The following is a 107963-nucleotide window of genomic DNA, read 5'->3' on the forward strand; positions in this document are numbered from 1 at the left end:
TAAGGTTTGAGGTCCTTCTTTTTTACATATTGATACCTAGTTATTCCAACATCATTTATTTTTTTTTTTTTTTTAATTTTTTTTTTTCAACGTTTTTTATTTATTTTTGGGACAGAGAGAGACAGAGCATGAACGGGGGAGGGGCAGAGAGAGAGGGAGACACAGAATCGGAAACAGGCTCCAGGCTCCGAGCCATTAGCCCAGAGCCCAACGCGGGGCTCGAACTCACGGACCGCGAGATCGTGACCTGGCTGAAGTCGGACGCTCAACCGACTGCGCCACCCAGGCGCCCCCCAACATCATTTATTAAAAAGGCTTCTTTTTTCAGCCTTTTTAAGCCTTTTTAAAAGGCTTGCTGTCGTATCTTTGTCAAAAACCACATCTGTAACTGTGAAAACAAACAAAATTATTTGTACATTATTTAAAAAAAAAATTTTTTTTAATTTATTTTTGAGACAGAGAGAGACAGAACACGAGCAGGGGAGGGTCAGAGAGAGAGGAGACACAGAATCCAAAGCAGGTTCCAGGATCTGAACTGTCAGCGCAGAGCCCGACGCGGGGCTCGAACTCACGGAGTGCGAGATCGTGACCTGAGCTAAAGTCGGACGCTTAACCGACTGAGCCACCCAGGCGCCCCTGTACATTATTGAATGTACACACTTAAAAATTTTTTTTTAATGTTTATTTACTTTTGAGAGAGAGACAGAATGCAAGGGGGGAGGGGCAGAGAGAGAGAGAAACAGAATTCGAAGCAGGGTCCAGGCTCTGAGCCGTCAGCACAGAGCCCGACTCGGGGCTCGAACTCATAGACCGTGAGATCATGACCTGAGCCGAAGTTGGACGCTTAACCAGCTGAACCACCCAGGTGCCCCTGAATATACACACTTTTTTTTTAAAAATTTTTTTTTAACGTTTATTTATTTTTGAGACAGAGAGAGACAGAGCATGAACGGGGGAGGGTCAGAGAGAGAGGGAGACACAGAATCGGAAGCAGCCTCCAGGCTCTGAGCCATCAGCCCAGAGCCCGACACGGGGCTCGAACTCATGGACCGCGAGATTGTGACCTGAGCCGAAGTTGGACGCTTAACCGACCGAGCCACCCAGGTGCCTCAGTAATTCTCCTTTTAAACCGTGATGTTAACCAGCTTCGAGAATGCCAACAGCCCATATGTATGTAGGTGGAGAGAGCAGAAGCTTTTAACTGTCTTTTGTGATGCACTTGTTTCTTGGTTTGTCGCATAAAAAATGGCTGTCCACGTCCAGGAGCGTTTGCTGTGGTGACATGTGTGTAAATCCAGCGCCGGAAAGCCCACACTGGCGATCGCCATCGCCTACGAGGCCCGTTGACCACGTGGCAGGAGGGGCACGTGGCCGTGTGGTCGGTGTCCCGGCCAGTGTCAGGGGGACAGCCAAGACCACACGTCTTGTAGCTTTCTCCTGAGACTAACGACAGCGAGATGTAACCGTGTGAGGCGCGCCTCTGGGGCAGCTCACTTCTAGAGAGAGGTGGAGGCTCTCGGGCCATCCCGCTCTACCTGGGGATCAGAGGTGCAGAAAAGCCGAGCCGCTTGGCCAGGGCGGCTCCGCCGGGGACCGGGAGATGTGGCGCGTAAAGCCGGGCAGCCCGGTTCCATGCCGGCCCTCCTCACCCCTCTGCGGTTTTGCCCTCTCGTAAGAACAGGGCTTGGCGTGCTGCCTGTAGTGGCCGTTCCTGTCCCTCGGTCATTTCGGTTTATAAATTGTTAAAAACCTGTGTGCGCCATCGGGGAGTGTCCCCTTTGGGAACTCTACACTGTCCCTTGGGTGCCCGCCGCCTGGATCTTGCTAAGCACCTCCCGGAAGCCACTGTGGGGGGCGCAGCGGCCACAGCACCCCGGTCTCTCTGCCGCCAGGCGGACAGCCCTGTTCAGATCTGTGCTTTAGGTAGAGCACTGTGGCAGGGAAAAGCATTCCAGGCAGAGGGAACTGCATGGGCGAAGGAAGGAGCTGGCAGAGGGCGGGGCATGTTTGGAGAGTCTGGAAACGGCTCTTGTTTGAGGCTGGAAGCACGGGGCACCTGGGCGGTTAGACTATGATAATAAATAAACCTCCAAATCGCAGCAGCTTTAACAAAGCGAGGTTTATTTCTCACTTGGGCCAAGTCCAGCGTGAATGGGGCAGTGTCTGCAGGGGGTGACTGGGTGATCCAGGCCCTGCCCTGTGGTCTCCACACATTGCTGGGGTTAGTGATGAGGCCTGGAAAGGAGGATGGCAGATTTTTAAAAATATATATATATTTATTTTGAGAGAGAGAGAGAGAGAGAGAGAGAGAGAGCGGGGGAGGGGCAGAGAGAGAGAGGGAGACACAGAATCCGAAGCAGGCTCCGGGCTCCGAGCTGTCAGCACAGAGCCCCTCGTGGGGCTCGAACTCATGAACACGAGATCATGACCTGAGCCGAAGTCAGACGCTTAATGGACTGAGCCACCCAGGTGCCCCAACTGTGGTCTTTTCTGAACCCTCAGCCTCGCTGTATGACTTCTGCTATGTGACCTCACCACTGTGACCTCATCACTCCAGCTAAGGAAACTTCTGCCCTTCGAGAAGTTAAGGGCATCTGACAGCACAGCCCTCGTAAAGACAGGGCTGCAGATTTGAAGCCGGATCTCCGTGTATCCAGACCCCCTGCTCTCGACCCCTGCCCCGAGTCTCTTGCTGATCGCTGCCGAGAATATCTTCATCTCATTGGACGACTGGGACTGGGTTCTTATTTTCTGCTCTGTCTCATTTCATCTTTCCCGGGAGTCATGAATTTTTAAATTTTGTGCAAGATCAACCAGTGCACCCAGAGGAGACAGTAAAAGAACAGAACAGGCAGAACCAGAACAGCCATCAAATGAGCACGAGCTGGAGAGAGAATGCTCAGGTCGCCAAGGGAATTGTTGCCTTTTAGGAAAGACAGAGACAGAGAGAGAGCGAGCGAGCGAGCAGACTTAGGCCATCAGACTCGGGCCATTTCAGTTCCTAGTGGTGACTGTGTAGTGAGCAGAATACTCTAGAGCACTTCTTAAAGGGGAGGGTTTCAGGACCCCGTCCCCGGCAGCCCTCCCGTGTCCCCAGGGCAGTTCTCCTTCCTAGGGGCCCCAGTCACAGTGCAGAGAAGCTGGAAACAGGCAAATAGTGGAAGCTGGGGCCCCCTGGCCTGCCGGCTGGCTCTCTGCCTGAACCCAGTCTTTGTACCCACGATCATCACAGCCCCATCTCTCGCTGTGCCCACTGTGTGGGTGCCACGCTGTGCCCCCTTCTTACTGCCCTCGGGTCATTCTCAAAATGGCCCAGGGAACAGCTAGCATCCTGCTGTCACAGAGAGGAAAGTGAGGCCCAAGGACACTGACCTTGACTGAGCTAAGATCTGAGTGCAGGTGGGTGAGGCCCCAAAGTCAGACCTAGTAGCCTCTGATCCCCAGCCTGGGCCATCCTCGGGGCTGCGGAGCCCTTGAGCGGGACGGCCCCCACCAGCCACCCTGCTACCCCCATCCTGTGGACAAGCGGGCCCTGTGGGCTTGGCCATTGCCCCCATCAGCCCTTCCTGCCATGATCCTCTTTATGCCGTGTCTCCAGCTTCAAATTACTCTACACCAGGTCACTGAGATCCCAGTGATCCCACAGTGGGAGGCACCTGGCCTGGGTGGGGTGTGTCAGGTGGGCTCAGAAGCATCCTGATTCAGAAGCAGTGTTCCTGTCGGCAGAATGAGGGCTTTGGGGAGCTCGGTGCCACAGACCCCGTGGCCTCTGTGGCCACATCTCAGGGTCTGGGCCAGGAGACATGGCCAGTAGGGGGTCCAGCTGGTCCCAAAGCGGGAGTGTGGGCGGAGCCGAGGCGGAGCCCCCATCGCCCTCCCCCTGGAACAAGCGGAAGGACCTTGAAAGAGAATGGGCTGGGGTGCTGCTATCACACAGGGGAGGGACTGGAGGAGGAGGTGCGGAGGTAGCTGTCATTTCCACGTCTGTTTGAAGAACGAGTTCTGAGGCCCTGAAGCCAAAGAAACAACACATCTCAAACTTAAGCAAGCAAATCTGTTCTGGCCCAGCGCCCTTCGATTCACAGGCAGCAAGACCAGAGAGGGTGATGAACTAAGGAAAGTCACACAGCACTATTTGTGCCACAGCTGGGCATCAAACCCAAGTTCTGGAAGAGGCTCAGAAAGGAGCAGGGATGCGACCTGGTCTCACCCAAGACATCAGCCTTCCTGCCCCGTCCTCTCCCACCTGAAGGGTTCAGCCCAGGCCTTCCCTGGGGGCAACACTGATCCAATCCCTCCTCCCCCACCACCCCCTGGTTTTAGTGCCAGCCCGAGGCCAGGCAACATTCCCTTTGGGGCCACCCCAGCCTCTAGCACAGGGACTTCGAGAGCCGACTCTTGATTTCAGCTCCGGTCATGATGTCACAGTTCCTGGGGTGGAGCCCACGTCAGGCTTGGGATTCTCTCTCCTTCTCTCTCTGCCCCTTGCCTGCTTGAATGCATGCACGCATGCTCTCTCTCTGTCTCTCTCTCTCAAAAAAAAAAAAAAAAAAATTAAAAAGCTAAAACATTTAAAAATTGTGGTAAAATATACATAACATAAAATTTACCATCACAACCATTTTAAAGTGCACAGTTTAGGGGCGCCTGGGTGGCTCAGTCGGTTGAGTGCCCGAGTTCAGCTCAGGTCGTGATCTCACGGTTCGTGGGGTCGAGCCCCGCGTCAGGCTCTGTGCCGACAGCTCGGGGCCTGGAGCCCGCTTCGGATTCTGTGTCTTCCTCTCTCTCTCTGCCCCTCCCCTGCTCACACTCTGTCAATCTCTCTCTCAAAAAGTAAATACATCATAATATTGCACAACTCTCCCCACCACCCATCTTCAGAACCTTTTCATCTTCACCCTGTCGGTGCAAAGCCCAAAGGCTCGAACTCACAGACTGTGAGATCATGACCGGAGCCGAAATCAAAAGTCGGAGGCTTAACCGACTGAGCCACCCAGGCGCCCCTTAGCACAATTTTTTCAAAAGGAGAACAAAGTCCCCTCTCCCTGCCACCCCCAGCCCCCTGCTCCGCTGCACCCCGGAGCCCTGCTTCCCACTTCTCAGTCATCGTGGCCAATTTGGATGATTTTAAGCCTTTCTTCTGTAGATTTTCACCCTGAGGCATCTAGCACAGGCCAAGGAGCTGAGTGAGAGAGAGGGCAGGGGAGGCACGCGTCTCAGAAGAGAAAAACCATCATCAAACCTGAAAACCCATTTTCAGATTTTGACAACAGCTTGGAGAACCTTCTAGTTCAACCCATGAGGCAAGAGCAAAGCAGCCGCCAGCATGCCCCTCAGAGCCAGGCTGTCTGGATTCAAACAGTAACTCTTCCCCCATTAGCTGTGTGACCCCGGACAAGTCACACAGGTTCTCTGGGCCTCAGTTTCTTCATTTATAAAGTGCAGGTGCTGATGCTATCACTCCCACCCAGGAGCACATCTCACCGTGGCGGGGTTCGAATGTGTTCATACATGCGAGGCACTTAGAACACTGCCTGGTACCAAATAAAGCCCGAAAGAGAGTTTGCTATTATTGTCATCCAGATTCAGGTGAATTCAAACTTGAATGCCTTCTGGGATGGAGAACTCACTCCCCACCAGGACTACCTGTTCCCCCATTAGAAGGTTGGGTGTGTCAGGAAGTTTTTCCCTCCTTGAACTTCTCCTCCTGATAAAAGCCCTGGTCCTGCCCTCTGAGACCTGTCATAAAGACACACGTCAATCCGGGGCGCCTGGGTGGCTCAGTCAGTTAAGCGCCCAACTCTTGATTTCTGCTCAGGTCATGATCTCATGGTTCATGAGATCGAGACCCGCGTCGGGCTCTGTGCTGACAGTGCGGACCCCGCTTGGGCTTCTCTCTCTCCCTCTCTCTGTCCCTCCCCCCTCTCGAGTGCTCTCTCTGTCTCTCAAAATAAATAAACTTAAAAAAAAAGACACATGTCAATCAAAGACAAATGACACCTGCTTGGTGCTGTGCTGCCTCGTTCGCCTGAGTTGATCTTCCTTTGGGGACCCAAAGCCCATGCAGCCCAGAGCGCAGTGTGCAGATGTCTGTCCCCATTCAGGGCCTTCCCCTCATTGGTCCCAGCTAAGGAGTTCCGTGTTCCAGGGCCCCAAAATGTCCTCTAACTGGTTCCTGAGCCTCAACCTTCCAGGCTTCAGAGGGGAGGCAGCTGCTGGTGTCCAGGGCCAACCCCAGTGTGTCTGTAGCTCTGCCTCCTCGAAGGAGGGAAACAGGGCTGAATCTTGCTGCTCAGGACCAGGCAGGCCTAGAAAGGAGAAAGAGGTGGCCCATCTGGCCGGGGCGGTCTGTCCCTTTGGGAGATCACAGAGCTCAGCCAAATGGTGTGAGAGCCCACTGCTATAGTCCCAGCACCTGACAGAGAATTTCCAGCACATTCTAGCCGGCTTGGTGTGGATTCTGGGATCTAAGCTGGCTCTACGCCTTCCTGCCTATAAAGTGGGGATAATAATAACAGTTCCTGTCTTCTGGGGCCGGACTGAAGAGTGAAGAGACAACCCAGCTCTCCACCTGCACAGAAAATGCTCGATAAATGGGAACAGCATTGGGAAGATGGGCTGAGGCGGGCCCTGGATTTTTCCCACTTTAAATCTGGAAGGATCCTTTAGTCCGTTGCTTCCTCTTACAGATAGAAAGATGAAGGCGTGGGGTGCCTGAGTGCCTCAGTTTCTTAAAGCGGTGAACACTTGATTTCGGCTGTGGTTGTGATCTCGTGGTTGGTGGGATCGAGCCCTGCGTGGGGCTCTGCGCTGAAAGGGGGGAGCCTCCTTGGGACGCGCTCTCTCTCTCTTTCTCTCTCTGCCCCTCCCCTGCGCATACTCTCTCTCTGTCTCTCAAAATAAATAAAGAAACTTAAAAAAGAAAAGAAAAGAAATACGGAGGACGCCCGCTGAGAGGTCCGAAAGTCACACAGCAATTCGGTTACCACTGGGGAGCGGCACCTGGTAAACTGCCCGGAGGTTCCTGCTCCTTCTAGGCTCCGGCCCTTGCCCTCCCCGAGCGCTCCTTGCCAGGTCGGCCCCGTCTGTTCTGGAGGGCAGGGGAGGCAGGGTGGTGTGTGGCCGGGGCGATGGGGGCCCTGCACCCTCCTCAGGGCGCTCCAGGAGCCCCCCAGCCCTATGAAGGCGGCACCTGCTGCACATCTTGCAGTTCCCTCTGGCAGCCGCTGGGTGTCGCCACACAGCAAAGAAACAAAAACAAAAACAAAAAAACAGGTCGCGGGCGCCCAGACCTAAGGGGAGTTGGGTCTGGGAGCAGACACCTCCCTGAATTCCTCCGCATCCTCTGTGGGCTCCAGCCCGGGCTGTCTCCGGCAGCTCTAGAGTTTCCCTCGCAGCGCTCCCGACTATTTCAAACCTCTCGCCACCTCCTCTGCCCCCGCCAGCTTCTAAAAGGAAAACCTGGCACAGCCTCTCCTGCCCGAGTGCTTCCTCCCCACACAGTGCTCCGGCCACCAGGGACCCATCGCGGCTCCGAGCATGCCAGTGCTACCCACCCTCGCCCTCGCAGGGCCATCCAGGTGGCGAGCCCTCCCTCCTCTCCACCTACCGCCTGCTAGACACTGCGCCTAGAGTATCTCAAGTGCTTTACAATGTACCACAACCCCATAGGCAGGTACCATTTTCCAGAAGGGGAAACTGAGGCACAAGTAGCACGCATGGAATCTTAGTTATGTGGTAGAGCCAAGGGCTTATGCCATCAGGCTTCAGGGTCCGAGCTCTTCCTTGTAACCACTTTTCTATGCACACTTTGGGGAGGGCCACTGCATCCCTCCATCCTGACGACGCATGGCGGTCTTACTCTCCTTTGTGGTTCGTGGGTGGAGCTCACCCGAGCCTCCACCATCAGACTGGGAGAGCAGGGCTGTGCGCTTTCGCTTCTGGCCTCGCAGCTTCTGATCCCTGAACAGAGTTGTTCCTCTGGTGGGTCTCCCCTTGGCCCTGGGGCACCTCTGGGTCCAGGGCCTCTCTGTGGGGGTCAGGTGTGGTCACAAGCTGGCAGGTCCAGTCACTTGAGGCTGAGGGCAGCCAGGGCACCTCCTGGGTGGGGCGGCCCCCTTTCCCTCGGCATTGTCTTCATTCACACCTCGTTTTCCCCTAGCTGTCGGGGTGTTCTAGAGCCAACGCACCCCAGCTCGTGAGAGAGCAGAAGGCAAAACCTCCAGGAAATTTGTGAGCTGATTGCTGAACTCGGCCACTGTTAAAAAATCCAATGATAGAAACTTACAATCGAATCAATTACATTAAAAACAAAGCAATACATATTCGACGTCATCCCCTCCTTATTACGTTCCTTCATTTGTCTGCCATTTGTGGTCTGGAGGCTACTTCGGTCTACTGGCTCTGGATGTGCAAGGCCTGTATAGTGGGGGCTGTGTAGGGGGTTGAGTATGACTTCCCATTTCCCTGCTTGGTGACATTGCTCTGGCAGTTTGAAAGCAGAAATGGGCAAATGCTACACATCAGGGCTCCCCACCCCCCAGCACACCCCCAGAAATCAAGTTGTTAAACATTTGCAAGCCTGAAAGCACCTGTGGGGCAGATGGGTCGGCCCAGAGGGAGCAGGGACTTCAGAGTTGGCTGACGCCCGTCTTAATCCTTCGCCAACTCTGAGGCCTGGGCAATGTCCCTGGGCCTCACCTTTCCCATCTGCAAAATAGGCTGAGGGGGGCCTGGGTGGCTCAGTTGGTTAAGCGTCCAACTTCAGCTCAGGTCATGATCTCACAGTTTGTGATTTCGAGCCCCGCGTTGGGCTCTGTGCTGATGGCTCAGAGCCTGGAGCCCGCTTTGGACTCTGTGTCTCCCTCCCTCTCCTCCGCTCATTCTCTCTCTTTCTCTGTGTCTCTCAAAAAATAAACCTTTAAAAATAGGCTGAGAATAGCAGCTTTGAAAAATTGAGCATCAACTGTCTTCCGGGAGCTGAATACATTAAGAGGATGGGCACCTCACTAAAGGTGACACGTCCGGTTTGAGCTCCACTCTCAGGGGCTGTGGCCTATTGGCCCTGTGATCGTGGTGCCCAGTTCACAGGGTGGTTTGGGGGGGGATTATCTGAGGTGACGTGTGTAAAAGAGCTTGGCACCGATCTGGCTCAAGTAATTCCCCGAGAGGCTTACGGGTGGGATCTGGACCCGCCCACGTTCGAGTCTCAATTCTTGGGTTCCCGAGATCTCTGGCCAGTCCAGGCACTGCTGTCTCGGCCTCATATTCCCCACGTGAAAAGAGGGATAATAATAGCTACCTTGAAGAGCCACTCAGAGCACTGGAGATAAAGGATGTAAAGCATCTGCCGAGGAGTGCATACCCAATAAGCGTGAGTGGTTGTTTGAGATTATCTTTAATTTCTTGTCACTCAGACAGCAACTCTGCCCAGCTCTGCCCAGGGAAGCCGGGGGTGGGGGGTGGGGACCAAAGGAGGCAGGACCTTGCCTGGGCAGCACCCCCCACCCCCCATCCTGGCCAGGTCAGCCTCTCAGTGGGCCCGGGGCTCTAGAAGGGCTTCCGAGGCGTGGGGACGCTGTTGCTAGGCACCGGTTGCTAGGCAACACACTGTTTCTCCTGGCCTGGCCACCTCCCAGAGGGCCTGGGCTTCTCTGGAGCAGCTTCTGCCTCCCGAAGCCTCTCTCGCCAGACCTCAGAGCCACAGCAGAGGGCAGGTGAGGGTGGGGCCAGCTGTGGTTGGGCCCCAGGAGGGCTGAGCCAACTAACTTCCTCCAGCAAGGCCCAGGAGCTGGGGGAGAGATGAGCCCGGGGCTGGGAGTGAGCTCTGGAGCCTGGGTGGCCAGGAATCCCCAGGTGGGAGGGTGTCTGTCCATTCAGTCCGCAGAGGAGGCCATGAGGGGATTGAGATCAGGAGCTGGCAGTCGGCCACTTATTATGAGCGAATTCTTCATCTTCTGGAAGCTCGGTTTCCCGGCTATACCCTGGGGAGATGACAACAAGGTGTGAGGAAGGCGAAGCGAGTGCATACGAGTGAAGGGTTGACAACGAGGACTCTTTTCTTTGGGGTGCGGGTGTCGGTGGAGAGGGACAGGCCGAAGGGGAAGGCACTGGCTGGGTGGGGTTCGAGCTTCACCTCCATGGTCTCCGCAGTCCGGGCCTGAGCCAGGCTCGGGGCCTTTGGGCTGCTGACCTGATGGGGCTCCTTGTGTGTCCTTCCTAGGTGCCCCCCCCTCGGGGCCCTGCCCCACAGCATCATGATGGGGAAACTCCCCTTGGGGGTTGTGTCCCCTTACGTAAAGATGAGTTCAGGAGGCTGCACGGATCCCCTGAAATTCTACGCCACCACCTACTGCACAGCCTATGGTGAGGACCCCTTTGGGCAGAGGCCCCCCCACCCCCCCTTCCCGGACCCGAGGCAGGATGGGAGGAGGCCCTCCCACTGGGAGAGGAGCAGCCTGTCCGGCCTGTCACCACTCGGAGCGACTCCAGCACGCCGAGGTCCCCCAAGGAACCTCCCAAGGACTGTGAGCCTCCCAAGGACTGTGTCCACACCTGTACTGTTGGGCTGGCTTTGCCCTGCTGTCCCCGTCTCCCTCCCCCCCCCATTCCATCCTGTGATTCTGCCACACTGACCTTGTCCCCACCTCGTCGTTTCTATTTCCTGCTGCCACGGTCTCAAAGGGCCAAGCTTTCATGGCTCCTGTCACACTTGTTCCAGCCCCTGGCTCTATGCCTTCTCCATCCCAAGGGGCCTGGGCCCCTGTGTGTGTGTGTGTGTGTGTGTGTGTGTGTGTGTAGGGGGGGGTTGCTGGGAGGCCCTGCTCACTGCTTTTCCACTCCGCTGACCCTTGGTCCTGTCTTCTCGCTCCCCCTCTGACAGGTCAGGAGGAGTTCAGGCCCCGCATGGGCAGTCACGAAGGCATAGGCTACAAATCAAATTACCGTCCTGTGGTCTCATACCAGGCCAATCTCGATGCCCTGGACAACCCGGCCATGGGGCACGGTCCGTACAATCCCTTCTCACCCCCTGCTCCGCTGAGCCTTAGCTCTCAGGGCCATCGAAGCTCATCAGACCCACTGTAAGCTCCGTGCGCAGACGCCCTGACCCTTGCCCGGCCTAGGTCTGGGAGCCTGGGGCACTCGGGGCGCGGCGCCCGGCCTGGGGCCCAAAGGCAGGTGGACTCCTGCGGGAGGTTCGAGGGGAGTGGGAAGCTTCTAGAGATAAGCACAGCAGCCTCCACGTGGCCCTGGTGGTAATCGCTCCCGCTCCCGCCCCACCCTCAGGGAACAAGTCCGCCCCAATTTCCAGTCAGTGACCAGTCAGAGTTACCGCCCCCTGGAGGTGCCTGATGGCACATACCCGCTGCCCTGGAACGTACACCAGACCAGCTCTGGCTATTCTCGGGAGAAGCCCAGCGAGGCGACCCCCACTAAAGAGGTCAGTGCTGGGCTAGGGGCAACCCCCGGTGGGGGGGAGAGGGGGAGCCCAAGGCTGGGGTAGAGGAAGAGCCGAAGGGAAGAAAGGGTGAGGATCCCTCCGGCAGGGCGAACTGCACCACCAAGGGTTGGTCAAGGCTGAGATGACTGGGCACAGGGGAGCCACATGGGGGCTGGGAGTCGAATCACCTTTACCACCTTCATTCATTCAACCAGATTGTTCTGAACGTCTCTTCTATATATGAAGGTGCAAGTGCTGGGGGGGAAAAAGGCAGGGGGTGCAGCAGAAGTGAAGGGGTTGCAACAGCAAAGCAGGAGGGTCGGAAAAGAGCTTGCTATGGGGACGTGAGTCAAAGAGTCAAGGGAGGTTAGTGTGCCTCTAAATGCAGCGCTGTGAGAGAGAGAGAGTTCCAGGCAGCGCAGACAGCACGTGCAAAGGCCCTGCGGTGCGAGTGTGTGATGTGACAAAGAACAGCAGGGAGGCAGATGGCTGCAGCCAAGTGAGGAGCCGAGGTCCTCGCGGGTGGCTGTCAGGCCATGGGATTCTACTCCCAGTGCAGTGGGAAGATTGCAGGGCTCTGAACAAAGGAGGGACGTGACCCAACTTCATTATAAAGGGGCCCCTCGGGCTACAGATGCTCCATAGGGGTCAAGGGCAGAATCAGAGTCGAGAAGTGACTGCCATCGCCTCACCTGGAGAGTGACTGGCCGCTTCTCCTTCCCAGGTCAGGAAGGTCCATTTCAACACCCAGGACTATGGGCCGCAGGCCATCATAGGGCTGGAACCCAGGGACATGCCCCTGCTCCACCAGCAGCAGGGCAAGGGCTCGCTGGAGTGGGAGAACTCCCGGCATGTGAGTGGGCAGCCCCCAGTAAGGGCTGTGCCCTGGGCAGAGGGGCCAGACCCACCCGCTTCCCCTCCCGGAGACATGTACCTGCTCTGACTCACCCTGAAAGCCAGCTAAATAAAGGTGGACTCAGCATACCTAGAAACAGTGGGGAGAGCCAAGGTCATTTGTTATTTCCCAGACTGCATCAGAGCGGTCCTCCCAGGCTTCCTTACTCGTGTCTTGGGATTTAACCCCAGGGGCCCCTTCCCTCCCCTCTCCCATGCAGACCTGTTCAGCCTTGGGCGGTTAATTGTGAAGTAAGCACCCATTTTTCTTCCCTCAGCCTCTCTCCTTGCTTTGGGCCCCCTCCTAGTCTGGGTCCCAGGGCTCTGGGCCCCCTGTTCATTCCTGGGAGTCCAGTGTGGGATGTCACAGTTGGCACTGCCACAGGGGAACCGTGTTCTCATGGTGGAATTTATGGGGCTCGGATGCCCCATCCTGATTTGGGTCAGGAGCGCTGTGCTGGCCCTCCCTGCTCAGAACAGGCCACACAGGTCTACTCAGAGCACAGATAACTGAAGAGCCACCACTGCCACCAGCCGCCTCGTGGGCCCTGTTCTCTTTTACATCCCCCCCCGGCTCACCTTCTGTGTTCCAGGGCCCGTGCTTCATGACTTCTGAGTACAATTCCAAGTATCTCAAGGAGACTTCAAACCAGCCAGGTAGGCACACTTCTGAGCTCACGCCTCTCTCCCACTATATTACCCTACACCTGAGCCCTAGGAGAGACGCCAGGGGACCCGGATGAGCTGGCACAGGACAAAGAAGGCACCAGCGGGAGAAAAAAGGACACACAGGCAGCTAGGGGGAGACGTGCCTTAGTGCCAATCCCCCAAGGACACCTCACTCGCTTAGGAGGGCTGTTGAACCTGACCATAGCCGCCTCCTGGCCCATCAGCCCTGCCCTTCCTTCTCCTCTTCTCCTCTCCCCTCTCGCTGTCTATCTTGGACTCTGAAGTCTTCCAGATGCCCACGATCCTGTAGCTTGGGCCTCCAGACCCTTGGAGCCAGCTCTGTGCCCGCTGGCTGGGACACTGAGCCTCTGGAGGCCATGTGGGCAGGGCCAGGTGGCTGGAGTGGGGCTGGGGACAGCACAGGGGGGATGTCTTTTGCAGATCTCTTGCAGAAGATATCAATTGGCTCCAAGGAGGAGACTGGCTTCACCGAAGAGTCTACCAAGAACCCCATTGGCTTCCAGCCACCCTCCCAGACCGTCCCTGGGGACCCGGTAAGTCAGGCTGCTGCCCACTAGGACCTCAGGGTGACTTCTAGCTTCTTTAAAAGTGTGAGTTGGGGCGCCTGGGTGGCTCAGTCGGTTAAGCGTCCGACTTCAGCTCAGGTCACGATCTCACGGTCCATGAGTTCGAGCCCCGTGTCGGGCTCTGGGCTGATGGCCCAGAGCCTGGAGCCTGCTTCCGATTCTGTGTCTCCCTCTCTCTCTGCTCCTCCCCTGTTCATGCTCTGTCTCTCTCTGTCTCAAAAATAAATAAACGTTAAAAAAAATTTTAAAAAAATTAAAAAAAATAAAAGTGTGAGCTGCGGAACCCTTTGTTCAAACACAAGATGAACGAGTGTGGGTAAAAACCACCGCTTTGGTCCAGCCCCCCCACAGCCCCATTTTATGGATGAGGAGACTGAGGTCCAAAGAGGAGAAGGGGCAGAGAGCCAATGTTTGGACAAGAGTTCAGACCAGAGCCCTGGCCTGCTGATTCCCGTTCAGCATTGTTCTCCCCAAACTCTTCCCTTTCCTCAGTTGCCCCAATGATACCCACTTGTGAGCCCTCCCCTGCACGCAGGACAAGGGGCCGCTGCTTATGTTCCTCTGGGGGCCTCTTTCCAGGTCCTCCACCCTGGCCGGAACGTCACCAGGTCCGACTTTCTCCCCATGACCCACATTCGTGTAAGCTGAGCTGGTGGGGGTGAGGGCTGTCTGACCCACAGCCTGGGGTCCTTCTGTGGGGCCATTAGGACACTACCTGGAAGGGTGTGGGGGGAGCAGGCACGCCGTGGTGCCAGTGGCTGCATTCCTGCCACAGGGGGATGAGTTCCTGCCTGTGCTGGCCAGAGGCTCCGAGCGGGAAACAGGCTACAGCCGAGTGAATGAGAGGTTGCTGAACCCCAGAGTGAGTGGCCTTCTGCGGGGGGTGGGGTGCTCCCTCAGAGCAGGAGCACTCTACGGGAGGAGACAGGGAGGTCTCTTGGGCGCAGTGGCATTTGGGCACTAAAGAATGGGAAGAATCGGGATGTTTTGGACGTGCTGGTGGAGGAGTAAAGGCCTAGGAAGCTGGAAAGTGAGGCGTGTCTTTGTTTTTGTTTTTGTTTATTTTGAAAGAGAGAGAGAGAGAGGAACAGAGGGGGGAGAGAGGGAGAGCATGAGCAGGGGAGAAGCAGAGACAGAGAGAGAGAGAATCCCAAGCAGGCTCCGCACTACCAGTGCAGAGCCCGACGCAAGGCTCGAACTCATGGCTCGTGAGCCGAAACCAAGAGTCGGACGTTCAACCGACTGAGCCACCCAGGCATCCCGAGGGGTGTCTTTCAAACCAGGAATTTGGTTTGTCTGGAGGGGGAAGGGCGAGGCCCCAGGGCCACATCTGCCTACGCTCCCTCTATCCTTGCTGCCTCGCCCTGGCCACCCGGCCACCTTTCTTGTGTCTCTGTCCTCTGCAGGTGCCCCCACCCGGCCTACGGCCTAGCAGCGTGAGCCACGGGCAATTCCAGCCCCCCCAGCGGGTGCAACAGACCAACGTTGCCCTGCTTGGCAGGGAGACTGTGGGAAACAAGGTGAGGCCGGGGTGCCCAGCCCCACTCCCGAATCTCCACCCCGTCCCGGCCTGACACGTCCCCTCTATACCTCTTGTGCAGGAGCCCACAGGGTTCAGCCTTAACAACCCCAGCTACATCCGGAGCCCCTATGACCCAGACATGGATAATCAGTACCTGACCACCTACAACCAAGGGTAAGCCCCCCTTCCCCGTGCAAATCGACGGCCGTGACGCTGACGTGCGGTTTGTAGACAGACACTGAGACAAGTCACGAGCTCACAAGTCTGTGAGGTAGACCAACACTGAATCAATGTGGGTTCCCCCAGAAGCAGCCCCGGAGCCAAGGATTTGAGTGCCAGCCTCTTACTGGGGAGCGTGGGGGAGTGGGAAAGTGGTATGGGGAGAGGAAGGCAGCCCCGAGCGAGTGTGGTATCAGCCAGATATCCCGCGGGAAGACTCCAGAAAACGGTGCAAACACACAACCCGGGATCATCCCAGCCAAGCGGGGAGAGAGCTAGGGGGCTGATACCTCCACACCCATCGGTCGTTAGTTAAGGGCTGTCCCCAGGGACCATACTAAGAATCCCCGGTACCTCCTTGCTCAGGCAAAGGGAGCTGTAGCAGCCTCTGGGACGCCTTCCTCTGCACTTCTCTCTGATGCAATGCAGGCCATCGATGCCCAGGCTGGTGGGCGGGGGGAGAACAAGGGGGCTCAAGGGGGCCCGGGTGGGACAATATCCCATCTGCTAAGATCCTACATCCAGTCCATGGCAGGCGGGCTCTGTGCTCCCCAGAAAGTAAGCTCTGTGCTAAGCATCAGGGAGGGCTTCCAGGAGGAAGTGGCCCTAGAGCCGTTGGGAAGGGCTCCTGGGGCCAGGACTGGATGGGGAGGGCATTACAGGGGTGGGATCAAGGAGGTGTAATTCTCTGGACAAAAGCCTCCTAGCACAACATCTGCCCTCTGTGTGTCCGCCTGTGTCCACACTGCCCCCCAATTCCTTGGTCTCCCAAGATGCCTCCCATCCTCGGGCTAACTCCCCTCTTTGGGATGTGGACTTTGAAGCTCAGAGGGGGGAAGTGACGCCGGAGCCACACGGCAGAGCCGAGATCTGTTCCAGGTCCCACGGAGGGCGAGGGGGAGGGGCTGAGACTCACTCTGGGTTTTGGGGGACAACAGTGTCCCTGCAAATGCCCTCGTCCTGTAGCTGCTCTGGCAGAACCTCTGCCCCAGCCAGCTCTGTGGGGTCCTTCTCCCACACCCCCCCTCGGCTTTCCTGAGCTCCTGCCCGTTGTCAGGCACGCTGCCCTTCCCCAGGGGTGGTAACCACTGATTTTCCCACTTACCTGTCTGCACCCCTACTTTGTAAGCCCCAGGGCGGGGCCCACATCATACTCCGGGCACTTTCAGAGCCTGGCCCAGTTCTCAGTGAATAGTAGCAAAACGGAAACCAAGTGGATCCCCTGGAGAGAAACGAAGGAGGGGGTCTCCACTCCCCACCCCTGAGGTGTTCACAGGCCGGGGAGGGAGGTGCACTTAAAGGGTCCTTTACGTTCCCAAGTGCTGGCTCGGCATGGGGGGCTGCACAAAGGAGGGCCATCCAGCTCACGGCAGAGCCAGCGTCCCCCATGCGGGCAGGGGCTCAGGGAGTGCCCGGCAGAGGGCACAGCGTGGGCAAAGGTAAAGAAGCTGGAGGGATCGGAGGCAGTCTGCCCTGCTGGATTCAAGATTCCCATCCCGGAAGGGCAGAGAGGCCGCAGAGGTGGGCAGAGGCCGACTTATAGCCAAGAACCCCCTCCCTGTGCTGCAGGTACTTTGAGAACATCCCTAAGGGTCTGGACCGAGAAGGCTGGACCCGAGGTGGCATCCAGCCCCAGAAGCCTGGAGGCTACGCCCTCAACCAGCCGGTCACCCGCATGGAGGCCACCCCCACCCCCACGGAGAGCCTACGGCGCCTGCACCCCCACGTGGGAAGGTAGCTGGCCCTCTCTCCCCCGCTTTGCCCTTTGCCGAATCCAGGCCTTTCCCCAGCTTCTGCCCTCCCTCACTCCCTCCCTCCATCCGTCTGTCTGTCTGAGAGGCCCCTTTCCTCTCTCAGGTTTGTTCACTGCTTTTCCTGCTACCCCCCTCTCCCCAGCGACCCCTCCCTCTGTGGGGGCTGCCCTCCACCCTCCCTGTTCCCATCCCCATCCCCGAGGCCAGCACCTGCTCCCTGCCTGGCTGCGTGGGGGGTGGGGACAAAGCTGAATGGACTGTGGTTCAGCCTCACTCTGACTCCTTTCGGCTCAGGTCAGTTTCCCCCAAATTACATTTGTAAGACAGTGGCCCAGAGTTGGCGGGCAAAAGAGCGTTTGTGGCTTGGCCAACCGGGCTGAAGGCTGCCCCAGGGGAGCGGCAGGCAGAGCAGAAGGTCCCACCCGGCCCCGCTCCCCCTCCCCTGCAGAACCCTGATCGCGGAGGACCCCTTCTACCGAGCTGTGCCTCCCAGCAGCCACTTTGCCACATCCAGCTGAGCCTGAGTCTGGGTAAGGGGCTCCCCTGCGGGGCCGGCCCCACTTCCCCTGCCCTGGGACAAGCAAGCCCTGATGGAGACCCTGTCCCAGAGTGGGGGGGGGGGTGGGAGACTGGGGACCTCTCAAGGTGGAGGAGTGCCCAGAGCCACCCTGCAGCCCCTCAGGGGGCATCTCCGCTCCCCACAGGTTTGCCAACCCAGCTGGACAGGAGCGGATTCCCATCCCTTCCCCTGCTGGGACTCTCCTGGCTACTTTCCTAATGAAATAAAGAGCCTTGAAGCGGGTCAGCACGTCTAGTCCCTGCCAGGGGAGCTGGGGAAGGATTGGGGAGGGCGCGGCCAGAGTGTTGCAGTTGGGTGGCCGGGGCGGCGGCGGGGAGGGGGGCGTGCTGGGCGGCAGGGCCAACTCTGGAGTCAGGGAGGTCGTGTTGGACTCACTGTGATGCTATGGACCCAGACACAGTTTCCTCTTCGGTCAAGGGGTCTCCTACAGCCTGTGCTGAGGGCTCAGTCAGTGTTGGGGGCGGGGGGGAGGAAGCCCCAGGAGGGAGCAGGTGGGACAGAGTAGGGGGAGGCAGAGGGGGGACAGAGACGGGTCTAGGAAGAATATGTTTATAAAATGGGGCAGGGGAATCTGAGCAGCACTTCCAGCGTCCTTCTGAGTCCCACACTGGTTGGTTTAAAAGAGAAGGGAGGACCGAGGGGAAGGCAGTCATAGAGATCTCTCCCCAGAGACGGATGGAGAGAGGGCTGCAACTGGATGGACACCTGGACAGTGACACAGGAAGGAGTGGAGGCTGGTTGAAAAACCTGGTGCCTCGGGGCAGCCCTTTTGTGAGAATTAAAACGAGTGTCCCCCACCCCCCGCTCCGCCCACCGCTCCTCAAGAGGGAACTTCTCTTGGGAAGTAAACGCCTTCCTTCCTCCAGAAGCGGTAGCCTAACACCGGGGCCGGCCAGGCAGAACCTGGGCTGCCTCTCAGTGCCTGTCCCCTCCGCCAGGTGCATTTGCACAGTGCACAACTACACAACTGTATGCTGTGGCCCCACCAGCGCCATCTCCTCCTTATATTAAGGGAACTCTGGCCCCAGAAAGAGTGCACGAGTGGCTTGAGGTCCCCGGGGTAGAGAGGCAGCAGCAGCCCCAGGCTTGGCTGTCCCCTGCACCTTTCAGGCTGGCCTGCGTGCAGAGGGGCAGACTCAGTGGTCTAGCAGCTGCCCCCTCCCCCACCCCTCAGTGGGTATCTGTGAGCCGCACTGCTGGCCCCCCCAGGCCTGGGTGTACCAGCAGTCTTGAGTGGCAGGCCCCGGGGGGCTGTCCTCACTCGGCCTGGCTGGGGCTCCATGTGGGATGTGGGTGGCTCCAGCTGGCTCCAGCACTGGAGGAGGGGACTGGGGACACAGAGTCTCTCAGCTACAAACCCAGCCAGACTCAGGACCCAGTGACAGCCGCCCAGACTGTGGGTGCGTCCTGCGGGTCCATGGCCTCCGGTACCGGGGGCAAGTTACCAAATCAGGGGTTGGCCAACTGGGCTGGGTGTCCGTTGTGGCCTGGCCACGGTGAGGTCGGGGGTGGGAAAGAGATCAACCAGCCCCTCCAGCCCACGGTCTCACACACACACACACACACACACACACACACACCCTGCTTCACATCTCCATTTCTTTCTTCCCCTCCAGTGTCCTTTTACAGCTCAGGTTTCCTGCTCACCCCTCCTCTGTCTGACTCAGTAAAGGGATATGGTGTCGGGGACATTGGAGACTGATGACGCGCTCTCTCCATGGCCTCCCCCTCCCATTGTCCGGCACCCAGTTTCCAGGCCATGTGAGCTGGGGCCACCCCACGCTGTTTCCTGAGCTGGGAGCTAAGGACTCCACCCCAGAGAGGGGGCTGAGCAGCGCCCCTCTGCTCCCCTTAGCTCCTGCCTTTGCCCCCTGTGGCTTCTCTCCAGGAGCCCCATCCTGACCTCTCCATTTGGATCCTGGACCCCAGCCCAAGAGGCTGCGTGAGGGCGGGGTGACCCAGGGCATGCGGTGGCAGAAAGCGGGTGCAAGAGGACCCAACGCCTAGCCTAGATGTTTCCGGAAGTCCTGCCCGGTACAGGGCACGGATGTCCCCATCTTCTAGATGAGGAGACAGACACAGAGGCGGCGCCATCGGCCACGGGTCGCGCAGCAGCAAGGTCTGTGGGTGGGGGCCTGCTGGTAAGTGCGGGAGGGGGGAGCCCGGACTGGCAGCAGCCTGGTGGGGGTGTGAGTTGCCTCGGAATCACACACGCCTTCCTGGCCTCTGCCCACCCCGCTAGGTTTCTCAGAGCAGGCCCCGTGGGGGAGGGTGTGTGAGCCGGACCGTGAATTAAACGGGCAGCACGGCCAGTTGTGGGCGCTGTAAGGGGCAAGGCCGTGGGCAAGGACACAGTGCAGGGGCCAGCTCAAGGCTAGGGAGCCCTTCTTTGACCTCCTCCTCAATGATGGGGCTCAACAAAGCCACAGAGGACGTCTGTCTTGTTCACAGTGGGGACTCCAAAGCCCAGGACAGTGCCTGGCACATTTGCAGGTGTTCAGGAAGTATTAGAGAATGAATGAATGAATGAATGAACGACCGAGTGAATGAACACTGCCTGTCAGCAGAGCACCAGATTTGAGCTTCTGGGTGTCACTTGCCCTAGTCCCAGGATGTCAGTCATCCAGGCTTCCTGTGTATGTACAGGCCAGCAGCTGAGACCCTGCTGTGCCTACCCCCCACCCCTTGCACAGATGCCACAGCTGTGACCTCGCAGGACCTCTGAGTTTTAAGGCTCCGGGCCGCCTCTTCTCTTTGTATGTGCCCCCTTGCCCTCCCCTCAACCGTGCCCACCCTCTGACCAACCCCAACCAAACTCCCCTGTCCTGTCCTGAGGGCCTCACATTCTAATCTTGACCCCCCCTGCGCCCCCCCCCCCCCGCCACTGGCCCCAAGACCAGGATTGGGTCGGTGCAAACCTCTCTGTGTCCCCAGGGGAGGAGGGGTAGTTACTTTCCCCGCCGTGGCCACTCAGGTTACTGAAACCCCACTGAAGTGCTGGCCTTTGCCACAGCACACCTGCTCCGTGCTGTCAGGTGAGTGCGGGCGCGGATAACGTGGCTTCGTTTGGGGAGGCCCCGTCCCCTTGCCCCTCCGAGACGTGAGTCTTTGGCCCGGCCGCAGCCGGCCTCAGCCCAGAGCCCTTTCTTCTCCCCGGGCCCAGGCAGGCAGCGGAGCAAAGCTGTCCTGACATGAGCTCTGGAGACGGTCTGGGTTCGTACCCAGCTCTCCACAGCCTGCCACCCGCCGGGGAGGCCACTTGACCATTCTCAGCTGCAGTTAATAGCATTACCCACGTCGTAGGCTAAACAAATGACAGGTATCGAGTGCTTGGCTGGCGAACAGTAGCTGGCTTGATGCTGGAGCAGAGGAACCAGAGGCCCACATAGGAGTGGGGACTTGGGACACTCACGGGGTCTGGCCGTCGTCTCGTCCCGCGTGGCCCGGGACAGGCGCCCTCAGGACCCTTGTCCAGGAGCAGCCCCTTGTTGGGTGCGTAATCTACCTGCACAGCCAGGAGGCCTAGGCCGCTCCTGTCGTGTCCCCAAGGCCAACTCCTGCCAGGCTCTCTGGCAAGCGGCCTGCCTCTTCCCTCACCTGGAAACCAGGGCTTGGGTGTTGAGGTGAGTCACTCTTAGTGGGTGCTGATTGTAGCTGCTACCAGAAGCTTCCTTCCCCTCCCCGCGGATATTCTAGAAGCCGTTCTGAGGTGTACAATGATGATGATTAACTTTATTAAGCCCCCACAGCCTGCTGGGTGCTGGGAATATTCCGTGGGCCTTCATTTTCTCAGCAAGAACACGGAGGGGCCTCCCTCGGGGGGGGTAGTTTGGGGGTGCAGGTGGGTGCTGTGCTGACAGCCGCGGTGTGGGGGTGTGGAGGCCCGAGGGCTGATGGGACGGCAGGATTGGGAGGAACGCTGGATGTCACGCCATCGGGCCCCACTCCTGACGCACGGGGACGTGTGTGAGGCCGCTGCCCGTCATGGCACTGTGGCAGCTGATGTTGACAGGTACCATCTGGCCGGGTCACGTGGTGACAGGAAGAGCCACCAGCTCACAAGCTTGACAGCTGGCCAGCTGGGAAAAGGCACCTGTCTGTGGGAACTGGAGGCCCCCGGGGGGGTGGGGGAGGGGGTTAGGAGGAAGCCTGCGTGGGAAGGACCGTGGGTTTGCTAAACCCAGACAGATGGAGGGCCCGAAACTCAGAATCCGATCCCCACTTTCCTCTCGGACCATCTGGAGGGCCACCCATTCTCGAGGAAATTTTCCCAACTGTCAAATACACAAGGGCAGAGGAGGAGCGGGACCCAGGATCCCACCCCCCCTTCCCCCACCTGGGGGCCTCCGTTCAAGGTCAGAGGAGAGCCTGCCGGTCTTTCGGGCCTTTGGACACTCCTTGCTTCTCACGAGGCTGCTCTGCCAAGAACGTTCTTGGAATCGTAAAGCTTCACTCCTGGAAAGACCTTTGTCATAACAGTTAACCTGGGCCAGACAGACGAGACAGCCTCCCAAACCACGCAGCTTGGTGAGCACACACTCGGGTCTCTGCGCTCTGAACACAAGGCCTTCCCCATGGTATCGCTGACCTGGGGCCCTTAAGTGGGCTGAAGTCGGGGCCTGGAAGCTTCCTAGGAGAACCGGGCATCTCCTTGGCAGCCAGCAAGGCGTGGGGCTTGGTTTTCTTTGGCTGAAGGGGGAACGTGTGAGTAGGAGTGTTAGTGTGCGTATGTCCTCAGAGGTCCCCAGGTTAAAGGGACAGGTCAGAAGGACATCGGCCTAGCCCACCTATCCTCAGAGAGACACTGGGTGATGCTGAAGGAGCTGTGTCCAGGCAAGACTTTATGGGACTCTGGGCCCCAGCATGCCTACTGTGGCCCCAGTGACAAGGGGTGGTCCCTGTGGCAAGACCCTTGCCGCAGAAACACGTTGTCCTGGAGGGCTCTGGCACCAGGGGCAGGAGGCTTTAAAGAACACGGGCAAACGGACTCCCGAGCGTATCCAAGGCATCTGGCAGTGTGGGCACTCCTGGGTACCGCAGTGAAAACCCTGGAGTGTGGGACAGCGGACCCTCCACTGTGACCATGTGGTCCCCTTAGTGCTCCACACTGCAAGTAACAGAAACCGACTTCAGCTAATGGAAGCAGAAGACGAGCTTACTACAAGGATTTCCGAGCTCCCGGAATCTTTAGGTAGACTGGAGAACAAAGCGTGGACGCTACCCAGCCAAGAACGGGGGTCAAAATCGTCCCGGAGCCCGGGCGCCCGGTGACAGCCTGCCTCCCCCATTGCCGATGCCCCCGCCCAGCCTCAGAAGGGATTCTGCTCCGCAGCTCAGATTTCCGATTCCAGATCAAGGGTGGGCGCGTTTCTGCTGGGTGGCTCCGAGGTCCCATGCCTGCACCCAGCTTGCCGAGGAAGCTGGGACAGTGAGTTCGTTTCCGGCATTTTCACCTTCCACAGGAGGAAACGGGTTCTGTTTCCTGAGTCGGTTGGGATCGTCCGACGAAGAAGAATGCTGAGGGGTCCGGGGATTTCAAATATCCTTCACATCCGGGTTACCGACGAGAAGGAAGTGAGCGTTTGTGCAATGCCTTAGGCACTGCGCAGGGATGCTGCTTGCCTTCAAGGACACTCTGGGAGACATGGGGAACAGACAGATCCCCTCCCTCAACTTCCCTACTGGTCTACCAACCTGCGAGGTCGCTGATGCAAAGGCGCCCCCTGGGCCGGGGTGCCACTGTACGTGGCGCCATCTGCACGGCGGGTGTGGACCTCACAGACACCTAGTCAGGAGCTCGGAAACGCACCGTGGTGTGTCTGTAACTGAACTTAGCGAAGACGTCCATCGGTGGCCTCCAGGCCAGCTTCCTCAACCCCTCTGAATTTAAACTCTGTCCATTCGGGACTCAAATCCAATCTGCCCCTCCTCCCTTTCCTGTCCTCTTTAGCAGCGTGTGGAGCTTGCTCTTGGGGGGCAGGCAGCCACCTACGTGGACTCTCCCGGATATGTGGACCCTCCACTGTGATCTTTGTGGGTTTTGGTCAATCCACACGTGTCCCCCCCGCACCTGCCCCGAAGCAGCTGGGACCTTCTGAGATCTGGTTGCCAGGGTTCTGTGAACCAGCCTCCAGCGGGGCCGCACATGCAGCCCCTCGAGTTCTATCAGCTGCTGTCAGCACGCCAAGTCTATCTCAGAGGTGCAGAAACTTCTAGATGCTCTCTCTCATGAGACAGCAGTTCCAGGGTAGAGGGTTCAGGGGAGGGGCTAGCTCACCTCAATTTCGACTCTCCTGAGCCTTCTCCATCCAGACAGGGGCACTTGTGGGAAGCCTGATACATTCTTAGGCCACACTTGGTAAGGAAATTGTGGATTTCCTCTGCCCTGGTGTCCCCTAAGTGTTCCTGGAATGGTTTTCATGCCACCCTCTGCCTTAGCCCAGAGCAAGTGAAACCTGAGCACTTTTGCGCGATGTACCCATCCATCTGTAGGGGTGCAACTCTGCCCCTTCTCTCCCTCATACTGGTTGAGCCCTTCTCTCTTTTTGGGTGGGATCTTGGCCCCTGTGATGACACATGCTGGCCCACTCCAGGGCTTCTGGCATCAACTCCCCGCTCTCCAAGTTCAAAGCCAAGCTTTTGGACCTACACAAAAGATTTCTGTCTCAAAACCCAGCTCCCGCAAGGCTATAGTCTGAACTCGGGTTTCAAAGCGTCTTTTGCAACTCAAAGGCAAGGATTTGATTCTTTGTTCTGAGTTTCCCTCCGAGAGCGCGCGAGAGCAGGGAATATAGGAAGCCAATTTAGTATCTGACAGATGGGAATGGGTGTGTGCAAATTGTCTACAGGGGAGCATTGGTTAATATCTCAGAATGACGAACCCCAGGTCTCATATTACTCACCGATGCTTCATGATAATTCTTCAAGAGGGGGTGACTGCGCCCATTCCAAGGCCGGGAGTAGGGTGAGGTGAGGGAGACGTCCTCCCAGGCACAGAATTTAGAAAAGTGTCAAACCCCCCCCCCCCAAAAAAAACCTCTGCAATCCAGATAAATAATAGTGTAGTGCAGTCGCTGAAAAAATAAAAGTGAATGCAAAAAAAAATCACAGTGAACAAAATACCAACACTTTAAGACAGGACAAGACCTATGGATTTTTCCTCTTGCCAAAGGCTCCAATGGGGTTCATCACAGCAATGATACTGATCCTATCTTCATTTGAAACTGTAAGGTTTTGCTCATTGTAGATTCTCTGCATTAATTTCGGACCAAGAACCATCGCATTGAACTATTATTTATGTTGATTACTGAGGTCATTTTTGTCATCCCCTTCAATTTTGTGCCTTGCTCACCTCGCCCTAGCCCTGGGCTTCCTCCTCCAGATGTGAACATCGAGGTTCAGAGGTGGTGAGTGGCTCAGGCGGAAGAAAGGGCCTCACACGTGCTGGCCGTGCAGGCACAATGCCGCAGGCACCGGGCTGAGTGTGTGGCGTATCAGTGGATAAGGTCCCTGTCCTCACAGAGTTTGTATCTGGTAACAGGGGAAACACTTTCCAATCAAGTAACCCGCAGCTGATTATTTAATTACAATCGGGACAAGTACTTTGAAGGAGACACGTAGGAGCTCAAGAATCTACAGGATGGAGGCTTGACGGGCTCTGGAGGGTCCTGGAAGTACTCTCCGAGCAAGGAAAGTTGGAGCTGAAACCTTAAAGATGAGGAACGTGAGCCAAATAGAGAAGGAAGAAGAGAAGCCAGCATGTGTAGAGATCCTGGGGTGGAAAGAAGCTGGTGTGTGTGGGACACTGAGAGGGAGTATGCAAGTCAGTTCGGGCTGATTCTGTAACAAAGAGCCCCTAAGTCCAAATGGCTACACATATTAAAAATGCGTTTCTCAGGGCGCCCGGCTGGCTCAGTTGGCTAAGCGTCTGACTCCGGATTGCGGCTCAGGTCATGATCTCACGGTTCGTGGGTTCGAGCCCCGTGTTGGAGTCGGTGCTGACAGCGCTGAGCCTGCTTGGGATTCTCTGTCTCCCTCTCTCTTGCCCCTCCCCTACTCGTGTGCATGCCCCGTCTCTTTCTCTCTCTAAGTAAATAAACTTAAAGAAACCGTATTTCTCATTTGCCTCACAGTTTAACATGGGTCACTCATCTCCAAGTGGCGGGTTGGGGATCCGGGTCTTTCCACCTTTAATACTGCAGAAACCCAAAGAATAGAGGGTTGTGTCTGGATGTGGCATGTATCACTTCTGCCCATTTCCACGGGCCCGGTGCTCCATCCAGGGCCCCACCCCATCGGCCTGGGAGAAGTAGCGGGCTAGCCGCTCAGCGAGAAGAGGAGGAAAACAGAAGTCGTGACCCTCAGCAGCCTCTGCCACAGGGAAGGGGGCCAGGCCGGGCAAGTATTTGGCGGTCATGGTCGAGACTGGCATCTATAGTCTTAGAGCAGAAGACCCAGCTTGCCCTTGATCACGGATCCAGAAATGCATTTTTTTAAATATTTATTTTTTTGAGGGGGTGGAGAGGCAGAGAGAGAGAGAGAGGGAGAAGGAGAATCCCCAGCAGGCTCCACACTTGTTAGCACAGGGCCCGATGCGGGGCTCGAACTCACAAACTGTGAGATCATGACTTGAGCCGAAGTTGGAAGCTTAACTGACTGAGTCATCCAGGCGCCCCATAGGAATGTATTAATGCAAGGGCAGCTGCTAGCCATGACCACTGTGGCCTCTTCCTGGAGAAGAAGCTGTCATGCCCAGAACCTCTTAGGATGGTCAGGTTCCCATCCATGGCATGGAGGTGTGGCCTTCACTCTCTTGGCCTCTTTTGCTCCAGCTCTGGTGTCCCTAGAAGGGAAAGGAGAGAACTCTCACCTTTCAACAGACCAGGCAGCTCACTCTCAGAGCTCAAGTTCCAGGGGAATGTGATCCTCAGATCATGTCTAGCCTCTAGTTTCTAGAAGGTCTGGGGAGCAGGCTGAGTTAGCCTCATGTGTTTGGCTACCCAGTGAAGGGCTCTGGTCTAATAATGGGTCAGAGACTACCTAGAATTTGCTAATAGGCAAATCCTGAGCCCAGATCACCACCCCTGCACTTGAGGACTTCTTTGCTCTGCCCTCTTGAACTTGGTTGAGGTTCCTAGGTTTGTCCTGTGGCTTCCAGGGTGCCCCTAGCTGCTCAAACACACGGAACCCTGGGGCCATGGATCAAAGTCTCCAAGTAGGGCAGTCCCGGCAGCCGTTTTGCTGTTTGGAGGATGGGAGCAGTCATTTGGGCAACGCTGGGTGGTTTCTCTAATTTCCCCCAACCGAGGGAGACCATGAGACACAGCAGGAGACGTCCAGACTTTGCAATAGGATGGACTGGCTTTGCCCCTTCCCGGCTGCATAACCTTGATCAAGTTACTTCGCTGAATGCATTTCCTCAGCAGTCAAAGAAGGGGTGCTTGCCTGGCAAAATTGCAGTGAAAGATCAATGAGACAGCCTACAGGTGCCAGTAAGCGATAACCATCATTCTCTTGTGGAAGAGAACCCAGGTGAGAGGTGCATCAGTTGCACAAACTCCTTCCCTCCTCCCCTCCCCACACCTTCCTTGCAGCTGCAGCCAAAGGGATCCTGTTAAAATATGTGTCAGATTGACGAGGGCACTTCTCTGCTCAAAGAAACCCCCCAGTGACCTCCCATTCAGAGTCAAAGCCTTCACAAAGGCCACGGACCCAGTGAGGTCCGCCCCCTCCTCACTAGCTGTCTCTGGACTCATCTGTAACCACGTTCCCCCTTGCTCCCCCTCCCCGGGCTCCCTGCTGCTCCAGAATGCCCCAGCGCACTCCTGCCCCAGGATCTTGGCACAGCCACGCCCTCTGCCCAGGATGCATTTCCCCTTGACATCTGTCTGCGTGGTCTACTTCCTCTCCTTCCCATCTTTTCTCCAAGACCATCCGGTCAATGAGGTCTCCCTGGCCACTCTACTTAAAATGGGGCCCTCGATCCTCCTTCCGTCTCTTTCTGGCTTTATCTCCTCCACGGCCTGACCGTGGCCTGAATGCAGCTTGTTGACTATCTCCACTTACAGGGATATAAGTTCTACGACGTCAGGGTTGTGTTGGTTTTTTTTTTTTAATTTTTAAAAAAATGTTTATTTTTCAGAGAGAGAGAGAGCGAGCAGGGGAGGGAGACAGAGGGTCTGTCAGCTCACAGCCCGATGCGGGGCTCGAACCCACCAACTGTGAGATCATGACTTGAGTCGAAGTTGGACATGTTAACTGACTGAGCCACCCAGGTGCCCCCAAAGTCAGAGGTTTTTGTCTATAATGTTCACATTCACAGACATCCCCAGTGCCTAGACATACACATAGGGGCTTCATGTTTGTTGAATGAATACCTGAGTGGAGGCAAGGACTCAAGTTGGGGAGGGCTGCAGACCAGAGGAGTGAGCCTGGCATGAAGGACGTCGTCAATTTCCTTTTTCTCCAAATGACGGAGTTGGACCAGAGCCCAGGAGACCATGAGCCCGTGGGAATTGTGCACATCAATGGTGAGTTCCTGCCTCCACACATTTTTCTAGGGTAAGGATCACTAACTTCCTGCAGACATTTAACAGAGCTAAGCACCGTCCCTGCTCCACTGTTTCATGGTTTGGATTCAATAGGCTCAAATCCTTGCTTTCTAAGAACCCACGATACCTACACTCCGTGATCTTATTCTAGTCTCAGCAGCCACAGGGGTTCTGGCCCCAAAGAGGGGGCCTTGGCAAGGTCAGCCTGGTGGGGAAGGGGTGCCCGTGGGTGGGAGCACGGGAGGGAGACTTCTGGGTTACATATACTGCTTTTCTTCTCTTTATATGAAAGAAAATAGATGTATACCAAGTGTGACAAAATGTGAACAATTGTCAATGCTGGATACTGGGCACAGGCGTGTTTATCACAGAGAGCTTTGTACTTTTTCTGCGTTTCAAAAATTTATTTTAAAAAACCCCACAGATTTGGAGGTGGGCAGGGCAGTTATAGCTTGTGATTAGGCATAGAGAGGCCGTGTGTGCGCGCGCGCGCGCGCGCGCGCGCGCATGCAGAGGGGACAGCCAGGGTCTGAGCCCTCTCTCCCGCCCTCCCTGCTCCCCCTTCCCAGGTCTCAGTTTCCTGCCTTCCTGGGGAGCAGGGACAGGCTGAGAGGCCCCGTGCTGGGGGTGAAGCTAATTCATTAGTGACGCTCTCGACAAGGACTGGGCGCCTGCAGTGCCAGCGTGATTCATCAACATGATTGCCCCGCTGCCAGCCTGCGTGGGCCTGGAACGCCAGCACATTTTACCTTTACCCACTGAGAAGGGCCCGGTGGGAGGTGAAGGTACATGATCTACTCAGAGCAAGAAAAAGACTCGGAGCAAAAAGAGGGCTGGTCCCCTGTGCCCTTGACCCCAGGAAGCTCTGCCAGGCTGGGGCTGGGGTGCGGGAGCTCCTGTGACTCCTGCCCATGCCGGCACAGCCCACGAGGGCTGCCTGGTGCTGGAGTGCCAGCTCTGAGCCTTGTGCGGAGGGGTGGGGGCTGGCTGGGCTTCCTCCTCCACATCGAATGTTCCCGGGTTGGGGGAGGGGGACTGCTTGGGAGGTGGGGGAGGGGGGAGGTGCTCAGCCTCTTCCCCTGCATCTTGGCTGGGTTCTTTTTCCTCAGCTTTCTAGCCTCTGAGGTATCACCTCTTCCACAGAGTTCTCCCAAAGGAGAAGAGAGAGAGTTGGTGATAAAGGTCGGACTCATGGTGGTCTCTGGGTGGGGAGGATTGACTGAGAGAGGCACAGGGAAACTCGGAGTGATGGGAATATTACATGGGTGTTTACATTTGTCAAAACTCATCAAACTGGACACTCACCATCAATGCATTTCACTCTCCGTAAATTTTGTCTCCACTAAAAAAAAAAATGTTAAAAAGTTTGGGGCAACTGGGTGGCTCAGTCGGTTAAGCGTCTGATGCTTGATTTCTCACGGTTCATGAGTTCAAGCCCTGTGTCGGGCTCTGTGCTGAAAGCACGGAGCCTGCTTGGGACTCTCTGTCTCCCTCTCTCGCTCTCTCTCAAAAATAAATAAATAAACATTTTTAAAAAGTTAAAAGTTTTCATTGAATACTTACTATGTGCCAGGCACCTGTGCACTTGTCTGCCACCGGGGAAGCTTACACTGCAGTTTACAAGTGGTTCTTATCCTTGCCTTGCCTTGGCCACTGCTCTCTGGCCCTGGGCTGGCCTCCCCCACTGCTTGCAGTGGGGATGGGAACCCCGGTGGGTGGAAGGAGAGGTTGCTGCCTGGACATAGTCACTTACATAGTCCCACCAGCCAGGTTCAAGGGAAGAGTTAGAGGCTCCCTTGTGAGAAAACTCATTGCCAGAGGAGGGAATCATCATTGTTTCTGTGTTTTTTGTTTTTTTTTTTTCATGTTTATTTATTTGTGAGAGAGATGGAGCGTGAGCAGGGGAGGGGCAGAGAGAAAGGGAGGCACAGAATTTGATGCAGGCTCCAGGCTCAAAGCTGTGAGCACGGAGCCCAAGGCAGGGTTCGAACTCACAGACCGTGAAATCATGACCTGAGCGGAAGTCGGACACTCAACCGACTGAGCCACTCAGGCGCCCCGTCATTCTTTTCTATTTATTGGTGTGATACATGATTAAGAGCACAAATCCCAGCCACTCAGGAGCGGGGTGACCTTGGGCAAGTCCCCCAGCTCAAGTCAAATTCTCAGAGCCTCAGTTTCTCTCCTTTGCAACTGGGGTATTGAGGGTACCTACCACCTCAGACGTGTTGCAAGGATTCAGTACAATGCCCTCAGTACAGCGCAGGGCACATGGCAGGCTCGCAGTAAATGGGAGCCGGTGTTTCTGCCAAGATCTGAACCGGAGGGAAGAAGGCAGGGGCACACCGCTGTTGGTGGGAGCATGCGCAAGAGAGTTACAGAAGGAGTGGTCATCCTTGGTGGCGCTCGGAGGGGCTCACGTGTCCCAGTCCTCTGCCCACCGCAGCCACGCACAGACCTTGAACACAGCTGGAGGGATGCGGCAGGAGACTGGAGTGAGTACACGAGTACGCGAACAAGGAACCTGTTGGGCAACGAGGGCGGGGAATGGGGGCGGAGCCAAGTCCCCACAAATCCTCAGCTGTGACCCACCCCGAAAAGGGCCAGAAAGTGACACTGTTGCGAGTTACTATCCTAAAGTGACCCCAGCGTGCAGAATGGGAGCAAGCCGGCATGACCGGTCCCCTCAGTCCCTCCCCGAGAGCCACTTGGCCAGAGTCCTGGTCGCGGGCCGGGTTTCCTAGGTCCTCGGTTCCTTCTTACTTGCCGCTCTGGGTTCCACACCACCGCACGCCCAAAGGCTCGCCGGGCCGAAGGTGTAGACAGCGTCGGACGTCGGGTCTGTGTTAGCACAGCGCCAGGCTTTCGCTGCGCGGACCTCGGGTTCCCTGGGCGTGCGGCGGATTCCGGGCGGGTCTCCAGGGCCGGCGCGGGGGGCGGGCCCGGGCGCCCGGACCCCACTTAGGCGGCACCTTGGCCCCGCCCGGCCCCGCCCCCTCGCCGCCTCATTGGCAGCCGCACACGCGTCGGGGGTTGCCAGGGCGACGGGTCGCGGAGCCGCGAGGAAGCGCGAACGCGAGCCAGTCGGCCTCCGGCGGAGGGAGCGGGGGAGGCCCGAGGGCGGGCGGCGGGGCGCGGCGCGCGGCGGCGGGGGCCCAGAGCGGGCGCCTCCTCCCGGCCCGGCCCGGCCCCCCCTCCCGGCGCAGAGGCAGGCCGGGGCGGGGGGCCCCCCCGGAGCCCGCGCGGCCTCGGCCCCGTCGGGGAGGCCCGGGAGCGGCCGGGGAGGGGGCGATGCCGGGAGGAGGCGGCGGCGGCGGCGGCGGCGGAGGCGGCCCCGGCCGGGGCCCGTGACCATGGGCATCGCCGAGTCCACGCCGGACGAGCTGCCGTCGGACGCGGAGGAGCAGCTGCGCAGCGGCGAGCAGCAGCTGGAGCTGAGCGGGAGGCGGCTGCGGCGGCTGCCCGGCGCCGTGTGCGCGCTGAGCCGCCTGCAGAAGCTGTACGTGAGCGGCACGGGGCTGCGCGAGCTGCCCGAGGAGATCGAGGAGCTGCGCGAGCTGCGCATCCTGGCGCTCGACTTCAACAAACTCGAGCGCTTGCCCGACGGCCTGTGTCGCCTGCCGCGCCTCACGCGCCTCTACCTGGGCGGCAACCGGCTGCTGGCGCTGCCCGCCGACTTCGCGCAGCTGCAGAGCCTGCGCTGCCTCTGGATCGAGGGCAACTTCCTGCGGCGCTTCCCGCGGCCGCTGCTGCGCCTGGTGGCGCTGCAGTCGCTGCAGATGGGCGACAACCGGCTGCGCGCGCTGCCCGCCGAGCTGCCGCGCATGACGGGCCTGCGCGGCCTCTGGCTCTACGGCAACCGCTTCGAGGAGTTCCCGCCCGCGCTGCTGCGCATGGGCCGCCTGCACATCCTCGACCTGGACCGCAACCGCCTGGGCGGCTTCCCCGACCTGCACCCGCTGCGCGCCCTGCGCGTCTTCTCCTACGACCACAACCCGGTCACTGGGCCCCCGCGCGTCGCCGACACCGTCTTCCTCGTGGGCGAGGGCGCGGTCGAGCGCATGGCCGAGCGTGACGAGCCCACGCCCCGGCCGCCGCCCCGGCGCCCAGCTCGGGCTTTTGAGGATGAGGAGGAAGAAGACCTACTCATAGGGGGCGGGAGCTCCCGGGCTCTGGGGCCCCCCGGGGGCAGCCTCCCCGCCCTGGAAGCCGCCCCAGGACTGGGCACCTGAGCCTGCGCTCTGGGTGATGGACTTCGGCCGTTCTGGGAGGAGGGGCTCCGGGAAGGACTGTGGGAACGGTGGTCCCCTACCTTGGGGCAGCGGAGGGACCGCTTTGGGCAATCTGTAGGGGACGGGCACGCCTGGGGGCCATCTTCAAGTATTCCTGTTTGGTAAGGAGACTGCCGCCTGGCTGATCTCTGGGCAGTCCTCGGACCGAGAAGTCCGGACTCAGTCAAGTTCCCTATGGCTCTGTCGGGTCTCTGACATCAGAGTCACTGACCGCACAGTAGAGATGCTGGCTTCCTCCTGGAACCAGGGTCACCGCTCGCTGCTGGCTGAGTCTGGATGCCCAGGCTGCCGTTCCAACCCCCCTCCTCCTGGAGTTTGGATCTCCTAGACCCTACCCTTTCTGGTGCAGGAGCCGCTACCTCTGGGGTGGACCACACGCCTGTGTGAGACATAACTGCCCTGGGAGAAGGGCCTGGGCCACGGGCGGGGGCTTGGGATTGGGGCCGGGGCCCAGGACAGAAGTCCTGGAAACTGGGATGGGGGCCCTAACACCGGAGCTGCCCTTACCCCTCCGCTGGGGGTCTTCTGCCCATCCCTCCCTCCCCAAGCCCTCTTAAATTTGCATGGGGGAAGGGGGGCGCTTAGAGGGCAGGGTCTCCACCCCCACCTTTGATTCTGTTCTGTTCTCTAGGCATGGGCCCGGAATCTTGCTGGGAGAAGAGAGCTCTCTCTCCTTTCCCCACAGCCTGAGCCTTCCAGCTGTCGAGTTTGAAAAGAAGCCACTGTGCCTCTAGGGCCTCCTGCGCGGAAGAGAGAGGTCCTCTGCCCTGGGAGGCTGCTCCAGAACCTCTCCGACTGCCTGTACTCTCCATTCCCTTAAATGGGCACAGACAGGGTAGCTGGCACGGTGTGGGGCAAGGGACAAGCACTGTGTGGCTCCGCTCCGTCACCAGGGACAGCCTCGGGGTGAGGAGTGGGGTATCGCTCTGCAATTCCCAGGGCCGGATCTTTCCCATCCAAGCAATAATGGGAGGAGGGGGCCAGGGTCAGGGACACTCAGGGACACTGTCAGGGGCAGTGGCCCCATGTGGTAGTGCTTTCTTTAGGAAGAAAAAAAAACCTGGCTGTAAACATAAATTATATTTCTTGGAGAAAGAATGTGCGTTTCCCACATGCCTGTTTATTTATAAGCCCTGGGAGGGAGCACCGGGTCCCATCGCTGTGGGGAACCTGGGCTCCCTCCGGCACTGCCCTCTTGTCCATGTGCCCCAGCTCTGCGTCAGATTGGCTCTGGCCAACAGTTGTGTCCTGTCTGGGGAACAAGTGCTTGTCCTCGGTTACAAATAGCTCTGGCTGCTCAAGGCTGGTCTCTTGTCTCGCTCTAACTTACTCTGCCTGCCAGGCACCGTTCTCTGCCCTCTCCAGCTTAATTCTTAGGTTCCTGACTCTCAATATAATTTGAATCTCCCTCAAGCTGGGCTGACCTTTCATCTCCCGCTGGTACTAACCCCCGCCCCCGCCCCGCTGTGGTTCTATTCTCTCTCCCTCGCTCCATTTTCCTTTTTCTCAGTCTCCCCCTCTGTATCTTTTTTTTTTTTTTTTTTTTTACTCAGTCACGGTATTTCTTTCTCCCCTCATTGTTCACGGGGAAAAAGAAGATTTAGAGAAAAAAAGATCCTAAAACCTCAAGCCTAGAGGCTCATCTCCCGTGAGAAGCCAGGTCACCATCACCATGGCAACGGGGCTGATGTCATACAAGGCCCAAAGGTCAGGTCTGGCCCAGCAGCTCTGTTGGTCACTGGACTGGGCCCGGGTTAGGAGGAGGCTTGGGGTGAAAGAGAAGGGCCTTGAAAGGCCGGGGGTGGGGGGTGGGCCGTGTCTACAGTGCCCCACGTGGTCCGAGGCGGTCAGCGGCGGGTGGGCATGGCAGGGAAGCTGTGCAGGAGCTGTCTGTGTATCAGGGAGACGGGGATAAGAGCAAGAAGGCAGGCAGTGGGGACAGTAACGACAAAGGAGCAGAGGCAGTGGCAGGGCTAGGAACAGGCACAGCCAGGGAAGGGACTTGTTCATCCGCGAGTTTCAGGCCTCCTACCCCAGGGCTCAATCCACGCCACGGGAGATCCCCTCTGTCCTCGGCTGATGGTCAAGGTCTCGGTGTGGAATGGGTGGGATGTGCTCTTGCTCTCTCCCAGAGCCTCCCCACGGCCAGACCTGGTCAGCAGAGCAGCAAAGGGTGGGGTATGTGTGCATGTGGACCCTTTTCTTAACTTTGCTACAGTCATGCCCTGCTTCCCACCCATCCTCAGGGGCTCAGGAAAGCAGAACACGGTGTTTGGGAACAGGGAACCCTGCCCAGGAGCCCCTCCCTGCTTCCAATGCCACCACATTGGCTTGTTCAGCCACCTCTCCCAAAGTTTCCTTAAGACACCCGGCACTCTTGTTCTGAGGATGGACATTTATTAGCACACCTGGGTGCACCACACAGAACATGTATTCAGACAGGGATCTCTGCCCGGGGTGGGGGGGCTTACAATCTAAACAAAACACAACACACACACATACACACACACACACGCGGGACACAGACACGGGGACCGGGGCATCTTCAAGGGACACGGATGGTCAGGGGGAGCCACAGGCTGGGGCATACAGCATGTTCAAGCGTTGTCCTTCCGTTGTCTTTGGTGGGGGAGGGAGAGGAGAGCAGGACGTGGCCCAGGATGGCCTTCCAGAAAGCAGTAGCATCCAGGAGGGACTTGCATGAGGAAGAGAACACCAGAGGACAGTGGTCCCGGGCCCAGGGAGGGAGGGGCAAATTTCTTGGTGAAGGCATGGATGAAGAGAGAGCCAACAGAGTGAAGGCAGGAGAAGGCAAAAAGTCCAGGAGGAGCCCCTGATCCCAGGGCGAGGGGCTGTCCCGTCTGCCAGGCTGAGCTGTCCCTGCTTCCCGGCCCAGCTTTCCAGAGCCATTGTTCCAGAGAGATCCTGAACAGAAGTTCTGGCAAGGGGTGCTCTTGAGGCTACTTACCTGACCCTAGGGCTCCCTCTAATCTCTGGGACAGAGATCAGAAGCCAAAAGGAAAAAAAAAAATCCACCTTTTAATGGGACACTTAAGCCAGGTTGTAAGAGATCGACGGGGCGGAAGGGGAGAAGGTGGGCAGCTTCAGGTGGGGGTACTCAGTGCCACGAAAGGAAGCAGCTAGCTGCCCACCCCAGGTGCTGGGGAGCAGGGGCGCGACGGCCAGCAGGTGGACACATGGTAACAGGTGCACTTGCCCCTTTTGTGTCTGCGACACATGTAGCACCTTCCTTCTAAAGTACCCTGAGAGCTGCCAGGCCTCAGCTTCCCCCAGGCTGTGTGTGGGGAGGGGAGGGAAGGGGTGGGGATGGTTATTGCTTTTTTTGTGAACTAAAGACCCTGGCCTTGGGGAAGGAAATAACTTGCCTGGGACCACAGTGACTAGAGAAAGAAGACACTGGGGCCCAGTGTCCTCAGACCGGGACTGGCCATGGCCTCTTTTGAGTGGGAGAGACTTTTCTAATCCTAAAGGATTAAACCAGAAAAGGATGGCGAGAAGACAAAGATCCAGCCAACACAGACCTGGATCCCTTTCCTTGTCCCAGCGAGGACCGGGAAGGAGACACTGGTCTGAAACCACAATGGCCCAGCTGGCATCAGGGGACAGTAGGGCAGGTGGAGGGCCCCGCTTCGGATTGTCTGACCTGCCTTGGAGGGGGGTGATGGTCCCCTGGGGACTGAGGGAGGCCGTGTGCTCTAGAGGACCTCAGGGAGACTCTACTCCCGACAAGCCTTGCTTCAGGCCTGATTGGGAAATATGGCTGCTCTCCTGCTTGCTGGGCAGCTGGTGGGTTCAGATTCTAGATCCGAGGACGAGCTGGAAGCTCAGGGAGGATCTCATCACCAGTGAAGCCAAATCCCGAAGGTGACAAGGGGAGACTCAGTCCCAGGCTCCCCATCCCCCTCACCCCGCTGCCTCTTCCCCTGGGAGGTGAGGTAGGGCTGGGACCCACGGAGGAAAGAGCCGAGGCCCTACTTTGTCACGATCCTTTATTAATCAGAACGGGCCCTGCCACAAAAAGCAGGGCCCATTCCCACAAAAATATGATTTTGTAAAGAGGAAATCTTGCTGGCTTAGAGGGTGCGTGTGGTGGAAAATTTTTTGTATGGTTCTTTTTTCCTTTTTTTTCTTCAGTTTTTCTTCATTTTCTCTTCACTGCAATTTTTTTTTTTTTTTTTGTGATAGTGGGTTTTGTCTTTTTTTTTTTTTTTTTTTTTTAAATAAAACACTTGCACTCAAGGACTCAAACACAATACAAACAGCGGCCACCAACCCCACCCCTGGGGTCCCAGCCGGGCTGGGGGCTCTGGCCCCCCCCCTTGGCTTTTATTGTGGCTGTTTTCCTTGTCCCTTCCCTGGCGTCTGGCGCCAGTGGGCAGGTGCGGGGTCCTGTGGCAGGTGGAATTTGTACAGCAGTTACGTAGGGAGATGGTCACAAGAAAGGATACCTGAACAAGATAACAACCAAATCTAGGGTGCCCACAAAGACGGCAGATGACGCTCATGAAGGGACCTGGGACACAGTGGAGAAGAGATAGATGGGCCCAGGCCAGCCTCAGCTATCCCTGGAGACTCTGCAGGGGGAGGGGCAGGGGGGCCTCGCTCTCAGGCTACAGTAATAATACTTTGCTCCCGGGTAGCACCTTCACAGTCCTCCTGCCTCAACCCCCAGGTCAGGTGACGGCGGCCTCACAACCTCCCCTATGAGGTAGGTGAAGTATTATGACCATCATTTTACAGATGGGGAAACTGAGGCCCCGGGAGTGTGGGTGATCTGCCCAAGGTCCTGGGATGGTGGCAGGGCTCCAGTGCCCTCCACCCATCCTCAAGTTCCCCCATTCCCTGTTCTCCTATAGGCCTAGCCCACCCCCTCCTCATCCCATACCACCCGCCTCCTCCTGTGCCAGCCCACCGGCCCCTGGGCCCACCACTTGCCACCCCTCCCCCGCCTCTGGGCTGCGTGTCTTGGGGGTAGGGGAAACCCAGGTGGGTCCGATTGGGAACAGACTCCGCCCAAAGATGCTCTCTGCATATGATTGGTTAATAGCTCCATGGGTGGGGCTGGGGAAAAAAGGGATGCAGTTGCCCCGCCCACTCATTGCAGGTTGGTTCAATCCCTGAAGGCTCCAACAGGCCAGGGGACATGGGGCGGGGGCTGGCACCGAGAGGTGGAGGGGCACGGGATCTGAGGGAGGGGTGGAGGATGACAGACCCCTCGCCTCTCAAGGCTTTCCACAGCACCCTCGGATCACGTCCACACAGCCCTCGGAGTTGCTGCCCTCCCAGCGGGGGGGCTGGTCCCCAGCCCGCCCAAAAAGAACCCTGCAGTTGGGGCCGGCCCTCATTCTAAGCAAAGCTACAACAGAAAAATTGGGATTTACAAGAAATGTGGGTGACTATTTGCTTCACATAAGTACTCCTCAATCTACAAAATGATTCACTTACTCTGTGTGATATTCCTCCAGATCCTAGTGGGAGGGGAATGGGGCCAGGGTGTGAGATTCAGTGTAATACATGTGGGCAGCTCAAGGGGAAGCCTACCGAAGGAAAATGGTTCCCCAATTCCCATGCTTTTGCCGTGCTCCGCAGGTGGGGACCCTAACCTTATCCAGAGTCTCCCCTGGGGTCAGGCCCAGCTCAGGGGAGGGGGGGGGCAGGGGAGATGGGGTGTAGAACTGTGGTCCCAGATAGCAGCCACAGATGTGGTGTCCGGGCGCCACCTGGTGGCGTGTGTCAGAAATGTCAGGCCCAGGCTCGCGGACCCCTGGACTTGAGACAGTCGCCAGCTGCCTTGTATCAGTATCAGGACCCTGGTGGGGATGAGCAGGCTTAAGCAGGGATCATCTCGGAATCTGCTGTCTCCAAGGGGAAGCCAGTTTTAGTCTCTGCAGCCGCTGAGGCAGAGAAACCACAGCTTGTGTGGGGCAACCTCAGAACCTGCAGCATCCTGGACTTTTCCTGGTTTCCTGCCTGACCTGAGGGGCAGAAGCGGCTGCTGGGGAAAGAAGGTGGGGCCAGAGACTCCTGACTGCGAATGGAAGGGAGGGTCTGTGAACACGGGGGAGGGGGAGGATGCAGAGGTTCCAACAGCGTGGGGGGCGGGGTGGGCACCGGGGTAGAGATACGGAAGGAGAAGGAAACTGGGAAGCATGGAGAATATTGCCAGCTTGGCTGGGATATGAGATCCCGGAAGGCTGAGGGTGTCTGCATGATGGTGCTGGAGAAGAGAGCTAGTGGGGGGGGCTTGGGCCCTGAGAAGGAAGGGAGGTGAGTCCTGGTGGAATGTGATGCATACAGTAGGTGCCTAAAAGGTGTGAAATGATGTGCAAGAGATGAAATTGCTAGGCAGGGAGCTACTGGAGAACACTGAGCAGAGAGGGGCTCGGGGTGGAGGCGGCAGGAGGCAGCCACGTTCTCAGCCCAGCTCCACTGTCTGCCCCTCTCCCCCCCACCCACCTTTCCCCAGTCCCCCCTTCACCTGCCTCTCCTAGCCCACCCCCTGGCTCTGTGCATAGACCTCTCTCAGCCTCCTGCCCTGCCTCACTTTATGAAACCCTGCCCTCTCTGCACTGCCGGCCCCGGGGGTGGGGACAGGGTAAGAGCGCCCCCACCCCCGTACACACACACACACACACACACACACGCACGCGCGCACACAGTGGACACGACGCAAGGACACAGGCTGCGGCTCCAGGACCCCGGAGCGGGCTATATACTATCCTTGGCATTCAGGGCCCAGTCGGCACCTGAAACTGCCCGGGGAATGGGCCTTTCCTGGCCAGGCCGGGGCCAAACGCCCCGGCCTCCCCTCTCCTGGGCCTGCATCGGGAGCTGGGGAGGAGGCAGCTTCTCTCCACTCCAGGCACTGCCTTAAAGAAAACGGGGGACCGTGCCCACCTGGCGGGCCTCTGGAGGGATCTGCCCGTCTGCCTGTCTGGCCTTCACACTCTCCCTCACTTCTTTAGTATCAGCAAGTCAGGAAGGAAAGGGGCAAAGCAGGAAAATGGCTCCCAGAGCCCCTCCCCCAGAGCTGGACAAGTGGAGGATGAGGCTGGAACTTCCTAGAAACGGGGCCCAACTGACTCCTGGGACCCCTCCATGGCCAAGCCCTCAGGGTCCTCCCCTCACCTACGGCGGGGGGCCAGGCCGGGCATTGTGCATAAAGTGGTGAGGGCATGATGGGGACCCGGGCCCTCGGCCCCCTGGGCCTCCCTTGGCCCCACTTAGGCCTTCAGCTGGTGCCACTGGGCCACCGGCTGCCGGGGACGGGCAATCATGTCCTTCCAGTGCTTCACCTCCCCGGGCCCGCTCTTCCAGGACAGGTAGATCTGGGGAGAAAGGGAAGAGCACGGTCTCAGTGATACTCTCGGAGGAGGCATCGGCCCCTGCCCCCGCCGGGGGTGACACTCCATCTCCTCAATGACACCCCGAGATCAAGATCTTGGGGACCAAGGGACCTCCGCCCACAGAGACAACCTCCCCTCAGAGGCTCCCTCCGGCCTCCTCCCTGCCAGCAATGACCTACTTTCCTAGTGGCACTTCCCTCCGGGAGCCTGGGCATGCCTGGCCCTTCCCAGTTAAGACTCCTGACCTGCTTTGCAGTGGGGGATGGGGGTCGAAGGTGGGGTGGAGACGGTCTGTTCCCACGCCCTTCCCTGCCCTACCTGTTGGCTGCTGTCAATCTCTCCTGCCTTACGAGTCCTCCTACCTCCTCACCACTTACTGCACACTGAGCCCCGGGTTCGGGGCTTTCTACACACAGATCATCCTATCCTTACCTGTGCGGCAGGTATAGGATCCCCATTTTACAGATGGAGAAACAAAGGCGTGGAGAGTGAAGAAACTCACCCACAGTCACGGAATTTGTAAGTGGTGCGGAGGAATGTAAATCTAGGTCCTTCTGGCTCTGCACTATCAGCCCAATCCTGCAGCCTTCTGCGTTAGGGGCGGCCTCGTGGCGCCGCGCACGTGGTCCTCCAGCTGACCCCAGCCTTGTGACCGGTGGCCGGTTAGAAGCATAGGGCTCCCTGAGCTACCCAGGCCAAAGTGAGAACCAATCCTCCTTCACCTTCGTTCGGGCAACAGAAGATGGTTTCAAAAGCAGCTATAATTTGTATCTAAAGGACACCCAACTCGAAAAGGCTAAGCTTCAGAAAAGCTTAGAAGTAGATGTGGCTATGTGGTCCTTGGCCCCAGCTGGTCAAGGAGGGGGCTTAGCAGGCCTCAGGCCTGCTCGGAACACATGGTCCTGCTGGGGTATGGGTGACGCCACCCTGAGAAACTGTCCCACCTGTGACCACAGGCTGGTCAGTCATGCTCCCTGGGCCATACCAGGTGGGGGGCAGGACTCAGGTATCCTCTTTGAGGCCCCCTGCTTCCCTTAGCCCCAGGAGCTAAGTTCTTCAACCCCATCTGTCTGAGGCTTGCCTCCACCTTGGCCCCCTTCCCTGCGGGGGCCCAGGCCATCCTTTCCCATTTACCCCCATTTACCCCTGGGTCGCGCCAGGGGTAAGACCAGGTGATCCATAGTCTCTCCTCATGGGCGTCTGGCATCTGTCCTTCACCTGGCCTGCCCTGATCACTGGCTTCCTGCACTGCTCCTGGTCAAAGCTCCGCGCCCAGATGCACAAACATGCCCTTAGTAGGAATGTTTCAAAAATAACTTTTATTATAATGGCAGCTAACACATACCTTCTAAGCACTGTACTAGGGGTGTCGCCTGTGAGGTTAGGACTGTCTTACTCTCATCGTGAGAGGAGGAGATGGGGCGCAGAAAGGTCATGGCTGTCGAGAGGGGGGCTGGGCCCAGGAGGTCTGATTCCCAAGCCCAACCTCTCAACACTAAAACCATAAATGAACACAGGGACAGACATTTCAAAGTAGAGAAACAGAAGGGTTTGTGTCACAGAATCACATCCTGGAAAAACCGAAGGACTGGCATGGATTTTTTGGTTAGTAGATGATGAGAAGAGGTCACTTTCTACAAGGAGGATACCCACATATCTCAGGCAATTCTCACACCATTGGGTGAAGTGCTATAGGGTTGGTACTATTAGCTCCGTTTTACAAATGAGGACACTTCGGGCGCCTGGGTGGCTCAGTCCTGTTGAGCGTCTGACTCTTGGTTTTAGCTCAGGTCATGATCTCATGTTTTTTTGAGTTCGAGCCCCACATCGGGCACTGCTCTGGCAGCCCGGAGTCCTCTCCCTCTCTCTCTCTCCCTCTCTGTCTGCTCCTCCCCCACTTGCACTGTCTCTGTCTCTCTCCAAATAAATCAATACACTTTTTTTAAAAAATGAGGACACCGCAGGTAAAGAGAGACAAGTGACTTGCCCAAGGTCACACAGCTTTTAGTAGCAGATGAGGTGGCAACTGAAGCCAGGTATTTGGAGTCTCGCTGCAGCTCTTGACATTGGCCCGCATAGCTTGCCCTCTGAAGATGGGACCTGGGTGACGTTGCTCGGAGGTCCTTACCTTGCCCGAGGGTCCTGTCCAGCAAATCCTCTTTTGGGGATCCAGGGCGCTTCTTTCTCCCACTTCCTTCTTTCCCTGCCCTCCCAGTGGTCTGTCCTGAGCTGCTGAACCCACAGGAGGACACTTAAGGGAGATTTTGTCCTAGCCTCTCATTTTCAGATGAAATGGAGGCCCAGAGAGGGGAAAAGACTGGCCCTTCTCTCTCCTGCTGCTCAGCCCTGAGCTCACCTACTACCCCTGCTCCTTCTTGTGAGGACAGGTGCGTTACCCCTCCCACGAGGCCCCTACCTTGCCAATAACGTCATTGCGGCTAAGCTTGTCCTTGTCCATGACAGTGATGATGATGGTTGTCTCCCTCAGTTTCTCAGTGGGGATATCAAAGGCAAAAGACTCATTGAAGATGGGGTTCAGGTTCCTCTTCATCGTCACTGTCTTCTTCTTCTCTACCCGCTTGTCCTTGTACATCAGCCACACCTTCACGTAGGGGTCTGGCAGATGGGTAGGAGAATGGTCAGATGGGCAGTGTGGGGGGCTCCCCAGGATCCCCCTCCTTCTCCAAGTGTGGAAACTGGGGCAGGAGGGACTGTAAGCTTTCCCCAGAAGGTGAGGAAAGCCCTAAGCAACAAGGAGAGGGATCTGGGGACCAGCGGATGGGTGAACTGGAAGGGACCTCAGCCATCACCCAGGGCCCTATTGTGAACAGAAAGGAGGAAACCCAACCCCACAGAGGCCGAGCCCCACAGTAGTCTCCGAGCTGAGGCTGGAGCCCAGGTCTCCCACCACAGTGCTCCCCTTCTCTCTGATTCTGGTAAGGGGAGAGTCCAAGATGATGCTGACCCCAGGGGTGCTCCAGAGGGGGCCACCTAGGGCTCTAGGGTAGAGGAGTTGAGACCAGAGGTGGGGTAGGACGGTCAGGGGTGAGTGCCACAGCTCAGACCCTGCTTTCCACATCCAGCATGACCCTCACGTCCCCACAACTCCCCAGTCCATCCACCCTCTGTGATGACAGGCCCCAGCACCTGATGTGCCCCCGATGTCCATGGCTTTGAGGTTCCGGGCTTTGATGATGTTCACGATGATGGAGTTGGCAGAGGGGTTGTAGCAGAGAGACAAGAGCAGCTCCCCTCGGCTCCCCTGGGAGGGATAAGGTGGGGGAGGTGAGCCTGGGCTTTGGAGAGGGTTGTCCCCCAGCCTTGCCTCAGCTCCTCTGGGAGGGAGAACACGAGGGCTTGGGGACTAGGGGAGAGGGGACAGTTAGAGAACTCTGGCTGGCTGGGGTGCTTACCCACCCCCATCTGTCACCTCTGTCACACCTGGTGTCCCCTCATCTGGCAGTTCTGGGCGCCACCCCCACGCCCCATGAGCCCCCACTCCCTGAGCAGAGTCCAGGTTCCTTGTCACAGCTCAGGCAATTCTCCCCAGCGCGGTGCACCAGCTCTGAGACCCAGGGCGGGAACTCCGCTGCCCTGTGCACTGGCTGCACCTCCCCCCCCCACCCTCCTGACATGCCAGGGGACCAGAACCAGATCTGCCAGCCCTGACCTGCCAGCCCCCAAGCCAGGGACCCACAAGTGGGGCCTTACACTCCCATCGCTGCATGGCTTCAGATCCTTCCAGAAGGTCTGCATCTGGGTCAGGTCCACCTTGTTGAGAGGGATGGACACCTCTCCAATGGGGTCATTGCGGCTAAAGCGGTCGTAGTCCAGGACCTGGAGGTAGAGGACCCTCTGCACCACCTTCTCGTAGGGAAAACCTGGGGGACAGACAGCCTGGGTGAAGAGTGAGACAGAGGGGCCACACAGGGCCTGGGCAGGGTGATGCTCCAGGGCAGGGAGGCCCCGGGAGGAAGAGGGCCGGCCCCCGTGCGGTCCCGCTGCCGCCCCACTGAGGCACAGCAGGCAGCAGCCGAATTCAGACCTTCCCGCAGCATTAGCAAGAACTGTCCCCGTCACATCTGTCTCTCTTGACGGTTCTCCAAGGTGGATGGCATCTCGTACGTTTCACAGAAGAGGAGACTGAGCCGCGGATGGCTTAAATTACTTGCCCCAAGTCTCCCAGCTGATAGAGAGCAGAATGGGGACCACTGACCCACTCGTTTGTCACATGGCTGTCTTGGTGGCCGGGCAGCGGCCCCTTTCTCTCTGGGAAGCCCTGCCACTGCCGATCATCCCGAGACAAGCCTGGGCAGGTGGCCCTGTCGGAGGTGGCCACGGCCACCAGAAGCCAAGTCCCAGGAGGACTCGAGGTGGAGGAAGCGGCAAAGACACAGAGAGACAGGAGTGGATGCTTGTCCTAGGACTCGCGCTTCCCCCCTGCTTCCTTCCAGGGCATCGGCCTGTCCTTCACTGTTCCTCAACAGATCCTGCGGCTGTCCCCTTCTCCTCCCTCATCCCCGCCGCTGGCACATTTTGCCTAGAGAGCCGCGAGAGTTTCCAAACCGCCCTCCCTACTTGCACGCCTTCTCCTACCGTCCATTGTCAACACAGCAGAGCGATCCCTTAAAAATAGAAATCACATCATGACACTCCCTCGCTTAAAGCCTTTCAGTGGCTCCCAGGGCACTTAGAGTAAAAGCTGCGTGCCCTGCCTTGGCTTCAAGTCCTTCTGTACAGCCTGGCCCGCTGACCTCTCTCTGCCCCTCTTGTGAGCACTCTTGGCCGGCGATGGGCTCTCACCGCACCAGCCTCCTTCCCGGCTTTTCGGCACCCGGCTTCTCCTGCCTGGTGGCGCCTCTGTGACCCACCCTGGCCTTTCCTCTTCCTGAACAGGTCACCGCTTTCCTTCCTGACATCCCAGACGGGGTCGGATCCCCTGCTCTACGTTCCAGCAATTTCTTTTCACGTCACACACCCTGGGGCTGTCACAGAGATGTATCTGTTTCCTTGAGTCTGACTCCCACTAGGCGAGGATTTCCAGGAAGGCATCGCTGCCCTCAACCACCGGATCCCAGCATCTAACGCTGTTTCTGGCACATAGTAGGCACTTGATAAGTATTTGTTTAAGTGGATCAATAATTGGAAGAATGAATGAATGCCAGCGAAATGGCCTGACCGAGCTGCTGGAGTGTGCCGGGGTGCAGCGGGAGATAAGACCAGAGGGAGAGCCAGGGGAGGGAGCCTGAGTGGGATGGAAATGGATGGTAGGAGGCCTTGGGGAAGGGCTGAAGCCGGAGTCATTGGACCGGGGAGGCTTGGTCAGAGGAGGGGCCGGCCTGGGAGGCGCAGGGGGTCTAGGGCGCAGCCTGGAGGCCTGAGATGGTGAGGGCCTGAACTAGGGTGTGAGCAGGAAGGAGAGAGGACACTTAACACCTCAGCCCGACTGGTGGAGAAGATGAAGGGAAAGAAAGAGCTCTGGAGGATTCTGGCACGTTCCGCCAGATGCTAGAAGCAGAAATGCCTCTGAGAGGAGTGGTGTGCTGGAAGGGGAAATCCTATGTTCCCCAAGTCCCCAGCCTCTGAATTTCTTCAGGGCTTCCTCCTCAGACCGAAGGGGGCTCTGTCTTGCTCATCTGGGAGTCCCCCCTCCGCACTGCCCCCCGCCAGGGACCTGCCCAGGGGACCTTTGGCATCTATCCAGGTGAAACGCATGAGGACAAGTGTTCTAGAAACGGTGGTGGCTCCAGGAGGTCGCCGCACAGGAGTCAGCCTCTTCAACAGCAGAGGAGGAAGACTCTTATTGGGCAAACTCCTATTCATCTATCAAAACCCATCCTGAATGGCCCCCACTCTGGGGAATGTCTTCCAACACTACCAAGGGGAGCTCGTAGTGGGTTCCTACAGCATCTGCCCTGCAGCGTATGCCTTCATTATCTACACTTCTGTGTCTTCCATTAGGTCAGGAACGCCTTGAGGGCCAATGGTGCCTTGCCCTTTTCTGCACCCCCCAGTGCCGAGAACAGCGCCCAGCCCATCGCTGAGTCTAGATAAATGTTGCAGAAGAGACCAGTGGATCGAAGATATGCTCATAAACCTCGCCCCGTCAGCTGGCTACACGCACCTGCAGAGCGGAGCCTCTCCCCGGCCCCCACACCGCACTGGGGAGGAGAAGGGTCCGGAAACACACAAGCACCCACTAGCTCACCCTCAACGATTTATCTGAGGCGAGCTGGCTGCCACCTTGCAGAACGGGTGGGGTGTCAAATGGCTGGGACACCAGGCAGGGAAGATTCCTCGGGGCACACACTGAAAATTCCAGAGCGCCAAGGCACCTGGCAGTTGGAGTTGTAGGGACCTATTCTCACTGGTTGAGCCGTGTCAGGAAAGGGCAATGGCTTCTCTAAGTGGAGCCCAGGCACCAAAAAAGGGCTGGGACGGAAATCACTCCCTGATCTCGCACCCAGCTTCCTGGTTACCTCGCATCCTCAGAGATAAGAGATAAAGGCGGCCTTCAGAGAGAGTCTGCAGGAGAGACATTTGTCTCAGTGCTCTCTAGGAGCCAGGGGCATGGTTCAGAGCTGTTGTTCCCGTGCATCTGGATGCGGTGGGGGCGGGAGGAAGTACAGGGGAAGGGCTCAGCGAAGGGGAGCGGACAGAGTGTATTTAACAAACTGCGCTCATGGGTTCTCTGGGTATCGTGCCTGCCTTCGCAATTCACGGATTTGTCTCCAACCCTCACTGGGATTATCTTTGTCTTAGAGACGAAGAAACCACGACACAGAGACGTTCAGGAACGTGCCCCCGGTCACACGGCTAGGAAGTGGCCGAGCCGGGTTTCGAACAGACAACCGGCGGGGGGGGGGGGGGGGGGGGGGGGGTTGCATAGCTCGTGCTCTCAACCGCTAACCTATGACTGCTCCCGGTGCTCCGCCCCTGGGTCCTGTGGACGCCTCCCTGCCTGCCTGCCCTCCTCACTCAGGGTGAGCCCTGTGTCTGAGCTGAAAGCCCAGGAGGTGGTCTAGTTCGGTTCCCGGGCCTCTGGCCGTGGTGCGGCTCCCACGGCCCCCGGTAACCTGATCCCAGCTAGACGCGAAATGCGGCAGGTTCACTGGGCTCAAACACGTGCCTGCGTGGGCGGGTGCACGCAGGTGTGGATGCGCGCGTGGGTGCGCCCGTCTGTACCCGTGCAGCTGAGCGGGGCCGTGGTGGCGGGGAAGAGGGGACTCTGGGTGGGGGTGGGGTGCGGCCCCAGCCTCACCTTCAAAGAGGAAGGTCTCATTCCAGTGGGGGTTCAGGTTCTTCCGCTTCACCTTGGTCTCCAGCTTGTGCTTCTTGTCCGGCAGCAGGTAGATCTTGACAAAGGGGTCGCTGGTGCCGCTGAAGTCCTTGGCTGGCAGTTCCTGGGCCTTCATGATCTTCACAGTGAGTGTGGACTCCTGGAAGTTGTAGCCGACACTGAACTGGATCCGGCCCAGGTTCTCCCGGCTGCAGCCCTCGTGGGCCTCGTCCTCCTCGGAGCCTGGGGACAGCTGGGGGTGGGGGAGAGGCCGGCGGGGTTAGGAAGTCTCCCTGTGCCTGAGGCCACGTCCCCGCTGCCGAGAGCTGGCTCTCCCTCTGGGCGCAATGTGGGGCTGGTGGTGATCTATCTCACGTTCACATCTGGGCCAGGATGCTCCGGTCCCGCAAGGGGGGGGGGGGGCGCAGAGCCGGGACAGCCCCTGTCCCCCGGAACCCCAGAGCAGTGCGCACCCCACCCCCTGGCCTCCCCTGGAAGCCCTGGGTCCCCCGAGCGTCCCCTTCCTGCCTTCCGCCCTTCCACAGCTCTGCGGGGCCCACAGAACAGAGCAGGGAGACCGCTCCCATCTCAAAAGAGTTGGCCAAGCTATTTCTTTGGAAGGTGACTCTCTGGGGTTCTGAGAGTGACGTGATTTACGCAATGAGACAGGCGAGTTTTCAGGAGCCACATCTAATCTGTGTAAGGCATAAATTCACGTAGAGATGCTAAAAATACAGGTTCCCAGGCCCCGTCCCCAGAGAGCCCGATTTGATGGGGCTGGCGAGGGCCCGGGGCGGCAGAATTGTTTTAAAAGCTCCTCAGCTGTCTGTACCGCAACCCGGGGCTGAGGGCCACTGGAAGGAAGGGCTCCACCTGCATTCGGTCCCACTCTGGGGGTGGGGCCCGCAACAGACATACACGTGGAGGGTGGCGTGGGTGTCCCCTTCCCACGCTGATGTTGAAAACCTAGGAAGTAATTTGGGGGAGGGTCTCCCAGCCAAGTCTTCTCGGCTGTGGCTGCTCACTGGGAATACGTGGGGAGGTTTCCCAGCTCCCCGGGTCTCACTCCAGACCCAGGGGTCCAAGGGGCCCAGGCATCCCTCTCTCTGAAAGCTCTTCCGGTGACTGGAGGAGAGCCAGAGTCGGTGCTCATGTTACCACATTTTAGGCCAAAACTGCTGGCCCATTTTCTCTCCCCACTTCCCCTGCAGAAGTCTTCCGTGTGCCCTGTCCTTCCTCCAGGCTCTGAGATACCAAATAATACAGATAATAAGAATATATATAGTGTGTACCTACCATGGCAGAAGACTCTTACATCACCTTCTTACTGAATCCTGCCAACAGTCGGGCGAGGCACTTATCACCACTCTCTAGCTGAGGAGACCGGCTCAGAGAGGTTAAGTCACACGGCCAAGATTGCACAGCAGTATGGACCCTCTCTGACCTCAAAGCCCACTCTTTCCACCAAGGCAGCCTCACGTCCCAGGGCAATTTCGAGAACCACCCCTCCCCCTTCAAGCCCGTGAGGACTCACCCGCCCCAGGTGAGAAGATTTGAATCACACGAAGAACAGTAACTCGCCCTGTGCTCTCTGCCCTGTACTCATTTACTCCCTACGACCTCTGAGTGAGGCAGGCACTACCATGTACCAGGTCGGTTTGGAGCGCAGAGAGGTGATCAGCGTGCCTCAAGTCACCCCTGAGTCAATAGGGAGTTGAAACTCAAAGCCAGGTCAGCACCCAGCCATCACGGGTGTCCTGGCTCCCCTCACTCTGACACTCAGATCCAGCATCCGGGGCCTCATCGGCCGCACCCTGGTCCCGTCTGGAGCTGGAAGGCGGGCTGAGCGGCCTCCCCTGCTCCTCCTCGCCGTGGAAGAGGGTCCCTCCAGCTCCTACCCGTTGGCCGGATCCAGGGCCCCCGCAGGCCCACTGAGAACGTGGCTTCCCTCCCCAGGTCCGGTGTGCCCCTGCACTCCCTCCCTGTGCCGGTACCAGCCTCACTGCCCGTGAACCTTAGATTCTGCATCTGCAGAATGGGACCATAGCATGTATCCCGCGGGGCTCCTGGGAGGGTTCGGTGGGTTCCCGTCCTACTCTGCAGTCTGGCCCTGGCCGCTGCCAGCCTAGCCCGGGGCCTCACGTGAGTAGGCAGGGCCAGCAAAGACCTCTTGCCCCTCCTGTTCCTTCTGTAGTTTGGGTGGAGTCCCTGGTGACCGGAGCCCAGGTGGCCCCAGCCCCAACTGAGGTCCCTCTGGTCACTTGGCTCTTGGTTCCCAAATAGGGGGTGGGAGGCCCAGGCTGGGCCTCACTCCGTGCCCACTCCCGGCTTTTCAAAACTACAGTCCTAAGCCCTAATTAACCAGCCGGGGCAGCCCGAGGAGCTGTTTCCACGGCAACCAGACTGGCCACCCCTGCTGTGGCCCTAGGGGAGATGTTGCCTGAGCCCCTGCCCCAGTAGAAACAAGCATCAAAAAGCATGCCAGAGCCGGGGTGACTCAGACAGGGGTGTGGCCTGGCGTGTCCTCTAACCCTTTTCCCTCAATCCCTTCCTTGGGCCAGCAGTGGGGGCCTAACTCCTGACCCCAAGCTTCTGCCAGCCAGGGGCCTGCTTATCTTCATCATTAATGACCATGACCCTGCTTTGGGCTAGGGTTGGGCAATTAGACCTTGCCTGCCCACCTCTGAGCTCAGGGTTCAGCCGGAGCCTACCCCGTGAGAGGGCCCTCGGGCCTGCACTGTCTTCCTCGGCCTGATGCTGTCAGCTCCTCCCTGGGGGCAGCAAGCAGCAGGCAGCGAGCTGGCTGGGAACGGGCCAGTCCCTTCTGGGATCCTGACTGCCAGGAAGCTGTAACCCATTAGGGGGCTGTGCAGGGAGGCAGGATGGGCCGGGGCAGGGCCCATCCAGGGGTCAGTATGGCTGGGCCCATCCATGTGGGTGGGGAAGACGGACAAGAGAGCAGAGGAGGGCCAGGCGTGCAGGGGCCTAGGTGTCGAGGCCCAAGGGAGACCAAATCTGGAGCAGAGAAAATCTGATGCCCTAATCTAGATCCAAGAGAAACGCAGACTCTAGGCTCCACCTCAGGCCTGCTGACCGGGAGTCGGTATTTTTTTAAGTTTTGTTTATCGAAGTAATCTCTACACCCAACATGGGGCTCGAACTCATGACCCTGAGATCAAGAGTCGCACGCTCTTCTGCCTGAGCCAGTGAGGCGCACCTGCGGGAATCTGCATTTTCGCAAGATCTCCCAGCGATTCGTGTGCATGTTACAACGTGAGAAGCTCCCGGGCTAGAAAGGGGCACTGGGGGTGGATGGTTAGAGCTGGCTGGAGTGCTATGGGGGCGAAGGGTGGGGCCTGGGGCTCTGGGGCCTCAGGCAGGTGGCAGTTGTGGCACCAGGCCACGGGCAAGGGAACTCTGAACTGGATGGTGTCAGCACTGGCAAGGGCTTGAGAGCCCGCACACCTGCTTCTCTCTCTCTACAGGAGGGATCGGGGAGGGGACTCAGGTCTGGGGAACGGGAATGACTTGTCCCAGGTCAGGTCCAGTAGGAACACAGCAGGCACCGGCTTCCCAACTTGATGCCCTAAGCCTCCTTGGGATTTCGGAGCTGCCAAACTTTGACTGCCACCTGCAAACCTTTGGCTGCCGTGTCACAGTGTCCCGGCCCCGTGGCGGCCCTCCTGGGGCGCTTTGGGGAGCACAAGTGGGGCAGATGGCTGTGCCTTGCTGCTGCCGCCACCAGGGGGCGCAACGTGGAGCTGCAACCTCCGTCTTGGTGAAAATGCCCCGGAACCACAGGGCTGGGATCCCGGTGGAGTGGGGTGTGCACAGAAGGCCCTCACCACAGTTGTTCCTTCGTAGGAATCATGATCAGGGGGGCTCCTACTCTCCTGTTATCTTGGGGCCTCAGCTGGCCCCCAGCAATGGGGGCGGGGGGGGGGGGAGGGTCCCAAGAATGGGCGTATGAGACCCACCCCATTGGAAGCTCTGCCTCACACCTCCACTCAGTGGGGTGCCAGTCCAAGAGAGGGGACGGATTCTGCCCCAAGCCTTTCCTCGGACGATCATAAAAATATCTCACATGAGTAGGTTTTCCCCCACTCAACTCAGAAAGAGACCGGAGAAAGACGGGCGTTCTTATTCTCATTTGACCAATGAGTAAACTGAGGCACAGAGAGTCTGTTTTGATGAAAGAGCTCAGAAAAGAACCCAAGCCTCACTCACTCAGTCACCATGCCGGTTTCCCTTCCTGAGTGGACAACTCCCATGCCGTCACCAATTGCCACATGCGTCCCCTCCCCTGCCCCGCCCCCCCCCCCCCCCAATCCAGCTCCTGCCTGGGTCCCAGGCCTCCTGCCCTTCTCACCATGAGCATCTCACTGGTGAGGGAGTTGACGAGGTCCGAGACGGAGGAGCGTGGCTCTGTCCGGCGGTCAGACTCATCGTGGGGTGTCTGGCCGGGCACTGGGGCTGTGTTCACCGCCTTCCCTCCTGCAGGCAACCTGGGGGTGGGGGGAATCCAAATGAGCACGGGTCGGGAGGTGGGCTGGGCTGGGCACCTTGGCCTGGGTGGCGGCGGGACCTTCTCTGAGACCCAAGCAGCTGCCACTCCTGTGGGTCAGCAAGAGTTAGGCTCTTGTCCATGGGGAGGCCTGGTTTCCCCCTAAACCAGCGCTCAGGGCCCATTCCCCTCGCCTCAGCGTAATTCGGCGTGGCTGGCCCCGTGGGTGCTGTTTTGGTGGGTATTCCCACTCTTCCCGCTCCCCCCGAAAATCCCCCCCCCATCCGGGCACTGCTTGCGTGGTGGTATCTGAGCGTGCGCCCCTCCCCAGAGGCCCCTGTCGTCCCTGCTGGCTCCAACCCAGCAGGGGAGGCTCCCCTGGTGGCACATCCATGTTACCCCTCTGCGTCACTACCCTCTGCAAACACACCCAGAGTGCTGGCTCCCAGAGGCCCCACCTGTGTTTGTTCAGGCTGAGAACACAGGTGCCCTTCAGACTGACCAGGTGAGGTCAGGCCCACTGTCCACACAGCTCTGGCCAGCAGAACCTTCTACGATGACAGCAGTGTTCTATTTCTGCACTGTCCATATGTGGCTACCGAGCATTGGAAGTGGCCAGTGCGACTGCGAACAGAATGTTCAGCTTTGTTCGGCTCAAACTAATTTAGATTTAAACAGCCACCTGGTGGATAGGGCGAGTCTACACCCCCTTGCTCCCCAGTCCCCACTCCTCTCTCGCTCTGAGGACTGTGCAGGGGAGAAGGCTCTCACCCAGGGTCAGAGAGAGACGGGGCACCACCGGGAAGCCCCGGATCGGACCACTCCGCGGGAGGCCCTGTGTGCAACCCCGACTCCATGCTGATCCCGGAAAGCTGGGTGGTGAGCCCAGGCCCCATCCAGCTGGGGCTCAGAAAGGGGACACTAAAAGCCTGCCCAGGGACCAGGCTGGAACACCTCATGAGGAGGAGAGGTGGGGCAGGCAGCGAGGGAAAGACGGAAAGACTGGCGGCGTAGGGCTCACGACAGGCTACGATAGAACAGCTCGGAGAGTCCCAGAGCCACAGACACACGGGCTAGACACGCACACCCTTGGTATGAACCAGCTGTCAGCACATAGTTGGCCACGATGGGCAGACAGACATGCACAGAATATGCCAGGCCCCGGAGGGAAGATACCCGGACCCAACAGCAAGGTGTGCACGTGCGTGCACACACACACACACACACATATACACACACACGAGCGCACACAAGCCCCACAGACACCCAGGGGACCAAGGAGAGAATGGCACAGCAACAAGGCAGGTCAACCAGAGCCGTGAGATGCCACACACAGCAGCAATGTGCACACTTAGATCCCGAGAGGAAACATTCGGGGAGACCAAGGCATGCCAAGGTGTGCGTGTGAATTGGGACAAACTGAAACAGAAAAAGCAGGGAGCTGTTTCGGGGACAGACACCCCGAGGATCAGACGCACACGCACCAGCTGGGAGAACCCGGCCTCGCCTCGACGGCATGAAACACCCCCCCCCGCCACGCCCGGGGCCGCACCCCGGGGTCCCTCCCAGAGGTGCGGCTGTAGCCACGCACGTGCGCGCGTGCACACAGGGACACACACTCGCGGACACGTGCGCACGCAGACAGGCGCGGGGAGGAAGAGGACACTGAAATAGCTGGAGAGGTAAAGTCAGGTTAAAAATAGAGTGGGACAGGAGGAGAGCGCCAGATTGACTGCTGAAGGTATGAGAAAGTCGGAGTTATTCTGGCCACACCACAGCATCAGCACAGCTGCAAAGCAGCCTGGGTAGATGGTCAGCGCCACGGAAGCTCTCGGAGGTCACAGGACAGAGAGAGACAGAGAGACAAGTGCACAGAGAGGCAGAGGGAGAGGCGGAGGGGCCCGTCACCGGCCCAGGGACATCCCTGTGAGGAGCAGATGGGAGGAAGGAGAGGAGAGAGAGAGAGAGAGAGAGAGACAGAGAGACAGAGGCCAAGAAAGGTTAGTCGGAGACTAGTGAAGAAGGCTGCAGGGTGGACGAGGGGACGAGCGAGGCGGCCGAGAGGAGAGGCAGAGAGGAGGCGGGGGACACACACCGGGACAGAGGAAACATGGTGGTTTGGGGGCGAGGAGAGCGATGGGGGTGGCCGAGTCCCCGCCCAGCCCCGCGCCCCACTCAGGTGGGGGTGGGGCCACGGTGGAAACCATTTGGATCCCGAGGAGCAGTGGAAGGGGTGGCAGAGAGCATGATGGGATGGATGCAGGGAAGGATGGGTGAAGGCGGCAGGGCATGGGAGCCTGGGGTGGTCCTGGCCTCCTTCCTTCCCTCCCTCCAGGCTTCCAAGAGCATTCTGTTCTTGGGACCCACGGTGCTGAGGCCCGGAGACTGGGAGATCCTGAATGGGGGGCTTCCAGGCCACCAAGGATCCTGGGAGGGAGGTAGTGACCAACCTTCCCATCTCCGTGTCGCTTGCTAGATGCGCCCCTACCTTGCTTCAAGGGACTTGGAATGGCTGCGCCTCCTGCCGGGGCCCCTCTGCCTCCCAGGAACCCACTGCCGACAGACCCACCCTTCACCCCAGACATCCAGCCAAGGGGTCAGCTGAGTGGGGAAGGGAAGGGTCGGGGGCAGAGGGGCAGACTCTGGGTCTGGAGGCAGAAGCTGAAGAGGAAGAGGCAGCTGACCTGAGCCTCCCATTCCAAGGTCCAAAGGGCCGGGAATCCAGACGAGTGGAGCCCTAAGGCGCTGGGTGGCCCGTGGGTGGTGCCAATGCCAATGCCAAGCTTGGGGACGGGGAGAGTGCCGGGAAGGTAGCGCTCCCTTCTGGATACCCTGGCGGGGCCCAATCACCCGGGAAACGCCCCCCCGGAGGCCGTGAGATGGAAGGGGTGGGTGTGACCAGGTGGGAATGGCCCGTGTCCACCCGGAAAGTCAGGCAGGGTGGGGGCGAGGGCCCAGGGCCTCCACCTCTACACGCACCTTTCCCAGGAAGGCAGGGACAGCTGATGCAATGATCAGAAGGGATGGGCGTGTTAGACCTACATGGCAAAGAGGTAAAAATAGGCTGTGGGTGGAAATGGAGGCAGCTAATGAACGCATGGGTGATGTGAAATCTCGTTTCCAGCCTGCGTCTGCTCCCTCACGCTTCACACCTTTCCCCAGCAAGGAGCTCGGTTCGCCGCAGGCTTCCAGCCCCCTCCTGCGGCCTCTCATCCGTGCCCCCTGGCCCTCTCCCCTTGGCACTCTGGCCTGCCCGCGGCCCAGCCCAGGACTTCTGTGGCGCCAGGTGGCAGGCTCTGTTCCTCCCGCTCCCCAGGACATGGGCTCGAGGGTTGACACCATCTGTGCCACTGAGGGAAAGAACCGGTCCCGCTCTCCCCTCCCACTCTCTGGGGGTTTCTGGCTGTGTCCACCATAGACATGCAACAGGAAAAAATGAAATGAGAGGGCTGGTCTCCAGAAGTCACCGGAGGGACAGGCAGTCAGCTGTCTAACACTTGGCCTACCCTTCTGTAACCCACAGGCCCCCTGGTGGCAGCCGGGGACAGGTCTTTCCCGCCCTAAGGGCCTCCAGGACCGTCAGGATCCCTGTCCGGTTGACAGGATCAGACGGGTGCCCTCCCTCCACCCCCAGTCCGAAGGTCTGTTCCCTTGTTAGAAGCTTAGCATGTCCAAGCTGGAAGGGGTCACCCTATCCGCTCCTTTATTCAACAGACGAGGAAGCAGAGGCTCAGACAGGGGCAGCGACTTGCCCAAGTTTGCAGAGCAAGGCTCTGGCACCACCAGAGCCAGAAGGGCCGGCATGCTGGCGGTCAGCCCGCACACTGTCCTGCAGGCCTTTGGTCTGACGAGAAGCGGACCTGACCAAGGTGATGAGCCCTCCCTTCACGACTGCAGGTGTGGGGCTGGCCCAGCCCAAGGCCAGGTGATAGGAGGCAGCCAGACCAGGTGCAGGATCACCCCGCCGTTGTGACGCTGCCCGAGCCCCGGGACCTCTGAACCCCGTCTCCTTCCCCACGAGTGCCCCGTGAGACAGCAGGCACCACGAGATGCTTCCCTGAGCTCCTGATGGCCAAGACTGTGGACGGCTAGAGGCTCAGCCCTCTGCTCGGCCTGTGCGGTGGCCATACGGGCAACTCCTGGGGACCAGCGGCTGGGTACCTGGTAACACGGAGCCTGACCGGCGCCTGCTGGCTGCTCTCGGCCCCTCAGCCCATTCCCTCCTCCTGCTCCCTCAGGTTCAGGGCTGCCTTTCCAGTTCTTTCTGGTCACCAGGCCTCTCCCATGCCCCAGACCCTCCCCACCAGGGACTTCTCTTCATTCAGCCAAGCAGCTCGGCCACACCTCTGTAGCACCCCTGCGGCAGGGCGGGGGGTGGGGTGCTACTGACACCCCAGCGGGATCTCCAGGCAAGAGGGGGGTTGGGGTGGCGGGGATGAGGGAGAACAGGCTGGTGCCCCTTCCCTGCATCCCCCCCGCCCCCCAACCACCAGAGAAACGGGGATTTCGGGGTAGGGGGTAGGGCAGAGATGAAGGATGAGGGGAGGCAAGCAGGGAGATGGGGCAGAAAGGCTGGCTTGCTCCGGGCGAGGGCAAGCGTGCCCAGGGAGCAGGCTTGATCCAGAATGGTCCCAGGACAGCCACACTGGCCTTGGACCCAAGGGACACCGGGGGGGGGGGGGCGGTGCGTGTGAGGGCACCAGCTGGGGAGGGGGCAGTCCTCCCGCTCCAGGATCGCTGAGGGTGCCACCGCCTCGTCCAGCAGCCGGGCCAGGGCTGGTGGAGGCAGGTGGCCTCTCCACGCCTCCATCTTTGCCGCTGCCGCCGCAGGCCCTTGCCTGTGCTCGTACCTCTTGTCCCCCTGAGCGTTCTGGTTCTGCTGGGTTCCTGGGTTTTGCAGGTCAGGGATATTGGCAAAGTCATCCTGTTCCGAAAGCCCTAAGACCAAGGATAGCACCACCATCCTGCCTTCCCTGCCCGAGGTGGGCAGCCCACCGGCCGGGAGGAAACGAGGAGGCCCCGTGGGTGGGGGCGGGGAGGGGGAAAGAGAGAGACAGAGACAGAGACAGAGACAAAGAGAGAGAAGAAAAAAGCGTAAGAAACTGGCCCTGCAGGAGAGAAACCACACTTTAGCACTGTCAACAGTTGTAGAGCAGAGTCGGGGGGAGTCAGGGAGGGAGGGAGGGGATGAGGGGAGGTGTCCGCAGCCCCCAGACCCAGCCTGCCTTGGGAGCGTAGCAAGGTTCTCTGGAGAGAATTGGGGAAGGGGCCGGGCAGAGGCCTGCTGGAAGGCTAGGGGGAGGAGAGCACAGGCCCTGGGGGCACGCAGACGGCCAAGGTTAATTCATCACCAGCGGAACAAAGGTCAGAGGCTACTTGCTCTGACCATCTGGGCCCCTGGGAGAAGAGGGAGGGGCTCCATTTCCATCTTGCTTTGAGACTGTGCAGGCAGGTTTAGGCTCCCAGGTGAGAGGTTCTTAGAAAGCTTGGAAATCCAATGGGCACTGCACCCTGTACTTAGGGAAGCCCCTCGTAAAGACATCTCTGGGTCATGGTCAGCCAGATGTCCTTGATACTGGGAAGGGTCCCTGGACGCACGGCCCATCAGAGGAGAATGGAGGTCCCTTCTGGCATATGGTGCGCTGGCCATCACGGGCCTTCTCTTGAGTACCCCCCTTCCTGGAGATGCGGGGAATAACCACCAAGTCTTTTGGGTCCAGTTCTGGGGCCTTTCCCTGGAGAAGCAGTCCAGAAGTCACCAAAAAACAAAGGTGGAGAGAGAGAACGTGCAGGAACCTGGCAAGGTCTGGAGAAGTCCTGCAGACTCGTGTGTGTCGGGAGGAAGGTCTGGAAGAGGCTGTGACCATCCTGCTTTGAGGGAGGCTGAGTCCAGGCAGACAAGGAGCTGCTATGTGGACAGCAGCATGGGGCCAGCGGTCAAGGTGTGACAAGTTTCGTATGGGGCACTCTCAGAGAACCCCTGGGTAACTGTGGGGTCACCCTGCAATTTCCAGGGCCAAAAAAATGACCTGTTGCCCCTCAAAGCCATCGGAGTTCACGGGCATTTTCTGTAGTTCATCCAGCGCTGGGTCTCTCATCCAAACAAAGAAAGAGGGGAATCTCGGATGGGGCAGGCAGGAAAGCATGTCTCAGGAAGGGCCAAGGGGAAGCTGGTAAGCCTGATGGAATGTTCTGGAAGGGGGAGGGGGATCCTGGGTCAGGAAGTCTGCCCCTTCAACCACAGTCGGAGAGGGCAAGGTTTAGATAAGAAGGGCCAGCTGTGGTTATTTCCCAGAGGGTGGTCAGAAAGGGAACTGGAGTAGGAGAGGGGTGGCCCTTCGGGGTGGGGGGGTGGGTGGGAGATGGCCGTGAGGGCCGAGGGAGGGAGGGGAGCTACGTGGTTGCACTGTCCTTCCACGTCAGGCATCTTTGTCCTGGGCCTGTCACTCCAAGGCTGACCCTCGTGCCGGCATCTAACTTTCGGGGAACAACTCCACTTCCCTCAGGACAAATCCTCCTTTTCTTCTCTGCCCACCGGTACTGTTTCAGAGTTGGTAAAATTCCATTTGGCTGCTCGGGAGCTGGTGGAGCTGGGGGAAGGAGAACCCAGCGAAAACAACATGTTTTTCCCCGGTTAATGCATTTTTCAGATACTCCTTTTCGCTCTTCTTAAAAACAAAACGGCTCCTCTGCATAAATTCCCAATTTGTCATTCTCTCCAGCAACACAGGCTGCAAGGGTGAGAACGAGGGACAAGAGGAGGGTCTGGGGAGAAGCTGGTGTTACTGGGGAGGGGAGTTCACACCCATTAAGCAGGAGGAATGGCCACCCTCCCCGCGAGAGGGGGTGGGGTCCTGGGAGGCCTGGCCAGCCCTCCCGCCCTGACTCTCTACCTGGACGGCAGCATTTGGGGCAAGAAAAGGGCCTCAGAAGCACACCAGCGAAACTGGAAGGCAGGGGTCAGAGGTGGGCAAAGGACAGCTGGTGGCCTGTCTTCCTACAGCCCACAAGCTAAGAATGGCTTGTGCGTGTTTAAAGTGTTGCTTTAAAAAATGTGATCGAGACCACGTGTCCCACAAAGCCTAAAATATTTATAATCTGGCCCTTTACAGAAAAAAATTTGCCGACCCCTGCTGTGAGGAATGACAAGAGGCGGAGGTGGGGAGCTGGGTGAGCTCCAGAGGTGGCAGGAGAGGGGCCCATAAAGCCAGAGGCGGGCAGAGGAGTGTGGACAAAGGATGCTGGTGTCTGAGCTCCGGCTCATCAAATCCCAGTTGGCGGGGGGCTCAGAGGGCAGGGAAGAGTTGGTACACAGAGGCTTTCCTGCAGCCGGGTCCTTTCTTCCCGGGGCCTGGGGACGGCCCCTGCCCCGGTGTGATGGCTGCTAGAACAGGAGGCAGGGTAATGGCTGTGCAAAGAGCAGTCTGAGCTCAGGAGGAGCCGAGGGGTGCGGGGCCCGCGGGCTCCCGGTTCTGTTCAAGCCACAGCGGAACCAATTCCCTCCACTCTCCTAATTCACACCAGTGCCACCGCATCCGTCCGGAAACAAACCACCACCTGGAAGCCAGGAGGCTCTGCTGGGCATCTTGTCGCCTGCAGGCACCAGCTGGATCCCCAAGGGTCCTTGGACGGGGGAGAGCCCCAGCAGAGGCACCGCCTGGATTTGCCGAGTAGAGTCACAGGCAGCACGTGCTCCCGGGCCAGGGCCACAGGCCACTTGCACGGATATGGGAAGCTGGCAAGGCAGGGCCTCTTCCGTCGGGGTGCCTCTGCCACGGCCAGCACTCCTGTCTGCCCTGGAGGCCTGGAGTCTCAGCTGGAGAGGCAGGATGCTTGGAGGGACCTGCCCTGCTTGTCTTCAGAATCCCCACATCTTGCCAATGAGCTGGGCTTTGACCTTGGCCTTCCCTTTCCTCCTCCCTTTCTCCTCTCCCAGGCTTAGTGCTGGTCTCTTGCTCCATGAAAAGTGCTCCCAGGAAGGCCTGGGTGATGGGAATAATCCCCAGAGCCTGGAAGGAAGGTCATGTTAGGCCGGAGGAGGCGACTGATACCAGGGACAAAAGCCCAGGTCTGCCCCGGGCTCTGAGAGTCCAGATGCCCAGAGTGATGGCAGAGAGAGGGTGCCCTGGGTGGGGGCCCTACCTGTGAGGGGGTTTCGGGGCAGCGCGTGGTTGGCGGGAATGAGGGATGGCTAAGATACCCACGGTGTGTGGTTACTTCCCAGACCCGTACACTTGAAAGGCTCTGATTGAGAAAGTACGGTTTCCAAAGCTTTGGGGGGAACATCTGAGGTTTGTCCTCAGGGGATGGGTCGCTCTGGGAGCTGGAGGACAGGTGGCTGTAGAAGGTCAGAGAGGCAGAGGACAGGGCTGATGGCAGGGACAGAGGAAGTGAGAGGGAGGGAGGAAGTGTGGGGCGGGAAGGTGAGCGGAGTCGGGTTACAGGGAGGAGGTGATCTGGAGGGTTGGAGGCAGGGCCGGTGCCCAGGTTTGGGGGGAGGGGAGGAGGCTGGCAGGGAGGCCAGGAGCAGCCTGGGACTAGCGGGAAGAGGAGGCCGACCTGGTGGCATTGTCTAGTGTCCCCACTGACTTTTAGTGGGGGTGGGGGGACCTTCTCCAAGCCCCGGGAAGGGAACGAAGTCGTGGGGGGAGCTGCGGCCTCCAGAGGGGTGGCTCAGATAAGAATCCTTCCGCGGGGATGGGGGGCGGTGGGGGGCCGGGGGTGAGGTGGGGGTGGTTCTGGCAGGAGCCTCCAGCCACAAGAGGCTGGGGAGGGGTCAGCCGAGTCTGCTCCCGCAACCCTGGCCTGGCCGCGGAGGGCCAGAGTCGCGAGGGACCAGCCGCTCCCAAGGAGACGAGGGGAAAGAGGCTGGGTCGGGAGGTGGGGGCCGGCCCGCTCAGGGGGGGGCACTTACAGGAAGGATTTCATGTCCAAGCCTCGGTTTCGAATCTGCCCCACCACGTGGTCCCAGCTGCCCGGGTTGGAGCGGCTGCGGCCGCCGCCGGCCGCCCGGTACTTGGAGCCGGCCGAGGCGCCCTGCCGGGCCTGGCCCCTGCCGTAGGCCCGGGGGTTGGGGCCCGGCGCCGAGCCCGTGTGGGCCTGCAGCTGGCCCAGGCTCTGGCTGGTGCTGGGCTGGCTGGGCTGCCGGCCCCGCTGGTGCTGGCTTAGCGGCTGCTGTAGGCTCTGCTGCCGCATCAGGGTGCGGGGTCGCTGGCATTTCGGCTCTCCCGTGGAGCTGGGGATAGACTCAAGGGTAGTGGCCGTGGACAGGGTGGAGTCCTCGAAACTTGGGGCGGGCGGAGGAGAGGAGAGAAAGGAGAAGCAGGTGAAGGGATCACAGTGGAGGAGAGAGAAGCCGAGGGTCAGGACTAGGAGGCCCCGGTGCGGGGCGCGCGCGCTGCCAGGCCTCGCCAGGCCTCCGTCACGGTGGTCGCCGCTGCCGTTGCCGCCGCCGCCTCACCCGGGGGGGGGGCCACCAAACCCCGAGCCCGCCCTGAGGTGCCCAGGTCGCCCGGCCCAGCCCACCCTCCGGCCTCGGCTCGGCTGGCGCCCCGAACACCTCCTTGTCTGAGTGGCCGCGGGAGCTGTGGAGGCTGGAGGCCGCGTGGTGAAGGCGGCCCCAGGGCCCTGTGCCTGCCGTGTAGGAGGGAGCTGCTGCGGTCTCGCTGGGGGACCCCAGGAAAGTCTGCCTCTGTGATCTAAGCACGGCTGGCCTTTGGAGGCATGAGGAAATCCAGGCCGGCACAGGGCTGGCCTAGTAAAGTGGGGCGAGTCTGGGAGAGCCAGTGATTTGTATGTTTGGTCCATGGAGGCTGGGGACTGTCCCCGGACTCCTAGACCTCCGCGTTACGGCCAGGGCCATCGGTGCAGTTCTTTGCCCTCCTTCCAGACCTCCTCGTTTCTAGGTTCAGCATCCTTTCCTGATATCTTGGGAATGCCTCCCAGGCAGAGGAGGGGACCCAGGAAAGGAGCAGATGAGCCGGGAGCCCCGGGAACCACTTCTCCGGCCACTGTTCTGATGGAAAACTGGGTGACCGTGCATTTGCAAGAGGCCACCCTCCTAACGGGCCCACCGGCATCCCTGAAAAGTGCCAGTAAGGGGGCGAGGACAGACAGGGAACAGGACCCGGCTGATTAGAGGTAGTATGAGGTCAGAGTGACCCGGGTTCAAGCCCCATCTCCGCTGCTTCCTGACCGTGGGACTTTGGAAAAGTGAGCCCACCTCTCAGTTTCTTCATAAAACCCAGGTGAAAAGTAATCCTTGAGCTGCCTCTGCCCCAGGGTTGCCACGAGGACCTGACGAGGTCTGGCCCACGGACATGCGTATTAGCTAATGCTCCCCGTGCCAGTGGCACCCGCAAACATCGCAGGAGATGGGGGTAAGAAGGGTTAGAGACACACACCGCCACCAGCCTCCCCGGGCAACCTGTCTCCTTGGTCCCCAGGCCTGAGATTTCAGCACCTCCGACCAGCAGGGCCAGAGCTCAGAGGTCCCAACCTCCTTCTCTGTCCTCTCCCTCCATTTCCCAAACCAGCGGTCTAGGGCAGGGGTTGGCAAACTATAGCCTGGGGGCCGCATCCGGTCCACCACCTGTCTTTGTAAATAAAGTTTTACTGGAACGCGTTGTCATTAATTCACATCCTGTCTATGGCTGTGACAGGCTTGAGTAGTCCTAAAAGGCACTATGTGACTTGCAAAGCCTAAGTATTTCCTATCTGGCCCTTTACAGAGAAAGCTTGCCGACTCCTGGTCTAGGACCACAGGGCAGCTGTGTCCCCTTGGGGGAGGCGGGGGGGGGGGGCTGCCTGAGGGAGGGGCCCCAGGGCCTTGGAACCACTTTCACCACTGCAGCCAGACCTCAGCTTTGCTCATCCCGAGCCTACCCTGGGAACCAAAGCACAATAGTTAGGCTGCCCCTGTGGGCTGAGAGAGAGAACGAGAGAGAAAGGGAAAGAAAGAGAGAAAGAGAGAGAGAGAGAGAGAGAGGCAAAACATAGCTTTGGCTGGGGTCCTGGAGAGGGCAGCAGTCTTGCCTGGCTCAGGTCTGGAGTGGGGGCCACCACCAGGGACAGGCCCAGGCCTGGCCGGCCAGGTAGGCCCGCAGCTCCCTGGGGTCAGGCTGAGGCAGGGGAGGACGATCCTCGGACGGCCTCCTCCTCCTCCTTGCTGGCCTCATTTTGATTTCCTATCACATCCAAAATTAGTCCAATTTACAACCTCTCAGTCACAGGAAACTAAACTTGGTGCCTCCAGGCCCGGAGCCAGCGGATGGCACGAAGGCTTCAGCCGGCCTGGAGTCTGTGTCCGGAGCAGGCTGGGGAGGGCGGGGCGCTGGGCCTGGATCTCTGAGTGGGGGGGGGGGGTGGTGTGGGGCCTCCCTCGGAGACCTTCTTGAGGCTCCACGTCAGGGCAGAAATCCACCTGTGTCCCCTCAGGCCGACAAGCAAATATGGTCTCAACACGGGGGCCGTCAGTGGTCCCAAAGGCGGGAATCACAGGCCTGCTGAAGAGAACCAGGAGGAGCCTGATTGGAGGGAACAGGACAGCCCACAGCTACGGAAGGGTCAGGGCTGCTGGTCTTCTAAGTGAGAGGCCGCTCCCTTTAGCTGGGAAGGAGGCAATTGTAACAGCCGAAAAGGGAACCTGAGTCCCAGTGGATGAGAAGGGTCACAGTTCAAAGGATTTAGAGCCTGAAAGGGCTCAGCTCTGGGGAAATGGAAGGTTCTACAAGCCCAGATGAGAATAAGGCTGCCCCATGGTGGAGGAGGAGAGACCACCCTCTGCTGAGAACGGGGGGGGGGGTGGGGGGGTGGGCAGCCCTACGTCCATGGCCCACGAGAGGCACTGTCTCGCTCGGCAAGCTCAGAGAGCTCTTCAAAAGGAAACGGCCCTCTGTCCGACGTCCAGACCGCCCTCGTCAGAAAAGAGAAGCTCGCTGGGGCTCAGCAACCCAACCGCCAGGAACACACAACCCAACCGCTGACAGTGGGACGGCTCGCTGCCCAAGACTGGGACAGCCAGTGGGGATGGCCGAGGTGAGGATGAACCGATAGCGACAGCCCCGCTGCTCGTGGTGGCCTCGCAGGACGGATGGTGTCATGGTGCAAGCAAGAGTGGGGCAAGCCGATGGAGGCGCCGGACGGTCAAAAATGGAATGGCTCAGCCGCTGGGTCTAGAGCCATCTGCTGGCTGCAAGAGGGAAGGCGCGGTGGCAGATGAGCGGCATACACAGGCTGAGAGTGGGCCAGCTCCCCGGGGGATGGGATGGTCCGATGGCTGAGCAACCGCGGTGGCCAGCAGAGGGATGAACTGACGGCTGAGATGGGGCGGCCGGTCAAAGAGGATGGGATGACCCCAGGATTGAAATGAAGCTGCCGTGGGGGCAGGAAATGGAATGACTTGGTCACTGGCAAGGAAAGAGACCGATGAGGGCGGCAGCAGCCGGAGGCTGAGATGCGACACCGTGTGGCTGTTAGTTGCGCCCGATGGCAAGGATGACGGGAGTCTCATGAAGGGATGGAATGAGCCAGGGGCCGAGGACGGCACCTCTGGGGGCAGCAGCGGGCGTGCCAGGGGGTCCCGCTGTCCACCCTGGACGGGGGCAGGCCCGAGCTCACGGCTCCGGCGGCCATGGGGCCATCACTCACTTGGACAAGTTGAGCTTCCCTGCGGCCAGGTGGCTCTGCACCGTCCGCCAGCGGCCTCTCCCCGCCTTGCCGCCGCTGCCCGGCTCGCTGGGGGCGGCCCCGCCGCTTCTCAAGGCGTCCTCTCCGGGTGGCGGCGCCGGTGCCGGCTTCTCCCCCAGCCGGCCTTCCCGCTCCACCGCCAGCCCCGCCGCAGCGGCCACTTTGGCGCCCGACAGGAGGGTGCCACTGGAGGCACGCAGGAGGCAGCCGGGCCAGAGGGGCACCGGGGGTGGCGGTGGGGGAGAGAGGGCAGGCCACACGTGGGGGTGGGGGGGGTGGGGTGGAAGAGGAAGAAAAACAACGACAGATAAAAGGAAGAGAGAGACAGCGAGAGAGGAGGAGAGAGAGACAGACGGACAAGAGACAGACAGAGAGAGAGAGAGAGACATCAGCACTGCAAATGGGTTAACAGCAGAGCCTGCAGAGAGGAGAGAGGGGACCGGGCGGGCGGGGGGTCGGAGAACAACGCACCACGACAACGGAGGGGGGGCCCCTCCCCACCGCCTGGGGCAGGGGCGGCGGGGGTGGGGGGAGGGCAGCCACCTCCAAGTCTATCCCACAGGACAACGAAGGGTTAACGACGGAGGAAGAGCGGGCTGTCCAGGCCAGGAGGCCCCAAGGCAGGGAGAAAGAGAAAGCCGTGTTAGTCAGAGTTCATCACCACCACCACCGTCACCGCCATCACCGCCACCGCCACCACGACCACGACCACCGACCACCGACCACCGACCACCGAGCAGCCAGGGCAGCAGCACACAGCGGGGAGGAGAAAGCGAGCCACACCGAGAGGGAGGGACCGAACGGGCAACCCCATCCTGACTGCACAGAGGGGTGGGGTGGGGGGCCCCGGGGGGGCTGCGGGGGGGCTCTCCTGCGTGGCTGGCCCTGGGGGAGGGGACGGGAGAGGGGCAGGCGGGCGAGGGGAGGCAGGAGGGGTTGCTCGTCTCCATGGTCAGCCTGCCCATGGGTGCGTGGGTGGGGAAGTCCGGGGAGAGGAGCAGGAGGGGCGGTGAGGGCCGGGAGGGGGAGGAGGGCGTGCGCGGATACTCGGTACATATGATCAAACCAGGTAAAGTCACTCACTTGAGGGACAGTCGTGGGTCGCCATAAGGGGCGTAGGGTGAAATGTTTAGAATAAACTCCTTGGGAGGATAGGAGCTCCATTTCTGCTGCACTGTGCTCTCATTGTTATTCCAAAAGTCTCTGTCTAGATCGCTGGAGGGGCAGAGAGAGAGGGGAGAAAACAGGGAGATACAAGAAGAAACAAGAGCTGCAAGTCCTGCGGGGGCAGAGGGGGGACCGGGGCCCCGGGGGCCGGGCGCACACAGAGCGGAGGGGGCCAGGGTCTGCTCCTGCGGGAGGAAGAGAGGCGGCCGGCACACACACGCACGCGCCCGCACACGCGCACACACTCGAGGGCCGGGAGAAGCCGCGCGGAAAGGAGGCGAGCTGCAGGCAGGCACCACTGGAGCCTCGCACCCGGGAAGCTGGTGGGAGAGAGAAAGATGTTGAGAGAGGAGGGGAGGAGAGCGGGCGGGGGACAGGCCTGGGGCGGGATGGCGAGGGCAGCGGGAGAAGGAGAGGGTACCGGTTTCTGGCTGGAAAGAGCGGAAAGGTAGATCAGACCCTGCCGCCAACTGGCTGGGTGGCCCCCCTCCCTGCCCCCCGCCTGGCCTCGGCCTCCCTGCCTGCCAAACCCAGAAGGCTGGCTGTAACCGCTGGGCTGTCAGCTCTCCCAGGGGAGACCTGAGGTTCTCCCCTCTTCCATCCACCTCCACTGAGCCACTCCTGGGGCAGGCCGGGCGCCCGGCCCCGTCTTTCTCCTCCTCCCATTGGCCTGAGGTCCCCCAGCCTCCTCTGCTCTCTCCCCTCCTAGGACATGGCCTTTCCGTGACATTGGTGGGGTCTCGGTGGAGACGTGGTGGTTGGGTCGCCCCCTCCGCCCCCAGAAACGAGAAGCACCTCCAGGCCCCTGACCTTGCTGAGGGTGTGACCAAAGTCACCAGGAGCCCTTCAGGTCCAATGTTTTGGGGCCCGTGGTGGCGGGGAGCCTGCCCTTCTCTGTGGGGGCTGATGGGCACGCTCGACCTCGGGCCCTTGACACGTACCTGACCTGCCAGCCACGGCAGCCTCTCCCTGTGCCCCTGTCCCTTTCCAAGGTGGAGTCTGGAAGGGACCCTTGGCCCCAGTCTTCCCACCCCCTCCTGCTCTGAGACAAGTCATACCAACGAAGCAGATATGCTGGAAGCACAGAGAATGTGGGGACTTCCGTTGGGGGCAGGCTGCAGAAACCTCAGCCGTCAGAAAGCACAGCCTGGAGATCCCAGGAGCCAAGGACAAGGGGCTCCATCAGCTTGTCTGTCAGGCTCCTGGGGCCCCGAGGAGCAGGCCTGGGAGCACAGGGAGAGGAAAGGCAGAAGAAACAGGCCAGAGGAACATTCCAGAAGGGAGCCATGCCTGAGACCTCAGAAGTGCATCTAGGGGAAGGGGCCCCAGGGAGGGCTGTGGGGCATGGGCCCGGCTTGTGTTGGGGCTGTGCCATTGCTCAAGTCCAAGGCGAGGGCCCTGCTGGGAGCGGGGAAGGGCACTGTGGGGGAGGCACACCCCCTGGAGATGGAGCAAACTTGTTCTTGGGGGGCCTGCTTCTCCCCCCCCCCAACCGCTGGAGCTTCACCTTGACCTTGACCTTGGTTCTCAGCCTTAGACTTGGGAACAAAGGAGAGAAGCTGAGCTGCCACCACAGGCCCAGAGGAGATGGTGGTCCCCGCCCAAGGGGGGTGTGGACAGCACATGTCTGTCCAGAGTGCACCCTGGAAATGTCTCACAAGGACCGCCTACACGGGGTTCAAAGCCAAAGTCCTGAGCCAGTTTGTGAGTAGGGCAGTGGAGGCTAGGGTGGGAGAGGCAGGACAGACCTCAGCACTGGGAGGCCCCTCCCTGGGGAAGATCCCTCAGCAGAAGACCCTTTCCCTGCCAGAGACATCCTTTGGTCCCCCTCCTCCAGCATAACAGAGATGGAACAGTTGGAAGGCCTCCCTCCCCCTGCCCCCTCCAGATCTCCAAAATCGAGGGCCATCCAATCCTAGGTCCTGGAGAGAAAGAGCCACCAGGGTCATCACTGCAAGGCTGGTCTCCCACCCTCTGTTCCAAGGAGCTTCAGGGTCCCTCATGTTGTCTGTTGCGATACTGGAAAAGAGGATCTTTAATTTTAAAAGTTTGGGAAACACAGGTTCCTCTACTGCAGGACTTCTCAGAGCCTTTAATGTGTCAATGAATACCAGTATCTCCAAGAGGGAGATACAGTGTGCAGTGTTTCCCAAACTTAGTTGGTCATGGAACCCATGAAACCTCAATGATTCATAGAGTGACTATTAATCATTGACGGAGTGCTTTGAGGAACACAGTTTGGGAAGCACTGCTGAAGAATGCAACTTCCTGGGATCCTTGACAAAAGATCCCTTCGGAAGAGGTCCTAAGCCCAGGAGGAGATCGTGCAGTGGGTGAGCCTTACTTCCTGCCACTGTACTGGCTTTGGGCCCTGGCAAGAGGTAAAGGCGTAGGAACCTAAGGGCATATAGACATGAACCGGTGGTGGTTCTGAGGCAGAGGCTGTGACAGCTCAGCAGGGTGGGAGGGGGCAGGGGCTGCAGGGCTACAGAGAAGTGGGGGACCCACTGCTGCCCCCCTTGGTCTTAGAGCACTCATGGATGCTGTCCCAGCCTGCGGAGCCTGCTGCCTGCCCTCCTTGCTGGGCATCCCGTCTCCTCTCACAGGCCCTTTCCACGACTATCCAGAACACATACAACCCCAGGTTACGGTCACCTGGGAGAGACAGACCCCCTGGCCCAGCTGCAAACTGGGTTAGGGGCCTGGTCTGGAGGCGGCGGAGGTGCTGGGCTGGCCCCACGTGGTCCCTCTCTGCCTTCGGGAAGCCTGGGGCCTGGGCTCTGCCACAGCCCTTGAGACCTGCCAGCTCTTGGCTTTGAAGACTGGAGAGTGCGCAACCAGACCCAGCTTCAAAGGCTCCCCGAGGCCTCCTCCCGAGCCTCCTCCCACCCCCAACCTCGGCAGACCCACCCCGCCACTTGCCCACCTCCCCCGCCCCCCCAACCGCCACAGACACACACCCACCGGAAGCTTCTGTGAAGGCCCCAAACAGGGTCAGAGCTAGAGATGAAAACAGAGGAGGAACAGGGAGGGAGCCCTCAGGAGCAGGGGAGAGGGAGAAGGGAGTGGGAAGAGAAGAAGGGAGAAGGATGGACAGGAAGGGGGACAGACTAGGCAGTGGGAAGGGGGCAGGAGAGAAGGTGTGGGGCAGGGCTGGTGGGGGCTCTGAGTTAAAGGGAGGCAGGGTGGGGCGGCTCTCCTTCAGGCCAAGCCCCTTGCTGGCAGGCTCGGCCCTCGCCAGGCTAGAATGGAGGGGCACCCAGCCCTCCCTCAGCCTGACAGCCCCCCCCCCCCCCCCCCAGTGAAGGCCTGCGTTCAGCAGAGAAGGCTCTCGAGAGAACCCTCCCGCTCCGAGCCTCTGGCCAGGTGGGGAGGTTGGCGGGGGGCTTCCCTTTTTGCATCCCAGCAACCGTGGCCAAGGCGGTCCGGGAAGGCAAGCCTGCCTACTTGAAGAGGGATCTCAGAGCGGGAAGTCTGGGTGCTTCAGAGGCAGCAAGACAGGCCTTGGGGGCCAGGAGTGACAGAGAAGGGAAGAGTCCCCACTGCTCCGCTTCCCCAGGTGACCCGGCACTGAGGTCTGCCCACCTTCCAAGTCACCCTCAGGGTACTGCTGAGGTCTTCAATGAGAGCCTGAGCACCCCAGGAGAGGGGATCCCAGCCCAGGGGCTGCGGGAGGAGCTCGGATATGCAGGGGAGCTAGGAGGGGGGTGGGGATGGTGTGTGATGTGGAGGAACCAGCAACCAGGGTTGAGGGAAGAGGCAGACAGTGCTGGGAGTGAGAGCAGCCGGAAGATGGGGCTGGGGTCCTTGGAACGCTGTGAGGGTCTGAGGGACACAGGCAGAAAGGGTGGAGCCCTGGGGCCACCCTGAGGTGCTGGAAGTGTGTGGGGGCCGGCGGGGGGGGGGGCAGGGAAAGAGAATGGCCCCAAGGCGTGAGGGGGAAACTGAATGCATGTGGCCAGCTCTGGGGAGGGGGGAGGCTCCTCCCACTTGGGCTGCCTGGGTGCTCCCACCCCAAACTCGAAGCCTGGCACCTACTTGATGGCCTTCTTCTCACTGCGCCCACGCCCTGAGTCTGGCGTGCCCACGGTCTCCAAGGAGTTCTTGTAGCGTTTGCCCTGTGGAGACAGCACCAGGGTCACTCCTGGGAGACAGGACTGCACCCTCCCTGCCTCCCCAGAACGGGCCTGGGGAGGGGAGTGGGCTGGGCCCGGCCTTGGCAACAAGATCTGAGGCCAAGGTGTGAAGGCGTCACCACGGTACCTGCTCCCCGGTTGGTAACTCCTTGGCCCCATAAGGCTCTAGGACCGACTCCGCTCCTTGACTGGCACCCCATCCCTGACCCCCAGGGATGGGGCCCCTCCTGTCTGCCTGTCTCCTGGGGCTCTGGCCCGGCTCCCAGAAACACATCTCCCTCTGCCACGGACAGACGGCTCTCAGGCGCCTGGCCACGTCACCGCTCCCAGATGGTGGGGGTGGCATCCTGCAGGGCAAGGTTGGCAGTGGCCAGTGACGTGAACGGCGGGGGCGGGGAGAGGGCCTCGTGCCCAGTCGTGCCCAGGACAGTGCCCAGCACTGTCTGGGGGCTCCCTGGGGTCCTCCTGCCTCAGGCAGTAAGGCAGAGTGGGGCTGGAGCTCTCTCCTTTATAGGAAGGCAGCTTTGGGAAGAAAGGCTGCCCCCCAGCTCTGAGGCTGGGGCAGCCGACCAGCACCCCAGAGTTCCTCACGCCTGCCTGAGCAGAGGTGGGGGGGGGGGGAAGGGCATGGCCTGCCGTCCAGGCGCTCTGGGTCCCCTGGCTCCAGGAAGGGCCATGGCTGAGCTGGGGACTGGGCCTGCTGCCGGGAAGGTGAGTGCCATTCACCTTCTCGGTTTGGGTTTCTAAATTTAGCTCATGCAGCGTCCAGCACCATTAACATTCCTGACTGTCACCAAGCGTCCTCACGTGCACCAATGGGCCATGGGCCTGGGGCGGGCCCAGGGCTGATGCGGGCAGTGGGGTGGCAGCACACACACACACACACACACACACACACACACACACTGACACGTGCACACACGTTTCCCCAACATCCCACATGTGCACCGACACCACAGCCACAACACTCGATGACTCCGCCCGCCCTAAAGCAAAATGAAAGCCGCACCACGGTGCTCCCCGTGCTCCCCCGACACTCCTGCCAGCCGCAGCCCCTGCCAGGGCACGGGAGCCGCCCATTTGGGGAGCTGGGCAGAGGTAGCAGAACCCCCAGAATGGTGTGGGGAAGGGGGTGGGTCCTCATTCCATCTCCAGCGCCCTCAGGTCTCAGGGGCGACTGGGTCCTGGTCCCAGCAATGCCACACCTTCCCCACGTCACCCCGGTTGAAGCTCCTTGCCCTCTCTGACCTCCTTTTCCTCCTTTCTGAAAAGGTGTGCTGTCTCCAGATGAGCCCTGGGTCCCTCATCCTTCCAGGTTCTCATCGCAGAAATTACTACTTCTCTCCTGGCTTTACTTTAGCTCCCACCCCGGGGGAACACAGCCCAAAATGGCAGGGACTGTTTGGTCTCTAGTACTCGGTATCGAAGCTGGTACCCAGCAGTTCTCAAAAAAAATGATCACATGGGAGCGCCCCCCCCCCCACCCCTGCAGTGCCCCACCTGCCCTGGGGACTCAGCCCCAGCTGTGGCCTCTGAGCCAAAACTTTAAGAGTTAAAAAAACCAGAGGTATTGGATCCTCTGAGTCTACAAAAGCTGCCCTCTCTCAGCTCCAGCTCTGCTCTGTCCCATCATTACCCAGAAGTTCAAATCCCGAACAATGCCCAGTCTGGCCTGGGAAGATCAGGGCCTGGGGTTGTTCCATGCTGGCCAAGGGCCCTTCTCTGGGCAGGACACAGGGAAGAGCCCCATCCCCAGCATTCCCCCACACTTCAGGCAGTGTGGCCCAGGGAGGACCCTCCAACCCCACCCCTCACTCCCTCTCCTGTCTCTCCCTGGCCTCGGCTGGAGAACCTGCCTCAGTCAGCACCTGCTTCTAAGGCCGGTCAGCTGCCCCTCCCCCAGGCCAGGCCTGGCTGGGGTGGGCTGTCCCCAGTTCATCCAGGGCCTGCCCCTCTTTCTCCCACAGCTCAGAGAACTTTCCCCTCTGGCTGCAATGATCACTCTGCAGCAGGAGCCGTGGGACTATGGGGGACAGGAACGTGGGCAGGACTTGACTTGGGGGGCAGGGGGATGTTAATGGGGCAATGATAGGAAACCCAGGCAGCGTCCAGGAGACACTGGGTGGCTCCAGAGGAACCCAATACCATCAGCCTGCTTCTCAGGGAGGGGGTTGGCCAGGCTGATCTGGAAAAAGCCAGCTGGAGATTAAGGAAGTTATTAATGTTTGGAAATGGGATCTGGGCTGTCAGGGTATCACATCACTGCTGCTGGGGGGACAGGCGGGCAAGGAGAGCCCAGTAACTGTGCAGGGAGCGTTTTAAAGCCCCTTCCATAAAGCACAGAGACAGTCCAGGCAGAAAGCCCCCAGGTCCCTCTGATGTGGGGGGCTGTGGGAGGGGTTGTGGCAGGGTTGGGGGCTGGGCAGCTCAGGGGAGAAAGTCAAAAGGGACAGACAGACTGTGGCTTGGACCCCTGGAGAAGTTCCTGGCTGGAGGCTGGGAGGAGGGGCTGGGGCTGTAAGATGCCTGAAGGGCTTCCCGCACTAACAGCCCCCCATCTGCTACAAAAAGCTGTCATCTTCGGATGCTGGTCCCCAGGTGAGTGGGGTGGGGGTGAGGCTCTTACCACAGCGCGCACACACACACACACACACACTGCAGCACTTACCACAAGAGGCCGGGACAGTGGGGACGAAGCAAGCTTCAGCTCACTCCGGTGGGGATCTGATGAGAAGCACATCCCATCATGCAGAGGTGAACACACACATACACACACACACACACTGCACCAATACCCTCAAAGTCGATGCACTCAGCACAAAGCCCCCCACTCAAGGTCACCCGCAGGGCCTGCTCATACACTTTCCTCTGTCTTCAAACACATACAGACAGATGGACAGCCCGACAGGCCGACAGGCCGACAGGCCCCGCAACAAGACGCACAGGGCTGCAGTGTGTGCGTGCTCAGCCACTCCCACGGCCTCTGAGGACACTCGCATACGTAGGCACGTGGCCAAGCCCCCTCCTCCACCTCCCCAGATGCAGACACGGGAGATCCAGGGACAATGCAGGCAGCCAGCCTGTCTCCACATACCTGCACTCCCACACCCAGAGTGGGCCCAGGTTATGCATATGCTCATACTTGGGGCACAAGGGGGCCTTCTCCATGGCTCCTCCCCAGAGGAAGGAGCCACCTGAAGCTGAATATCCCAGGATGGAGAGCCGTGTTCCCAGTTCCTGATTGTGCCTTTCCTGAAGGAGACCTGCTGGGTTATGGGCCTCTCGGGTCCTTCCCAGAGGTATCTGCTCCCTTTCCTTCCATAGGATTGGGGCTTGAAGCCCCTACCTACACAGTGCCCACGGCCACAGCCCTCCTCGCCTCATCCTTAAGGCCCCTCTGTGACCAGGCAGTGACACCTGGCCCCCACTCCCACCGTGCACAATCTGGGAAATGGAGGTACCTGCCAGGGACCCTTCCTCACCTACCCAGGAAAGTCCCCACATCTGGGACACCTCCGGGTCCACCTTTAGGAGTGCCCCACCGCACCCCACCCCCACCCCCCCAAAGTCCCCACTGCACTTCTGGGTTGGGACAGCAGGACTGGGGTAGGGGAGGAGGAGGGGAAGCGGGGTGGTGGTGAGGGGGGCGTCTAGCCTTGCAGCCACTTCTGGGGAACTGGTGGCTGCAGGCGGGTAGACGGCTCAGCCCGGCTCCCCCTCCCGGGGCCTTCGGGTGATGAATGTCCCTCCTGATGGTCTCGTTACTTATTGATGGCCTAATCCTGCTCGTTAATTCCCCAGCCCTCGTTAAAAATGAAAAGAAGCCGTTTGTGCTTGTACAAACCCCAAGAACCAGGATGGATGTGCGGGAGCTGGGGGTGGGGCGGGGCGGGAAGCGCCTCCTCATTGGCCAGGAGACAGGGCTCGGCCACGCCCAGCCCTGGGGAGGTGGGGCAGTGGGCGGCAGGGAGTGGGGCGGGAGGCACTGGGGTTGGAGGGGGCCTAGATTCTCCGTCTGCGCGGAAGCGTAAGGTTCTTTATGCCGCAGGTGGGGCGTGTGTGCGTGTAGTTGCGAGCGTGTGGAACGCCTGAGACCCACGTCTGTCCACAAACGTGTCCCTAGGTGTGTGGTTCTGGGTGTACACCCAGACAGATGGGGCCAACATCCAAGCAAACGCAGTGCGTGCATGCGTGTGAAATTCTGCGGAAACGTGCCTGACGACGTGGGCAAGTGGATCATCTGCGCGCGCCCTTGGGCGGGTTCACGAGCCAGTAGTTGTGGGGGGTGGGGTGCAGGGCCAGGCCCCAACCCCCGGGCCCTCAAGAGCCTCACCAGTTTGCGCTGACACCAGTGGCAGAGGCCGCAGAGGACGACAGTGACGCTAAGGCTGACGGTGATGATGGCAGAGACCAGCAGAACATCGCGGGTGGGCGCCCCTGGGGAGGACACACACAGGTCAGACCCTCATTGGCCAGGGCCAGCCACCCTCCCTTGGCTCAGAGCCCCCCAGAACAATCACCCGGTCCTTCCATTTGTCCCCCCACTGGGAGTTCTGAGTCTCAAGTTCTATTCCCAGCGAGACCTTGCTGGCTGACCTTAGGAAGTTCCTTCTTTTCTCTGTGCCTCAGTTTCCTCATCTGTAAAATGGGGGAATTGTGCAGGTTGACGTTCCTCCCAGGCCCTCCCTGCATGGGCTCTGCTGAGTCCAGAGGATCCACACCATCCCCCAAACTTGACATCTCAAAGGGAGAGGCCAAGTGTGCCCCCCAGCCCAGCCAGGCCTCAGTGGACACTTCCAACCCCCCTAAAAAAGCCACTGCCTCTGCACAACCTTCCTGCCCAGCACTCTTCCATCCCCTCCAACACTGAGCCACAATGCCAGCCGACTTTGCCCAAAGGACGATGACTAGTTCCTACAGTCTCTCTCAGGCCACCTGACCCACGGGCACTAACAGACCCTCAGAAGTATCTGGCCCAAACTCAACAGCGACATGTGTAGTCAAAGAGGGAATTTCTGGAATTCTCAGACCAGCCCTCAGTCCCTTTAGCTCAGCTTTCCTTGGGCTGGAAGCCCACCCAAGTGGCCTCTGTACACCCTGACCAAGCCTCAGCCTCAGCCTCAGGTCCTACCCTGTAGGCTCCAGTCCCACCTAAGACAGGCTCCTGTCTTAAATGCTCACAGGGGCCACCCGGCAGCTTCCATTCCAAGAGCTCAGGGGTCTCATACTTCAGGAGTGGCAACGGTGATACACCTGCCCTGGGAGGAAGATGCCAGGTTTCTGTGCAAATCCCACCACTCACTAGCTGTGGCTTTGGACGAGTCGCATAACCACTGAGTTTTCTCCTGTGGAAATGTGGATTCAACCTCCTCCCTGCCTTCTCCCAGGTGGTTGCAAACACGAGCCCAAACCAAATGCAAGGAAAGCAAAATTTCACCAGAAATTCTCATGTGGGGGAGTGAGTCGAAAGAGAGCAGCATAGATCACACGTGCACTGTAAATATGTGTGCACTAGGATGCGTCCTAAAGACAAGTAGACACTGTTTATTTACAGAGGAGCCTGCGTGGGCTTTTCGGTGCCAGCGATGGTGGTAATTAAGAGTTGACGGTATCTGTCTGGTCCTGCTTCCTGCGGTTTTAACTTCTGGGCTCCCAGTCTCTCTTGCTTGGCTGTGGGGCCTCGTGGAGAAGGGCCCAGCGGTTCCCCCGGCTCTCAGGGCCCTCGGGGCTCCCTCCTGCCACCACTCTAGTGCTGTAGGCAGCCAGTTTAGCACTTGGTCTCCCTAGAATCCTGCTTGGGTCCTGCCTCTCCCTTCTCAACTTCCTGAGCCTCCCAGCTGTGGGAAAAGGCCACCTTGATCTGGTCCCCACCTGTCCACCTGCCAGGCCAACTAAGCTTCCTCCTGTCCGGGGGTCCACAGGCTCGGCCCCCAGGAAGTCCCTGCACCCAGTTCACTGTCAACCTCAGGGCACACAGTACCCAGGAGCTCTGACCTGGACAACCAGCAGGCACCAAGGAACTGGTCCTGCCCTTCCCAGCCCGGGGTGGAGGAACACAGCTCTGCCAGACTGGAGGGGTCACATCTGCCAAAGTTCTCAGGCCAAATGGCAGGCCTCGGTCTTTAACCTCCAGGCTTCTGAGGGAAGGGGGGCAAGACAAGTGGGGACAGTGGTAGCCATAGTAACCATAGGTCTTGCCACCGAAGTCCCAGGAAAGGGGCCTGCACTTTCCCCAGCTCCATAGGAACTTCCCCTGCCCTGCTGGAAGGGTCTGGGAAAGCAGGTGACCTTATACCTTCCTCTGCTGAACTTGCTTTTATTTTTATTGAAAAAAAATTTTTTTAACGTTTATTCATCTTTGAGAGACAGAGAGAGACAGAGCATGAGCGGGGAAGGGGCAGAGAGAGGGAGACCCAAAGCAGGCTCCAGGCTCCGAGCTGTCAGCACAGAGCCCAACGCGGGGCTCGAACTCACGAACTGCGAGATCATGACCTGAGCCGGAGTCGGACGCTCAACTGACTGAGCCACCCAGGTGCCCCTGAACTCGCTTTTAAATAAAATAAATTCCATTCTTGGACTGAGCTTTCTTCAGCCACTATCCATTAAGAATCTATCATGAGGGGCGGGGCGCCTGGGTGGCTCAATCAGTTGAGCATCAGACTCTTGGTTTTGGCTCAGGTCATGATCTCACAGATCATGAGTTCCAGCCCTGAATCGGGCTCTGTGCTGACAGTGCAGAGCCTGCTTGGGTTTCTCCCTCTCTCTCTCTCTCTCTCTCTCTGCCCTTCCCCACCCCTCTCAAAATAAATAAACTTAAAAAAAAAAAAAAAAGAATTCAGCTAATTATTTCTTAGCATGTCAGGTGCCCCAGAACCAGTGAGTGGCAGAACAGACAGCCTGGGGCTCCAGACTCCAAAGTACCCAAGAAAAGACCCAAGTGTGAGTGAAGCTTCTGCCTCTTAATAGCCGAGCGGCCTTGGACAAGGGTCTTAAGCACTCAGTGTCTTCAAGTAAAGATAAAATGGTGCCCACCCGTGGGGTTATTGTTAGCACTCAACAGATAGGTATTATTATTAAGGTTGATGGTGTTTGTTTTCTCTCCGGTGTAAACAGAGGGCTCTGGGAGCACAAATGAGGAAGTGACCGCTGGACTAGGGAGCTGTCCGGGGAGGCTTCCGCGAGAAGGGGTATTTGGTGTGGTCTGGCGGATGGCTGTGAGGTGAGGTAGGATATTCCAGGCATAGGAGGCAGCAAGAGCCAAGGGGAGAAGGGATAAAGAGGAGTCGAGCACGTTGTATGAGGAACTGGACTAGGTCAGTGGGGCCTGATGGGGAAGGGGCTTGTCTGTCAGGCTGAGGGGCCTGCTGTGTTTCGCAGGCCATGGGAGCCATGGAAGGTTTTTGAGCAGGATCAGAGGGGGTGTTAGCAAGCTCTTGCTCTGGCAGCTGTGGTGCTGTGGTAGGAGGCCCGTTCCAGCTGGGTTCCTCTGCTCTAACACGCTCTTCATGCACCCCGCCCCCCCTCCATACATCTTGGCCATGGGGCGATTCTCAAAGGCGCCTACCTCCTCTCTCTGCCAAAAAAGGGCTGCCTCAAAACTGTTTCTCAACCCCTGCTGTAGGAAGAGGGCCCCTGAGGACAAAGCCTATCAATCCCAGAAGCCAGGGGGCACACACTTGGAACAGTCCCCAGAGACCCAGGGAGGGCCCATCTTAAACAATTAGCATTCTGGGGGCATGCAGAATGAGCACTGGGCTTGGAGTCTAGGAAAACGAGCCTGAGGCCATTCTGGCCACTAACCAGATGTGGCCATGAGCAAGGCCATCAACCTCTCGGATGTCAATGCCTTCATCTGTGAAAGAGCTGCCCCTTCCTCTGATGACGACCCAGGTGTCCTAGGTGCTCCCCGCGGGGTAACAGCTCAGCCCTTCAAACAACTTTAGTAAACATTACGGTTGTCCCCATTTTGCAGATGGGGAAACTGAGACACAAGAGGGTCAAGAACCTTGTCCGAGGTCATTCTGATAGCAGGTCGGGGACCCAGGATTCAAACCCAGGCAGCCCAGTTCAAAGGCTACTCTCTTTGCTTTGGGTGCCCCTTGGAACTCTTAGGGTTCTCAGGAATTTCTCAGGGTTCCTTAGGGTTCTCTGGGGCTACGGAGGCGGATGCTGAGCCGATGAGGCCATGGTCTCTCAAGCTCTCTTCAACAAGGCAGCACCATCTCCCTGGTTCACATCTTGGGTTTTTGTAGAAAGTTCCATTTGAAGAAAGAGATGGGTGGCTAAGGAAAAGCCGACCCCCCTAGATCGGGGAGCCTAGGATCCTCGACAGCACAGGGTGGATGCTGTCATCTTACAGGCAACGAGTCTGACCCCTCCCCCGCCCAGGCCCCCAGCTTCCCCCAGAGAGCCCTCGGAGTCAGGGTGGAACAAATGCATGTCACTGCAAATTGCATTGATGCTGTGACCGAAAGTGACATGGTGTCCTCAGCCAGCTAGTGACATTGCCATCAAGGGGTGCTGGCGTGGGTTCTTGCCTGCCAGCCGGAGCGAACCCATTCCCACAGCATGGAGCCACTCTGTTGGGGGCTGGAAGGGGCCTCTGTGGAGTCTGGCCCCCCGCAATGCGCAAACCCTCTGGGCAGCCCTGTGGGTGACAGGAAGGAGGCAGGCCCTCCACCAACAGGCATCATTAGGGAGGGTTGCTGTGTCTCGTGCTGAGCAGAATCTGTCTCCCCAGAACTCCCCCCACCGGGCCCCCCTCGCTCCCCAGCTTGCCCTCCGGAGCTGCTGGGAACCAGCCGGCTCCCTCTGTCACATGACAGGCCTCCAAATCCTTGCCGACAGCTCTCATGTCCCCTTCCGGTCTTCTCCAGGCAAAGCCGTTCTGGCCCTTCTAACCCTTCCTCCGATGACATACATGGTTTCAAGTCCCCTTAGCGTCAGCATATTAACATTTGGGGAAAGAAAATATTGCAGCCCTCGTCAGCCTTTGACAGGGCCGAGTTCCACAACCTACCCTTGGACAGAGGAGACATCCTGGGTCCCGGGGCTGAGACACAGACAAGGGCAGACAGATGACATCAGGAGGCCCGGGCGGCAGGGTGAGCCAGGCTTCCCGGGTCCGATCCCCGAGGTGTCTTGGGAGTGAGGTGTAAGCTCAGGTTTGTTGCTGCCTCTCTGCCCAGGCCTGTGGCGGGCACGTCAGCTGACTAGAGCTCAGAACTAAAGATGATCCGGCGGGGTCCTGTGGATGGGGCCTGCGTTCCTGGCCATGCCACCAGCCAAGGAGCTCTCAGGGTAAAGCCTGTGTGCTCGAGAAGGCAGCCCGCCTCTGAGCGTGGACGAGACGCTCATGCGCGGTCTTCCCCTCTAGAATGTCAGCTCCTTGAGGGTAGGGCTTGCTCTCTGTTCGCTACTGTCTTCCCAGAACCAAGGAGGGAGCCGGGCCTACAGCAGGTGCTTGGCAAATGCTTGTTCAAAGAATGGGTGAGTAAGAACCTCAGGCCTCTAAGAATAATAATTACAGAGGTTACCATTTATTAAGCACCCACTCTGTCCCGGACTACAGGGTCCACAAAGGCAAGGGCTGTATCTGCTCTGCTCATTCCGGATATTCTGTGACAGGCTAACATATGGGAAGTACTCAGTAAATATTGTTAAATGTTCAGTGCTTGCATGGTATCCCGCTCGTCACCCACACAAGATGGGAAGGAAGAGATGGGAGAGACTGCAGGACAGAGTTTGAGCCTCTCTCTTTTACACACACACACACACACACACACACACACACACACACACACATACACACACACACACCAGGACCTCCTTCATTCTTCCTCCATGCCACCTTTGCCTGACAGTTCCTGCTTTTTCTATACCCAGATGAAAAGCACCTCTTCCAGGAAGCCTTCCATAATATCCCCAGTGGGAATTAATTTCTCCTGCCTCTGAGTTCCCATCACCCTGCGCCGGCGCCCTTCTTTTCGGGTGCAGTGATTAAGCACCAGCGCTCTGGAGCCAGACTCTCTGGGTTCAACTCCTGGCTCTTATTCTTCTGCGACGTGTGACCTAAACTTTGCGTGCCTTTGTGTCCCCATCTGTAAATGGGGGCTAATAACAGTACGGGCCTCATAGGCCAATTGTGAGGTTTAAAGGAATTAGCACATATGATGCGCTTAGCACAGTGCCGGACACAAAATAAGTAGGCAATAAATGCTAGCTATTACCATAGCATTACCACGTCGGCCCTGTATTAGAGACGTCTGGGCCACGGAGCTGGCGCTCAACGAGTGTTGAATAAAATACTGAACTAGATACACATCTAGTTTTTCCCCACAGGACAGCAGAGGCCAGGGGTCACGTCTTACTCAATTCTGGGCACCCCAATCCCTGCCCCAGGGCTCCACCACGACCAAGAGCATCAGTGAATCCCTATGGCAGGAAGGGGGAGGGCCGAGGCCAGTGGGGGGTGGGGGTGGGGCAACAGCTGGGAGCCAGGCTGGGTTTCAGGTATGAACTGCAGACCTGAGCCCGTCTCTTGCCAGAGCTCTGCCCCCACTCCCAACTCCTTCTCATCTCCTCAGTAAGCCATAATTTATGGATGAACAGAATCAAACAGGACTGCTGGCTGCTGGGATGCCCTGGGGAGCTGCCGGAGAGGGAATGGACTTCTGAGGGCACGCTCCCCAGCTGCCCGGGGGGTGGGGAGAACAGGAGGGGACCCAGAGGGGGAGGAGGTACACACCCACACAGGTCACAGACATGGACACCCACAGCTCGTACACACACATGCACACGCCTCAGAGACACTCTTGACACAGACAGCTGTGCAGCCCACACCTCACACATGTGCATGCAGGTGCGCGCGTGTGCACACACACAGAAGCCACAGAGGCTCACCCCTTGCACAGATACCCGTGCTCATTCACACACGTGCAAAAATACACACCTGTGCACGGATACCCATGTACACACAAATACACACACATGCACTAGCTGTGAGACTCACCCCTTGCATGGACACCTGTGCTCACGCTCACACACACCAATGGCCTGGCCACAAGCAGATGTCCAGCCCACTCTGCCATCATGTGGCCTAGGTGTTCACGCACTTCCTCTGGCCTGCGATTCTCTCCCCTGCCCATTATTCGTCTACTCAAATTCCGTCTGTCCTTTTGTTTTAAAAAAAATTTTTTTAATGTTTATTTTTGAGAGAGAGAGAGAGAGAGAGAGAGAGCGTGAGCAGGGGAGGGGCAGAGAGAGGGAGAGACACAGAATCCGAAGCAGGCTCCAGGCTCCGAGCTGTCAGCACAGAGCCCGACACAGGGCTCCAGTTCATGGACCATGAGATCGTGACCTGAGCTGAAGTCGGAGGCTTCACTGACCGAGCCACCCCCCCGCGTCTGTCCTGAGGCAGAGCAGCAGGACAGGGAACAGACCTGGAGGCAGATGACCTGGATTCAAGTCACACCTTTGCCCCTGAGCTCAGAGCCATTTTTGGGACCTCAGGTAAAGCCCATTTTGGGACCTCAGAGGTTCACCTTCAAGCGATGAGAACAGGACCTGCCTTCTCATGCTGGGGTCCTGTCGACATAAAATAACAGCTCACGTGAATTGGGCATGCACCTTTTGTGGCAGACAGGAAGCTTACACATGCCATCCCACGTCATCTCCACAACCTGGTACCATTGTTGGCCCCATGTCACAGAGGAAGAAACAGGTATGGAGAACTAAGGCAATGTGAGCCTGCTCTTTACCGCAGCTGCAGAGACTGCCCTCTGAGCGCAAGGGTGTGACAGCCTCCCACAAGGGGCTACGGCGTGACCTAGCCACACCTAACTTTTCTGCTTCCTTCAAGAAGGCTAACCTCTTTCACTCTTGAGGCTTTGTGGCACGAGCTCTTTGCTCTGCCTAGAATACCTTCCTTCCATCTTCTACCATTAATATCCCTAGACCAAGATGGTCTTCGTTCCCTCCCACATGCCTTTCTGCCTCCCCAATAACTATGACAATTCATCATTGTGGGTTAATAATTAGCACTTGGTCTCCACCCCACCCCCACACCCAACTGGGAACACCTGGAGGGCTGAGACCCCCCCACCCCCACCCCCACCACTCATCCCTGTAGCCTGAGGTTTGGTACCTGGGAGAGGCTGGGTAAGTAAGTGACAAACAAATGCATGAAGTTATTCAAGGTCCCAGGTAAGCCAGCCTCTTCCGGGAAGCCCTTCCTTATGGCCAGGGATTCACAGCAGTCTCGTCATTTTCCAAGCTTGAATTAACTGATCTTCTGTCCAATGCTCTTTCCTTGGGGGTTGGAGCCAATGGGGTAAGATCGTGTCTCCCCATCGCTTGGGGTCTCCCACAGCCCTCAGCCCAGGATATGACATAGGGAAGCTGCTGGACATGCTGAAATCTGTGCACACAGACTCTTTCCCCCACACTTTGCTTGCTCTTGCATTCTCGGCTGGTGACACGCACACTCTCCATATCCAGGCCTTCCAGCATTGTCCCCACACCCTCCCAACCTAGACTGCTTCCCTCTTTGGGGATCCCCAGATCCCAGGCCCTTGCTCTCCTGACCAAATACCTTTCATCACAGCACCCATGTGTGCTCAACCCTGAATCATGTTTACAGTCTTTAGCACCCCTCTGGAGGTAAATACTCTCATGCTCGCCTCACAAAGAGAGAAACTGAGGCTCAGAAGGGTTAAATACTTGCCCAAGGGCACAGAGCAGCAGAGAGGTAAAGCCAGGGATGCACCTAGAGTCTGTAAACCTCAAACCCTACAGCTCGTTCTCTCTCTTGTTCCACCCGAGGGGAGCTGAGCCTTGAATCTAGTCACTCTGAGGACAGAGCCAAGAGAAGAAAGAAATTGAGTGAACACAAAATAAAAAAGCGGTCAGGGAGAGGAATTTCCCCCCAGAGTTTTACCAAAGAGAGCCCTGCCTGAGTTACTCCTCCTGGTGCTTCAGAGACTCACTTCACACACACCCTTCCCGGGGACCCTTTTTCCCTCCATTGGCCCAGCCCGCAGCCTTAGTAAAGCACCCTCATTAGAGAGAGGTTCAGTCCCCTAAACGTCCCCAAACAGTCTGGGGGGTGGGCCCCTGGGGTTAGACACAGGTGGGCAGGAAACAGAGAAGGGTGGGGTAGCCCAGGACGTGCCCAGCCGGGTCTCTGATACTGCCTAGGGCGCAACCACTATTCCCGAGATAAAGCCGAGTGATGTTGGGGGTGGTTGGGGCTACATCTGCCAGCGCCTTCCTATCCTAATCCTGCCTCCTCCCACCTGATTCTGCACTACTTCCGACACATCATGCCCCGGCGCCTCCCTCCTATCCTTTGGTGGCTGCGTGATGACGTTAGAGGTGGAAAGCAGTGAAAACTGGAGTCACAGGTTTTCAAAGGAAGCACCCTTCCACGTGCCTACTGAGCAGATAGAGATGGGGGAAGGTGAGGAGGGGGGGGGGCATTTATAAGTGCAGAGCCTGCCATCCCTAGGGACATTTGGGCACGGGAAGGGGGGACATTTTCAGTACCTTTCCCACCTTCCTTTCCTCCTCCCGACCCAACACACACACACACACACACACACACACACACACACACAGTCAGAAGAAGGCAGAGTTGGGCAGAAAGCAACAGAAAACCAGTGAGCAAAATTCTGAACCTTAAACTGCCAGGCTCCGGGCTGCCTGTCATGCCAAATTATCTGCCCTCTCGCTACTCTAAAGCTCCCCCTCCAGGCTACCCACCTTGGGAAAAAGAAAACAAGATGGGTAGGTAAAAGGAAGAAAGAAAAAGGAGGAGAAAGAGAGTCTGGCATTCATTTCCCAGGAAAGCTGGTCCTCCACCCTACCCCCATGCCCTCCGGACAGTCTCCCTGAGTGTCCTTCAGAAATCCAAGGAGACGCCCACAACCCCTCAGGCTTCACCTGGGGCCAGAGCAAGGCTGGTGAAAGAGGAGGCCCAAGGGGAATTGTTTTGGAAAGTTACAAGTAGCTGAAAATAGGGGCTTAGCACGAGCAAGCCTCCTCAACCTTGACTGTAATAAAAACAGATAATGCGTGAGTGAGCTAGGGAGAGAGCGCTGGCAGGGGCCGCAGAGGCCGGCTGGATGCAGACGGTTTAGAATTCAGAGGAGATGCCAAGTGAGTAAACAGCGAATGAAGGATTGTCCGGATGGGCCAGGAGCCATTCCAGCAAGAAATTGGACGGGGACATGTCAGGATCCACAAGCACTTTGACTCCTCATCAAGGGAGCAGGGCCTGGTGAGCTACAAAGGCCTCATCCATGCATTCTCTATGCCTTCTCTACCTTGGTTCTCTCTTCCAGCAGAGAACATGGCTTTGGTAATAATGTCTCCCATTTCTTCAGTGCAGAAGAGTTTACAAAGTGCTCCAGAGTTTACCCAGGGGGTCACATCTCTTGCCATATTTAGTGGTGATGGGGTATCCTCTGCCTGGTGACCCCTCCCCTCAGTCACCCCCACCTCCCACAATTCCTGGCTTATGGAAGCCTGGTGTATCTGGCTTCAGTCTTCAGCCTCAAAAGATGGGGAGGGGGAGAAAGACCATCTGCAGACTCCAGAGAGCTGCTGAGTCTGGAAGTCATCAGGGTCAAAGCCATTCAGGATGAACATGACCAGGTGCCAGCTCTGAGTTAGCCTTGAATCAGTCACCCTCCCCACCCACCCTGATCCCAAAGCCGAAGAGCCACCTGGGCAGCCGTGAAAATGATCATGTCCATCAGTGTAGCAGAAGCCCAACAAAGGAGGAGCTCAGGTGGAGGGCTTCTCCACCAGGAGTGTGGAGCAGGGGCAGGATCAGGGACGTGTGATGATTAAGTGCAGGCCCTGACCACTAGTTACTCCTATGAATAATGCATTGTTGTGCTTTGGCCTAAGTCAGCATCTTATTGTTATTAATAATACACGGCTGCAAAGAAGCTGAGGTTGGAATGGTGCGCTCTATTTTATTTGAGGATCTCAGAGCACTTAAGAGTTCCTCTCGCTGATGACTCAACTCCAGCTCCCCAAGTCTCAGCCTTCCTTACAGGCCAGGGCACCTGTCCTGCCCTGACACCCTTCCACCTGATGCTGGGAGCCATGAAAACCTCAGGGGCTAGGAATCTTCCATGGGATTCAGATTCTTGATTGGGGTTTTGGTGGGGGAAAGGGCACACTTAATAGTTGCCAGCTCAAGGGTTCTTAAGGATAGAACCGAATGTGAAGCTGCTCCCGGGGATGTTTAGGAAGGAGGGAGAGATCTAGTGGAAATCCAGGTGGGGAGAAATGGTTGGAGAGAGACCATTGGGGCTCTGAATCCAGTTCTGCCACCCACTGTGTCGCTGTGGGTGTGTGGCCTTAGGCAACTAACTCAACTCTCTGGTCCTAAGTCTTCTCGTTAGAACATAGGGTGACTGAGATTCCCTCTGGGAGGTGCCATTCTGCCATATTCTGGGCTATCATTTGCACCACAAATATTAGGAAGGAGCCACGGAGTGCGCCGCCCTGGGATCTGTCCACGGTGCTGAAGCAGGGGCGGGTCGCAGCACTCCTGTCCTTGGTGCTGAAACCCGTTTCTGTCCTTTGACTGCTCCCTCCTCCAGGCTGCCCTTTGCATTGCCCCTAACGAGCAGGATCCAAAGAACCGGAGCTGTTTCCAGGACTGCAGCATAGTGATTCCACTTTCCTCTGCCAATCGCTCCCGATCAGCCATGAGCTGAAGCCACGGAAGCGACCAGGCGACTTCAAGAGCTCCCTTTCCCCAGTGAGGTCCTCAGATACTGAGAACCCAGTTAGCAGTCCGACTCATGACCAAAAAAAAAAAAAAAAAAAAAGCCTCCCCGGTAAGGTAAATGCCATATCCCATTCCCTCAAGTGGGGCCCGCCGAACTGCCTCCTGGCGGCTGGTGCGGGTACTGCGCTTAGAGCAGAAACAGAATGTCCCCCGCGGTGGCACTGGGCGGGTGAAGGAGTGGCAGACAGTCCCCGTCGCCGTCCCCTCAGCCATTCCGGGAAAATATGGCGCTCGGTGCTTGCAGCGCTGCCTAATAACCTGCACGTTCCAGGCAGTCCGACCGCGTTTTGGCCGCCTTGGGGCACCATACTGCCTGGTTCATAGCAAAGACTCAACCCAGTGGTCAACCCGGACCAAGCTAAACTTCCTGCTCCCTCTTCCCAGAAGGGTGGGGTAGATCAGTTTAAACAAACACTTTTCCTCCCTGCAGTAGAGCCAAACCTACCAAAAGGAACACAAAGGGTTGTAATAGGCCTCCCTGAGGGCAAAGGCTCCCTACCTCACACCCACCCAGATGAGAAACTTGGCTAAAGCCCTTCTCTAGGAGAAAGTGGGAGTCAGGGAAGAAGGCCACAGCTTCACCCCACTCCTGTTCCCTACGCCACAGGTTGGGCCTCTTTGATAAGCAGATCTGCTTGGTGTTTCTAGGGACTGCTTTATTTTAGCCCCACTGGGTGTAGAAATTCCCCTCTTTCCAAAAACAAACAGCAAAACAAATAAAACCACCCTAAGACAATACCCCAAATCACAGCTTCTCTGGGTCCAGGTAGGGAGTAAAGATAACAGTCTTCAATTACAGTAGATACAGATAATATAATTTATTGAGCACTTACTATAGGCCAAGAACTGCTAAGAGCTCTGCAGACTTCATCTCCTTTAAAACTACAACCTCTCCCCGGGAGGAAGCATGATGATCAGCATTCTACAGATGAGGAAAGTGGGGTCCAGAGAGGTGAGGTGACCACTCAGGGTGGTGCAGCTGGCGTGTGTTGAGACTGCCATAGAAAACCCCATTGTCTGCCCTTAATCTTTCAGCTCCGCAGGATCCACCTCGCCATCCTTCCATGTTCTGGAAGCCTCACTGCTCCACCCCTCCACATCCTCACATCTCCTATGAGGGCAGACTGGAGGAACACAGTAACGCCTCACACTCCCACAGCACTTTACAGCCCGCGAAGTGCTTTCATAGCCATTGTCCGAATCAACCCTCATGATACCGAGGCGTTTTTCTGATTTTACAGGACAGAAAACTAAGGCACAAAGAAATAAGTGACTTGCCCTCAGTCACACAAGGAGTAGTGGAACCAAACTCAGATGACAATGGTGGTACTCCCAGCCCAGGGCTCTCTCCCTATTTCTGCAAGGCTGGGGTCCTGGGGGCAAGCCAGGGAAGGGATCCGGGGGCTTCCCGAGACCCTGACCTCGGCTGCTTCTCTCCTCCTGGTCCCCAGGGGCCATCAGTTGGCTCTGCTTTACATTGGAATCTCAGAGTCTCATTCTAAATGAAATTTTTTTTTCCAGGCAATTACTTCCTACTAATTAGGAGGCAAGGCTGCCAGTCCCTGGGCCCTGGGCTGACCCCCTTTCTGAACTCACAGGGGTGGGGGGTTATTGAGGTACTGAATAGCAGCACCAGCCACAGAAAGTGCCTGGCTCAGCCCCATCAGCCCCATCATCTGAAGGAGGCTGGGAAACTTTTGAGGGCAGGGGAGATGGTGGAGGAGTAAGGAGCACCAAGGAACTGGAAGAATGGAGGCAGAGGTGGGGACACTGGGGAAGGAGGGACTGTGAAGTGGGAGAGAGCCAGGGGACAAGAAATGAAGGGGCCTAGACATGCCCCTGCAGAGTAAGAGAGAGACCTAGGCTCAGGAGCAGCAGGGGCAGCCAGGAAGATCGAGAGAAACAGGGACATTTCTTCCATGTTGTAGGAAGAAAAAAGGAGGAATCTCAGGAAACTGAGAGACAGAGGAGGGGGGAGAGATCTCCCCTCTGCAGAGGGAGAGGGAGGAAGGAGGCACCCTGGAAAATGGTCAAAATTACTAAATTGGAGGAGGAAAGAGAGAAGGAGATACTGGGAGACTCCAGGAAGGAGAAGGAGAGAGGAAGGACAGGGAGGAAGGAGGAATTGCTGAAGGAAAGCCCGGGGGAGACAGGGAGGAGAGCGGGGGAGGACGGCTGGAGTGGCAGCTCCCAGGGCCCCAAGAAGGGCTCTCTCTAGTCATCGTCCTTGAGCCTCCCCAATGTCAGTGCCCAGCCAGTCGGGCCCACATGCCCTCCTACGCAGCCACAGGTGCGGGCTGGCATGATGGCAGGCCACCAGTCGGCTCAGGCCCCAGATGCTCCGCTCACTCAGGGAAGCCAGCCGACCTCTCTTCCTGTCAACCTGCCACCCCCTCCAGTGAGCTGAGCCAGGGACTCTCCTGGGTCACACAGCAACATGACCAGGAGGATCTGGGACTATGGGGTCCAGGCTTTCTAATTTACAGAAGGAAACAAGCCAGGACCCGAGAGGAAATGGTGCTTATCCAAGTTCATATAACAAGTGGGTGATGAGGCCAGATGTAGAGGGCTCAGGGGCTAAGTGTCAGTGGTGGGTCCTGTTCCTTTCTGGGCAAAACCAGTAACGGGAGGCAGAAACGGGTCTTGGCTGCTTGCAAACTGCCCCTGAGCAGTCTAAGCCCTGTGAAGTATGGAAGGGAGTAAGGGTAGTCAGAGGCTGAGAGAGAAGCAATTTGCCACCATTTTTTAGGAGTTTATTTATTTTGAGAGACTGAGCGAGTGAGCAAGCGAACACAAGCGGGGCGGGGGCAGAGAGGGAAAGAGAGAATCCCAAGCAGGCTCTGTGCTGTCAGCGTGAAGCCCGAACCGGGCTTAAACCATGAGATTATGACCTGGGCCGAAATCAAGAGTCAGCCACTTAACCGACGGAGCCAGCCGGGCGTCCCAGGAAGTCACCATCTATGGAGCACTGGGTGGGAGCATTCTGCATGGGTTATAATTGCAGCTAACATTACCGAGCATTTATTAGGCACGATGTTCCAGTCACTTAAAGCATTGCATGCAGGATCTCATTTTCTTCCCACAATAACCCCATAAAGTATGTATTACTGTTATTCCATTATAGGGAAGAAACTGAGACTCGGGAAGGCTGAGTAATTGGCCAAGTCCACAGGCTAATCAGAGGCATGTTTCTAAATCAGGCGTCTAACCACTGCCCTGAGGACCCATCCACCCTGGCATTATCTGAAGATGCTCAGATCCCCAAGTTCCCATGATCCAGCCCAGCCCTGGCAGAATCTAGGCCCCAGATGCCAATGTGGTTACAGTTCTGTGTTGTAGGGACTTCTTGTGGTCCAAAGCGGGGGCGGTCTCATGAAGTTAAATTTGAACAAGCCCCGTCCTAAGGCACTGGAGTCTGGGTTCTAACCCTGGCTCTGCCACTCACTTACTGTGTGACTTTGGGCAGGTCACTTGCCCTCTCTGGACTTGGCGCTCCCACCTGTGTCACTGAAGGGGAGAACCCGATAATAAGAGCTAGTATGTTCATGGTGCTGACTCGGTGACAGGCACAGTTCCAGCCAGTTTATATACATCAACTCATCATATCCTCCCAACAGCCCTCTGAAGTAGGTGCTGTTATCACCTCCACTCTACAGACGGAGAAATGAAGCACTGAAAGGTTAAGTGACTTGCCCGAGGTCACACAGCCAACCAGTACATGGCAGAACTGGGATTTGAACCCCATTACTTACAATTTCTTTTAATTAATTAACGTATGCATTATCCACAACCTCCAACCCCCCAACGTGGGGCTTGAACTCATGACCCCAAGATCAAGAGCTGCGTGCTCTATCGAGCCACACAGGCACCCCATGAACCCCATTATTTCCCTGATGAGTCTCCCAGCTCCCGCCTAGGGCCCCAGAGAGGCCTTCCCATGTTCCTGTGCCCGGGCATACATGCCATCATGTTTCCACACGGGAAGCACACACACCCTCATGTGTCTGCCGGATGCAACACGTGTTTGCTGATGCTTCCCCACCTGCACCTGAGCTTTCGCCCAGTTTCTGTCTGGACTCGCTACATCCGCCCGGTCATACGTGTCCATGAGCTTTTTGGGACCTAGATCGGGCCAGCTCCAGCGGGCCCCCACGCATGCACACACACGTGCCCCCCTTTCCGGGCACTGGCTGCCTCGTGGCGGTGGGGGAGGGGGGGCCTGTGCCAGGCTTTCGCACACAGCCACGTGGCAGTGACGCGGGCCGCCACGCCCCTTCTCCTCTGCCCCCCTCCAGTGCCTGGGTGGCTCGCACATCACACTGCACGCCTGCCAGCACCCCCATCCACGCTGCCCTCCTCACGCCTCTCCCCTAACAGAAGCAGGCACCTTCTCCAGGAAGGAAGCAGGCACAGGCCCAGCCTGGCTCCCACGGCCTAAAGATGCCAGCCAACTCAGGGGTGGAGAGGGAGAAAGAGCCATCGACCAGAGGCTCTGAAGGGCCTGGGTGCCACGGTTCCTGTCTGAGACTAAGCCCTCCCTTGGGTCTGAGGGCCGGAGCTCTCAAGACCCAGAAATGGGGTCAGGTGGGGGATGTAGGGCATCCCTGCCCATCACGTCTGACTAGGGCTCTCGAGCCGTGAGGGCTGCTCTGGCCAAGTTAGCATTGTTGCACCCCCCCAGCACCCCAGCCTGGTCCCTGCTCTCTCCTCCCCCTGCCCAAGCATCTCAGAGTTCTGGGTATTTTTAGGTCTCAGCTGACAGGCTGTGAAATCGCTTCCTTCGCACCTCCCCAACCAGGCGGGGGCTGGAGAGGGAGGAATGGGGCCGGTGGGGGGGGGGGGGCCACACACAGCCGATTCATCAGGCTCCTCCAGGGCTGGCAGGTGCCAAGCAGCGAGTGAGGGGTTCCTCCCTTTCTCCTCAGAGCCTCCCCTTGACTGAGAGGAACCTTCCACTGAGCCTGCCGAGAGGGAGAGGAGACAGGGTGGGAAGGGAGCTGCGCCCCACTCCAGGGACCTGAGAACAAAGGCTTTAGGGGATGCCACAAGCACTGAAGGAGGCACTGGGGACCCCTCTGTGTCCCAACGCCAGTTCCCAGCACTCCCTTCCAAGTGATGGGTCGAGAGACGGGCTGGCTTGGATCCTAGTGGGATTAGGGGGGCACCGGGCAGTGCAGCCTGGTGGTCAAGACCCAGCCTTTGGAGTGAAGCTGACACCCCTGCTCTACTGAGTGACCTTGTGGGACACTTCAGGTCCCGGTGGGACCTCTCTGGGCCTCAGCGTCCTCATCTGGACAACAGTGGCAATGCTGTCTCCCTCGCAGGACTGCTGTGAAGAAGAAATGCAAGGCTGAACGTGGAGAACGAGGGGGTCTGTGGACCCGCCAGGCCCTGCTGGGAGATTCTGTCTCACCACCTTCCCCGACCTGCAGCCCCACCCAACCACTCCTCTGGGCTGCCTTCCTCGCCGTGGCCCCTGAGGGATCATCCTGGCATCAAGCTCTTCGGTGCCCATCTGACCCTCACCCCAGGGAACAAGTCCCCAGCTAAGGTGGGTAGGCAGTGCAGACCATCCCCGCCTCCCTGCTTCCTGCTGTAGGGGGCACGTTACACATCTTGTGTGCACATGGACCCAAATACCAACACGCGTGTGCGACTCAGCGCCGGCTGTGAGGGCGTTTGCCCTGGGACGAGGCCCCAGGGAAGTGGGAAGGCGTACCCAAGTCCTGCTGTGAATGGGCCCCTGTGCCAGGGGCCGTGGGCACGGAGAGGGAGGTGCCTGCCTAGTTGCCGTGGAGATAGGTTGGCTCTGGTGGGGCTCTGGAGCTCAGGCCTGGCAGCGTGAGCTGTGCGGCTCTCCCGGGGCCTGGCCCAGAGGCCTGCGGTGTGGGGTACGGTTCACATCCAACCGCCAGGAGCATTTGCCATGTCCCCTGGGCCCTGGACTGGCCCACCTTGGCTCTACGTCCCTCTCTGGAAAGCTTTTTCTGATGCCCCAGATCCCTAGGGAAGTCCCCTGGCAGTGCCCATCTGCATCTGTTGTCACCTGGTGTCCCCTTGACGGCCCATTACCTGCCACAAGCTTTCCAAGGGTAGGGTCCCAGGCCAGCTGAACGCTGCAGACCTCCTGGTGTGGTGCCTCAGACTCAGCCCTGTGCAGGGGACAGACCCAGGAGGGGCCGGGCAAAGGTGGGAACAGATACGTTAACCTGCGACTCTGGCTCCATACACCTGCCTGGCTCCAGGCCTCCTACCCTCCACACTGCTGCAGAGTTAAAAGTTCTTTAATAGAGATCTGCTTGAAAGTCGTCCATGGCTCTCCATTGCCCTAATTAAAAAAAAAAAAAAAATCCAGTTTTCCTATTTCAGAATGCCAGGACCTTCACAATCTGGCCCAACCTACCTTTCCCAAGCCTCAACTCCGGCTAGTGTCCCCTAACAGCTTCCCTTCTGGCCACGTCCAAGCACTCAGTGCTGCTTCAACTGAACGAGACCCCACTTCCGGGCCACTGCCTGTGCTGTCCCCCGCCACACCGAACGCCTCACCCCTACCGCTCACGTGGCAAGCTCTTAGCCTTTCTTCAAAACCCAAGGCCCCGGACTAAAGCTCGTGCTCTTTGGGTCTGCTGGTGTTTGCTGGAACCCCAAGCCAACTTCTCACTGCAAGCTCCCCCTTTCCAGAGTCATCTGTGGATAGAAGAGCTAACACAGGTCATGTTCTTAGAACGGCACCTGGCCCGTAGTGATCACTCAACACATCTTTGCTGTTCTGAAGGTCGCTGACTGGCACTGCTTCAGTGGAACCCCCGCCCCCCGACTCCTTCTCCACCAGGGCTGAAGCAGGCATGTCCTCCCTGGAGCTTCCGGAACCCCCATCCCAGACATCAATCACTTGGTGCAGGATAATGACAAGATAACAGCTGTCATTGGCTGAGTGTTTACTATGTGCTGAGCTCTCTGCGAAAGATGTTTCCCGCCTTACCTAGCCTCACCCTCCAACCCTCTGGGAAATAAGAATCATCATCATACCCATTTAACAGAGAAAGAAACTGAAGCCAGAATAGTGGAGTAACGGGCTCCAGGGACAGCGCAGCAAGTGTCTCTGCCAGGATTCAGAGATAGCTGTTTGACCCCAGAGACCTCGCTTAAGCAAGCCACCCCCTGCTGCACGTGCACAGAGTGCCTAGCAAATACTAGGCGCTCCTGCTGTTATTATCATGCTATTGTTATTATCAAGGGAGGGCGCAGGACGTGCTGGGTGACCTGAGAGGGGCTTCCTTACGCTGGACCCCCTATAAAGCATGAAACCCCATACCTGGAGAAAGAAAGTGAGGGCTCAGAGGGGCCCTTGAGCTGCCAGGGACGGGGGTCAGGATGGCGAGGAGGTGTGCACGACCTGGGAAACCCGAGGGGGTACTGGATTGAGCAAAGGCTCAAGGGGGCTGTCGGGGGCCCAGGCGGAGCGAGGGGGAGAAGGCCTGCCGAGTGCTGGCTGAGCTGGCCACCGCTCTCTGGCCCCGCTGACACCACCCGTGGTAATGAGACGGATCCAATTTGTACCCAGGGCCCCGCCGGGAGCAGCTGCCGCGGCAGGGTTTGAAGTAATTTAATTGGACACATTAGCCACAGAGCTCTCTTCTCTGCTCCCCCCCATGCGGGGCCTCACGCAGGCACCCCTTGTGGTCTCCCATACCCCACACCACCCCATCCTGGCTGGGGGCAGGCTTCACACTTCATCAACCAGCACTGTGAGACCCCTACCTACTAGGGCTGCCCCCCCGCCCCCGCCCCCGCCCCCGCCCCCGCCCGGCGGCACACCTGCTCTCTCATTCCTGGGGCTCCTGAGGGTTCTGGAACCAGAGAGTTGGCTGGGCTCTCTGTCAGCCCCAAGGTCTCCCCTTTCTCTGATGCAAGTAGCAACTGTGGGAGCCCCCTGGGGCTGGGGCTCAGACCTCTCCCTCCTGTTTCCTCTGATGGATACAACAGGTCACCCCCTGTCCCCCCAAGCCTGCCCAAGAGCCGCCAGCTTCCTGCGGCTTCCAAGAAGGGCATCAAAGGAGCCAGGACCACTACCAAGATGGGGGTGGGGGCAGCCTCCTCTCAGGGCTCGGAAGGAGGGGCGCGTACACATGCAGAGAATCGGATGTAGTACACACAGGTGCGCGTGTGCGCACGTGCCCTTGGACAGACCCGCATGCTGTCGTGAAAATGCTCCTATCTGTACCCACCAAAGCTCCAACACCCCACACCGATGCACGTCGCACAGCCAGGTGACGCCCTCCCTGCTCCCAGGAGTTGGAAGCCTCAGAGCCAGCAGGTGGAAGGGTGTGGCAGGGGGCAGGCGGGGCCCCTGGAGGGCACAGGCCCTGCCTGCCTGGGTATATATAGGGCCAAGGGAGGCACCCTCCCCAGCGCTCTCCGTCACAACTCCCCGTGCACCTCAAGGCACCTAACTACAAATACACTCATTAGCTGCTGTTTACAGCCCGCCCGGCACTCAGACGAGCGAGCGCAGCTATTACCCAGTCCAGCTGGCACCCGCACCCGCACGTAGGTACACACGGCACAGTGCTTTCCCCCGCTGGCCCCGCCCTCGCTTTCCACCCGCGCTGTGGCCCCACATGTTCAATGACAAGAATACATCAATTCCCCAAACATCCCGGCTCCTGATCCAAGCGCCCGCCCAGCCCCACAGGGGATGCACCCCTTCCTAGGGGGCCCTCCAGGTGGGAGCTGTTACAGAGCCCCCCCAGAGCAGGCCCGACGACTGCCAGCCCACCTCCCAAACCAACGGGGTCCAGGATTCCAGGCGCACGCTCTGGGCACCATCCAGCCCCTTCCACAGGTCCCAAGCTGTCTGCCAACTCCGTTCCAACCCTTGGGGAATTCTGCTGGGTGAGACCAAAGCCATGCCCTCCAGACATGAGTTGGACGGGGGCCCAGCAAGGCTGCCCCCTACTGCCTGGACGGTCAGGCACCTCCGTGTCCGTGGAACTGGCACCACCGGCTGGGGTTCCCTTGCAAGGCAGGCGGGCACCCGGGCCGGACCTGGCACGGGCTGGCTCCGGCACCTGGCCAGACCAGTGACCGCCACGACAGAGAGAGCTGACCTCACCGGCCTCATGTGCCACCTGCTGGGTGCTGCCCACGGAGCAGAGCTGCCCACCCCCACCTGGGATGCACTGGTGCCTCTGAGGAGATGGTCCCAAAGACTCCCTTCCAGCCAAGAGTCCCTGGCTCAGGACTGGGCCTCCTGTCCCCCACGAGGCCCCCCTCACTGCTCCTCTCCCTGCTCACTCCCCTGGGGGAAGCAGTTATTGAAAACGGTCCATCAGATTCAATAAGGATTCAAAGTCCCTCAGAGAATAGAGAGTGGGCGGGCAGTGGGGGTGGGAGAAAAGGAGGGGTGCCACAGGGAAGGAACCGCCCACTCTTCCCCTGCCTTTCCCTCAAGGCCTCCTGCTGGGCTGGGCTGGGCTGGAGGGGGTGCGGAGGGGGACAGCCCTTCCCTGGTCCTCTATATTGCCTTCCGTGCGCCTTGGGCCCAAGCTCGGGGTCGGCAAGGGGCAGGGCCCAGGTTCCTAGGGCCTGACACCCACCTGTTCCCCTGCCTTCCAGCTGTCCCTCACCTGTCACCTGCTGGCCTGCATGTTCCCATCCCAATCCAGCCTGCTGTAGCCTCTCTTCCCCAACCGGGAGGGGCTTTGTAACTATCTCCCTCCCCACCAGCCCCCAGTTTTTGAGTACCCAGCCCCGTTGGTCAAGCTATTCCCACAGGGTCATCAGACAGCATGACCCAAGGCCCAGGAGGGTCCTGTCTCCATAGTAACACACATTTTGGGGGCACTAGGCCCACAGAAGCCATCCCACTCACCCAGGGTTTCAGATCTGCCCAGCCCCAGGCCCCACTCCCGGCCATGGCCTCTTGGGAGATCATTTGCTCTTTAGTCCTAGCCTGGGGCCCAAGCTTGACACACAAGCCAGGGCGGTCTGGGCCTGTGCAGATGGGGCCGTTGGGGGTGGGGGGGTGTGGTGTGGAGGGGTGGAGGGGTAGATAGGGGTGGGGCTAGAGTTTGACAGCAAAATGGTCAGAGTCAGGCCTCATCGGACCTTCCCATACCCCAACCCTGGTCCCTAATCCTGGTGGCCCTTTCAGCTATAACCCTAACTCCTGCCCCATGAATCACCCAATGGCCTCTGCCCTTAACTTGTGCCCAGTGGGTGGAGGGTTGGCCTGGACAATCTCACGGATCCTTCTGCCTTGAGAGAGGATACCCACCATGCCAAGGCCCACTGCCCCATGCGTTGTGTCCCCTACACTCCCTAAGAATGACCTTTGTGGCAGAGTTGCTGTGGAGGCCAGGGCCTACTAACAGGTGGGCCAGACAAGACTTGGAGTACTGCTACCCCCAGGGACAAGCTCGAAGGGCAGGCAGCCTCAGGATCGGACTTCTCTCCCAGCCCTGCTGCACTGGCCCAGACTTTCCCTCTCTGGCCTTGTGCGCTCACTCACTGCAAGGTCACCTCTCCCTCCCTTCCTCCCTCCCTGAAGCCGCCTGGCCTGCCCACTGCAACGCTGACCCCTGCAGGCCTGCTGAGGCCCTGCCCGGCCTGGGGCCTGGGTTCAAGGGACACAGGGAGGCCAGACCAGGCCAGCTGGGGGGGGGTGGACAGAGTTTGGAGCAGAAGCCCATGGGATGTGTGGGAAGGGGGCTGGTCTTCGTTCTTCACTGGGCTCTGGCTTTTTCCCACAGTCCCTTGCTTCTGCAGAGACAGATCCCAGAAGTGCCTGGGGCCCTGGGCCCAAGTAGGTAGGGAACTCCGGGAAGGGTCTCAGTGGCAGGGTGAATCCTGTGGAGACCAGAGTGAGTTGGCTAAGGGAGGGGGTACCTCGGGGACACTCTGGAACCAGCCTGGGAAGTGGGAGAACATAGGAGACTGAAAATTGTAAAAAGGTTGGGCCACAGGTGTTCCTGGGAGTGGGAAAAGGGGATCGGACAGACAAGGTACTGGCCCCTGGGGCACCAGAAGGAGGGGCCTGAGTCACACAGGAATTAATTTGCATATCTCATTCCTACCAGGTGCCAGCCAAAGGGGAGGTGGGAGACAGAAATGGGGGACCCAGAGCCCTCCCTGGGGGAGCAGAGTCTGGAGGGGCCTGAGGGAAGCTGGGGGTAGAGGGGAGATGTAGTCTGGCAGGAGGTGTAGGGATTCTAGGAGGTGGGCAGGGATGCCAGGGGGTACAAAGGCTAGACTGATGACTCGGGCCCCTCAGAGAGCCCCAGGGGACCAGGATCATAGGCAGACTCTGCCCTCTCCAGCCCATTTCTGGCCCCATCAGACCAGCAGCCACACCAGAGAGGTGTGAACCTCAACCCAGCCTGTTTCCCAGTCAGTGCTATCCCCGCCCCAGGCACTGGAGGGTCCTGAACTTGCATCTGGGCACCACAGGTCTCCACCCCCGGGGGGAGGCCTGTTTGAGGAGGGGGAAGAGGGAGAGGCCTGGGGGCTGCCAGCGTGCCAGGGGCAGCGCTGGGATCCAGGCCCTTCGCCCAGAAGATGCCAAGCACGTCAAGTTGGCCTCCATGGAGGGGATAGAGGTACTTGGGGAGTGGTGATGTCATGGTGCCCAGGCGTGGGTGGAAAGAGGGAGGAGGGAGAGGGGATGAGGGCACAGACCCAGGCCATTGGGTTCCTCCCAGGAAAGGGGAGGCCGCCAGCATGGCAGAGTGAGGGGGAAGGGAGTGTCTTCACTGTACCCACTCCTTCCATTCTCATACCCTAGAGCTGGCCTCTGAACTAAGCTACTGGTTCCTTCGAGGGTGATCCAGGCAAGAGAATGCCTCTGCCCTTGGTCCAAGCGCTGGAAGCTGGCAGCCTCTTGGGGGAAGATGCCAGGGTCGGTGACCTGGGTTCAGACAGATGAAGGGAAGGGTCTCCAAAGGCCATGTCCCTTCAGCCATCACCTCGAGGACACTCATAGATGGGCATGAGGTTCCAGAGAGGGAGACTGAGTCTCTCTCACCCTTACACCCAAGTGCTGAGTGAGTGCAATGCCTGGCACCCAGTAGGTCCTGCTCAGAGGACTCACTGGGCTGCAGTGATCTGATGGTGGTGAGAGCCTGAGTCCTCAGGAGGCAGGGACAGGCTGAGGCTGCCCCTAGAGGGAGAACAAATGTGGGGCTGGGACAAGAGTGGACAAAGCTAGTGTCCACCGGGCTGCCTTCAAAAGCCTTGGGGCTCTGGGCCCCTTCTGCAGAGGGCCTTAGAGCTGTCCCTTCCCCCAGGACCCCCAACTCTGGGAGGTCAGCACAGTAAGCCTGGAGGCTCCTCATTTGGGAGCAAGTCCTCGGGCTCGGGTGTCTGGCTTTTAGCATCACAGAGAAACCCAGAAGCAGAGACCACCCCCCCCCCCCACCCCGCCGCCGCCACTGCCTCCCGCTGCCAGAGCTGGCAGACTGGTGGGGTGCTGGGTCTGGGGTGGGGCACCCCAGGTGGGCGCTGAGACAGCCTGGGCAGGAGCTGCAGGGGACCTGCCTACAGGTGGGCACCGTGTGAGGAGGCGTCAGGAGCCAAGGAGGAAACGGCAGAGCAATTTCCCCAGGAAGGAGGAAAGATTCCTCGGCTTGGCTTTGAGGATGCCAAGCAGACGTGGGCTCCCGGGCCACTCCCCGGGCTCCCTCGGGAGAAAGGCAAAGGAGCCGGCCTCTCTCCCTCCCTCCCCCGACAGGACCGGAGTGAGTTTGGGGTTCTTTGCTTACCCCCCCCCCAAGCTCTGGAGCACATTCCCCTGGCACCCCCAATCTCACCAATCTCTGCTCTCTTTCCCTTCAGGTACTCCTATCTCCTTCCTCCACGCTCCTGCGGTTCCCCACCCTCCCTCTCCGAAGCCCCCCTCCCCTGTTGCTGCACCAGATTCCCACTTGCCCCCTGGCACCCTCTCAATTCACAGTTGGCACCGCCGATGTCAGTCTGCTCCTCGGTGCCCACAACCTTGGCCCAAAGCTGCCTGGGATCCTCCTCCTGGGGTCCCCCAGCCCCGGCACCCGGGGGGCACTGGTGCTGGGGACCCGGGGGTGCCTCTTGAGGGTACTGCCCGGTTCCCGCGGGGGCAGTGGCTCCTCGCTCCGCCACACACGTTGTCCTTGGGCTGCTGGGGGGTGAGGGGGGGGGGGAGGTCCTTGTGGGGACACTGCGAAGCCGGCGCCGGGCATCAAGCCTGGCAGCGCCCGGACTGCGGGGGCCGGGGTCCGAGCCGCTGCAGCTCAAGCCCGCGCCCCCGGGGCTGGGATGACCCCGCGGAGGGGGGTGGGGGGGAGGGAGTCTGTGCGGCTCCCGGGCCGGGGCTCCGAGACGGCGCCCGGCGCTGCCGCCGTCCTGCCTGCCGGTGCGGGGCGCCCCAGCCCGCGCGGGGCCGCGCTTACCTGGGCTGGCCGCCTCCGGGTCCCGGTACATGGTCCCCTCGTCGCCGGCTCCCTCCGGGCTCCTCAGAGCCTCCCGCGGCCGCGCGCTGCTCCGCCGCCGCTGCAGGGCATGGGGCCGGGCGACCCCCGGGGGCGGGTCCGAGGGCGGGGGCCTCGCGGGCTGCACCGAGCCGCGGAGCCGGGGAGCGGGGGCCGCCCGCCAGCCCTCCCGCCCGCCCGCCGAGCACGCTGCCGCCGCCGCCGCCGCCGCCGCCGAGCCGAGCCTCCTCCCTCCGGCCTGCGCGCCGCGTGTGCGCGCCGGAGCGTGTGTGAGTGTGTACGAGGCCGTGTGTATGTGTGTGTGTGAGCGCGTGTGTGAGCGCGCCCCGGGCACCGCCGGCGCCGCCCGCCCGCTGCCGAGCGCCGCTGCCACCGCCACCGCTGCCGCCTGCGCCCGCTGCTGCCCGCTGCCGGCCGCGCCGCCGCACTGCAGCCCGCGCCCGCCGCCGCCCGGAGCCGCCCCGAGGGCACCAAGGCCGCCCCGCGCGCCCCGCCCGCGGCCCCCGCGGGGAGGGCGCGGAGCCCTCGGGTGGGTCCTGCGAGCTTGCGGGACCCGCCGCACTGGCGCGACCAGCCCGGCCGGCGCGCCCCCGAAGGCAGCGGCTTCGAATCCGGCAGGGCGGGGGAGCCGGCCGCCTCCTCCGAGGTGCCCTTTGACTCCGTTCCAAAAGGCGTGGAAACCCACTCCGGGTTTTCCGCTTGGTGGCGGCTCGAGGGCGTCAGCTCGGGACTCGACACCGCGGCGGTCCCGGGAAGCCGGGCTGGTGTGCGCGAAAACCAGGAGTGGATTTCTTTTTTTTTTTTTTTCTTGCCAGAGCTGAGCCTGGGTCCGCCACGCTGGCCATCCCCTGAATTTGAACACAGTTGGGGCAGGAAGGACCAGAATCGCCACCCCCACTGGCAGACTGGACCTAGTGACCCTCTTCACTCAACCTAGCCGCAAAAAAAGAAGAAAACAGACATTTCAGCCGTCCATCCATCCCTCTCCTGTGCTGCTCCTTCACTTGGTCCCCTTTCCCTTTCCTGGATCCCAGCACTTCAAGGCAAGAAAGAATTCCCTCCTTCCAACCCTGGGGGCTCTCTTGGCTCTCTCAGCTCCTCTGTCAGTTCAGCCCAGTGGGAATCAGGTGAACTCTAGAATGGCAAGTGTTTGATTCCGGGGCAGAGAGGAGAAGGGGCCCTTCTCCCCCAAAGTTTCAAAGCCTGGAACTGAACTCTGGGTGGTTTCAGGTACAGAGACCTCCCTGCACATGCATACACACCTAATCAACCACACCACCGCCTCCCCCCTACACACACATGCACAGGCACACAAACACAGGAGATACAGACATTGAAGCATTGCACAGTAAGGGGCCCGCCCCTACCCTAAACTGAAGGGGTTAGGCAGGAGGGCAAACCATCCCCCCTTCCCCCTGGCCCAGCTGCAGCATCCTGCCCTCCTTTCCACTGTGAATGAAATTCAAAGGTGAGCTAAAATCAAGATTCCTCATCCCACCCGGACAAATGCACTTAACTGACTTTATACTGCACAGCTCACAACTAGCCACACCTCCACCTTCCCAGAGCACAAGTAGGCAGCCAGCACCCACAGGGCCAAACCTGTCTCCATCTCCCCCAGTACTCTCTCGAACACACACACACACACACACACACACACCCCGTACCCTTGAACTTGTATGGAGCCTATTATACACACATGCACTCACCTCCACCCACAGCTTTTCCGTTGAGAAACAGATAAGGAAATTCCCCCAAGCAAACCTCCATGAAGAGTGTTCCGGTGGAGAACAGATTTCCTTGGATTGAATGTTCTAATTAAAAATGGAAGGGGAAAAAAAAAAAGGCATCCGAAGATCTTAGCCCATAATTAGTCCCTGGCCAGAAATCTCAGCCCTCGTCCCCTGCTCAAGGGCCATTATGTTTCATATACACTGCAGCCGTCCTTACCCACATGTAGCCAAGAATCCGGGATATAGCCACACACTCCTTTTTGGCAAATCCCAGAAAGCCAAGCCAACAGGCTGGGACTCCAGGGTCTCCAGTCTTGACTTGTTCCTGCTCCCCCACCCCCCTCCTACAGGTGACCCTCTCAGCGCTCTAGCTGGTAAAGACCAAATAGTCCACTTCTTCCCACCCCTGCCTCATGTCGTCAACGGGCACCACATAGCAAGGTTCCTGCCCAGGAATCTGCCCACCTATCGACCTGAGAGTCCAGATGGCGACAGCAGAATTCATCACTGCAACTCCACAGATCTTTGTAAGCATTTAGAATCATGGAGCTTTTCAGAGTTGGCGGGGACGGAACCTCTGAGAGGCCACCACTCGGGCAACAGATGGTGGAGACAAAGTCTCTATAGGGGGAAAGAACCGGCCAGGCGGCCAAGGGCCCAGAGCTAGCAGCCCAGGGAGCTGGCAGGAAAACCGAGAGGAGACCCTTGGTGCTGGCTCCAGCCTTTTGCCAACCACTATGAGATTCACCAGCAGGCCTAGTGTTTGCTCCCATCTGAGAGCTTACAGTCTGTCCCTTTCAAACATAAAAATCCCAGTCTCATTCGCTCCCGGGAGGTATTAGACAGCCACTGTTCCAGAACGTCAGAGATGGACAGTCCCTCAGACATACTAGATAAATCCCATGAGATACGGCGGTGGAAACCAAGGCTCTGGGACGTTGGGAATCTCAGCGGGGTTGTATTTCCTGCCTGCATCACTGACACAGGGAAAGCTCTGAAGACACCCTTTCTCTGGGCCTCATTCGCTCTGTCTAGGGCATGCAGAATCACGGGGAAGAGAAAGAATACAGACTTATGTGGCCCTGCTATTCATAGCTGTGTGGCCGGAGGCAGACTACCTGTCGCCACTCACTGGTCCTCAGTTTCCTCATCCACACAGCGGAGAGAAAAACACCACCTATACCCTTCAATTGTCACAAAGGTGAAATGGTACCCGGAAGGCACTTAAAATGACACTCGGAACATAGAAACTTATTCTTGATAGATATTGAACACACTCCTCAGTGCCATGTTTTGCCTGTCAAGGAAGTTCCTCCAGATGTCTGACCTCGAACCGTTCTGCTGCATTTGAAGGCTGCTCTCTCCTGCTGGAGCGTGAATCAGAGCCAAGCCAACTGTGAGTCCCTGTTTCCTGAGCACTCACAGAGGACTGGGCACAGGCAGGAAATGAAGTGTGCGGCGTGAGCGGGCCCTGTGAGAAAAGAGATCAGAGGGTGGGAATCAGCCCTCTTCTGCCCTCAGGTCAGGTCCCTCAAAGGTGAGGGCCCGGGCCTCTGGTTTTCTGCCTCTCCCCTACCCCTTCCCCCCAGTAGAGGGGGGCCCAGAGACAGCCTCTCGTTCTGTGACGCTGTGCTGTGCGGCTTCTTTGTCCCCGGGTTCCGTGACGTGGCAGGAAATGCTTGCAGCCCCCGGTTCCCCCAAGGAATGCCACACTGAGTACAGTGGGCCCCTCAGGCCTATTTCCGATCTGGTGTGGTCATTAGGGCCCAGATGTCCCGGGTCGACCTCGGCTTCAGCTTCCGGAGCAGCACGAGCCGGGAGGGACGTTCTGTCCCTCAGGAGCAGAGACCAGGCCCACACCCTCCTCAACAGGGCCCCCGAGGCCGCCCGGCTCTGTTGCTAGGCCGCGGCTGGAGGCAGGGCGCCTGGGTTCCCCTCAGGTCTCTCTACCTGACACTGTCTCCGCTGCCGCTGTCTCCCCACAGCTCCTGTCCCCCCTACCCTACCCCCTGCGCCACGGGCTGAATTATTAATAAAAATGCTGAGGAAGCTGTTTGTACAGCTCCCATGACAGAACAAACACACCTCTCTCCTTACCACCAGCCGTGTGGCGAGAGGCTCGGGCTGGGCATTTGCCTGATTCAGGAAGGACGGGCTGAGACCAGAGCCAGAGGGCAGCTTTGAAGGGCAGCAAGCAGAGCCCGCTGATGTGAGAGAGCAGCAGCGAGGACGAGCTCTTCGGCCCTGTCCCTGCTGCGTCTCCCCCTCCCTCCTCCGCCGAGGGCAAGAGTCTGGAGAAGGCAGAAGCGCGAAATGCACAGACATCACCTTCCCCGGGAAGGACCTGGCCACAGAGTCCTAGAAGGCAGCCCTGGCCATTTCTACGGCCACCTCGTCCCAATGGAGACTGAATCGATGCTCGCTGAGCAGTCGCCTCTTGTCCCCAGACCCGGGGAACCACGGAATCTCGGACGCTTAGCCAAGGCTGTGTCCCACGTGTCACGCTTCTGCCGGCCTCTGCTATGGAGGCATCCACCATCCAGGGAAGCATTCCAGACTTCAACTCTGGACTTGCCTCTGCCACCATCTGGGTGTTTGGCTTTGGCCAGTGACTCGACCACTCTGGGCCTCAATTTTCTCATCCATAAAACGGGGCTATAAATGCACCACATGGGTATGGAGAATATACTGGGGAGATAGGAAGACAAGGGGCTGGGTGTCTTTCTTGGCTCCCTTGCAGCAAGGCACCGGACACCTCCCAGGCACCGAGGACTCTGCCCCAAGCTGACCTTCCATAGCCCTGAGTACCCATTCCATATCCTCAGGGTCATGTTGCCAGAAACCCCTTCTGTGCTCCCAACCCCACCCACATCCTTTCTCCCAGAAACCTCCTCCCCATCTGGATTCTGTCCCTAAGTCTCTCTCTCTCTCTCCATTGTCACCCTGCCACCCCCCCCCCACCCCCATGTGCTTGGCTCAGCCCCTCAAACTCCAAAAGATGAAAGCTGGTGCCCCTTCTCCTTGCCAGCTGCTGCGTGGGATAGTCCCAGGCTCAGTCAGAATCTTGGCCTTAGGCCTCTGTTTTGAGATACCCCCCACCTCTCTTGGTCTGGGGCAACGCTGGGCCCTTGATATAAACTGAGAGCCATGAGAGCCAGAGAGATGCCCTTATCAGGATGCATTGTAGAAGCACCTTGGCTTGCCAATTTCAAGCTGAGTGCCCTGGGGTAAGCCACTCAGGGCTCCTGAGTGTCCTGGGGCTCCTTCTGAGCCCCAGTTTACCGGTCTGTATTACAAGCAGTTTGGTTTTTCGTCTTGATTTCACCTTGGACTCCTTTGGGAATCTCCTAAACTCCAGGCACCTCTCCTCCCTAGACAAATGCATATTCAAATATAGACACATTTTGCCCCCGTAATTGGGCGGGAGGGGGTCCTACAGGTTTCAGATTCCAATCTCTGGCTCAGAGGCCTACAAGGTTGCTTCCAATTCCAAGAGTGTGCCCAGGCCTCTGCCCTGCTCCTCTCCCCACAGTGATTCTTGGGTCACGGTGGGGGTGGGCTGGTGGTCTATCCCCACCATTTCTCCCTCCTGTCTCATTGGCCCCCTCCCCCAGCACTTGCTGTGGCTGGAACCAGCTTGCCAGCGGCTCAGACCGGCCTTTCAGTACCTCTTGGAGGCTACCGAACAGGCTTCACCTACCTGCCTTTCAAGGTATTTAAAGGTTCTTTGACCAAATGCTTTTTGATCCTCCGCTGATGGGAACCAAGCAAGCGGAGGCTCTCACCAATGGCCCCCCTCCCTCCATATATTAGTGACTAAGAGCGCTTTTGATATTGCAGAAGCCTTCTGTGGTTTGTTCAAAGCCCTGGGCCTTGTGGCCACCTCCCCCGGAGACCCAAGCCGGTCAGCTCCAGCCGCCACTGCCCACCCCCAGCGGTGGCCTAGTTAATAGGGGCCTCCCAGCGCTAGACGGCTCCCGCCTGTAACTGTGAGACCCCAGACCTGAGCCCAGCTGGTAGAGGGGCCGTTTCAGTAAAGCCCCGCTCCTCCCAGGGGCCCCTCGCCCGGTTCAGGTAAGATAGGATCAGAGTTAGGGGTCTCTCAGACCCTGGGGAAACACGCCTCTTCTTCCCGCCCAACTTGGGCTGCACAGAAGGGCATGCGACCCACGGGATTGATTAACCTGTCTCCAGGGTCCAGTAAATGTGATCCCTTAGCCTGAAGCTGAGAAGGGGAAACTGAGGCTTTGAGAAGTCCCGGGTCCAGGCCTATAAGCCGGCACCCACCGACCCGAGAGCTTCGCCGGCTCTGCAAGCCCCCTTTCACAGCCAGCGTCACACTGTCCCCCGCGCTCCCGCTCCTGCAGGGCCGAGCAGAAGGCCCTGACGTGGGCCCCAGCTGCAGCCTCCGTGCGGGGCGGGGACGAGGCATTGGGTTCAGGGCCGCCACTGCCCCACGACGGGCGCCCCCAGCGCGGCGGCGGCGGTTCTCGCCAACTTGGACGGACCCACCCATAGCGCCTGGAGTCTCCCGCGGGGCGGGGGCCGGGGCGGAGATGCGCGTGCGCGGAGGGGGCGCCGCGGAGCCCGCGTGAGCTGGTGAATTACCGAGTGCGGGAGAGGACGCGTCCGCCCCCGCCCCAGAGGAGGAGGCGCCGGTGCTCCCAGGTCGGGGGGCCATGACACGCCCCGAAGGAGCCCCAACACTGGACTGAGGCCCCAACCCGGCGCCCCAGCTGGAGTTGAAGACTGCAGTGGAGGTGGGGTCCTGTTTCTCAGCACCCAGAGAGCTGTGACCACCCCTGTTCCAGGATGCCTGGCTCTGCACTTGGGAGGATAACAGGAGAGAGCTGGGCGAGTTCAGGTCCCCTGGCTCCCTCCCTCTTAAAGGCTCCTTGGGCTGCTGGGCTTTTGGGGCCGGCCAGACCAAGCACCAGAATCCAATCCTGGCCTTGTCATCATTATAGTAGCGGCAGCCACCATTTATTGAACTCTGAGGGCTTGACAGGCCCAAGTGCCAAGTGCATAATAAGCATTACCCCATTTGGTAGTCACAGCAGCCCCGTGACGAAGTCTGGTTGTGATCCCCTCCCAAAGGTGAAGAGGCTGAGAATCAGAGGGGGTATGGCCTGCCTGAGGTCACAAAACAGAGGGGTGGGGGCAGCTGGGAGTCCCACGCGGCTCTGACCAGTTCTAGAGTCTAAGCCTTCCACCACTAGGCTCACTTTCTTTCACCTTGGAGCTTTCTGGAGGCTGGGCAGGCCCCAGCTTCTGCCCTTCAGCCCAGTTTGGCCCAGCTCATGGGAGATAAGGGCGGGAGCAGAGGTGGGGCAGCACTGGAAAAGAGTGGGACCACCCCCCAATTCTCTGGCTGCTCCATTTCCTCCTGGATCCTCTCTCTTAGCGCCCCCCCCCCCCCCCCCCGCCCAACTGTGCACGTCCCCCAAGGCTTTGTCCTCAGCTGTCATCTTCTTTCTCACCCCACACTCTCTCCTGTGTGAGCTCATCCACTCGAATCGCTGCAGCCTAACTCCCGGCTCTATGTCTGGGGCCCTGACCTCCCTCCCATGCTGGCATCTGCCTTCCTGATGCATCCCCTCCCCTCCCCCCACGCCTTGCCCCATGGAGTAAATTCATTACCTGCCTTAGAGCAGCTCCTCCCTGGGACCACTCAATTCCAACCCAGTGACCTCCCTCCCTCATCATGCTGCTTGCTCCTGAGCTCTCCGCAGGCCAGCCCTCCCTCCCCCCTAAGGCCTTTGATGGCTCCCCTCAGCCTGTGGAGTCTCGTACAGGAAACTTTGCCTGAAGCAGAGTCCTCCCCAAAATGAGGACCCTGCCCTCCTTGTCCTTCCCTGCCTCCTCCTGATGCCCTGCTTCAATTAAAAACCATTCCTGAATTTCTGCCATGTGGTCCCACCCTTCAGAGCTTCATCTCAAAGGCCACTTCTTCCAAGGAGCTGTCCCTGATTCTCCCAGGTGAGTTTGAACTCTCCTTTTCTGCAGCCTCAGCACTACTTTGATGAAATTGTCCACTTTAGTCGTATTTGTATACCTCTCCAATCCTGCTCTCTGCCCACCTCTCTCACATATGCAATGGCCTGGGAGCTCCTTTAAAGGTAAGGGTGGTCCATCACTATTCTCAACTTCATTCGTTTTTGAAAAACTGATCCATTTAGCGAACTGAGTAGCTACTACGTGCTAGGTACTGCATGTACAGGATCTCTCTGCTCTGGGCTCCTCCTCTGGGTGACTGGCATACAGTGGGACAAGGGCACTGATGGAGGGATGCTCAGGGCACATTCAGGGATAACTGTGCCCTGGGCAAGCATTTCCTCAGGCTCCTGAATGCCAGGCCCTGGCCCCGGGTACGATGGGGGAATGCAAGCAGGAGTAAGATCAAGCCCTGCCCTCCAGGATTGTAGACCCATAGAAACAATATGATATGTGTCCAAATATGGCTGTGACCAAAATGCTATGAAATCATAGGAGACGGAATAATGACTTTGGCCCTGGGGAAATCTAGAAGTTTCTCGAATGCCTAGTACTTGCACCAAGTAGGAGCTTCTTAAATCTTTGCTGAATTTAACTGGGTGGGAGAAGGGGCTATAGCGGAGACTGAAGAAGACAAGGAAAGTTACAAGGAGGGAAGGGCAATGACAGAGCATTTTCACAACACTTGCAGAAAGTGGCCTTGCCGCCCACCCCAGAGGGATGTCTTGTGGATGAATGAGATCATGAGTGTGCAGTGTTCTGAACTCTTGGGAAGAAAGGATCTCTCTCTCTATGTATATATATATCACTGACATTATTAGTCTATTCCTGTCCGACCAGTAAGTCGTTCTTTCCAGGGAGCCTGTATCCCCCTGGGAAAATCAGGTGTACCCTAGGACAGCTTGATTCTCTCTTTGGGTCTCAGTTTCCCCATGGAACGAGGTGGTCCTGAATGTCTCTGGCTCCTGCAGGGAGTTGCTCTGTGGGACAGCTGTGCCTGCCCAGGAGATGCCCTCTGTCTTACCCTGCCCAGCACACCCTGGGCTGAGCACAGGAATCCGTAAGATGTCACAAAGGCCGCTCCCAGTCTTGTCTTGCGAGTTAAACAAGGGCATGCAGAAAATGAGACAAGTGTGGACTTTTTGCCCTGAATGTCCCCCTGTCAATCTTGGGGTAGAGGCTGCGGGCCTGCACGCTGTGTGGGCCCCCCTGTGTGGGCCCCTCCCCTCCATCCAGGTCCAGGGTCTGGATTCCCCTGGGCAGGACCGAGCCTCCTCCAGAGCCTCACGGGCTTCTTCCTTTATGGCCAGAGTGTTGG

The 107963-nt window shown here is 58.7% G+C and overlaps 3 protein-coding genes and 2 long non-coding RNA genes across 9 annotated transcripts; 4 read left to right on the forward strand and 1 right to left on the reverse strand.

The window, feature by feature from the left end:
- Positions 1-9620: 9620 nt before the first annotated feature.
- On the forward strand, positions 9621-17887 carry PPP1R32 (protein phosphatase 1 regulatory subunit 32). 3 transcript variants are annotated; one of them, XM_042906678.1, is made up of 14 exons: positions 9622-9716; positions 10223-10365; positions 10883-11081; positions 11287-11440; positions 12165-12293; positions 12928-12991; positions 13445-13557; positions 14170-14229; positions 14366-14452; positions 14997-15110; positions 15192-15286; positions 16901-17065; positions 17534-17615; positions 17760-17887. In XM_042906678.1, exons 2-13 carry the CDS (start codon positions 10257-10259, stop codon positions 17601-17603), a joined length of 1359 nt encoding a protein of 452 aa, XP_042762612.1. In that variant the 5' UTR covers positions 9622-9716; positions 10223-10256; the 3' UTR covers positions 17604-17615; positions 17760-17887. The 3 variants fall into 3 exon arrangements, with proteins under 3 accessions (XP_042762613.1, XP_042762612.1, XP_042762611.1); XM_042906677.1 differs by having other exon boundaries at positions 17790-17887; XM_042906679.1 differs by lacking the exon at positions 14366-14452 and having other exon boundaries at positions 9621-9716; positions 17790-17887.
- Positions 17888-31500: 13613 nt separating this feature from the next.
- LRRC10B (leucine rich repeat containing 10B) lies at positions 31501-33605 on the forward strand. Of its 2 annotated transcripts, none has more exons than XM_042905014.1 (2): positions 31501-32890; positions 33139-33605. In XM_042905014.1, exon 1 carries the CDS (start codon positions 31569-31571, stop codon positions 32445-32447), a length of 879 nt encoding a protein of 292 aa, XP_042760948.1. In that variant the 5' UTR covers positions 31501-31568; the 3' UTR covers positions 32448-32890; positions 33139-33605. The 2 variants fall into 2 exon arrangements, with proteins under 2 accessions (XP_042760948.1, XP_042760949.1); XM_042905015.1 differs by having other exon boundaries at positions 31501-32608.
- Positions 33606-34383: 778 nt separating this feature from the next.
- LOC122200095 lies at positions 34384-37841 on the forward strand. The gene is made up of 3 exons (XR_006193715.1): positions 34384-36392; positions 37169-37236; positions 37756-37841. It is a non-coding gene; the product is annotated as an uncharacterized LOC122200095 (long non-coding RNA).
- A 53-nt stretch (positions 37842-37894) lies between these two features.
- SYT7 (synaptotagmin 7) lies at positions 37895-98993 on the reverse strand. Of its 2 annotated transcripts, XM_042905524.1 has the most exons (13): positions 98880-98993; positions 73981-74084; positions 69550-69629; positions 65428-65559; positions 64306-64530; positions 60572-60943; positions 56508-56630; positions 51523-51658; positions 47136-47406; positions 43586-43755; positions 43022-43136; positions 42291-42490; positions 37895-39856 (listed from the first exon to the last, which is right to left on the reverse strand). In XM_042905524.1, exons 1-13 carry the CDS (start codon positions 98908-98910, stop codon positions 39752-39754), a joined length of 2064 nt encoding a protein of 687 aa, XP_042761458.1. In that variant the 5' UTR covers positions 98911-98993; the 3' UTR covers positions 37895-39751. The 2 variants fall into 2 exon arrangements, with proteins under 2 accessions (XP_042761458.1, XP_042761457.1); XM_042905523.1 differs by lacking the exons at positions 56508-56630; positions 60572-60943; positions 64306-64530; positions 65428-65559.
- LOC122200096 lies at positions 81759-92381 on the forward strand. Its single transcript, XR_006193716.1, has 3 exons — positions 81759-81806; positions 90780-91006; positions 92137-92381. It is a non-coding gene; the product is annotated as an uncharacterized LOC122200096 (long non-coding RNA).
- Positions 98994-107963: the final 8970 nt, after the last annotated feature.

Source organism: Panthera leo, chromosome D1, assembly GCF_018350215.1.
Source record: "Panthera leo isolate Ple1 chromosome D1, P.leo_Ple1_pat1.1, whole genome shotgun sequence".
Lineage (NCBI taxonomy): Eukaryota > Metazoa > Chordata > Mammalia > Carnivora > Felidae > Panthera > Panthera leo.

What these genes read in the sequence shown, in the direction of transcription:
- PPP1R32 (XM_042906678.1), top strand. Translation starts at nt 10,257, where the DNA reads ATGATGGGGAAACTCCCCTTGGGGGTTGTGTCCCCTTACGTAAAGATG. An exon ending in GGGAGACTGTGGGAAACAAG is followed by an intron (nt 15,111 to 15,191) that starts GTGAGGCCGGGG and finishes CCTCTTGTGCAG; the next exon opens with GAGCCCACAGGGTTCAGCCT. An exon ending in CTGACCACCTACAACCAAGG is followed by an intron (nt 15,287 to 16,900) that starts GTAAGCCCCCCT and finishes CCTGTGCTGCAG; the next exon opens with GTACTTTGAGAACATCCCTA.
- LRRC10B (XM_042905014.1), top strand. Translation starts at nt 31,569, where the DNA reads ATGGGCATCGCCGAGTCCACGCCGGACGAGCTGCCGTCGGACGCGGAG.
- SYT7 (XM_042905524.1), bottom strand. Translation starts at nt 98,910, where the DNA reads ATGTACCGGGACCCGGAGGCGGCCAGCCCAG. An exon ending in ACTGGTGTCAGCGCAAACTG is followed by an intron (nt 69,630 to 73,980) that starts GTGAGGCTCTTG and finishes CTGTCTCCACAG; the next exon opens with GGCAAACGCTACAAGAACTC. An exon ending in TGAGACCTTCCTCTTTGAAG is followed by an intron (nt 43,756 to 47,135) that starts GTGAGGCTGGGG and finishes TCTGTCCCCCAG; the next exon opens with GTTTTCCCTACGAGAAGGTG.